The sequence below is a fragment of the Rhea pennata genome, chromosome 6 (genome assembly GCF_028389875.1).
Source record: "Rhea pennata isolate bPtePen1 chromosome 6, bPtePen1.pri, whole genome shotgun sequence".
NCBI classification, from domain to species: domain Eukaryota; kingdom Metazoa; phylum Chordata; class Aves; order Rheiformes; family Rheidae; genus Rhea; species Rhea pennata.
In genome coordinates this window covers 39658629-39801117 of record NC_084668.1, presented here as the reverse complement: position 1 = coordinate 39801117, position 142489 = coordinate 39658629, and the positions used below count along the sequence as shown (strand labels likewise).

At 46.3% G+C, this 142489-nt stretch overlaps 1 protein-coding gene and 1 long non-coding RNA gene across 7 annotated transcripts; one reads left to right on the top strand and one right to left on the bottom strand.

Annotated features, from left to right (window-relative positions):
* The first annotated feature begins 16472 nt into the window (after positions 1–16472).
* Positions 16473–42316, top strand: LOC134142215 (uncharacterized). The gene is made up of 4 exons (XR_009958802.1): positions 16473–16587; positions 30119–30286; positions 40034–41329; positions 41846–42316. It is a non-coding gene; the product is annotated as an uncharacterized LOC134142215 (long non-coding RNA).
* A 24806-nt stretch (positions 42317–67122) lies between these two features.
* On the bottom strand, positions 67123–132412 carry COL6A3 (collagen type VI alpha 3 chain). 6 transcript variants are annotated; one of them, XM_062579221.1, is made up of 46 exons: positions 132062–132410; positions 123553–123703; positions 121983–122600; positions 117302–117904; positions 111871–112473; positions 108285–108884; positions 106432–106998; positions 101922–102542; positions 100161–100760; positions 99056–99658; positions 98059–98661; positions 96770–97116; positions 96113–96191; positions 95340–95485; positions 93789–93881; positions 93377–93430; positions 92207–92278; positions 91525–91551; positions 91353–91397; positions 91210–91263; positions 90929–90991; positions 90474–90539; positions 89775–89828; positions 89004–89039; positions 88256–88318; positions 87892–87954; positions 87113–87175; positions 86533–86595; positions 85691–85741; positions 85178–85213; positions 85008–85070; positions 84594–84656; positions 82897–82929; positions 82739–82775; positions 82623–82634; positions 81963–82456; positions 81359–81458; positions 80176–80874; positions 78838–78940; positions 78177–78451; positions 76987–77247; positions 75030–75104; positions 72513–72692; positions 72349–72399; positions 68504–68674; positions 67123–67982 (listed from the first exon to the last, which is right to left on the bottom strand). In XM_062579221.1, the coding sequence occupies exons 2-46, from the start codon at positions 123638–123640 to the stop codon at positions 67942–67944; spliced, it is 9639 nt and encodes a 3212-aa protein (XP_062435205.1). In that variant the 5' UTR covers positions 123641–123703; positions 132062–132410; the 3' UTR covers positions 67123–67941. The 6 variants fall into 6 exon arrangements, with proteins under 6 accessions (XP_062435205.1, XP_062435206.1, XP_062435208.1 ...); XM_062579222.1 differs by lacking the exon at positions 72513–72692 and having other exon boundaries at positions 132062–132412; XM_062579224.1 differs by lacking the exon at positions 108285–108884 and having other exon boundaries at positions 132062–132408.
* Between the last annotated feature and the right edge of the window lie 10077 nt (positions 132413–142489).

The window sequence follows — 142489 nt, the reverse complement described above, 5'->3', positions numbered from 1 at the left end:
TTGATTTGAGTAGATTCACGTGTGTTGATGCTAGACAAACTATCTGGTCATTGTCAAAATTCTTCGATAAGAGGCTGGAAAAATCATATGCAGCAGAGCTGTTTTGTTTGTGCTAGTGCTGTGGGTGGTTTAACTTTAGATTTTTTCTAGGTAATGCAGGGCTGAAATGGAAGGTGTCTGGGTCTGTTCACAGCAGGCCATTAGAAGCCAGGTTGTATAATGTGCAGTGAGCAAATAAGAGAGCTTCTTCTGTGGCTCGCCCTGAAGCAAAGGGAGTGAAGTGGGTGTTTGGATCACTATGATCTGAGCAATGTAATACTCGAGAGTGGAGGCAGTACAACTGCCTGAAGAGCCACAATCTGGAGACACACAGACTGAAGCTACAAAGATTTAGCTGAACTCTGCTGCTGGGTCAGATGAGGAGCAGGTGCTTGCCCAGGGTTGGTGTCAGAGCACAGCACCAGTCTGAATCCCTGAGCTTTCACAGGATGGAAGCTTAACCTCAGAAAATAGGGAGTATCATGTCAGATATGCTCTCCCTGTAACTGTTCATGAGCAAATTGTGTGGAGAAAAGGCAGCACAGAGTGTTCAAAGGACTCTTGTATGAGAGCATCAGGCAACATGTGAAGTTTTTGTGATCTTGTGTCATTGGCAGAGCCTGGAAAGGAAAAGGTGGTATTTTCTTGCTGGTATGAAAAGCAAAGCAGGAACTAATTGTTACAATATTAATCATGAGGCTGTTGATCTTGATAGCCCTTTCCAACATGTGTAGAGATAAGAGCAGTGTTCTTGCCACAGTCCTTTCCCTCATCAATTTTTTTAATTAATGCAAATGGAATGATTTACTTTTTGTTAATCTTCCTGGATGTAATAGAAAGATATTTGTCCTGTGCTTAGAGCTGGATATTTGGATACTCAGTGAAATGAACAGCGTTAACTGGCCAGATCCCACTAGGCAGTTCTTATCCTCATAGAGATTCACAGGGCTTAATCTGATTGCTAAAATAACATTGCTCAAATATGAATAGGACCGCTTCAGTTGGGGTGGTGACGTTGAAGACTGGTTGGAATGACTGGCAATGGCTCATGCTTTGAGGGGGCACTGCCAGGCAGGAGTTTGTCACTAAATAAGTGACTGATACTATTCCCTCCACCCTGCTCCCCTCCCTCATGCTAAAGCTTTCCATGGAAATTTTAGCTGTGTTGTCTCTGGCTGAGACTTCAGGCTATTTATGGGAAACTTAGAAACTTGCACTTCTGTTTGCATACAGGTCTTTAATAAAATGCAGCAGTGAGCTAACCCCTGTCTGGATAACGTGGCCTTCTAGTGACTGATGAATTAAGAAGTTGGCCTCAGCACTCAAGATAATGGTTATTATTTCCTTTATGGCCAGGCCTAGCAGTCTTGACGATGAACAGGTTACAAAAAAGGTGCAGCTCAGCTGTATCGTCATCTCGATTCCCCTACAGATGGATGTGCCTGTCTCTGCGTTGGTGATATGAAGAGCTAAAGGAAACAAAGTGCAGAGCTCAATATACAAAGTTAGGTAGGTTGAATTGTGGCCATGGTGAGAGGCAGCATCCTCTGCCTAAACCGATGATGAACAAGTTTGGCTGGCAGTAAGGTTTAGGAACCAGAGTAGTTTTAAAAACAAATTTTGTGTTAGGAAACATAAGATTCAAATGCTAATCTAAATAGACAAAGGTTTCTGGAAGGCGATACACTCTTGTGAGGAACTAAGACACAGAAAACTTACGGATGTGGTTCTGACTTCTTGACTACAGACCAGCATTTTATTTTACTCACAGTTTTATTAAAAGTGATGGGCTGCCCAGGGTTTGAGAGTTGATTTGGCTGGAATCAGGCCTTTAAGAATCTGCAGAATTTCACGCAGGATACCTGTGTCAAAGCTAGAAATAGAACCTGTGTCTCCGGAGACCAGGTCTTCGTAGCTGTGAGATGGTTCTTCACGGCATGATTTATTGGCCCTTGACGAGGGAAAAGAAGGCTAGAACAGTCTGCCTTGACAGAGCTTTTCCTTTTGGAAGGATCGAGGGGAGATTCACTCCTTCCAGTGGGAATGAGAATCGCCTCTGTGCTACAGTACAGCGCTAAATTGCCAGAGATGAAGCTGAACACTATGTGCAGATCAGAAATGTAACTGCCCAAGCATTAAAGAGGCAGGAAAAACTGACTCACGGCTTTGGCAATGGCCTGGAACATACAGCAAGTATTTATGTTGGGTGTGGGATGTAATGCCATTGCTTACTGCCTACCACTGAAGTAAAAGCTTTGAGTTTGTACGTCTTGTTGCGATCATTGCTGGAGGCTTCCTGGGAGCAGTGAATTCAAGAAGGCCACAGGGGAATGCTGTGGGATTTCGCTAAACCAAACCAGCCGCTTGTTATCTACTGTCCTAAATCTCTTAAATCTGCAGTGCTTCTCAAACTGAATGCACTCCACTGCTTGCAGACAGAGTTACACAGCTTAAGCACTTGAATGAGAAAGCAAGAGACACCCTGTTTTTTAATCAGGGAAATGAAGATGCAAACCTGTCTAGCACGAACCATTTTTTTTTCCTTCACTATGTCTGTGGGGAGAAGGTTTTTTTTTCTTCTTTTAATAGGAATGAAAAAAGATTGTGTCATTCTTTTTCCATTTGGGATCTGAGGGGGTAGAAATCATGCCTCTTAAAAGGAGGAGAGAAATATGTTGTTGGATCTGTTGAGGACTTGAAGAATTTTGAGTGTTTCAGTTCAACTTCAACAGCTGAGCTTGGAGGAAAAAAATATATGTATAAAAGAGGCATTGTTTTAAAGAAAGCCATTTCCAGCTCCAAACTTAGAACTTTTCCTTGAAAAATATTATAATGGTACATCTTGAGTAAATGGAAATTTCAGACCCATCTCAAATAACCCTTTCCTACAAATATTTTTTTTAATGAGCTCTCCATTTGCTCCAGTGTTGTTATCAAATATTCTTAATACTTCCAAGCACTTCCAAAAGCATCTCTTCCCTGCAATCAAAGCAAGAATTTTTCAAGCAGTGTTTTGGTTGGGAGAAGATATGTTGAGGGATGTCTGTATGAGGGGCCACCTAAAGCCCAAAGCCCCGTTCAGTCGTTCTAATCAGCTGGGTGATTGTATGTTTGAGACTGAAGAGACCAGTGTGCTGAATGCTCTGTGCTTTGTTTTTTTTTTTTTTTTTTTTTTTTTGTTCTGTTTTTAGTTTCTGGCTACAAGCATCACAGGAATTGCTGTCATATTTTGAATGCCCTTAGAAATTTGATCCTGATTGAATTTCTCACTGGGGCTGAGCTCAGAGACCCTGTTTTACCAGTAGGTTAAAAATAATATCGTGAATCTGAACCACCTTGGTGATGCATGGATCTGGTTCTAAGATGAGTCTTTCTGTTTTTGTGGGAAGATGAGGAGTTGGGTTAGGAATATGTTTGCATCACTTCAGGTATCTGAGTTTCCTGTGGCCAGTGGGGGGAAGAGTTATTTGCTGGGGCAATGCAGAGCATCTAGAGTAAGTCTGGACTGTGCGTTGCCCTCTGGAGTGGGTGTCTCTCTCTGTTGAGTGGTCGGAAAGAGATTCTGGCTAACTGCATTAGGTCCCTAGAGCAGCATGATATGATGATGTCCTTGTGAAATCCTCGCTTGCTGAAGGGGTGAAAACGTACCTCTTGACATCCATGCAGCCAGGGTTTGACCTCCAGCCTGCCAGTGACTAAGCCTGACTTTTTTTTTTTTCCTTTCTTTTCTTTTGGCACTCTATTTCTTAAAAGCACAGCCACGAGAAGAGCCGTTTGCACCGTGCCTCTTAGGTAATATGAGGGATTCTGAGTCTTAAAAAAGCTGCTACACATACAAAAAAGAACTTGATCCTGTAGAAACAGGACGGTCATATGCTGTTCTGGTCAGCTTGTGTGTTCTGCTTCCCAGTGAATACTCTGTTCAGCTGAGACGCATCTCTCTGGGATTCACTTGCCAGCAGTTTTCAGCTGACATCTCAATTACATGAAGGCAATACCAAGTGGGAACTATAACTAACTAGTTTTTTTGTTTTGTTTTTCCTATGATCTTTCAAGTTTACCCTCTGCTGTTCTCTCTATCTACTGTTTTATGTTGAACAATATGAACAGAATCAAACTGAGTGTTAATTTTCGCTTGCCATTGGTTGAAGACAGTAAAAGACGCTTTAAACAGATAGAGGATGGTTCTGGGGATGATGAGACTGTGGCTTTTAACATTTTTAGACCAACCAGACTGTCATCATCTGTCTGACTTTCCTCCAGGTTGCCATCAGGCAAAAGGTAGAAGCAAGACTTGACGTGAAACTGGACATACGCTTTGAGACCTATCTGATCACACAGTTAATGAGATATCTGTGAAAATCTTAGTAATTTGCTTCTGTTGTTGCAGAAGGGCCTGTGTGTGTCCCAGCTGCTGGGAGGGAGAGGTGCCTCATGAACTAGGGGAACCTGGTGCCATGTGGGTTCCCCAGAAGCCAAGGGTGTGCTGCTATCTGGTAGCAGTGGTGGGAGAGTGATCAAAGCTCTGTTGATGACAGCTTAGGTATGGCTAGATTGAAGAATTAACCTTGCTAAGGCTGCCTGTGAACTCCATCAGTCCAGCTTTAAAAAAGGCAAAACAAAATTAGTGTGAACCTATAATAAGAGAGAGCAGAAACTTTTCTGCATTTAAGAATGGCTGCGCTGGGGTCAGGTCACAGCTCTTTCCAGCCTGGTATCTTTTTCTTACTATGATCCAGGAGTAGAGGTCCTGGAGAAGGTGTAAGAATAGAGCACACATGTAGCATTGCTTCCCTCAGATGTTCTCCGCCTCTCTAGTAGTTGTGGCTTGGAAGCTTCCTGAGCTGGAGGTAGTTTCTTTTTACTTAGTAATTCTCATTTGATTTCAGAAAATGTTCACACTGGCCTCTGGCATAGGGAATTGCAGAGGGTACTGGAAGCATATAGAAGTGTTGGTGTAACTAGTCCTCCTAGATGCAAAATGATCTGCTAGGCGGGACTGCTAAGCAGCTGTTCTGCACTCAGGTCAGCTTGGTCCAGTCACTCTTGCTCTGTATGAGGCCATCATGTGCCTGACAGCCTGACTGCAAGGGTAGCCTGCGATTGCAGGGTGCAGGAGCTACCTGGGTGCCTCTAGTGCAGGTCCTGGAAGGTTTGAGAGGTTAGCAGGGGAGATGGAGAGGAGATACTCCAGCCTTATCCAGGAGTATTGTGCAGGAAGAGGGCAGCTCTCTAAGCTCTTAAACTGCTGAATGAGGAAACTCGGGCTTGGTATATGCCCCACCATAATTGGAAAGACTGCTTTCTGTGAAGAGGGCTTTTTCTCTTGAGTTAGGAAATCCAGTTTCATGCCACCACAAGCAGCAACATGTATGTTGTCTTCATAAAGTTACCATGGATGCCCTGGTGTCATATCCGTGAGATGGACCACAGCCAGGTGACTACTTTGAGAAGGGCAGCAGCTCACCTAGGACTTTTGCAGCTACTTTGCAGCAGGTCAAGTCTGATTTGTGCTAGGCATCACAGGCTGGTGGAGCCAAACCGACGCAGGAATACTGCCCAGAAATATCCTTTGCCATATTCCCAGTTTGCACTAGAAGTTGCGCTTGCTGTGTACTGAGGACGTTGCAAGAGCTAACTGGCAGTGAGTAGAGAAATGTGTTGCCAATGAAGAAGCAGCTCAGCCTAACCCACTTGTCTGATGTGGAGGATTCCATGTATAGTTTTGTCATGAATCACTGGGAGAGTTAAAACCTATTTTCCAGGTTTCTCACTCAAATTTTTCCTGAGACTATTAATTGAGGGTTCTGATGCTGTTCTCCAGTAGAGTCCTGGGTAGCCAAGACAAGAGAACAGAAGGGACTTCAGGATCTGGTCCAAAGTCCTACAGCTTTCAGTGTTCTTACTTTCCACCATGAAGTTTCTGCTGTGGCTTTGTGAGACCGGAGAGAGTCTGAACACCAGACCGGCCGGCTTACAAGGTACAGTTCACATGGTTCAGTGCATCCCAGTGATACCAGCAGAATCCAGGCAGAAAGCTATGCTTTTCCTTTCTATCCAAAGTGTGATATGGTGCAGCAGTATGATTCCCAGCAGTGCTGCTTACCTCTCTTTTCCATTGTAGTGAGTGGGAAATCAGCTCTAATTCTCCTACTTATCTGCTGCTGAAAGAAATAATGTGATATTTACTTCCCAGTATGAATTGCCAATAGTTCCATTGTGTTCCAAGATTTTTGGATGGGAGAGATGGTAAGGATGCAAATCTGAATAGATTGAAAGGTCTTAGGGACAGAGTTTGAATCCAGTGCTCAGTAGGGAGATACATTTTCCATGCTGGTTCTGAGATGATTATATCAAGTACTTAGCAAAATTAGTGACTCTAATCTTAGGGGATTTTTCCGTATCTAGGTGAGCTACCATGCTAATAGGGACACTGTTACTTTACAGATTGATGCCCTCCTTCCCCTTCTGTGCACTGAACTGAATGCTTGAGCCTCAACCACAAGCCCTGCTTTAATAGGTCTGTTTTAAACAGCAGGCATATACACACATGCCGTAAGAATTATGGACTGTCCTTGCCAAGGTTGCTGTCAAATGACTGAATGAAAGGGAATATTTGCAAACAAATAAAACCCGTTATTACGGGGATTATTAATGAAATGCCTTCGAACAAAACACCTCCCCCCCCCCCCCAAATTGGTTAAGGTTATTTTTTTGTAAATGACTTTTTTTTTCCTGTAGTAAGCTCCATGGGAACATAAATACCAGGAAATGACTGCAGAGGCAATCAGCATCATATGGGTCAGTTCTTTGGAACCTGGAGGTTTTGCAATAGCTCATGTTCTGTCTATCCTTGCCATTTTGCACAGATGTAGTGAAATCTGCTTTGAATTCTGCTCTTATTAGCATTAGGCTTAGTGAGGAGCTCTGGAATGGGAATTCAGGATCAGGGGATTGGGAAAGGTAATTTATGTTTTTATAATTTGGTTTTGGTTAGCTAGGGAGAATGTCTACAGAGGTGGAAAATATGACTTGGCATTTTGAGTTTCATTTAGCAAATGGAGATGAGTAGCTAGGAGATAGGGGAGCTGGGAAGCCAGTGCTGTTTTCCCAGTCTTCAAATTGGGTAGACAGTAATTTGTCCTTCATGTCATCGTTGCTTGTCTTGCTGGATATTAAGGCCTCACTGACAATATGAGAGCAGTGGCTGCTCACTTTGCTTCTGGGAGGTTCCTGCTCCCTGACAGAGTCAGCAGTGGACTGTCCTTCCCCCAGAGATCCAGGTCCTTGCCCAAAGCTATTGATGTTATTTCCTGCTGATTGCAACACCTGGTCTGCATGCGCAGGTGAGCTCTTCATACTGCCTAGAATGATACTCGAGGAGCAGATGCTCTGTATTTTTTGTGTAGTCTTTGTCCTAGAACAAGCTGGCAGAACAGTTAGACCTCTGAAATTGCTGAAGACCTTGCTTCCTGTACGAACCAGGCCCTGGCTTAAGCAGCAGTCAAACTAAACAGATGAGAAATGCCAACAAATGAGGAAAGAGAAGCTTATGAGGAAAGAAGCTTTTGAGGAAGGAGCTGACTTCTCCCCGAGCACTTTCTCAGGGCAAGTGGCAACATGAATAGAGCCCCTGGCTTCCAAGGGCCCACCTACATTTATCCCCACTTGGCCAATTGCTCCTAGTCTGAGTTACAAGGTCTCTCTAGACCCCTTGTCCCTGCTGCAGACTCAAGAGATCTTGGCCTGTGTCTTCAAGTTCCTGGTGAGTATCAATTATTTGAAACCAAACAGGGCTGATGGACCAAATTCAAAGCCACTTTTGCCTACAATAGCTTCCAATTTACATAGGATAATATATGCTGTTACTGGGGAAAAGGCAGGCCTTGCTGTGCAGTGCTGCCTGTCCAAGGACAAGGTTTATGCTGTCCTCTGTATTGGCTTGCTATGGGCAGACTTGGGGGGAAGTGCATCTCTGAATTGGAGGCTGGCTGGGGCTTTCCAGCAAAACTCGGAGCAATTTGGTCAATGCTGGAGGAGGTTTCCAGAGGATAGAGGCAGCATTCAGTCAGAACAGAGGAGAAGAGGAAGGCAAAGCCAAAGTGTATGGAATGGAGGAGGCAGCCTGTTACTCCATCAAGGGACCTGGCTTGCTTGCGCAGCAAAGAGAGTCAGGGTCCCACGGGTCCCACAGCTCTCAGTTTGGCTTCTGGTCCGACGCTGGTCATGAGCTCAAACAGCTAGTAGAAAATGGCATAGAAGAAGGATCATTTTGGTTGGAAGCAGTGAAAGGCTTGGCTTCTTCCACCGCACATGTTTCTGGGAATCAGGATGGAAAAGAATTCACTTGGAGGAGGAGTGTGCAGCTGGGAGCAAGGAACCTGCCAGTTCCTCTCTCCTCACTGTCACTGTAAAGGGAATGTGCTTGAAGGAGTTTTCATGTGATGCAATTGCGTCTTTCTTGAGGTTTGGAAGGCAGGGGCCTTGCCGTTGCCCGTCTCGCTTGCATCCTATGCAGAAGGCCCCTGAGGGCCACGTCCTGCTTTCTGGCTATGCAATCCAGCTGTCACGTGCTGCAGCTGATGACCTCCATTCTCAGGAAACCAAGGACCTGCGGTGCCACCCGAGTGTGGCTAAGCTGGCGTTTGTATACTGTGTTCATTAGCAAGCAGCTGACAATATCTGGACTACAAACAGGCTTAGGTGGCTGAATATAAAATCGAGATTCTCAATTCCCCCTATTCAGGAGCTGCCCCAAGCTTAGAGCTTTTTTATCTGGTGCAGCATGTGCTCAGAATTGCTGATGCTGGGAACGAAGGCCAGTGTTTATGGACTTGGACTCAGCTGAGGCAGGAGAGGTCCCACCTGCTCATGACCTTGCTCTGTCACTTGCTGGGTCTAGTAAGGCAAGCCCAGAGCACAGGATTTACCCCTTGGCTTAGGTCCTCCACCTCCATGTAAGAAAGAAGTATCCTCCCTTTACTGTCTGGCTGGCTTACTAGGAGATGGAGATTGGCCTTTTGCCTTTGCTGCTTGAGGCCTTCCTTTCCTAGGAGCAAGCCCAAAAATTCAGGCAGCAGGTCAGCTCTAGCTCATCCAGCCAGATGTTAGGTGTGTGCAAGAGACAGGGATATCTCAGCCCTATACCTTGAACACCTGTCCAGTCTAAAGGGAGGGCTCAATCCCAGCTCCTGTGGATTTTAAACCAAACCCATGTAATTGAGGGGCACCTTTCCTGTCCCCTTCCTAACCTGTTGCCTGGGAGTTGCTGCACACCACTTCCAGCAAAGCAGGTGATTTTCAGGGAGATGTCAGAGCAGGCAGTATCTAAGTTAGACCTGTTAGGCCTTTTGGCTGGCATGGGGAGCTGGGACAGATATCTCAGATGGGGTGGCACAGAGGAAGATGGGGGCAGAGAGAACAGCGAGTAGCTAGTTTCCTGGTTGCTTGCTCTTGAGATGACTTGGTTGGCTTAGCTAGAGAAGTGGCTGCCTTCCATACTGAGTGGGAGGCATGGAAGGACTATCAGTGCTGGCAGCGTGCTCTCACAGTCAGTCTGCTGGTTAGAAGGAGGAGCAATGCTCCAGCAGATGACTTTCTTAATAACGGAAGATGATCAGGGAGCTGTGCTTTAGAGCTTCCCCATTCCACATCTATTTTGAAGATTTTTCTGGGTCAAATGCTTGTAGTCCTGCAACAATGTGCTTCCTGAAACTGTTGCTAGTAATGGTCCCTTTGGTTGTTGATATTCTCCAGCTCAGTTTCTGAGTTTGCTTTCACTCTTTCCATGCTGTTAGAAACCCTATCTTTGGTGGCCTTGGAGTTGCTTGAATCTCTCCCAGCTGTTTGTATGACTGATGTCTGAGCAGCACATATTTTCATGTGTGACCTTGACACACAGTCAAGCAAAAGTCGTGTGTGCAGCACTGTGTGATTTAGATTCCTTCTAATTCAGCTAGCAGCATAGCAGGCTGGATAAGAAAGACCCACCTTGATCACAGACTGTGGAGAAAACATCTCACACAGATATTTTACTAACTTCCTTCTCCCTCTTACTCCAGTTCAGCTAGCCCAGCTTCACAGGTTTAATGTGGCCGCTATTTTTCCACTTTACATGCGAAGAAAAGCCCTCTGCTTCAGCGTTTGTGTGTACTCTCTCAAACGGATTTAACTTCTTAGTACCCAGTAGATCTTTGGGATCTCCTTTCATCCAGGACCTAGTCTGCCATCTTGGGTGTAACACATCAGCGGGTGCCTAGCTAGGCAGCATTGATTTGCTTACTCTATGCGAGTAAGGATGGCGAAAGAGTAAATAACAATAGAAACACAGGGTTTGTGCAGATTATTTTTTTTTCTATGCAAGATTTTTTTTTCAGAACTACTGTTTGAAAACCTTTAGATTTAACAAGTATAAACAAACAGATACAAGTAAATCTATTGTTTTAATTACGTGTACTGGATAATCTGACTGCTTTTGGGAAAGTAGATCATCTTTTGAAAATAACTGCTTTGGTGAGAAAAGCTGCTTTCCACTGAAGTAAAAACTAACAGAACTTCTTGACCCATTCTACCAGCACTGTTCCGCTCTTGACTGCCTCTTGTTAGTTTTGAAGAATGAGCTTCTTTGAGGGCTCAGACTATTAAAAACATGTGCTTTCCTGTGTACCACGAATCGTTGTAGCATTTGAAAATGGAGAACATGCATCATGCTCATCTAAGCCACCATGAAACATCGGATCCACAATTTAAATTGTGGGATTTTAATTATGGTGGATATACTATTCAGTCCCATGCAATGCACTTTGGTTACGCTGCTGTGATCTCTTCATTGGTTGGAATTGGGTCAAGTGACCGTATTTGTAATGTGTGGCCGAACATCAAATGCATTCGAATCACCAGAATAATCATTTCCAGACTAAACACATTTAAATTTGTTTAAAATGTTAAGCAAGCTACGTCACTGTGAGATGTCTTTTCTATGCTGTTAAACTACCGCTAGCCATGTTGCTTCCAATGGCACTCTCTTTTCTTCGTGTTTAGGTCTGAAAGCTCAGAGTCTGCTGAACTCTACTGAAATCTTTCTTTGACTGCACTTACTGTTGGCTGAGGGCCAATCTCTGTTGTGTCTGAGCATCTCCAAATACTAATACACATGTCTTCACAGTGGTCCCTGTGGAGCAAAAAATTAAAACCATTATTCTCCTCATACAGATGGGAGACTGGATCGTGGACAGACAATAGTCATGATCTGTTTAGCTTGGAATGACTTCTGGGAAGCTGATGGTGGAGCGTTAGTGGAAAGCAGAGATTCAGTGTCAGGTGAGATCAGCATAAGACCCGTGTTCCTTTACAAAACTGTTTGCTGGAGAGTGCTGCTGACCAGGGAGAAAAGGAAGCAAAGATGCTTCCGATTTCAGCAGTGGTGGAAGAGAACAAGCAGACTCCTTGTATGTCTATCACTTTACCCCTTCATGCTAATCTGCAGTTTCATGCTTGCAAATTTTATAGGCTTTTCACTGTTTCAGCACTTAGTCCTGACAACACACTCTTCGTTTGTTCTCAGTTTCTCTGCCTTTCATTTAATTCCCCAAAGCTCCTCTTCTGCTGCTCAGACACTGAGGTGGAGTCTCTACACTTACACTGTGTCTTGAAGACAGCAGCAAGCGGAGAGAGCTTCAGCCATGTGGCGCGCACGCTAAATCCGTTCAGGCGCTGCCTTGACCATGTCTCGTACTGTGCCGGTACCAGGCCTGCCTAGCCTCAGAGGCAGAGAGGGTGTCCCGTGCTGGATCTGCGTGAGATCGCAGACCCTGACCTGGAGTTGTGGCACCTGGCGAAAGCTCTGCTCGCGTTACTGCGTAGGAATAAAGCACTATGGCCCTGCAGCCTACATATATGCTCTTTTGCTAATTTGACTGTTTTCTTGTTGACTATATTTCCTTGGTTGTGGAGACGGTTTATAATCCCTTTGTGGTTCTTAAAGATTCTCTGGTTCTCTGGAGTTAAGGGTGTTATTAAATATAGCTTCCCACCAAATTCCAGTGACTAATCACACGCAGGCCTTGCTTAGTCCCAAACCAGGCATGACTCAGGCACCAACTAACCTCTGTGAGCGCTGCTGCAGGAGGAGCTGAGGCACTTCTTTTCCAGCCTTTAGACAGCCACTGCTAAAAAATAAAAATAATAAAAATAATAAAATAAATAAATAAAATGGCAAGGATGTTGTAAAAGCCTGGAGCAGACCTGCTCTTAGGGCATGATACAACAAGTGGCAAAGCAACAGCAGAAGCTTCCGCCATGGACTACCTTTGAGCTTAACCAGACACTTAAGCACATGTCTCACGGCTGAGGTGAGGCCTTGGGCCGAGTGAAACTATTTACGTTCCTAAGGTTAGGCTTAAGTTAGAGCACCCTGCTGGAGTAACGTATTGGGTGACAGTCAAAGGCGGATATTCCTGATCTAACTCTTTCCCACCCATGAGATGTAACTTTTGTCTTAGATTTCTTAAATTTTTCTTTAGAATTGAGCATTGCCTTCTCCCTTCTAAAATCTTCACCAGCAATGGAGTTGCTGCTCTTGTAATGTTTGTGTTTGCTGCAGTTATTTTTGTGCCCTTAAAACAGTGTCTTTTTTTTCTCTGATAATGCATACACAATAAAGAACACGAATTGAAATGGATGACATGAATCTATTTCAAAATCATTTGGTTACGCTTGTGAAAATTTAGAGTTTTTGTTTATGAACAAGCAGACTCAAAGGAATTAGCTTTCTCAAAGCAACTGCAGCCATTAGAAGTCCCTCTATTTTGGCTTTTCTGAAAATGCTCTTGTCAATACATTTATAGACAGAAAGGTACTTGTTTCCCTACTCTGAAAAGTCCAATCTGCTTTTCCAGAACGTGAAATTTTGAATTTTCAAACCCCCCCCAAAAACCCTTCATTTTATATTTCAAGAACAATCAAAATTTTCTTTGCAAAGTGAATGCTTTTCTCAGGGTTTTTATTTTGTTGAAATATCTGAAAAGCAGAAAACATTGCTTCTGGCCTTCTGTGTTAGTCCTGTTTCAAAAGTGCTATGAGAACAGGACGTTCAGAGATGGATCTGGATGTATTTTATGTTGTGCTTATGAAGTCATGAAAGTGTCTGGATGCAGCATGAGAACCTTGAACCAAAAGCTTTCTGAAATCTCTTGTTTTAATATAACCATCTGGATTTATTCCACTAAACCATGTATTTATTGGATTAGGATGGAAGATGGGATAACAATCCAACTGATATTGTTGAATTTGAATGTGTGGCTCAGACTTTGTTCCTTTAGGGACAGTAAACCATACACATTAACTTTATGGAGCTTTTAGTACCTGGTTGCTTCTTTCACAATTGATTCACAACCATTGTGCATATCAAATGAATTAACCAGAGAGAAATAGTTGTGTGACGAGAATAGGTTTGTATGTTCAGCGTGAACTTAAAATGACATCATGGCTTGCCTTAAAATGACATCGTGGCTTGCCTTTTTCCTCTGAAAAACTTAAGTATTGGGAGCAAAGAAACCGTAAGCCAGGTCTCATGCTGGGAAGTGTGAAGTGTAGGGGTCAGGTGCAGTAAGCAACCTTAATTCAGTGTGTTTTCGAGCTTGGCATCAAAACCCCTTTTACCAAAAGTTTGGCAGTGAACTCCTACAGCTGAGTACTCAGGCCTAACTCTTGCACTTCATAAACTCACAGTGGATCTGAAAAACATGTGCTTGTGTAGTGGGACTTGCACACAGGTTCAGCTTTCTGGGCCTTTGAGTCCTTCCTGCCTCCTGTTGTTGCTGCTCAGTACAAGACAGCAAACTGTGGACTTGGCCCTGAGTTTATGCTGCATCGCTCATGTTTGACTTAATCAGCATCTGTCCCTCAGTTATCAAGGGAGAATGTGTTTTGCAAAATAAAATGTGGCATTGATTTTTCTTTTCTAATGTCCCTCAAATATCCTCACCTTTTTAACATCCTCCTTTATCTCTTTATAGTCTTCAATTTTGGAAAAATTGCAGCCCTTTGAGAGTTTAGCTTAAAGAAAAACTCCCCCACTCCTTTCAAAGACGTCAGAATCTTTGGAAGGACATCGAATAACACGTCCATACAATCCTGGTTGATTCATTTGCCACTAACTTTTTCAATATTTTAAACCACTTCTAAATAGCAGAAGGAAAAATTAAATAATAGTTATAAAACCTGCAGCACCATGTGGTATACATTGCTTCAGGATGAAGAGTGTCACACTGGCTCTATTGCTGTGTAGCTCTGTTGCTACTAAAATGCAGGCTACAGAGTAATGCAAGAGGTAGTGTATCAGTGTTGTATATGAGGAAGGACTACATGGAGTCCTAGTATACAACTGAAGAGAGCTTCCACTGCTTCAAATGTCCATTTTCAGAGAACACCATTAAGCTACTTAAACAACTAGCTTATATTTATGTTCAGCAGTATTTTACAGTACTGTACCAACAAACAAAAATACTAAGATGCAGAATATTTGTTGTTGGTACATTATTTCTCTGCAGATTTGTCTGTGTTTAATACCAGACAAAACTACATGCAAGGGAAAAAGCTCCAGGAAAAATATGCTGGTGGTAAGGCAGAGACGAGTAATTACACACAAACTATGTGCATGTATTAGGCTAACATCACAAGTCAACTACTTAGATTTATTCAGAAATCTAAAGACTAAGTAGTCCTCTCTCCCCAGCCTTTCCTAGGAATTAACCCAGATTTGATTTCTCTTTTGTTTTTCATATTCTTAAAGAGATCTTGATTCAACCCTGTCTAACATTCTGTAGGTGACCCTGCTTGAGCAGGTGGGTTGGACTAGATGATCTCCAGAGATCCCTTCCAACCTTACTGATTCTATGATTCTGTGATCAGTGACCTGCCCTCTTTATAGATTTACCTTTCCCCAGCCCTTGTCACCTATAAAGTTATTGATAATGCTTTTTAACTGTTATAATGGGTAGCTTTTTTATTTTTTTCCTTCTTAAGGTCTTGTATAATACTGATACTAGCAGATTTGGTGATACCCATATGATAAAAATAGCTATTTTAGGTCTGCCCAAGGATTCATCTTGCCCAGCATCATGTCTCCAGCAGCGCCCACGAGCGGATGCCTGGGGAAGATGAAGCTCAGGTTTGGTATATGGGATGCTTCCCCCTTAGGCTCTGGCCTCCAGCAGTTTTCAGCCAAAATAGTACCTGAGCCAGATGTGATTTTTATGTATTTGAAATGATGTTAGGGAAGACTGAGACACTGCAAATTTAACAACACACGGCTATGGTGGTTGCGTTCAGGTTAAGTGTATTTGGTGTTAGCTGTGCGAGCAAGCACTGGGATTTGAGAGGACCTTGTGGCAGGGGAAAGCAACGTTGTTGGCTATTTATCTCCAGGTACCTTCACGTTTGCTTTTTTACTACTATGGTTCTACCTTAAAATTTTTACTACCTCAGGAAGAATATATGTTTCCAGGCTTGGGGGTGGGGGGGAGAGAAAGAAAAGGTCAGTTAAGCTTATTGTGATTTATACTCAATTTTCCCAGCTAGCAGGGTCACAGTTGCTTAGTCCATAAAAGGATATACCCCCTCTGCAAGTATTTCCAAGAAAGCCCTTGAAGTGAACTACTTGAAATGATGCAATGAAAAAAGAATGTGATAGCTATAACATTTATCTCTCCTGTTTGCAAGGCCAAAAGAAACTGGAAAAGAAAGAGGGAATGCAAATGGAAATACACTGAAGGAGTGTGACTCTGGTTAGGAAGTGACTTAGCTCTTTACACTGGGAAGCTTTCTGCTATGAGCCCCCTTTGGGATAGCTGGCAACATCCCGTGTTCCCTACACACGCGAGTCCTTCGCTGGATTCAACCTTTGCTGTTAGTGCTGAAGGCTGCGCTTCCTGAGCATGTAGTACGAGTAGCTCACGTGTTCGTCACGTTTATGTTTCTTGCAATGCAGATGCACTATGGTATAACTGTCTGCCTTCAGTTGTGCTCTGCAGGGAGATGAGATGGTCAAAGAAATGCATTCCTTGCTACAAGGCAGGAAGTAACCTGGGATGCCTTCCAGGGATCTCTGCCTACGACGAAGACTGCAGGGAAAGTTCCCAGTCTCTTGCAATCCCTTGCCTTAGTCTAGGCCTGCGGTTGCTGGACTGCTAGAGGGAAGGGGGAGCAGAGCAAAGAGCCTTCTGGTCGATATTACCTACACAGCTGCTGTGGGAAAGTGGCTTTCATCTGAGCTGGAAGCAGATCAGAAATTGGCTGATCAGCATCCAGCTGCAGCCATGTGAATGGCCTGGAGGAAGTAGCTGAAAGCAAACAAACACGGGTTTTGGCATTATTTCCAAGGATTGGCTAAATTGCCTCCTTATCTGTGATTTATGTATCTTACAAATAGGCTGCTCATCTATCTGGACAAGAGGACTCACTGCCTTGGAATTAAATCTGGGAAACGCTTTTGGAAAAAAACATGAGGATGTGTTGGATGAGGATAGTGTTGTCCCTCTGGCCTGGCAGGTTCGTGTAATTTTTTTTCCATTAAGAGGAGAAATCGATTATATTATTTGGAGAGAGGTATTCCTTGGAAAAATCATGAGTTACTTACAAACCATGTACACGGAGTCCTGTTGCTATGATCTCAAGAGAAACAAACAACTGCCTTGGTCAGAAACCTCCAATGCTCTTGAGCAAGCTCCGTGCCCCAAAAGCTTGCCCTCTCCCTCCTTATGCAGGCATGCCTCCCATTTATTCCTTTAGGCTTTCTCTTTCCCTTAGGTACTCAAAAGCAGGTTGCCTTGTCTTTTCCTAGGCCTGTGACTGTCCATGGATCTTAGGGTCAGTTATTACCTCCATCCAAAGGAAAGGTGTGTTTATAATAACAGGGGAGGATGGAAATTTAGCACGGGATTGAAACAACAAGAAGACATTTCTATTGGCCTTTCTTTTGTACTTGTCTCTTCAAAATGTGTATAGATCCTTTTGTTTTCTCTGTGTGGTAGATTCTTCACTTGTAGGCTTGAAAATAAGATCAAAAGAGTCATGATAAAGAATAACTGGGTTAAGATAGCAGTTGGTGAGATAATCTGATGGTGCCTTAAAGTCTCTGAGTTTGCAACTGAAGGACATGGCAGTGCTTAGTGTAAAATCTGTGGCAGCTGAGGAAAGTAGCCAAGTGTGGAGGACAACAGGAAGCCCCAAATTGCAAGGAAGAGGCTGTCCTATAGCAGGGTATGACCACTGGTCCGGGAGGAAGAGAACAAGTGCTATTTGCTGTGCTTCTGAGCACTGTTATTACATGAAACTATTGCAAGAGCTGCACAGTGCTCATTTTTTGCCAGCTCTGCTCTTAGAGCTGATAACGCAGAGAAATTTCATGCCGACCGTGCCTCTCTGGGGATTTCTTGGCTCCTCGTGTAATCCCTTATTTACCAGACCAGGCGATCTCCAGCAGCGTGGGGCCTCCCCTTCTTAGGGTGGCCGTTGTTTACTCTGGGATTTCTCAGTGTATCCTGGCTGGCTGCGATGAGTCTCCTTCTTGCACAGAAGGCTCAGATCTGTTATAGGTGCACAAATCCATTGTATGGCACGTGCGCAGCCTCCCGAGAGCACTGTATTTCACTGAGCTGCTGTTCAGCATCGCACAGGTCTATCAGGTACTTTCTCAAATCTTTGACTAATGGAGATGTCTTTCAGACTGTGTCTCCGGACAGGAAAAAAACACACATACAAAGAAATATGACTCTGCCTCTTTATATCTCACAGAGTAGATTGCAGCTGATTTGCATCCTGTGGTATAACCTGGCCCTGCCTGAGCTGCAGTAGAAGGCAGTTAGCTTCACAGCCACAGAGCTGTTATGTTTGTATCTATTTCTGTCAAGCCAACTGGGAAAGCCTTTGGGTCCCATTCAGCAGGTTGGGAGAGAAATGATTCAGTCACCAAATTTGGACTCCTAGCTGAGTCGGTCACCCTGCCCCAGTACATACAATATTTGACACAGAGATTCACTTTTGCTGTCTTACGTAATGGGAATTTTGTTGCACGCTTCAAAATCATGTCCTGTTAATCCCCTGATTATTCTGTTCTCCCCTGAGCTCCACAGAACAAGCTAGACCTTCATTACCCTCAATGCATGACAATGAATGGGCAGTTTCTAAATTTAATTACATGGTCTCTGTATCCTCCTCGTTATCGTTCCCAGGTTCTTTGGGACATTTTTCAAAACATCTCATATCTTATGCATGTCTTTAACGAGGAACAAGATTTTCACAAATCCTAAACAGATGTGACATGTAGGATGGCATATTTTCAAAGCACTTACCCGGTGGTAAATGCAACTTATCTTGAAATTAGTGATAAATGATCTTGATTTCCTCTTGTCAGAGTTAGAACAACAATGGGAATTTCATAAAATCCCACAGATGTAGCCAAGGTTTCAGTATTCATGAACCTGAATTCTCTTTAAAGATGAGAAAGAAAATCCCAACAGAAGAGCTTCAGTGAACATAGTCTTCTCCATTCATTTCAGTGCGCAGCATGGGAGCAGAGAACTCTTGTGAACTTGCCTTAATATTCCTGCTTTGGTTTATGCTGTAAAACAGATGTAATGGAAATAACCTGAACAAAAGATGATGAACTTCCAGATGTGTAAATATGTAATCTTGAGTGAAATGAAAGGACTTGACCTTGAAGTATCAGGACTTCTTGTGAATGGCCTCTGCTTAAAATAGAGCATTTCTTCTGACATCAGTCCTAGGGGAGATGGATTTCTCCTAAAATTACCAACAGTAACAATCCCGGCCCTGCAATCTGTGTCATTAGGCTGTAGAGTTAATACCTGACTGAAAAAATGGATAATTTATAGTTCTCTTATTTCTTGTAATCAAGAGATCAGGCTTTTCAAATTCTGTTCTGTATGATGACGGTATGTGTGATTGAGACTCTACTCAGGCAGATAAAAGCGATGAATTCCTGTCCAGAGAGTTTGCAATTGGTAATTAAACCGGGCAGATGGCAGGGTAAGGGCATGAAAAATATGTGATTCTTTTAAAAGTAAGCCTGCAAACAGTGACTGGCTTAGGTGCAGAATTCAGGTCATTAGACCGATACACTTCCTGTGAGCAGAGAATATGCAGTTTTTGCAAGGTAAGAGGGTTAATTCACTACTTAGCCTTACGTTAATTGGGAGCCGAGGTGCCCTACATAACCAGTGGAGTGAAGTAGAAGTTGTCTGGAGGGTTATTTAGAGCATGTAGATGATGCATGCTGGGCTATGCTGTTCATTGAATGTAATTAAACACAAAGGCATTCCCAGTGATTAAAGAAGTCACTAAACTGCAGATAACTGAAGGCTGAGGGAGTTTGGGAGAAAGGCAGCATTACGTGCTTGCCTTATTCTCATATCTATTCCCAGGTATTAGTTTTGTGCCCCTGAAAGGGCCAAATCTACATGAATGTAGAGCTCAGAATGGGCAAGATCAGAACATGGTACAAGGGGAACGAGAACTCTGTTAGTAGGACCTTTTTCTGTTCTGCAGTTGACTCCGTGGCTGGCAAGGGGACGTTGGGTATAGTATGTGCAAGCTGTAGTCTAGACTACTACTAAAATTCATCCTGAACTGAGTTGGTGGTATCTACAGAGCTTCTCCTTTGGCCGGAGGGATGAAAGCTGGATATGAAGCTTTTTCACTTCCTTTGCTACTTGCTAGCCCAGTGGGCCATTAGGCATGGGAAGGATGTTTGACTGTGCCCAACTCCTGGAAGAAGAGAGAACTTCCATTTTACTGTTTCTGGAACCCATTCATTGCATCCCAACTAGAAAATGCTGTGTCCTCGCAAAGAAGAGTAATGAAGCTTTTTCTTATATCTGATTAAAAAAAAATCCTGTGCCCTTTGTACCTGCTGGTTCAGCAAAACATTGACGCTTGAGCTTGTATTCCATTAGAGCTATCTTTTAAGGTATCTCTCCCAGATGTACCACTGTAAAGATTTCAGCACTCTCCAGCAGGTGAAACAGAGCTGCAGCTCCCTGTATGCAGCCTGTGTTCCTGGCTCTGCCTGTGTGTGTGGTTAAAAAAAAAAAAAAAAAAAAAAAAAAAAAAAAAAAAAAGCCGTGCTTTATATTTATTGGAAATATTAAGGATTTAATTATCATCTGCTTCTGAGCTCCTTTCAGCAGAGACTTAGGAGATATTAAGAATTTGGCTGCTGTTCTCTGCTCCTGCACCACTCAGCTGTGATGAGAGCTAGAACAACTCTGTGCTACTGTATTTTTAGGGGCCCTTCTGGCAGCAAGAGATGAGAGGGAATGAAGTTACTTCAGTAGCGCCTTATTTCAGGCATGTTCCTTTCTTTCTCCAACAGAGCTCTTAGCTCTGTGTACCTGTTGTTGGAGCTGGCTTTATATGAAAGAGGAAAAGTAAACCCGATTTATAGGCACTCTGAGTGACACATTCAGGACTGGGATGTTGACTCAAATCCATCTGATACCATTTAAAGGGTATCAGATGGATTTGAAATATAGATATTTCCAGTGAACAAAAATAAGTGCTGATGATCCCTTCTATTCAATCGAATTAGCTGTTCTTCAAAGAACAAGTCATTTGTTTTTTCAGCACAAGAAGCGTTGTGTCTCAAGGGTCCAGATATATCTATATACATTGCCAGAAAGATGTTAATCTGGATTTCCTAGAGATTATAGCAGTGTGAACTGCAACATGAGGAGGACAAAGCCAGCAGAGATCTTTCGACTCTGTTGTGTTGCATACATTCCATCTCTATTAAAAGGATCTGCAGAAATAAGGGAGAAGGAGATGAAAACAAGCCCCATTAACACCAATGGTTCCTGCTTTTCCATAGTAGAGACTTGGAAAAGGCCTTCCCTCCTGCTCATCTCAGCCTGTCTCAGGAGCATTCTTTTTTTAAATAGAAATAGCACTCTGTTTCCTGTCTGTCTTGAGCCATTGGCTTTTGGCGTCAATTTTCAAGCCCTGAATCACTCTTTGGGGACGCACGCTGGAAAGCTGATGGGAACCGATTGCCTATCAGCAGCTGAGATGCAGTTCTTGGCTCTGCTTTTCTTGGGAATCACAGTGTGCAGACCTGGACAGTGTTATGCACATAGTGTAAGAGACTAAGCACTTCTCGTGGGCTGAGTGAATGAAATCCTGAGGCAAATGCTTACTGCAAACCTTGGGGCGCCTGGGAGGTGGGGGCGAAAAATATTAACTCCTAAAGCTTTGCTTTCTGGCTCTGGAGAAGGGAAAGAAATACAAGCAAAAGGAATGTAGTTCCTTTTCTTTTTTAGGTCACAGCTGAGGTTAACCACGAGATATTTAATGCTATGAAGCAGAAGAGAAGGATCTAAATGCTTGAAAACTAAAGCACCAAATGTCTCTTCCCAGAGACAAACCTTCAGGGTTTGCTTGGTGTAGGGTCACACTTAGGAACAAGATCCTCCGTTTCTTTCCTTCAGCTGGGATAAAGATACTGAGGCGCAGACTCTGGGCATCCTGCAGAGGTGTAACATGAAGTTAAAATGGGTTCGAAACAGGCCTCCCATATATATTTTGCACTGTTTCCACTGTGGTTGCTGCAGGCCAGGGGGACTCTTTGAAACCAGAGCAGCAGCCATAGACAAGAGAGAGAGAGGGGAAGTAAAGCTGAACTCATCCCCACAGCTGCTTGATTTTCTCCTGCTGTCCAAGTCCCAGTGTGAGGGCTGTGATGTCCAATGTAAGGAATACTAATAGCTGCTTGCACAGTTTGTGCACCCCTTGGCTTGGAGTAATGTACTACGGAAGGGGATGTTTTGGTGGGACCTGTGTACTGGCTCTTCTCCAGCCATGAGAAACAGCAGTTCTAGTGCCTTCGGAGACTTCTTTTGCTCCTTTCAACCTGAGGATGCTGACTGAGGCCACCAGTTCCTTGGTTGGACTGTTATGACCAAGGCTAATCAACACTAATTGGCATTTTGCCTATAGCATGGGCCTGGATGGCAAACAGCTTTTCTGTACCATGGCCGTAAGGGCCATCTGAGAAATATTTCTGGAAAGGTTTTGGTTTTATCCCAAGCAAGGATGGTGGCGGAGAGACTGGCACTCTTCATAGACGATACCCTAGCTGATCCCGACCTTGGGAAGGTCTAGAACGCCTTATTTTAAAGTGCTGCTCTATCTCATTAGATGTATAACACAATTTAGTGTGCTGCTCCCCATGTTAGCACTGCAAATGTAAGGCTGGAGCCCTCACAAGGAAATTTACCTTGGGCCTGAAAAGCCTTCCTTAATGTAGATAAATTTCTTCTTAATAAAGACCCATTTTCTTTTTCTGACAAAGCAAGATTTTTCATGGAGTGAGTGAGGGAAAATCACGTGCAGAAATACACAGCAAGAAAGCACATCATGAGAAGATAGGCGAAGTAGCTATCAACATCAGAGTAGCCTCTTGGAGAGGGGCCTGAAATAGCAAAAAAGCTCCTGTATTTGTGGTATGTTGATTAATGATGTGCTAATAGCTGAGAAATATCTATAATAATTAATTGGTTTTAAAGAACCAAAGCAGAGCTGGGATGCCCTTTGGGCCAAAGGGGCATTTACAGTTTACCAGCAAGGCAGGCAGACAGCTCACAATAGGATCAGACCCAACAAATCTGGGAAGCCGTGGCCATGGTTCAGCAAAGCTCAGAAAGCACACGCCTAATCCTACCCTTCCTCCAAAAAGCTTGTGATATATATAGACAAAACGGAGCAAAAAGAATATTGCTGCCATTAAAAAAAGGGGGAAAGATAAAGTGAGTTGGCCAAGTCAGGCAGGAGGCCCTTGTCAGAGCCAGAAGCTGAAATCACCTCTCCTGAGGACTGTCTTTATAGTCATTGCCAAAGGCAGGCTCTTCTCTAATCGTAGCTGACCTCCCCATGGCTCCTATTGTGCAAGATCCCTTTGTTTGGCAGGCCCTGACGTTTCGATCCAGCTTCTTCTTTTTGTCTTGTTCTCCTGCCCTCGGTCCAGAAGGCATCACCAGAGAAAGGTCTATGGGTGGATAAGCATGAGAGGGCCTTTCCTACTGATAGCAACAAAACCTCTCAGAAGATCATTTTAACCCAAACTCTCCTAGAAGTTTAATGCTGTAACAGGGGACCTGAGGTTGTGGGGTGTGCAGCATGGTCTTACAGATAAGGGGGAGGGGGGGAGCAGGAATTAACCCTATGGAGTATAGTGAGCTGAAGCCCCCCCAACACAGGGCAAGACAGCCTTCAGAGACTGCCAGGATCAACTGGATAAAAACTCAGCTGTGACTCCAGATGGGAAGGATGGAGTTGATTAGAGAAGAATTTCACCTTTTTCTCTGCTCCTCAGTACCTGTCTTATAGGAAATCCTCAGCCTTGGAGAGGTGGTTTTGAGGTGACCCTGTGAGTTAGAGGGGACACTAGGACAGACTGCCTGCTTGCAGAAGGCAGAGGCTGCTAAGGAGGCAGAGGGGGTGAGTGAATAGGGACCTGTTGTATTTATATGCTGAGAAGCATGTCAGCAGCAGGAGTGAGAAGTGTGCCGAGCTGCAGCAGAGACAAGTCATGTGGGCAAGCCCAAATGAGCTCACTTGGTGACAGCTCAGCCACGTTCAAGCAGGTACTGCTCTGTATGAGCAAGTGACTGTAGCCCCTCTCCAAGAGGCTACTCTGATGTTGATAGCTACTTCGCCTATCTTCTCATGATGTGCTTTCTTGCTGTGTATCACCGATCAGGTTCGGTGATGGTAGCGGCCCTGCTTACAGACTGATGGGTGAGAGTAAGGGGAAGAAGGAGCAGCATGTGTGAGAGGACCTAATTTAAAAGGGGACATTTTCAGAAGAGCCAGTCCAGACCTACCCTTCCCCAAGATATTTGCCCTGCAGACAGATGCCTTACATATGTCCTGTCCCAAGAAACATGTTGGGAAGGGTGAAGTGACTTGTATTGTATTAGAGGAACTCTCTTCCCACCAAAACAGCTTTGCAGTGGAGAGGGAGGCATTGAGGAGACATGGGCCAAAGCCCTCAGGTGTTGCTCACTAAGCCAGTACACCTCATGCCCTCTCCTGCTTCCTTTCCCACCTAGAGCACAGCTGTTTTGTGTTTGTAAGAGGTAGACGAGTCTAGGATGGGGCAGGGTTACCCAGAAAGCAAGAAAGGGGGTGGATAGGCTCTCAGCGCTGCAGGGAAAGGATCTCCTGTGGGGAGGGCAAGGCCGAAGAGGTTTGATATTGCAGCGGGGGAAAGAGAAAGCATGGGAGGATGATGAATTTTTTTGTTACCAAATGCACTGGAGCAGAGGGATGCCGGATGTAGGGCACGCCTGACTCTTCCTCTCTGGAGAAAGGCAGCTGTGTGTGTGCCAGCAGGTAGGGGTTCCAGTAAAAGGACTATCAGGACAGATGGGTTAGGTGCAGAGAGGATGATGGAGAGGAATTCGCTAGGAAGGAGTGGAGCAAGCCTCTCTGCAGACACCTGTCTTCTCTAAAAAAACCCCAGCTCTCTCCCCTTCTTTGTCTGTCTTGACTTTGGGACTCAGCAAAGTCATTTCGAGGGGCCGTGCTGCTGCACCGCGTACCGCTAGCATCTCTGCAGCTAGTGGGGATGGATTCCCTGACTAACTGCACTTACCCAATCCCTGACCTTTTAGGTCAGTGGGAAGAGTCCCAGGGAGTCAGCAGGCTTGGGAAAAAAGCCCCAAACGGCAGAGGAAATTAGACTTTGGGATCTTTGAATTGTTATTGCTGCTTGACTCATGGCTGTGGGTATTTTCCTGTGCGTGCAGCTGTTGGGAGAACTGGGGGTGGCTACTGGGAGATGATGGAACACATGTGGCATCCCTGAGGTAAAAGATCTCTGCGGCGAGGCCTGTTAGAACGGCATGAACAGCTAGCAGCTCTCACAGGCATTCCTGTATTGCAGGACTTGAGGAGCAGATACTATATACTGACTCTGTTGTAAGATTCCTCGGGTTGTTTGCTGTGCAGTGATAGCACCCACCGATCCCTGCTGAGGCCAGGCCCCCACTGCCCTCGGTGTTGTACAAGCAAGGCCAAAGTGACAGTCTGTTGCCCTCAAAAAGCATGCTGCTTAAAAATAAACAAGAAATAAAGGGGCTTTTTTCAAATTTGAGGAGAAGGCTAGCAGTGGGTGGAAGAGCAGAATGGCTTTGGAGTTCTGCTTCCTAGAGCACTGTTTTCATGCAGCTTCTGGCGCTGGCAACACGACAGGGCAGGTGGAGCACAGAGGAGGGGAAGAACTGCTGCACCTCTGTCTTGGACAGGAGCTTTGCTTGTTGATTACAGACAGATTGGTGCTCCTTGCCAGTGCTGAAAGCTTGAACCCTGAAAGCTTTCACAGTATGTGGACCTGAGCCCAAGTCACTGGAGAGATTTGTACCGTCTTTTGTGGCTTGAGTCAAATCCTCAAAGGCATAGGAGGGTAGATCAATTGTGGATGCCAAAGGACAGGCTCTTCTAGTCACCTTTAGATGCCTTTTTGAAAGAGGCCAGTTCTCTAAGGAGGGTTTAATGAGATGAGCAGGAGCTCATCATCTCCTGGGGTGGGACCTAGATTCAGCCAGTCCTTGTCAGCCAGATCTTTCAGTCATATATATAGAGAGAGAGGCTTGTAGCCTCCCATGGGGGTCCAAGCTGCTACTAGAGGTACCTGTGTTTTCCATTAGGGCTAGGGGCATAGAAGCAGGTTTTAAAGCCAAATTGCGTATGTCTTGGGCTTGAGACCCAGTGAGAACATTTAGACCTCCAATCTAAGAGACGTAGTAGGAAAGAATATCTAAAAGACACAGTGTCGTTTCCATTATTGTTTTTGCTACTGCCCAAGATCTGGAATTAAGGAATTAAGGATGAGGGCCCAGAGATCTATCAGTTTGTGAAGCTTTTAGCTATTGTGGAAACTCCGGTTCTCAGGTGTGTGCTATCAGGCCATAGCTAAGCTGGCCATGTTATTCTCAGCTGCTGGCTCCTCTATCTTTCCAGCTCTGTATCACAGAGAGGTCTGAGTCAGGGCAGCAATCAAACTGCCAGGGAAAACTTTTCATAGTGATAGCTGCAGTTCTCTTCCATCTGCAAAGCCAAAAATGGAGAGAGACCAGTGGCTTAAAAAAAAAAATGAAACCCCACAGTGATGATGATAATCCCCAATTCCCTCATAGTCACTCTCATCTCACCCCACCCTTTGTTTTCTTCTCCAGGAGGAAAATGTTTCCCCAGCAGTGCTGGCATCCTTAGCAGGACAGATTCAGTGGAGGAGTTGTGCTGGGGGGGGTCAGGGAGAGAGATAGCATTGTGGGCTGGGATGGGACACTGGGCTTTCTTTCAGTACAGTGAGTTCAGGTCGTTACTCAGCCAGAGTTTTTTCCATGTGACCTTAAGCTTGTCTTTCATACTCCTGTCTGCCTCAGTTTTCCAACAGTTAAGTGGAATAATATTTTTCTCTTCAGCTGTTTGGTTTGTAAGTCCTTCATGCAGAAGCTGTTTCTCCCCGTGCTCTTGTACAGCACCTAACTCACCTGACCTTGCTCTGTCTGCTCCAGTGCTATTCCTTTTAATGAGACAGCGCGGATGCGTGTCTTCCAGTCTCTGCTCAGGGTCAGCCAGTCCCTCCCCCTTTGGATTTTCAGTCAGAACAATTGTGCCAGGCTCAAGAAGGTAGGATTTGGCTCTAAATTGTTCATGCTGTCAAGTTGCAAAGCCAGGCACGTGTTGTACCAAGCAGAGTATGAAGCGTTCCTGGACTGCATGCAAATCCATTGCCAGAGCTGTAGGGGAATACAGCAAGCGCTCCAACGTAAGGCAAAAGGACGGCGTTGCTGCACAGCACGAATTAGCCAGGCACATTGGCAGAAAATGTGGGGCGGGCCCTGCTCGGAGAGGGAGATTGCTGGAGGTTGTATGTCAGCCTACAGCATGTCTTGGGACACTGTGTGTACATTCAGCAGCTGGGTCCCTCTGGACCGCTGGGCTCTCAGTAACAGAGCTGGACATCAGACTCAGAACAGGTGTTGTGAATTTTGCTGGTTATTTATTTATTTATTTTACAAGCAAGGCAAGACCATCTGGTCTGTTAACTTCTTTGTCTCTGAAGTCATTAATGATTTCCACTTGCCAGGAAATAGAAAATATTTCTACAGTGTAGAATGTATAAGGCAAACAAATAATATATACATACATGCAGGACAACAGACCAGACCAGTGTGTAGGATTTTATGAAACTTCACAGCGCGGTAGGTTCCAGAGGTTTTGCCTTAGGAAGCTGCACAGCTGTTTCAAGCTGCTGAGCACTTGGGGAGATGATCTGTGTTTGCATGACAAAGGCAAAAACAGCATAGTCTCTGCATTACCCCCGTCTTTGTATGCCATGCCGGGGTGCCTTCCAGCTCACTATCTCAGATCGGGGGCAGGACTGCCTGTGCCTGCCTGCGGCCACGCGCTGCAGAGGCACGGGGCATGTTATCATGCCGTTCAGACCCACCTCTGATCTGGAGAACGTGATGTTTTGGGCGGCAGCCCAAAAAACCAAATGAAGGCCTGCTAAAGCCAGTGGGAACCTTTCCATGAAATGCTCAAGGGTTTGCCTTGGATTTCATGTGCTCTCTGCGAATCTGACCCCAAGTCAGTGGAATGACTCTGTTTTGGGATACTTACACTGTCCCTTTGAGGAGGATCCTGGAGATTGGCAAGAGATGTCCTCCGGACAGGAAGCAGGGCCCTAGTATGCCGTGGAGCACGTGCGGTCCTTTGGACTTAATCATGCCTTAGTCTGTTCTAATTTTTCACCGTTACTGAAACAAATCATTTTCACATCATAGAATAGGAGAGTTTTTATGTTACCAGATTAAAAAACATTCAGAATGATCAGAATAGCTTTCTTTCATAATACTGGTTTTTTTAAAACCAATTTGGTAATATATTTCAACAACGTGTAATTTTTATTTAATTGACCTTATTCCATCACTTACTCCAATAGCGTGAGAATTTACAGACTTTACAGAATTTTCACACACTCATTATTTCATGAATCCATGTAGCCTGGCATGTAAGAACTTGTAGTAATTTATTTCTTCTGGCTGCTAGTTTCTCCAGATCCCAGCCATTTGTAACAACAGGCCTTGTCAAGTCCCATCAGGAGCAACCACTCTGTCCCTTTGTTTAAAACTTGGCCGTGTCCTTGAGGAAACGGAACTCTTTCTCCCTCACTTGAACCTTGTGGTGTCTTCAGCTATAACATCACAGATCAATCACTATATTCCTGCTTAAAATTATTTAAAATAATTTTCTCAACAGCTTCATCCCATCCTGAATTTTTATTATCTGAGGGTTATCCCAAGAGTAATGATTAATATGTGCATCTTTTGGATTTGCTCGGTGTTAGTGGTCCACCACAATTATTCCAAATTTAAAAGCCAATCTGGGGAGTAATAAAATACTTAATCAGACAGTTGTAGTTTGATGGTCCTCTTCAGGTAGATAAGAGCATCTTTGAACCATAGGTATGGCTTCTACTCTAGTTCATCCAAAGGATAGCCTCATTTTATTGCCAGCCAATGTTTCTACTCGATCTAAATGAAACTGGGTGAAACAGCAAGGACTGTGCAACAGAAGGGTAGGGCTTGTGGTGTGTACCATATGCCCAAGGAGGAATCTGGTGCAGTCAAGTCTGGCTTGAAACAGACTGCAACTCCTGCCCATCTGGAGATGTGCCCACAGTCCCAAGTGAGGATCCAGAGGGTGTGCTAGTCCATATGCTACTCCGTAGGTGCACAGCATGACCCCTACTTTAGATACATGCAGATGGTGGTTGGAGACAGACTCCTGTGTGACATGATTAGTTTGGGACTGCAGATTTCAAAGGGTCTTAATAGCCTCTTAAACAGCTATTCCCTGTTCCAGGAAATCTATGTCAGGCTTTCCTGGTGTGAATTCTAGGTTCCCATATGCTGGGGATCCAGGAGGCTGGCGACATTGCAGGCTGACAGTTATGCTTTGGGATGGCTTGGCTTTGTCCAGGAATGTTAAATGCTGAGAGAGTAAAAGATCTTAGGAAAAGGTTTGCCTTTAATAATGTTTACAGGATGAGCAATACGGTCCAGTCTGCAGCCTTTCATCATTTTGCAGTCACCCAGGCTTAAAATAAACAGGCTGTTAAGATAACTGGGTAGCATACAGCTTTGCAATGGTCTGCTTCATTCAGTCCTCACCTGCCAAATGTTCAGGCCAGAGTCAGCTCCTTTCTTCATGTATTTTGCAGCATTCTGTGAGCTTTCTAGGAAAATAAAGTTTCCCATGAGAAGGAGCTGCATCCAGATATAGTTATAACTCCTGCACTGACAGCACCATTGATATGGTATTCAGAGCAAATCCATAGAAGCAGGATACTGTTAGTAAAACTAAAAGAGTAAATAAATAAAAAATTAAATAAAACTTCTGGTCTCTTTAGAGCTCCTGTTTAAAGCCCAGAGGAAAAAAAATAATTTATCCTGCTTAGAGCCCTAGTATTAACTTTGGAGATTGTGCTTCGAGCTGGAAAGAGCTATGTCATGCTTGTGGATTGCAGAAAATCATTTCTCTGCATCTTTTCAGTGCTCCCAAATATATCCAGGGACAATTATTGTTTTTGATATACTTTCCATCAAAAGAAAAGAAAACCCAAACTATTTTATTTAAATGCTTGGTGTTCTTTTTTAGATTTGTAACAGTATTTTGACATGTCAGTAGCAGAATCATTTGTAACATGAGATGAGCTTGGTATTGTTTGCCATGTAATACGGGCTTAAATTGAACAGTGTTATAGAAGGCTATGGTAGTATCAACCTTTATATTCAGGCAGCAGGAAAATTCAGTGAATTTAGAAGAATTTAAACTGGTGAAAATTGTTTCTTCCTGAAACGTGTCTGGTTTCACCTGACAGCCTTTTGAGAGAAAATACAGATATCTTGTCTGGCACGCGTGACTTCGTAGCAGGGTAGATTTGTCAATCAATACATAAGTCTTAGACATTTCTTTTTTTGTTATTTCTAAGGTTCATATGTTACATCTGAATGGAGTCCAAGGTATTTAATCCTCTCTGTGGGCCCACGACAAAGAGAGATGCTTTTCACGGCCTGGAACCAGTCAGCGATAGCTTCGCATCCAGGAACAGCCTGAAAGTTTGGGGGACCCAGCTGAAGGATTCGACAGAATCGATGAGGTGAGGTCTGCCTGCATGGTAGCTCTCGGGGGTGCAGTTTGAGAGCTAGCCAGCTCCTGGTTTGCAAATGGAGCTTCTAATCAGTTGTCTGCAATAATGCCGTTGAAACAACTAGACCGAGCTGTGGTCAAGCAGTTCTTGCAGTGCTGCAGCAGTGTTGAATTGACTTCATCTTGCTGTCTTTTAAACTGTTCTCACATAACTAAAATACTCAAACAAGTAACAATAATGTTCGATATTTCATTTGCCTTTGGCTAGAAGTCAGCCAGACTACAATCCTCATGTGCTTCCTATGGCATTTGATTTTTCTATTTTTTTTTGCCCCCTTAGGAAAGGAAAAAAAGATAACTGTGCATTTACATGACAGGAAGATTAATACTGATCAGATTTTGAGGGCAAAGCCTCACAGAAATGAGGCATCATGCCAGGGTTAGTTGCTGGTGTAAGCCAAGTAAGCCATTGCCTGGAGCAGCAGATTGTGGAACCAGTCGAAATGACCATGAGCTGTTTGTCTGACCAAAGAAGCTGCTGGTGGCACAGAGGGGAAGACATGGGCTGTGAGAAGTGACAGCTACAGATGGGAAAATGGCAGAGTATGGTTGCTTCAACTCATACTATTCCCTGAGGCAAGGAAGGAAACTGAACAAAAAAAGAGTTTGTGTTGACTCATAAACTTTTTATTTTCAAAGTTTTAGTTTAGTCCCCAAAGTCGTGCTGTTTCTGAACTTTTGAATTTTAGACTCCGTATCTTTAGTACACCTTTATTTTGTCTCAGGAGGGACATAATTTATGCTGAAATACGGAGGACGGAACAGTGCTAATCACTGTTCAGTGACCCTGAAATAATTTGAGTGGGCAGGAGCCGTTCCAGGGAAAGAGATCTTAATCCTCACCCCAGACCCAGTGGCATATGTCCTAGGAGAAACATTTCCTCTATGCTCTGTGGATGTTAATAGACATAGAAATGTTTCTTTTGAGTGTCCTCCAGGCTTTGAAATCTCAGCCTTCCTCAGGAAAATGAAGTCTCTTGAATCTCCCTAGAATGTGTTGAAGGCCTTCTAGCTTAATGTGTATGTATTTTTGCACATTCCCTGCAGCTGGGCCACAATTTGTCTTGTTTAGCCACAGACATCTAGAAATCAGGCATGTAGTCTAAGCTTGTACACCCTCCTACAGCCAGTGGAGGAGGTGTTACCTTCGGGAGGTGTGTCATGCTGGATTGAGTGGTCCTGTTGAAGTACCTGTCTCTCTCCATCCAGGGAGGTCAGATGTGCAGCTCCCAATAGATCCCAGACTTTTAGACACCTGGTTGCAAGTGAGATGTAGGAGTCCCTTCATCTTTCCCTGCAAGACAATGAAAAGTTCTTTTGCACATCTTTAGATCTGATATTTTTTCCAACTCCTTGTTTTATCAAATGACGAAGAGTGGCAGACTGGTTGTTTAAATAATCGGTGAGGTTTTGGAGAAAAATTGAGACTCCAGTCCTTGTAGTCTCCAACCGAAATAATTTTTACTGTCAGAAGTTTGGGAACCTTGCCCATTATATTTGGCAGTGGGTAGGACTTGACCCTCTGGGCTGGGTTCCCCTCTTCTGTGCGGCTGTTATCAGCTGTAATCTCTGTTCAGATCTGTGCCACCAAGCTGCGCATCTGCCTTTGTTAATGCAGAGAACTGCACACAAAGGAGGTCATCTCTACTCAACAGCAGTGACCTGTCACTGTCCCCTCAAGGCAACGTGTTGTGGGGAGCCATTTACTGCTGCTATATCTACTTGTTTACACTAAGGTGGGAAACCAGAGGCAAGAAAGCTGATCGTGGCCATTAGTTTTATTTAACATGGCCCACCCAAGGCTGTGGTTTATTCTCTCTTGTCATTCATTAGTCCTGAGCTGCTTGTTGGTGCAAGGATTGCCAGCAGTGATGGAGAGACCTGCTCCACTTTTGGCAGTGACATTTTTCACATAGCCACAAACCCAGAGCACTCCTGTAATGCCCACTGCTCCCTTCTGCATCCTGCTCCACAGCTGTGGTGCTGCCCGGTCCCAGTGTCTAGATGTGACCCTGTCGGCAGCAGAAGCTGCTTGCAGGTTTTTCAGGCCTCCAGCAAGGTTATCCAGAAATGAGAGAACTCTAGGAGAAAAATGTGCCTCACCAGGTAAATGCTGGAGGATTTGGCTTTGTTTCAAAGTCTTGGATCTAATTGCAATATTTCAACAGTGGACATGGGCACTGGGTCAACTGTGTGGCCCTTGAGCCTTAGAAGCCTTGCAAAATATATGTTGTGTGCAGGCTTCGGTGTGCCTTGAAGCCTCTAACCCACTATTTCCATGGAACTTGAAATTATAATTTCTGTCAAGGGAGATTTAATTAAGAGAAGTCTGCAGTGTTCTTCAGGGATAAAAAGGAGCATGTTGGGAAACCTGAACTGGCAGCAGCCTGTTGAATGTCCAGTAAATATTTGCAGGCAGGAAGACAGCACATTGGATGTATTCTCTGGGGAGTCTCTCCTTTCTTTTCTATGCATTGGCTCTAAGCCTTTTACTAGCAGTTTCCAGTGCAGTCATCCTGGTGATGTTCCTGTCTAGTTCCTCCCTTAGCTATTGGATGTGATCCTCAGACTCGCAGAGTAAAAACCTCATACTGGTTTGGCTCGGAGCCTAGCTGGTCACCATTCCCAGGCTTCCCCCAACCACTTATGCATCCATGGATGCCTGCAGCTCTTTTGGACTCATGAGCAGCATCGTGACCTCCCCAGCTCCAGGTGGCCTCCAAGTCTTCCCAGTGAGTCATGGCCTGCAGTGGTAGGGGCCTTTTCTACTAAAAGGCTCCCAAGAGAACTGAACATGTTGCAAAGAGGGCATTCAGAAAATGCTGTAATCTTCATCTAAAAGTAAAAAATAGCTGTGGATTTTGCATCCCTGTGGGAACAGCTGGTTCAAATATACATCCCTCTCACCTATCTTCAGGTGGACTGACTAACCGTGTGCAGCTGCTTCTCTCAATAGGCTAGAGATGGAGTCCTCATGCCTGGCATAGGTGGCATTTAGGTTCTAGGATTCTTGTAGGTTGCTGTATCACCTCAACTTCTCTTTCCAAAGGAGTTTGGTGCATTCACCTAGCTTGTCATTAGACTGTATTTCTGAACAGTGATTTGACACATTAAAGGTTCAGTCTGGCACAATATACAGGGAAATAAAGAGCGTTAGGAGCTTCCTTAGGCTCCTTTTAGGTTCCTGATCTTACTGAGAAAGAGCCAGTGCTGGACTGGGTGCACAGGGAATGAGCAACTACGACACTGGGCATCCCTAGTCCCTCTCTGGTGGAAGCATGGATATAGGCTTCCCTAGTCTATGAACTGCCAGGTCTGGAATTCTTTTAGTACCCTACAAAAGCTTCCAGTTTTAGCTGAGAGTTGTGAATCAAGCCCAAAATTGCAAATATAGTCACCTCCTGTGGGTCTTTTCACTAACAAGGCAGGTTAAAGTGGCTCTTCTTCCCTGGTACTTCTGTGGGATGGGAGCTTCTGAGAAGCTGGCTTGTACTTTAATTAAAGTGCAAGAATAGAAAAAGTCATGTAAAGCTGCTTAAGGCTTTAAGCCACACAAAATCCTTTCTTTGGGTGTATATGAATGATGCTTACAAGTTTTGGTGAATGGTGTGTGTGTGTCTGAAGGCAAAGTGGCTTTAAAAATCAACTCTACAATGCTGAGTGAGAATGGGCTACTTTTAATGAACAAAGACATTTCTCTCATAGTTTTTCGTATTTCTGTGACTACACATTCCTGTTTACTTAAAGTACAGCCCTCAGCACAGTCATTACATCATGAAGTTAATATCTCCCTATGGGAAAAGAAACACTTTTTAGGAAAAAAATAAAAAAAAAAAGGAAAAAGGAGGAAGTGTTTGAAGAAGTTTAGAAAACCTCAGATTCCTCTCGGGTCCCCAGCTGTACTGTATGTTGTCCTAACTGAACACCGGATATTTCCACTCTGCATATTAATGCACTGAAGGAGGAATAAAAGCAGCTATCTTGAGTGCGTTTTGGGCCAAGTGTGTATGTCCTACCTCAAAACAGCCCTGATTCCTAAAGTTACAGCCTCCTCCTTATGGGTGTGGGGCTGAATGCTAGCTTTCCAGAGCTCATTATGGCTGTTTGCCCATCAGCAAGTCAACTGATGGACAAGTCTTCAGATGCTTTATAGCTCCAGTGGCCTGGAAGGCACATCCTCTGCAGGACTGTTTCTGATGATGCAGTGATTTTTCCTTCTCTGTTGAGGGGAAGAAGAGCAGCACTTCTCTGATGCTTTCCTGCTCCCTGTGGAAGTGTGTCCTGCCACATTGGCAGGTGGCCAAAAGCCAACGGCCTTGGGGCAGCCCTGGGTGGCAATTAATCCTATGCAATAGGAAAGGACTGCCAGACCTAATGCTCCTTGGGGTTGTTTTGTTGGTCCAATGCTGGCTGGGCCCAGCCCTTAGCATTGAAGCCAGGTTTTGGTGAGTCACATCCGTAGATGGAAACCCTTGTCACAGTCCCCCTTTCTTCATGTTCGTGATGAAACTCTGCACAGGGTTGGGACTGCGGAGCAGAGCGGGACCTTCTGCTTCAGTACCTTTAGCCTTGACAGCTGATTGGGGGGCACTGCAAGGTTGGGTGCTTCTGTCTCAACCTTGCAGTAGCATCACTGCAGAAGTATTTTACTTCTTTACTTCACTTCTACAAAGCAGATGAGTAATTAAATGAAGAGCTAGCAAAACTGATCTGATGTCTCATAGATGAAGTGAAGCTGCAAGAGCCTGGGCTGGCCCAGACTGGTCACTTCATGCACGTGGTTTACCTGGTTCATAAATCTGTTTGCACTGTGAGCTGCTGCAGTAGTCAATCAAACACATCCCCATTCTTGTGTTATTTGCTGTCCCTCAGACATCAGTGGGATGAGTTCTTGTCTGCTGCCTTGTCTGAGGACCAGTTCTGTCTGTATAAACCCTGTGTTCTGCAGTCATTCGCTTAAATGGTATCTATTATCCAGCTAAAAACAAAGCGATGTAAATTAATATTTAATGAATGATGCAAAGCAGTATTTCTCACACATTGGTGATACTTGCTCACCCTAACTATGAAGAAAATAGAGTGGCAGTTGTAAGGACTGATTCAGGAACACTGTAAGAACAGATTTTGCCTGGAGACTGTTCCTGCCACCTTTGATCTCCAGCAAAGAATGGAAAATGGAATGTCAGGCAGAAAATGCAAGATGATTTTTTTGAAAGCATATGTATTCTGCATTTCTGTGAGTACTCAGATACCTTGTCCTCATACAGTTTTTCCTTCAATGGCTTTGAACCATTTTTTCCATTGACTTGAGCAGCAAGAACTTGATTTGAGACAAAGAAACAAAACAGTTTGGAAAAAAATACTGAAACGGAAAGTGATAAAATGCAGCATTACTTGCGTGTAGGATTCCGTTTCTTGGAATTCAAGTGATTTGTAGGTTCAGTTGCAAGATTGTCAGCATTTGCTTTATTGTTTGATGATTCGCTTCTGAAAATATTTGAATTCAATGGAGATAATTGAAAGCCAGAAACTGCAGAAACATTACCATTGAAACCAGCCAACTCAAAGGAAAGAAAAAATGTTTGGGGAGAATGACACACCTGTGGTTCAGGGCTCAAGAAGTGCAAATTTGATCCCTGGATTTGCCAGGGACTTTTTGAGAGATTTTTGGTATATAACAACACTGAGGGTTAAGAGAGACTCTGAGATGACCTGGACCAAAGCAGTCCAGAACAGGATTTCATTTGTCTGGAACAAGACTGAAATGTAGCTCAAGTTCCTCATCCAACGTGCAGCCTTTCTCCAAAGGGTTTATGCCTCATTTCAGGCTTGTCTCTACGAACAGGCAATAGAAAGGTGAGCGGGAGAGCATCTGAGTTTGGGAATGGAGAGTTGTGATGGTGTTGTGATGAACATATGTTCTGCTAAGCTCCAAACACAGAGCAGAGACAGAATCAAGGGTTGGGTGGGGAGAGCTGAATTCGTACCTGGGAGCTCAGCTAATGTTTTTTTAGGCATGAGATGGGTGATTACTGCAGGGTAGGTGCTGTGTAGGCATGATTATAAAGCAAATTCTAAGGATCTACAGGGCTTTGCTTTTCTTCTCTCCTCCTCCCATGCCTGCTTTACATATTCCAAATGGGAAGATTCATGCTTCACTAGTATTTTTTCTCTATTTAGGTTGAAGGCAAGGGCAAAGGCTGTCTCTTATTGTTCAAATAAACAGTATTTGCCACGTAGTAGGACCTATCTTTGATTAAAAGTCTACAGGATGTGATTACCTAGTGTCAAGTGTGGAGGAGGAGGCTGTAGTGTCATGTCAGTGTCATCAGTGTTTTCTGATGAAAAAGCCCCATCATGATACATAGACATTCACTAGCATTTGACCCCTGGTTAAAATGTTTCAGCAGGCTGTCCTCTGAGCAACCATCACTGACTGCAAAGGAGACAGCAAGATCAGCTGCTTAAAAGTACTGCAAGATTAAAAGTTCTGTGAACAACAGAACGTATTGCAAAAAAGCAAAATGCCACCTCGCTTCCTAAAATGGAAATATCGCAAAACATTGTTCCCAGTGTAGGACTACCTCAGGGGAAAGATCAAGAAGCAGACAGTAGCATCTGCAGTATGCCCCTCACCGCTGCAGGCCTCCATAATGCTCGAGGGAAAGAGAGGAATGTTATTTACCATAGATCCCGTGACCTCATGATCTCATGGCAAATAACCAGGGAACTTACACCCTACAAAATTCCCTTAATTTAACTGTTGCTGCCAGTAAATCAACCTCAACCTAAATAATATATCTTTCTTCAAAAGAAGCTACTGTTCTCTGGCACCCAACTTCAGCTCCTTAAACAGCCCCTGCTGACGTCACTCTGGTATTCCCTAGGGCTTAACAAATGTATCTGCCATGGTTTCAGCACGCCTATGCCTAGATCCTCATCTTCAGGCCTATCTTAAACCCTCTGGAGGAGGCAACTGTGCAGCTTGTGAGCTGTGGCCTCTTACACTCATGAGAAGACATTTGAAGTGGGAACCTGGAAAGTCTCATACTGGGAGTTTATTTGCACAGTTTAACAGCATGCCCTGTATGAGGTCTCTTCTTAAATTGCGGAGGACAGTTGAGGAGCCATCTCTGTTAGACAGGGAAAATGGTTGATGGGTGACAGTGGAGGAAAACTAAATGTACTGTGGGACTTCTCATCCCAGAGGCGGTCCATCAATAGCCAGAGCAGTAGCTCAGAGAAGCTAACTTTCCTTTCTCCTCAAGGTACAAAGTTGCAGATGTTTCTATGTTTTGCTTTAATCACTCTGGCCATTTTTACCTCTTCTCTGAGGGTTTGAGCAGCCTTACCTACCTATAACCTGAGGTGTCTGTCATGTTCTGCTATCACAGTTTTGATCTCTTATTTTTTCCTTAGCTGATTGAGGCACGGTGTTATGGAGGTATTTACTGAGATGATGTTGAGCTAGATATAGTATTTGCTTAGCAGTAGCTCTAGATACTAGTTCCTTATGAAAATCCTCACAGTTTAGCTATTTGACCTATCCAAGTTCTTATTTTGTTGTCTTATTTCCACATTCATTCCACCATTAAGACTTTGCCCTCACCTCTCCAGAAGCTTTTTTCTTCCACACATTTTCTTCCTCAAACCTCCTTGACGGTATGTGCCAATCTGTCATCTTGGCCTTCATAGGGCCTTCCACAGGTAGACTTTTCTCTTACATGATGCATCATGTGGAGTTTTACTGTTTGTTCCTGCAGTCTAGCTCAGCACGCTGTTTTATATTTATTCATCACACCAGCTCTCAGCCTTCCTGTGGCTTGCTTTGTCTCAGCCACCTCTTACTTCTGGAATTGCACCCTCTGTGATCCATGGCTCAGTGGAGATCTTCAAAAGAAGCAGCTCACTGCAATCTCAGTACAGGCAACAGCCATGGACTACAGGGAGCAGATTTTATTCATGCTACCACCACTCTTCACCTTCTGCTCTGCTCTATGTCTGCAGATCCATTGAGTCTTGCTGCCCATCGTTTTAGATCGTAATTCACTTGAGTGGATTTATTCCCTCTTCTTTGCTCACATGGTTTATATTGTTCCTTATGTGCCTTGCCACAGGGTTCCTCTTTCTTATGAACTCTTCTCCACTGCCTGCCATTTACGTGTCCTGCATTTTGTCTGAGCCCTACCATGCTTCTCTGCTGCTGTGAACCAGATAACTGATAACACAGGACAGGACAGTGACTCTGTTTAAGAGCAGTAGCTTCCTAACAGAATGATCAGGCACTTGGGTGAAGGTCTGAGACAGAGCAGCAATATTTTTCACCCCTTGGTCTTGCAACCGTGGCGTGGGAGGCTTGACTAAGAAGAAATGTGCAGCTACAGTTGCGGTTGTCCTCCAGCTTCTTCATGAGACCGTGAGTTGCAGGAGCATAAAATGAATAAGCTCAAGTGTATCATTGTAACTTAAGGCAGTGATACAGTGAACTGATCCAACCTTGATTTTGGTGGTTGGTCTAAGCATCCTTGGAAAAGAAAAACATGCCAAAACCCCCGTTTTTGGGAGCTGACGTAAGACTCTACTTCTGCCCTCACATCTACATGCCCCTAGGTACACCAGCACACACACACAAATCAGGGAAGAGTTTCTTACCTATTCAGCCTTTTTTGTGCTAAATGAAAATGTTCACTCAAGCCCTGGGTGTTTCTATCTTATTCTATGCCTGTTTCGAGAATACCTTGGAAAGCTCACATGAAGAGCCTTGCTTAGCTGCAGTGAAGAAGGCATGCACAAAAGTGAGCTGGAGAATGAGTGAAAATGAGCAATAAACAGCTCTCACCATGTCTTGGTTGCTTTTGATGAAACACTTGTAACTTCCAGGTTGGACTGCTGCTAAGAGGGGAAAAAAGCAGAAGCTGTGGCAATGTCAGGAGATGTCAGGAGAAATAGGAAGAACACAATTGCTTTGACATTATTGTGACACTTTGTTTTTGTACCAAGGATCATGACTGGGGACATTTGTTCCTGATTACTTGAGTCTATGGATGAACACATGTGTATGCATGTACTTATAGATACAGGATTTCTTTTCAGCAGAAGGAAGGGATGAAATCTTTCCCTGATCCATGTAATGGATGTCTGCAGGCATGTCCTTCAGCACAACGCACCAGCCAAGGACCTACAAGAACTTAGTGCTAGTGCCCTGACAAGGACAGCACTGCACTGCGGGGTTGTGCACGCTGCTGGCTGAAGGATAGGCCTACCCCAGGAGCTCATCTGAATTGCCAAGGAGCCTTCCCATGAACTCTGATAGATTTTATCAATTAAAGGTCAGTGGGAGCTTTTCCACTGATTTCTCAGGTCGTTGGGTCATGTCCTAACACATGGGGGCTGTCAGGATTGCAACACGGGGACTTGGGGGGCTGTCCCAACCAGATGGAGGGGTCCTACATCACTGCTGGGATATTTGTAGATCCCCCTTCCTCTGCAAGAGTGGAGGAGTGAGGTTTAGTGTTGGGAGGCCTGAACTTTGGCTCCCTTTGCTCAGCAGCAGGCTTCACTCCATGAGCCCTAACTGCAGCTCCTTGGAGAAAATGGCTTAAATAGCATCATCGGTCTAACTAGAATTTCTGCTATAAAACCAAGGGAAGCATCAAACAGTTTTTCTTTTTCTTTTCTTTCTCTTTCTTTTTTTCAGGAACAGGAAAAAAGAAGAGAGTGAAAATCTCAGAAGCCACTAAGATTTCACACAAATTGCAGAGCTGCCCAGTTTTCGCATATAGCTGCCAGTCCCAAGGTCTGCCCTAAAATCCCAGTTCACTGAGGCTCGGGAAGTCTCCAGTCCTTCTGGTTTCACAAGAAAGCTTGAACACGAACCCCCTAAAAACCACAGGAATGAGTGAGGAGAAGGCAAAACTGATTTTTCTTTTAAAAATGGGCCTTTTTACTGTAACAGCAGGATTTTCCCGAGGCTTGACTCATCTTCTTGTAAGGGCTAGGGGCTGAAGCATGGCTTCCCAAGGGACGGTGGCAAGGCTGGGGACGAGGTATCCAGCGTGGGCAGCAGGCGGCCGGTGTGGGAGGGGAAAACTTGTTTCCATTTCCTTGAGGCAGAGCTCAGCTTTCACATGTATCGAAAACACTCAATTAGGCACATGCTTCTTTCCAAAGGCCAAGCCCTAGCTTCGGTGGATGCGTGCTCACTGTGTGGGTTTTTTTCCCTCTTTGCCTGCTGGCCTAAAAGCTGATGATTTTTGGAAATGGAAGTTATTTGTTTAACTGAGGAGGCAGCCCTGCAGCTAATTCCTACTTGCCTGGACCCTTTACCTAAATTCTCCCTTTTGCCATGCCTCTCTAGCTCGTTAGCTCTGGGCTGGGATTTACTCTGTCACCTAGCTCTGGATTTTATTGTTTTCATTTCTGTCCTCCTTGGCGCTGGAGGGACCCACGCCATGACTAAACTTTTCTGGCTTCAGTGCCAGCACAATCATGTGAGAGGTTCAGAGGCTAAGGAAAAATGCTGAAGAATCATATCTGAAAAAGGAGATCTCCAGCTTTTTGCACATCAGGCTGCAGAGGAGAGCGGGCAAATTTAGGTGAAATTCACACAAAGGCAAGCCAAAAAAATGTCCAGCACCTTCCAGTGCAGTTCAGAAGTAGCAGTGCAACATTCAGGGCCAAACTGCTAAAACAAAAAAGAGATTTGCACTGCGATGTCTGCAAAATCTGGATTGAATATTTAATCTATAGGGAACCCCTTAGACTGATGCATCTCTGAGCACTCAAAAGCTCATTTCCATGTTTACCTGCCCATCAGTGCAGGGGAGAATACCTGCACCGACGCTGCGCTGCACTGCACTGCAAAGAACGCTGCACCAGACACTGCAGAATTGCTGCTCATTAGTAGCTTTTGAGAGTGCCAGATAGGGCATCTTGCTAAGGAGAAAAATGAAACTACCCCCCATGACCAGCTCACAGGCTGCCAGACCTGCAGGTAAGCATGTGGGACCAAAGCGTAGAAGAGTTTGGGGGGGGGGGGGAGGGATGTATCTGAGAAACATGGCTGGGCATTGAAATCTGCCCTCCTGCAGCTGCAAGCCCTGTGGGTCGTTACCCAGCAGGTAACAAGGTGATAGGGATGGCCTGGCTTGCCTGCTTGCAGCTGGGTTATGTAAGGGCAGGAAGGTGGTGGGCTTAGACTTCTGCTGAGAAGGTATGGAGAAGGTTTTCTCTGCTATTCTGGGGGGCTTCTTTGAGGATGATTTGAGCTAAGGAGTGTTCTTTCTCTTTTGATAGTGCAGCTGGGAGGTTGTTTTCATTAGAGAAACTTTCTTCTAGATAGAATTAACTGAGTTCTGGAGGAAAAAAAGGGAGAAACTAGTTCTTGGTCAAGGGGAGAAGCCGTATCTTCTCTACTATTAGAAGAGATTGGTTGGCTATTGGTAGAGATAGTTGGCTATACAGGTTTTGTTCAGCTTACCTATTACTTCCTAAAACCATTTTTTTTCAGAATGGGGTGGCTCCTTTCCGATGGCAGTGACACCTGCCCTTTGCAAGCCTTTCTGTTGTGCTGCTGCAGAACCCTCTGCTCTAACCCACCAGCCTCCTGGGGCACACGGGCAAGCAGCTTCAGCTGAAAGCAAAGCTCTAAACTCAGCTTCTGCCGAAAGGTCTGGGCCCTTCGTGTGGCAGCACCCCATGAAATACAGATGTAAGGCTTCCTTTTTGAGGCAGCAATGGGCAGGCTCTGCAGGGCGGCCTGGGCTCAGCAAAATGCCTGTTGTTTCTAAGTTGCCTAGATGGGCTGCGTGTTAGCTCTGAACTTCCTGCTGAGCTCTGCAAGCTGTATCCAAAAGTCTCTGTCTAGTCCAGAAACTTCCAGCTGCTTTCTAAGACATCGCAAGCTTGGGAGGCCTAAGCAGCTTCCTCAGAACTAAGATAAGATTGCTATTGATAGTGCAATAATGGAAATAAAAAAAACATGGGTCCCTTATCTCTAGAGTCACTAATGCAAAAATTACTGGCCAGTCTACTATATATAGCTTACACATGGCACTTCCACATGCCATTCTAGGAAACCAAACTGTGCTGGAGGCACTAGTTGCTCCCCTGTACTGTAATTAGCAAAGGGAAGTATCTGAAAGCTGTCAGCAAAGCTGATTTCTTCTTTGTGATTTTTTTTTTCTTAATGAAGCTGTATTTGGCCTTGGGTATAGCTTCTTTCATTGCATATGGCTTTGTCCCAGGAAAGGAATGGAGAGCTGCTGTCTGGGTGGCAGTACTGGAACACCACAGTCCTGGTGAAGAAATCCATGTGTTAAATACTGGAAGGGCAAAAAGACAGTCCTGCTCCAAAAAACCTTCAGCTTAAATCACTGTTTGTACCCTTATGATCGCCTGGCTCCGCTGGAAAAACAAAACGAAACAAAAGATTTAGTTCTTTCTCCCTGGTGATGCACCCACATTAGTTAGGATACCCTGGAGCGATAGTCCCTTTTCCCTGTGCCCTGAAAAAGGACATTAGAAAATGCCAAGGCACTGAGGCAAATGTGTCCTCACTTGCATGCAACACCCCTTTGGCCTTCCTAGGATGGCAGTCTCCTGAGCTTTTCCAAAATCCTGTTGGAAATGGCTAGAACGTGTGGTACATGCTAGCAATCCCTGACTCTGGCCCAGGACATGTTGTCAGTCCTCTCTGTCTTCTCTTCATGTTTTCCTACAAAACAATGAAATGCTTGTAAAAATGCTGTCCTAGGGCTTTTTTTTTTTTTTTTCCTTAAAACCAGTTCATATCTCCCCTTCTTCCAGTGGTTTGGCTCTAGTTGAGCTCAGTGCCAAACTCAAGCTGCAGCAAACAGCCACCGCTGAAACACTGCAGAGAGTTCTGCAGCTTTGCTGAGAGAAGAAGCAAAAGTGGCTTGCAAGTGGCCAAGCATCTCTGCCTTGCATCGTGGTCTGGTAAGCAAGTCCCAAGGGACCAAGAAAATCCATGTGGCCTGACACTCCTGGCTCATGCCCTGCATTACTGGACCACTTGTTCTCTGCTCCCAATCCTCTAAATCACAGACACTGAATATATTTAAAATAAATAAGGGAGGTTTGTTGCCCTGCTTGAATGGTTGCCATACCATCAGCTGTAGTTAGGTATTAAAAGCAAACCCATTTTGATTGCATGAGAGCAGAGAGCCTGCAAGGTGCTTGATCCTGTCAGCGGAGGTGGAGAACGATGTTGCAAAAGGGATAGTGTGGGAAACGGTAGAGCTGTGTGTGCTTGGCAGTTTTACAGCCGCAAGTGAAGTGTGGGAGCTTGCTCGGAGGGTGCGATTAGGGCATTAGCGGCTGTGAGATTGCAGCCTCTAGCCTCTCCTGTGAGCAAAACGGTCTTGCTCCTTCCCCAAATATCGATGCGCAAGTGGTCCACTTCTCCATCTGTCTCCTACGCTTTGGTTTTCCTTTAGATACATACCTGGTTTTGGTTCAAAATTCCTGTAGCTTTCCCAGGGCAAGCTACTTGCCCTCCTTCCTTCTCACCTGCCCATCCCTCATCGTCCTCTGTGGCCATCGAGGAACAGTATCCTGTCCTTATCGCACCTGGAGCCATGGCTCTGGCCCCTGAGGGTGCACCAAGTTAAGCTGTGCTTCAGCTATTAAGTGCATCGGGATTCGTGTAGTTGACTAATGTGACCTGATGATACTGGGTCTTCGCCAGCACCGAGTTGGTACCTGTTAGATTTTGTCATCTTTCAGTAGGATGTGTAGGTTTTGCTGGGGGAGACAGAGCCATTGGGAGAGGGACACAGGGACACTTGAAGCTCCAGATGCAAAGCGTTGCTGGCAGTGTCTTGGGCAGTTGGCATGAGCAAAGTTTGCAGACAAAATTTGCAGAGTTGTATGCCAGCAGGAAGGCAAAGAGAAACCCCCCCCAAAAAAATTGTGAGTGCCATTATTAGTTGTCCTCACTTGATGAGACAAATTGCGAAAAGCCTTAGATGAACGGCATCTCGAGGGGGAAGTTCTCATTCAGCATGTAAATCAAAAGTTCACCTAATTTTTTCCCTCCCGTTTGTGCCAGTGTCTTACATCTCCTGTTTTATTTGGCAACCCTTGCTAATTTGCAGAGCATTAAAGAACTGCATTAAAGAATTAGACCTTTTCCTCTGCGGGCTTTGCTCCTTGGCCTGTTGCCAGCTTCTTGCTGGGATGGGGACCAGCTACTTCTCTAAGTAACACAAACACAAAGCAAACGGTTAGCTGGTTTTTCAGTGAGCTGCCTGGCCACGCGTTTTCTCCATTCGCTGCGTGCACTCGCAGCCAGGGTTAGGGCCCAAAGAGACAGCTCAAGGGGAGCTTATGCCAGATTTGGGGGTGCTGCCCAAGCCCCGCAGCATAGAAAGCGGCGTGGGCCATCACGGGGGCTCCAGCACTATCGGAGAAGTTTATTCCCTTGGGCACAGGGATATTTTAGCAGAACGAGGGCAAGGAAGTGATTTTCCCCAGAGTGTCCAAGTGCCTGCTTTATCTGACTGCCTCTGCAAGTAATTGCAGCTGTGACTAGTGTGTCTTTTTTTTAATTTTCCTAGTGTTTTCCTCCTTGCTAGAATACAGTCAGGCTCTGTTGAGAACTTTATCGTTGCTGCTGTTTGATAGTGTAAGTGAAGATGAAGGAGCTGCTGCTGGATGTATAGAAAACGGGGATGATAAAAAGGGGACCAGACAGAGGAGTTGGGAGAAAGACTTCTGCTCTTGTTTGGGCTTTTGAGTTAAACTTGAAGCATTTCAGTGATGTTTGTCAGCTATTGCCTGGTACGTGCACAGTGAGCACCCGGCAGAGCAGCATCTACGGGGCTCCCCAGAGATGCAAAACTGAGGAGGTGATGAGGCAGGTCCAGGTGAGATTTTAATAGCTGCACTAATAGTCCAGGAGAGCAAAACGTACCCTTTGGGAACTGCTGCTTATAAATAATGCATTTTTAAGGACTTTGGGCTCTGTGTTGGGCTCTATCATGTGCAGATATGACACTGAAGCTGGTGGGTATTTAGCTGTTGAAAGGCTGTGCTGTGGGAGAGATGAAGGTATCTGTATTGTCTCCATAGTCCTGCCCGGAGAAATACCCTCATGCTCCTTTCTCACTGGCTTCCATGGGTCATTGCATATAGCCGACGTAGCCTGAGCAGCCGGGCTGGTTATCCAAAGCGACGTAGCTCTCTGAAGGGCCACTGACATTTCTTGCCTCCTGAGAACCCACTGCTGATGTCTCACATGGGACCCCAGAAATGGAGGCGCCAAACCCAGCAGAGTTGCAGAAGATGGGAGGTCGCCTAATCCATCCCTTCTCTCTGCAGCAGGCCCCATCCCTGCGGGAAACCTTGGCCATGTCCTCGCCTCTCGCTGCTGTGCCTGGAAAGCGCTCGCTGCTTCCTCTGTTAATTTGAAGCCCTGAAACTTCTTGCATGGGAAGCTCCCAAGGGCTCAGGGAGCATAAACCTCTACCAAAACCAGGGAATGCAAAGTGAGTTTTGTGGGCTGTTCTGCATGGGTGGGAAAGGAGCTGAGTATTTAGGGTCATAAATATGACCCCCAAGGCAACATGCCTACAGGGGAGCATTTTCAGCTGTGCCTTTTGAAGGTCCCTTGTGGTCTTCCAGCACAGCCTTGGTTTATGGACGTGCTCTTTCCTAAACAAGCCGCATCTCCAAGCTGCCGTGCGTGTTTGCGTGCTGCAGGAGTGCTCGGCAAGCTGGCTGCTGTCGTGCTTTCGAATCTCTTAACTTCCCAACCACATTCATTTTATTGCCTTTTGCTCGTGTGCCAGCTCTCTGGTTAAACAGCTCCTCTCCCTCTGTGGTGTCTCCTCCATGATAGATTCAGCCTGCAGTCAAGTTTTTGCTCTGTAGGGATTAAATCTTGCAAAATATTGAAAATCTTGCAAAAAGGCTGGCTAGGCGGGGCCAGCCGTGGTCTCACTCCACTAAGCAATGTGTGCCACTCTGCCTTCTCGCATGCCTTGGGGAGCATAAGGGGTAGTTGGATGCATTTTGGGCTCTTCCCCCATTCCTGCAACACGTTGCTGATGCGTGGCAGTCAGGTCAAGCTGGCACCGGCCATCACGGACGTCCATGCCGGGGGACGAAGGCTGCTTTGGGGCGATGCCCCTGTGCTCCAGCAGGGACAGCACCATGGTGCCTTTGCTGATGCTGGCACCACTAAAAGCCATGAGTCACTCCAGCAAGGGTGTAGCCATGCGCTGTATTAAAAAAAAAAAAAAAAAAAAAAAAAAAATTCAGTGAGTTGTACCAAGGAGATGGATGCGCCAGTGTGGGCGGGTTTTTTTTAACGTACGCCTGAATTTTGCGAAAGTTAAGAAAACTGTAACTTAGGAACTGGCTCCTCTGCTCAGCAGCCTGGCCCTGGCCAGCAGGGCAGCCTGAACCCAGCCTCTGCATGGGGCGCCGTGTTTCTCCGTTAGCCCTTCAGTAACGAAGCGCAACTGCGGCTCTCGGCAAAGTCTCCTTGTCAAGCTTTCGAAAGAGTGTTTTGGGGCTCCTCTGGGCTCTGAGATTCACGGTGGTACTAAAACTCACTGGGGAGAAACCGCTGGGGATGGTGGAGCAGCTGCTGAGTGTATTGGGGTGAAAAACATGAATTTAGCCACCTGTTTCATAAGTAAAGCCTGGCCATTAGGAACAAGCCAAGCATCTGCATCACTCTACCCTTCAACAGTAATGCTGCTGGGTGGCAGCTAAGAAAATGGCAGCGTTTCAGCAAAAATCACAGCAACGAGGAAGCCAGCATTAGAGGCAGAGAGCAGGGCAGAGCTGCCGGCTCAGGGAGCCTTCAGACCCAGTGTTTTTAAGCAAAAGAGCATTATTTGAGCCGGCCCAGCGCTGGGCTCTGAGGAGTGGCGCAGCTCAGGCCTTTGCCTTTTTTTTTTTTTTTTTTTTTTTTTTTTTTTGCTTTCAGGCCATTTTGCTGAAAAGCATGTTTTTAACCGAGCGTCGAGGGAGAGAGGATTAAGTTTCCAAACCTCCTTCGGATGGAGCAGGGGGACGGGGACGTGTTTTCCAGTGCGCTCCAGCAGCACGCTGTTACCTGCCAGCTGCGCGCCCCGAAGCGCCGCCAGGAAAGTTGCTCTCTCCTGCCTGACTTTTTATTTGCTGTGAAATATCACTTGGATGTCTCTGCTGAAAAATGACAAGAAAAGGGGCCAAATAACAAAGCTTTTAAGGACAGGATTTTTGGGCGAGCTGTGAAACCCAGGCTGCAGGGAGGGGGAAAGGGGATTTTGGAGGTGCAGAAGCTTCTGCTGTATCTCATGTAAAGGGAAAGTTCCCAGGAATTCAAAGAGGGTGAAGTTAAAGCAAAGCTCAGCTTTTCCCTTCTGTGCACCAGAAGTATAATCTGAAATAGCTCTGTGCGCTTAGCCTGGCTAGAGATGCTCTGTACATGCTGTTTGCAAAGGATTAGACATGCAGCCCCTGGGCTGTGGCTTTGAACAGATATCTCCAAATTGGTCTTTTTTTTTTTTTTTTTGAACATTTTTCATGTTTGAAAAATGTTTTTATCTGGAAATGCAACCGACTGGAACTTTAGCAAATGGAAAGGAGGTGGGAAGGAGGTTTAAAAGCAGAGCAGAGGGTTTTAATAAGTGGTTTGCAGGAGATACTGGCTGCGCTGGGTATTCGGGGACTGTTCTCTGGCTAGTTCAAAGTCTTCAGCAGAAGGGATAATTTTAATGAAATAACCTGTGTCTGCAGTGCTCAGACTGAAAATACATCCCCGCCTTGCTACAGCCACCATATGGAAGATGCTCAGAATTGGGGCCAAAATGGTTAAATTGAGCCCTTTGCGTGGCAACCCTTGGAATTGCACATGCATGAATGTCCACCTGTACGCTCTGTAAAACACAAAAACCTGCATGCCGCGGTTGAGCTCTTGCGCGGAAAATGTTGTAAATGAAGCGAAGGAAAAAGGTAATAATTGGAGGAAATTACTCGAAATTCTGCTTAGGACAAGACTTGGATCAGCGGTTAACAGTCGTTAAGTTTCTGGGAAATGACACGGCCGAAGGGCTCGGAGTGCTGGATTATTTATTGGCTTATTTTTATTGTTTCCTAGGAATTAGCCACGTCGGTAGGGCTCGGACAGACATCGCTTTGTAACTGTATCAAACCTAGCTAGGCAGCTTGGTTAATGATTAAGCTGGTATGAATGTATTGCGAGTAAAAGCAGTAAAAAAAAGAAAAAGAAAAGAAAAAAATGTCATTTTTACAAACAGCTTCCTGAAAGCTGTTTGTAGCCAGGAAAAGACTACTGGATAAAATAAGTAGTCCTCGTTTGAGTCACTCGGGGGGGAGGAAAAGTATGTCATGTATTTTTCTCTTTTCAAAGAGTAGATTGCGTGGAAAAGGTGCATCTCCTGGGTGTCCATAGCATACCGGACAGGGAGGGTCCTGCGTCTCGTAATTTATAGGAGGGATACATCAGCGCAGGGCTTTTTCGGTTGCTGCGGGGAGGTTTCCTTCCCCAGCCAGCGCTCCCTCCCCATTGCTTGGCCCTTTACCAGCATTTGAACATGAAGAAATGGTCCCGGCTGCCAAGAGAGCTGCGAAGACCAGACTCAGATCTCGGCCGAAACGGGCTGGAGCTTTATTGTTGCCCCTTTCCCTCCACAAGGTCAATCTATAGAAGCTATAAGAAGATAATGAGGGTTTGTGCAATGAGCATCCAAGAGGATGCTGGCCTCAGATGGCAAGTTCATAAAATATTTTTTATTTTAAAAGGAGACTTCCTCCTCTTATTTCCTTCCCCCCCCCCCCATGCCCAACACTTAACTCCCCCACCTCCTGCTTCTTAGCTCTAATCCAGCAGATCATCACTGGCATGTGCTCAAAACCATCCAGCTCCAGCTGAAGTGCGTTTTGACTTGTCTTTGGGATTGAAGCACTGGGGACACGAGTCTCCATGCCCAAGCACTGAGCAGACATGGGCACCACTTACACCTCTGGATAGACGAGGTGGCCTCAGCAGAGGAAAGGATTAATATATAGACAATGCCGTATAATCCCCAGTGTCCGCAGGTGGCACTCCTACTACTAGCTATCCACACGTATATTGGGTGTAGGGGATTCAGGGAGGCCCAGACCTCCTGCTTTGGAAGAATTTGGCTTCTAGTCAATACAGGTATTTAAGGATAGAAAGTTCTCAACACCCAAAGCCACTACACTGGAAATGGGCAGAATTGGAGTGCAATTTTCTCCATTTGAATTTCCAGTGAAATGGTGAAAACTGGACCCAAAAAGGCATCTTTCATCTTGGGCCCATGTTCTGAACGATGTTGCCAAGGCTGATAAAATAGTCATCATCACTTAGGATCAGGTCAGTTTTGCTCTCAAGCTCTAACTTTTCATCTCTGGTTTAAAATTACAACTAGTAGAATAGCCTTTTTGTTTTGTTTTGTTTCTTTTTTTTTGTTTTGTTTTCCCTCTCCTCTGAAGTTCTCCAACCCCAGGTCATCTGAGCACAAAAACAAACTAGCAGCAGAAGAGAGTTCAAAAAGGGAAGTGAATCCCATCAGCAACGAAAGTGTTGCAACTGGCATGGATACTTACAGTACAAACATCCTGCTCTGAGTATTTGGGCAACCAGAATAGCTCCCCAAAGCATGACTGACCGGGAACAGCTATGTCCAAATCTACTGCGGCTTGGAAGGAAAAAACAGCTAATTGCTGCTAATTGCATCACGTTACAGCTAATCTGTCATGGGAAGGATTCCTCACCAAGGAAAAGGGGATTCCCTGTCCAGCGCAGTCCCTTGGGGTTTGCTGCAAAAAACACGAGCTCGCCCTCCTCCCACCGCTCACTACCAAACAGAGGAAGAAAGTGTTTTAAGTTCACAGGCTGATTTTGTTCTAATGGACTCCATAACTCAAGTTCAGCATAAAACCTTGGCCAGTTCACATGACCTTCATTGTAGTCTGAGCCTGGGGGATTTGCCTGCATTAGAGGTTCCTCCTGCTTGGTGCTGTGAAAGATTTAAGAGATGCTACTCCAGCCTTCATCAACTTGTTTTTCCCAAATGTGTGGTTTGGCTCCCCTCATTTTTTTCTGAGTGGAAGGCAAGTTCGTAAAAGGCCTAGCCATGATCTATGAGAAATATCCTGTGGCTCAAATGAAAGACAAGCCATAGGGCATTCTCATATATCCATACGTACAGTGTGTGGCAACCCTTCACGCTGTGTTTGAACCCCAAGAAGGAAGTGTGGCATCTGTGGAGCCCAATGGTTGGATAGGCTGGGATCCCAGTGAGGACCATCCAGTGAAGACTGTGTGATCCCTTGGTGAAAGGAATCATATAATGTGGGAGTGCTCATATGGTGGCAAAGTCTGGAAAAAAACAGCCAGCAAGCTGGTGGGAACACCTGCCTCTGAACCGTGGTCAGCAAGGGCTATGCTTTCATCCCTATGGCACGATCAAGTCTACTTCTGTCTAAATTCTTCTTAAAGCCCTCCAGCGATGGAGCGTCTCATCTTCTCCAGTGCCTCTCTTTTCCAATACCTAACCTAAAACTCCCCATTGCAATTTAATTAACCTACAAAAGCCAGACAGCGGTTTGTGACCACCCTGTCCTGGAGGAGAGGTCACTGGAGCTTTCCTTGTTCACCCCTCTGGTGTCGGTGTATGCAGATACGAGGCTGGAGACGTTGCCACCGTGCAGTTCATGCTTCTAGGAAGGCATTAGGCTTAGCCGTGCTCTTTGGGAAGTGGGGGATGTGCTTGCTGCTATGCAGAGAGTAATCCTGTGGTTTTACATGCGGATGGGGAATATGCGGGAGGAAAGGCGTTTCCTTGCTCTTTAGGCTTTTTGTCCTTGCTTTTGAGGCGTGAGAACTTCTCTTTTTTTGTTTTAACTCGTGCAAGCAGAGGGCGAGTGGAGCAGTAAACGCGATGCTTTCCCGGGTCGCAATACCTGCTGCTCACAGTCGTGAGGATTAAGGTTAGATTTCTAACAGGAAACGTGTGCTGGAGCCATAAAACCTAGAGCTGGAAAAGCTCCGTGAGGTCATCGAGCGCTTTTCTGTGTCAGGGCACGATTTTCCCTGCAGCCCGTTTCTTGCGGATTTCCAGATAGTTTTACGCATCCCAGGCGGCCGGGCTGCTACCATTTCTCTGCTGATTGCAAACAGGCCCGTAGATTTGGTCGTACGTCTCCCTTCCTTGATAGCTGGCTCACGTTCTTAATATTTTTGCCTCGAATTCCTCTGTTATCCCTTCCAGAATACATTCCACTCCCTCTTTTGTGCTGCCCTCTCCCATCTGCTCTCATGGGTGTCCTGCCCTGACCCTTCTCCATGCACCCAGTTTGGCTCCTCCTGGCCCAAATGTTGATAAACTGATGGGGCTTTGGATGGCCGCGTAGTGCTGATGAGGTGCCTCTGATGGAAAGCATTCGCACCCGAGCGGGGTAATGAGCTGCCGGGCTTGGGTTTTCCTGACGGACCTTCCCGCCATGGCAAGGGAGCTGCAATAGAGAGGGTCGTTTTTGCAGCAGGCTGGAAAAGCAGCGCCAGGGGTTCGAGCATGCTGGTGGCCGCGTGTTGGGGTAGGGTTGTGCACGGAGAAGAAGCCACCCCACGCCACGCTCCCGCCGCGGTTCCCACGCTAATGAGAAACAGCACCAAACGAGCTCGAACCTCGCTTGCTTTTCACACCTTTTTGAAAGATTAACGGGGTCGAGCTGCCTCAGCTCCTCCTGGCAGGAGGAAAGGCTCCCGAGCTGCTTCGCCGCATTAATACAAACTGCTTCCAGAAAAGCGCGGTGTAGGTGGGAAACCTTTACCAGGTAAACACTAGACCTCAACTTTGCCGCTCCACCGCTGGGTCAAGCACTGCCCGAGCATGCCTGCAGCGTCAAGCAAGAGGTGTAGCGCTTGCGCAGGCAGCGTTAGGTCACTAAAGGGGTTGGGTCTGTCCCAACCGCCCGCGTTCCTCTCTGACCACTTCATCCTAGTGGTGGCCAACCCTTCGCCTCGGAGCTATAACTTAAACCCACCAGCGCCTTGAGTGCAGGTGCCACGGAGGGGGCCACATGGGCACTTCTGCCGCTCTGGGGGCTTCTTTCAGCAGACAGCGGCCATAACGTAAATGGGGGACATCTCCTGGATGCCGTGCAGAGGTTGGCCACCACAAATCATCCTCCTGGCTGAACCAGTGTAGAGGGGATACCGGCCACATAGGACCTTTAAAAGCACCTTATTTTCCAAGCGGTGTGTTGCTTATGCAGATCCCTTGCACCCTGACCGTATACTGCAGTGTTTCCCCCCTTGCACAAGCTTCCTGATTAGGAAAGAGGTCCCCAAAATCCTGCAGGGGGGCTGTGGTATGGCCCTGGCTGCCCCGTGGGTCCCTTGCCAAGCACCCAGAGCCGCGCCATGCTCCCAGAGCTCCGGCGGCCTCGGGGAGCAGGAGCCCACACACAGCCCTGCCCTGAGCACAACAGCCCATGTTATGTAGCTGTAATGTTAAATACATCCACCGGATTTCCGAATTTTTGTATTGACTCAAACGATGTTTGAACGGAAGCAAACGTGATTTTTTAAATTTATTTATTTTTTCCTTCTCGTTTCTGGTTTTGACCGTTAGGTCGTTTCGTAGGGGATGGTGGAGAACCCGTTCAGACACGTGGCCTCGAGCTTTTCTCTTTTTTGGTCTTCCTTTCCTTTGCTTTGCCTTTTCTCTCTTTCTTGTCCCTCCTCTGCAACGCTGGCCACCCACCAGCGATTACCTAATGCTGCTGTGTCTGGATGCCGGATCTGCGTGGGAGGCAGCGAAGATGAGGGCTCGGCCGAGGGCCGGTGCCGGCTGCTAGCGGCTATCGTGTGCCGTCGTCTAGAGGCTAAACCTAAGCAGGGGAGCGCACGTTTTCCTTACAGGGCTGGGAACGGGTTGCAAAATTCAGATTTGGATCTGAATGTTGGGTCCATCCTGGCTGCTGGGTGCAAAAGCACAGGGGGAAAAAGCTTTGCTTTGCCCCAAGTTGGTGGGGAGGGATGGGGGCGAAGGGCCCTGGAGTTCAGCCCAAACCCCCCAGGGCGAAAGGGGAAGATGGGAGAGGGGGTGTTGAGCGACGCATATTGCTCCCGACACCAGCCAGGCTGATGGCAGCAGGACAGCATGAAATCGCAGACGTGGGGAAAAGATGGCAGCTGCTGGAAAAAGCGAGCAGCGGGGTGAAAGTGGGACGAGTGGACACACAGCCAGCAAGCGAACGGGGAAGTTTAAACAGCCTCCGATGGGTTGGGACCTCTCTGGTGGTTGGCAAATGCATGCTCTCTCCTTTAATTTTGTGAACAAACACCCCTAGCCTCACCAAAAATCAAAAAACCAAGCTCAGCAAAAAAAAAAAAAAAAAAAAAAAGGGGGGGGAAAGGAAAGAAAAAGCATATTCCTGCATATTCCTTTTGTTACTGAGTGTTCTTTCCTCCCTATCCATCCTATCGTTCATACCAGTGTCATGCACATCGTTCGGATCCATGTCATATCCCCCAAGCTGGAGGTCTTGCTGCTGCCGGCCTGAGCTTTGGTTTCTGTTTCTGCTTCTGACGTTGGTCTCCGTGCCCGAGCCAGCAGAGTGTCCTTTGGCGTTGTTTCTCGAGGATGCCGTCAAGGGCGGTTTTTTTGGATCTCGGTATCTCCCTTCAGGCTGAGCATCAAAACACATTTGCAGGTGGCTTTCAATCATTAGATAGAAAAGCGAAGGGGGCTTTGATTTTCATCTCTTGTTCCTATAATCGCCGGTTGCTGATGCTGCATCCTTTCCTACTCGCTGCTATTTTAAAATAGCAACTACTTCATCTCACTGGCATCCCTTTCTTGCAGGAGCAGCGTCCCTTGTAAGAGGAGATGCAAGAAAGGCTTTTGCTCAGATGGGCAGTCTTCCCTAGTGAGCTAGGGAAACCCAGCATCAGTGTTTGTTCCAGTAAATAAGCCACTGGAAAGTACCACAAATTGCAAATCGAGATTAATCTGCCAAGCAGAGCTGCTGCAATGGCAGGCGTTGAGAAGGGGTTTGAAGCTGGTGATGAAAACCAAGAAAGTAAACTTCCAATTCTTAGAGTAAATGCGGGCAAACTTTCATCATCTTAAACATTCTCATGCCTTGCCTGCAGGCAGGTGCCTGGATTTGTCCCTATTACTCCTCCGGGTCAAAGACTCCCGTCAGGGCTCTCGGCTAGGGCCAAGACGGGGTGAAATTGTGCTGCGAGGGAGTACGCAATGGCCTGCACTCGTTGCTGGCATGGACTGGACTGGACTGCAGCCCCACCTGGGCATTCAACAGAGATCTTGCGGTGCAAGGCAGTTTGGGCACCTCGGGAGGGTCTTTCCAGCACTGCCCAAGTCCCCTGGGAGCCACTGGTGGCTTTCGCCAGGCTCTGCAGTTGGGAAATCACAGTGCTCTCCCAAGGCCTTGCTTGCAAATGGGTCTCAGCCATACCCCTGCCAGCAAATGCATGAAGAAAGCTTGTTTTGAGGTCAAAGGCATAAAAAGCGGATTTTGGCGGTGCCAAGGGCCTTCTGCGCCTGCCCCGCTGGAGAAGGAGAGTGGCACAGTACTTTTGACAGCCCATCACAGGCAGCCGCAACAGATCCGCTCGCGCACGGGAACACCTCGGGTCTGCCGAGCTAGCCAAGAAGTAAAGGTCAAAAATTTGTGTTTCTCTTTCCGCATAGTTTTGAGCAACAAATAGTTGGAGTGATGCAGATGTTCTAGCAGATGTTCTGCCAGCGGAGAAGGAGGGACCGGTGGCAAAGGCTATGGCCTCTGGTATGTGTGTTGCTGCATGGGCAATTGTCCTTATCTATGAGTAATTTCCCCCAGAAAGCAAGAAATGCCAGCAGGAACAGCCACGGGAGGTTTCACTCTGGCAACGGGTAGTACAAAGTTCAGTCCATCCCCAGATGCTTGGAGGTCTCATCCTGGCATTACCCATCTGCTGGAAAAGGTCCCTTGCAGAAATGGTTATTTCTCAAACACGATCGCACGAAAACTTCAGTATGGATTTTTTTCTTTTTCCCTTTTTTTTTCTTTTTTTTCTTTTTTTTCTTTTTTTTTTTTGTTTCGCACTTCTCCTCCTCCTCCTTCTCCCCCAGTGAACTGGCTGGGAAATACTGTTCCTGATGTGACTTTTCTGTGCATGTGATTGGACTCAAGTTTTCGTTTTCATTCGTTGGAAAGGCGCCGCATTCTGCCGTCCCCTGAGGGACAGGAGAGCAGCTCCGATATCGCTTTCCCAGAGCTCACCTGCTGCCGTCCTAAAGCGATTGCCCATAACACGGCATTTTCTTCTGCCATTTCGGCCACGTGACGGAGCTCACCTGAATCACAGCTTCAGGAGGAAAAGGCATTAAGGGCTATTTCCATGCTCTGAATGATTAGAGTTCTCTGAATACGTGAGACTTCGAGTTTTTATGCGCTCTTGGTATGCGTTCCCCAGTTTTACGGGCCAGCCCCTTGTCCGCAGCACAGCTCCGTTTTCTTCTGTGGAGCAGGGCAGTTTTGTAGCCACCGGGGATATGGCACGAGCAAAACAATTGAGGAAGGAACGGGTCTGTCTTTGATGCAGCAGCCCAACAGAGGAGGTTTAGGTGAAGGGGGTTGCTTTGACTCCCATTTCCATTTGAGAGGAAAGCCTTAGAGGGAGGCCTGAGCTTTCTCCACTGAGCAACGGTCCAAACAGATGTTTTAGACCAGAGTCAAAATATCTGCTGTGGCTGGTGGGACGTCACCTCCCTTGCCACCGCGCCGCCGTCTGGCGTGACTGCTGGTGCTTTGCCTCTGCCTCGCTAAAAGGTGGGAGGCTGAGGTGGCACCAGGGTCCCACTTCAGTGTCCACGTTGCCCCACGCCAGAGACCTCTGCCTCCGAGTTTTGGGCTTCACACCGTGGATGAGAGAGATTGAACACTTCAGGCATTTTATTGTGTAGCTTATTGGCACGGACATGTTGTTTGTTTGAGCCTGGCCGTTAGACAGGAGCAGTGATTTCCAGCAACAGCCCAGCTTACAGTGCTGAGTACCCTTTACAGGGACGAGCTGTCAAAGGAAACTCGGAAGGGGGATGTTCTCATCCCAATTTTTACGTGATCACCAGCCTCAGACAGTCCTGAAATGGAACACAGCTGTGCTGCCGATGTGCAGAGCTGCCCAGCATACAGCTCGCGCTTTCGCAACCACTTTGGCTCTGGACTCCAAACAAAAATGCCTTTTTTTCCTGTTTTTTTTCTAAAAAACGAGGCCATTCCTGTGGCTGGCTATCGGAGCAGCAGCAGGAGGAGGAGATGTGTAGAAACCCAGCACCGTTTTCTGAAGGCCACTTCCAGACCCAACAGTGTTGAAATGCCTTTGAGCAACACTGAGGTCTCAAACTGGGAGCTTCAACTGGAGGGGTTAAATGGACCAAGACTTTTCAGCCGTGGAGGACAAAATCATGAGCAGTAAGGGGGCAGTTTAGGAGGGACAGATCAGCCATGATTTCTTGCTGCGCAAGGCTTCAGGATATCCACCAAAACGGTCGAGTAGCAAGTTTAAAACCAACGGAAGAACCCAGTTCATGTTATTTCACTATGTAATGAGCTGCAGTTATCCTCAGAGGCCTTCTGTGCCCATCCACAGAAGGACGGCCCTGGGTAACAATTGCATTTTCAGGCTTCCTTTTGGACGCTTTACTACTTCTAAGTCTAGGCATTCGAGTTAATTAGGAAGCCGCTTGTCTAGCCCTTCGTGGGGGCAAAGAAAAGGTGCCACTTTGGAACGCCTCACTGGGGCAGACACCCATGGTGGTTGTTGGGGTAGGACCGAGCACTGCTAAAGCTCCTGGAGGATTAATCGCAGCGTGGATCTCCTCACCAGCTCAGCCGACCATAAAATTTCTCCTGAGAGCTTTTGGCAGGAATGTTTGGGTATAATAACTGCGTGACCCTTTGCAAGGAAGAGATGCTGAGTAATGGTGCTCTTGCTGCCTTTGCAAATAAACTGGAGCAAACTGGAGCGTAATGCCCTGAGAGCTGCTGGTCACCAGGAAATGTCAGGCTCCCTGTACTTAAATCTGCAGCATCTTGTGTTGCGTCTTCATGCCACCAAACCCCTCTTTTAAAACATTGCTCATCTTTTGACTTAGAAGCTGTTCCTGGTGCAAAAAATTTGCCAGATTTCCAGGGGAAAAGCATGAGCAAGCATTTTATTTTTGACTTTGCTTTTCCAATGCTCCTTGTTTAAACTTCTTGTTGATATATGGGAAGTGATAATGCCGTCAGCAAAGATTTACACGCGCTGCAGTAAAACTGTCAGGAAGCGTAGGGAGGCTTCAGATCCCTATCGGGGTTCGTGGCTGGAAGCAGCAGTAAGCAGGGCAAGCTGCTGCGTTACAAAGCGAGGCCGAAAAGCACACGCTGTAGGAAGGCAGCAGCAGCAGCAGCAACCGGGCTATTTCAAAAGCAGACCATGTCATACCCTCCGCAATATTCCAGTCAATCTAATGCAATGCTCATTTTTTTTCATTAACCTCCAACACAACCTCACCATCTGCAGAATTAATCACTGCTGGAAAAGTAGGCAGATATTTTAGAAATAGCAAACTAATGCCTTCATTTCTAGCAACTTGCTTTTCTTTCAGGCTTCTCCTTCCACTTCAGTTCATTAAGCATGCTCCCAGTTTTGCAGATCCCATTTCTTGGCTATATAATCTACATACATGCTTACATGATTTTTTACTTTTTTCAAGAGTGGTAATTTATTTGGGCTTTACTGGTTGGGATATCCTAAAATGGAGTCTTCCGTATGTCAGAGAAGATTTCTGAAATGGCAAATTGTATGTCTCGAGGAAACCAAGGGGTGGATAGGAGACAGTTGGCAACGATGGGTTTCCCTTAGCCGTTTTCAGCTAATATGATCAGAGTGACTAAAGGAGCTGGATACTTCCAGCGTATTTTATTGCCTGTCTGAGCTCGGAGAGCGTGTGCCTGTCTGAGCTCCCCACTACTCATTCTGGGCTGTAAAACCACTCGGAATAAGCATGGGTCCCTTCTCGGCAAGGCCTTCTCGAAAGCATTAACGGTGCCGGCGGCCAAAAATCAGCTCTTCCTGGGAAATTAGGGAGGAACTGGCAATAGGTAACACATGTCTCTCTCCCATGGCCCCTCTCTCTGTGGGCGGTATGCGAATTTCCAAAAAGATGTAAATCCCTGCTATGATTCAAGCATCTAAAAATACAGGGTGTGGATTTGGGGGGGGTCTGATTCAGGCTCGTTGACTCAGCATGCAACAAAGCTCTTGCTGGGTGTTGAGCCCTTGGTGGGCTCTCCATCGTGACGGGCCCATCGTCATGCTGACCTGAATCCTTGAGGTCACCAGTCATCTCTCCTCTGTTACGCCTGTCTTGAGGCCTCAGAGGTGGGCAGCAGGCGGACGGTTTGCCCATCTGGATACTTATATAGCATCTTGCTCTCCTGTATAGCTTTGGCCCTGGACTTGGTTGCAACCTGCTCCTCTGCATTTGTCCCGCTGCCTTTCTTGCAGCCTTGGCTTCCTGCCCCGAGCTCCACTTCTCCTCCCCTTCCCCAGCCACCCTTTCCAGGAGACCGCAGCGAAAGATGTGCCTGCGTGCAAATCTTCAGGTAATGGTCTTCCCAAGCGATACCCTTTTAATATCGGATTTTAATAAAGTCATACAGTGAGGTCATCGCAGCCGGCTGCGCTTTTCTTTCGGCACGGTTGCTATAGAGGCAATTGTCAAAACAAAACATATAGTTCACCCAAGCAAAGTTTCCTGGCTGATGGCATTCATTTTTCTTTATGAGCTGCCTTTGGAAGACAGCGAAGCGGCAGCTAATGGAAACTCCAACGTCTTTCCCTCTCCCCTGTCTGCTCCTCTGTCTCTGCAGCAATCGAGATAAAGGTTAGACATCTGTTTTGGATCTGCTCTGTTTAACTGAAGGAAAGGCCCGCTCCTGCCGTTGCATAAATCACCCCGCAGCTGGAGCGTGGTCCTGGCTAATTGCTGGGGTTGTTTACCCCGCTACGTCCAACTGAGCCGGGTATTTTGCTTTTGAGAAAGTGCTTTCAGGAAGCTGCCTCCTGCCATTTTTGCGAACAGTCGGCAGATATATTATTTCCGTTGCATAAGCAGAAAACTGAGGTGAAGGGGGGGGGGGGGCAAAGGATAGGGCAGTGGCCATGTGGAAAATCTGTGGCAGAGGAAACCCCCAGCTTGATGTCTTAATTATCTGAACATCCTTTTCTCCAAGAGCAACAATTTCAAGTTTGTTATCTGCGTCTATAATGAACATCCTGGATTTGCAGTAATGCTCTGCATGGAAGGCACCCATTTTCTCAACCTCTTGACCTTGAAATGTCCACATTTAAAGTATATGGCAAATTGCTGGAAAACCTGCTCTAATTGAAAGGGATTATGTAGGTGCACGGGTGTATATGCATACGTATGCTATGTATACGTACGTGCATACCTATACACATATGCTTATTTATACACCATAAGTGTTTATATGCTTAGACTGGCCTCTTTTACTAACGTAATAAACTTAATACTGGCTAATAAAATGTTTCAGAGGTACTTTGCTTCTCCTTGTAAAGATTGCCCAAGATGGATAGAATTAAATGCAAAACTGTAGCATTAAGAGAACTTAACCAAGCATTTGAAAGTTGACGTCTTCCCAAAGTTAAGGGTATGGCCACAATGGTTACCTCTGCTAGGTGCTACTCTCCATTTCTATGATACCATCAATATCACAGGAGATTTGTCTGTTCTGGTGTTGAACCTTATGGTTTTCAGCAGCAGGCTACTGCTCATATGCATCCGAGGGCATCATCCACAGGGGCTTCATCCACATCCTTCTGGGGTTAAATTACAGCAGAAGAGATTTGAGATTGGCTAGTACAAATGTCACGTAGTAGTTTATCCCAAGGACTATCTGCTTTTACTGTTTAGGACAATTATAGAATTAATGTCTTCTGAGATTCCTGCAAGCAGGCTAGGCAAACTTTTCATAGAATCATAGAATCGGTAAGGTTGGAAGGGACCTCTGGAGATCATCTAGTCCAACCGCCCTGCTCAAGCACGGTCACCTAAAGCACGTTAGACAGGGTTACATCCAGGCAGGCTTTGAATATCTCCAGAGAAGGAGACTCCACAACCTCTCTGGGCAACCTGTTCCAGTGCCCTGTCACTCTCACAGTGAAGAAATTCCTCCTCATATTCAGGCAGAACTTCCTGTGGTTCAGTTTTTGCCCATTGCCTCTTGTCCTGTCGCATGGGACAACTGAAAAGAGTTTGTCCCCGTCCCTTTGACACCCTCCCTTCAGATACTTAGACACATTGATAAGGTTCCCCTCTCAGTCTTCTCTTCCCCAGGCTGAAGAGGCCCAGCTCTCACAGCCATTCCTCAGAGGGCAGATGCTCCAGTCCTCTGATCATCTTGGTAGCCCTACGGCTGGACTCCAGTAGCTCCATGTCTCTCTCGTACTGGGGAGCCCAGAACTGGACACAGTACTCGAGATGAGGCCTCACCAGGGCTGAGTAGAGGGGCAGGATCACCTCCCTCCACCTGCTGTCAACACGCTTCCTAATGCACCCCACGATACCATTGGCCTTCCTGGCCACAGGGGCACATTGCTACCTCATAGTCAACTTCTCATCCACCAGCACTCCCAGGTCTTTTTCTGCAGAGCTGCTCTCCAGCAGGTCAGCCCCCAACTTGTACTGGTGCCTAGGGTTATTTCTCCCTAGGTGCAGGACTCTGCACTTGCCCTTGCTGAATCTCATGAGGCTCTTCTCCGCCCAGCTCTGCAGCCTGTCCTGGTCTCTCTGCATGGCAGCACAGCCCCCAGGGGTACCAGCCGCTCCTCCCACTTGGTATCATCAGCAAACTTGCTGAGGAGGCACACTGTCCCTTTGTGCAGGTCATTGATGAAGAAGTTAGACAGGATGGGAGCCAGTACTGAGCCCTGGGGAACTCCACTAGCCACTGACCTCCAACTAGACTCTGCGCCACTGAGACGACCCTCTGAGTGGCCTTTCAGCCAGTTCCTAATCCACCTCACTGTCCACTCATCTAACCCACACCTCCTGGGCTTATGCAGGAGGATGTTCTGGGAGCCAGTGTCAAAAGCCTTGCTGAAGTCAAGGCACACAGCATCCACTGCTCTCCCCTCACCTACCCAGCCAGTCATGCCATCAGAGAAGGCTAGCAGATTGGTTAAGCATGCCTTGCCCGTGGTGACTCCATGCTGACTACTCCTGATCACCTTCTTTTCCTCTGTATGTCTGGAGATGACACCCAGAAGGAGTTGTTCCATCCCCTTTCCAGGGATGGAGATGAGACTGACTGGCCTATAGTTGCCCGAGTCCTCCTTCTTGCCCTTTTTGAAGACTGGAGTGACACTGGCTTTCTTCCAGTCCTCAGGCACCTCTCCAGTTCTCCATGACTTTTCAAAGATGATGGAGAGCAGCCTGGCAAGAACGTCCGCCAGCTCCCTTGGTACCCGTGGATGCATCCCATCCAGGCCCATGGATTTATGAACGTCAAGCTTGCCCAGAAGATCTCTAATCCTGTCCTCCTCAACTGAAGGAAAGTCTTCTGTTCTCCAGACTTTCTCCCTCACGTCCAGGCTCTGGGATTCGTGAGGGCTGCCCTTAGCAGTGAAGACTGAAGCAAAGAAGGCATTCAGTAATTCTGCCTTCTCTGTATCCCCTGTCACCAGGGCCCCCACTCCATTCAGTAGCGGGCCCACATTTTCCCTAGTCCTCCTCTTACTACTGATGTATTTGAAGAAGCCCTTCCTGTTGTCCTTAACATCCCTTGCAAGACTCAGTTCCAGCTGGGCCTTAGCCTCCCTCGCAGCATCTCTACATACTCTGACTGCATTCCTATAATTCTCCCAAGTAGCCTGTCCCCTCTTCCACATTCTGTGTGTTTTCTTCTTTTGTTGGAGTTTTGTCAGGATCTCCTTGCTCATCCATGCAGGTCTCCTGCCCCCTTTGCTGGACTTCTTTCGCCGGGAGATGTACTGCTCTTGAGCTTGGAGGAAGTGATGCTTGAATACTAGCCAGCTCTCCTGGACCCCCTTCCTTCTAACCCATGAGATTCCTCCAAGTAGGTCTCTGAATAGCCCAAAGTCCACTCTCCTGAAGTCCGGGGTTGCAATCCTGCTTATTGCCTTCTTTCCAGCAGGATCCTGAGCTCCACTATCTCATGGTCACTGCAGCCAAGGCTGCCCCCAACCTTCACATCTCCAATCAGTCCTCTTTTGTTGGTTAAGACAAGGTCTAGCAGGACACCCTTCCTCGTAGGCTCCTCCACCACCTGCGACAAGAAGTTATCATCGATGCATTGTAGGAGCCTCCTGGACTGTTTGTGCCTTGCTGTGTAGTTCTTCCAGGAGATATCAGGGTGGCTGAAGTCCCCCAGGAGAACCAAGGCCTGTGATCTTGAGGCTACCTCCAGCTGTCTATAGAAGGCCTCATCAACTTCCTCTTCCTGGTCAGGTGGCCTGTAGTAGACACCCTCAACAGTGTCCCCCATGTTAGCCTGCCCTTTGAACTTCACCCATAAGCTCTCAACTTCCTCCTCCTCCACCTAGGCAGTTCCCGATGCATTCCGGTTGCATTTTGCCAGGATTCATATAGATGGGGATGATTCTTGCCTTGGAGATCAGCATGAAGAGCCTAGGTGAGTCTTGGATTTAATGGTTTTGAAGTCCTAATGCTAAGTCTGTCCCAGACAGAAAGCACTCCTGTGTCCGTATCTTCATACAGGATCAGAACCCAAGTGCCCTCAGTGCTAGTCAGGATGCCAAGGGTGGTCAGAAATATCTTTGTGGGGTTGGAAGTTATGATGTAGGTTATGGAGGACACATACACTGCATAACTGCTGCCCTAGGGTTTCTAAAATGACACGTGACACCTATGCATAGACAACTGGATCTCACCCATACATAAATGATCAAACATTCCTAGCATTGCTTTGGGGCTGTTTTATGGCCCACAGTCGCACAGGCTAGTTATGTTAAAACTGTGAGGCCCTGGAAAGATCTACTGGACCAAGTCAGAAAAACAATTCAAACAAACGGCTTCCTCCTATCATAGAAGTATTTAAGAAAGCAAGACAGAAAATGAATTGTTCTTGGGAAGTAGAGTGGATAATTTTTTCTCATTTTGTTTATAAGTTTGGGAGAGCGCTTGGAGAATGTTACTGATCTTTATGCATCAAAGTTGTAGCACCTTTTCAAACCGGTATGTCTGGACTGGGCTAAATTGCTTATGATGGGGCTTTGAGGAGGGTTCCATTTGTCCACAGTGGGAGTTGGAGAATTTTTTTTGGCTTAAGCAGCCAAATATCTTGGCTTAACAGCCCGTGCAAAAGATGTGAGTGGGTCAGAGTAGGACGAGGTTACCAGGACACATTCTCCACTGAAACTGAGCTTTTTTACAAGATGCCTCAGCAATTAGTAGAACAAGTGATGTAGCTGGTCCTGTCTGACCAGGAGAGAGAGACAGTTTACAGGGAGTGATAATACCTTTTATGAGCCTGCCTTACCTCCAGAAAGCAAGGCTTTCAGGCATGCAAGTCCATCTTCGAGCCAAGTGGGGTCTGAACTCAGCAGCCCAGCCTTCAGGCACGTCCTGCAGGAGCTCATTCAGGGCTCCACGTCACCGCAGAGCCTCTGACACTTGCCAGGAGACTTTCTGAATGGTTTTAAGGCCACAGAACAGCGCTTCATCAAGAGACTTTGCTTCCAGCGAAGCTCTTTTTACTTCACAAAGTGGCCTCAGCTTTTGGAGAATGCTGAGTTTGAGCTCAGCTTGATATTTACCTTCGTTATCTCATTATCAAAGCAGGGGTTGAAGCCTGACACCATGTGTTTCACAGCAAAGCAGTGTATCCTCTGATAATGCCTGCAGCTTTTGAGATTAAAGGTAGAAGGCTGCACTTTGAAGCCAGGAAGCAAAAATTAGGAAATCAATAGCTACTCAGGATATAAATTTTTGATATTGGTGGTTTAGATAGGATGTCTGCTAATGAAGTTCAGCTTAAAGTACTGTCTCCTCTGGAGTACCGCACTCTTCGTTTTGTATATCCATCACCTCTGTGTCGAGTTCATCAACACGATTTCTACCTTTTTTCTTTTTTTAAGATGCTGCAAAGTAGTGGTTTCATGAATAGACAGGAACTGTTTCACCAGAGGTGGGGCAGACCCTGTCCTTTGCTTAAAGCCCCTGAAACAAGGCTGCTTTTTGTTCCCAAGACATATTCCTCTATGTCCTCCATCAAATGTTGACCTGATTTGGGAATTACTTGGTGAAACACATGACCTAGATCTCATAAGGACCAAGAGGGCATCAAGGAGGTCATGCAAGCCACCACGTTACTCGTGAACAGGGGTGACATAAAGGTAGTGTCTGGCAAGTGAGGCAATGGGAATATTTAATTGGGATCAAATTTGCAAGTAGGGAACCAGCAAATGCAGATTTTGTAGAAGTGTTTTATTTTTTCCTGGAAAGACAATAAAAGGAGAGAAATGGAGGGTGTGTTTTTATGGAGTGGCTGTGAGGAGGAAGCGTGTGACAAGAAACCAGCCAGACAGCAACACAGGGCGGAGGAAATGCCAGCGAGTTAGCCCTGAGACGAGGCCATTTCTGCCGGGTAGATGATTTGGGGCGGCAGCACCGCTCTCACTCCAGCTTTTCCTCCATGCGCCTGCCCTGGGCTGGCTGCAGGCTGGAGGGGCTCTTGATGAGGCTGATCAGCCATTCCATGCAAAATTCATGTTTTTCCAGTTATTAAAAAAAATGATAAAAAACTTTATGGTCTCCCCAAATCCACCTGATTTTGAATCCTGGAGAACAATTTCTTTCCAGGGACTTTCGCAGTTCAGAATTTCTTTTTAGCCACTCCCTTAGGATCCTGATTTTTAGAAGCATTTTTTACATTGCCACTTTGTTCGGTCCAGTACTCCTGAGTAGAGCTGACCAGAAGAGCAGGAATGATAAAAGCCTCATAGCAGAGATGCAGGACCCAAATATTGGCAGAAAGCCCCCTCTCCTAACACAGGGGTCTCAGCAATCGGGGCGGGCACCAGCCAGAAAAACACCGCAGGAGGGTTAATAAATAAAGGTTGGAGGTGGCATAGGCAGTTCTGTGACCTCCTGCACACCGAATTTCACACTAACTAGCTGCAGACAGGCCTGGGGCGCTGCTGCACAGGGCTCTGACGGGCTGAGTTATTTTTACTTTTGGTCCGGTCCCGCAGCCACGTTGGCAGATGCGCTCCCAGCTGCAGATTGCTTCCATGTGTAACCCCGAGCGCGGTCGCTGAACGGGGGCCAGGGGTGTAACGTGCTTCCTTAAAAGGCTCGGGAGAGGCGAGCTGCAATGCCCCTGGCCTCGGGAGTGGAAGCGGAGGAGAGGGCCCCCTTCCCAAGCGAAAGCCCGGGCGGCGTTTTCGCATCCCCATGTGCTCCACGGTCCTTTGCAAGCATCTTTCCCGGACTACCGCCGTGCGTTGCAGCGCAGGCATTTGGAAACTCTCCTCCCTCCCCCTCACCGGGCTTTGGAGTGGTGGGATGTTGGTGGGAACGATGATTCACGGCTCGTTTTAAGCTAGTTGTTCCCTTTTAAAAGCAGAGTTTGTGGAGGAGGCGGCTCAGGACGCATGGGAGGCGTCTGGTTTGTGGGGCAAAAACACTTTCGTAAGGAGCGACAGGGAGGAAGGGGCTCTGTGGTCTGCCCCTACACACCGTGAAATGCAGAGCAGGCTGCTCTGCTCTCCAAACAGGCCACAGCCAAATGCGGCCATTGCAAGTAATAATAATAATAATAATAATAATAATAATAATAATAATAAAGTTACCCATTCCCCTCTTTTATAACAAAATCTTTGCCGTGTGCTCAGAGAGGGTGCCAAAGGCACAGCGCAGCGTCCCAAGCCCCGCCACCAGTGTGCCTTGGAGACCCAGCATCTCCTGCGCTGGGCTTGGGATCATCGGGCTGGCTTGGTACTGACGGGAAATTTTGGGAGCTGAGCTGTGGGCTGAGAACAGCATAAAAGCTGGGACATCTAAGAAAGCAAATCGGTGCAGGGAAAGCTCCCTGAGGGCTGCGTTCAAAGGCATCATGTATAACCCACGTGGAGTGGCTGCCTCATCGCGTCCTTGTATAGATGTCTCATGTGCCTGAAGTGCTTCAGCAACTAGCACCCATAAGCGTGTGGCAGGCGGACACCAAGTAGCCTTCTCCTCATGACAGTGCCACCCTGTCTCTTGGAGGAAAACACGGGAGAAGCCCCGGACTGTAGACTTGGTGTCCTTCCCAAGACAGGTATCAGCTCTAACAAATGTATCCCTGTTCTCTGAAAGTGAGTAAGTGCCCAAGATGGGGACTTCACAGCCATCTCCTGAGACATCCTGGTGTCCACCTCATTCAAAGTTGGAAAACCGCAGGTGGTATTTCCCCCTGAATTCTCCCACTACCCTTTACGGGTCAGTGGCATTTCCCCAGAAGCTGGCTGGGGCAGGAGGTTGGGACCCCAGTGGAGCAGCATGTTGGGGAGGCTGCTCCGATGGCCCACAGCTCTGGGGAGACCAACCTCCAGCGTCTAAAAGGGCTCTACCCATCCCTCAGGGCCCTTCAGCTAGGAAGTAGGGAGGTAATGCACGCAGCTGATCACCTCACCAAAGCCCACCATGGCTTTTTAAAAGAGGAGGACAAGAGCAAGAGTTTCTCAAAACCTCCGTTAGACTTTATTTAAAAGTTCTTTGTATAGACTTCCTGAAACAAAATCCACAATAAAAATAAAATTCCCATCCCACCCGCCCACCCCCAAAAATTGCTTTGCTTTGTATTTTATAAAACATAGAACATTAGAAGAATGCCAGAGACATTCTACACCACAATTTAAAAATTCTTTAACTGAGGCCTTGGTCCCAGCAGTGCATTTGCATTCAGAAACCTTGCTTCCTTTTCCTCGCTAGTTCGGTTGGCCACATATGGTACAAATGCATACAAGAGATCTAGTCTGAAATCTAATCCAGCAAAAGGAAAAAACAAAAGAATGAAAAGTTGAACCGCTTGTTTATCAGAATTAGCTACTCTCTTAGACAAAGTCTTTCCATGTAAAATTATACTCAGTTATGAAAATGATAAAAGCAAGCATGTAACAGTTGAAGTGAAATTATTATGATGATTTTTTTTTTCTAATTTTTACATCGCCTTAGGTAGGCAGACTGCCGGAATCAGAAAGAAAGGGTAATTTAGAGACACGTTGAGACACGGTAACAATCTGCAATTAGGTAAATATTTCGTAATGTTGAAGCTATACAATATAACCCGGACACATGTAGCACTCAGTCCACAAACAGTTTAGCACCATATTGATAGGTCATGCAGCAAAACACTTTCTTCAAGGTTTGCTCAGAAGGTAAAAGCATGAAATAGTACAGTGCAAGGTAGTCTATACCCTTAGCTTCTACAGGGGTAAGGTGGCAACGGCCGACGTTCCTGGTTGTCTCCGAGGTATGTGTTGGCAGGTTGCTGCCTCTATGTTCCTATTGTCGTCACAACGCCAGGGTTAATGGTACCTGCAGAGGTGGGATGGAGAAAGAGAAAACAGATGAGGTTGTTTCGTGCATGGGCGGCAGCACAGGATATTGAAGGAGGAGAAAAGCCATGGTGGGAAGAGGCGGCTCTGCCTGGTGAAGATGGGCTTATCTGCAGATCTGCAGTGTGCTGGCGCCAGTATGTGACTCTCATTGACTTCAGCAGCATGCCAACCCTGCCAGGCTGCAGCAAGGGATGGGGAAACATGGACAAGAGTAGGATTTTTAACCAAAGAGCTTCACAATCAATTTGCAGCCTGTCTGAGAGATTTTATTTATTTACTTATTTATTGGAAGCTCCTACCGGCCTAATTGCCAGGAACGTCTCCTGTGGCCAGTCCAACATGCTAAAACCAGCCTGCTCTAGCTACAGTGATGCACCAGACTTCTACTGGCATAGCTACAGGGACACCACCATGCTGTGCCACTTGAGCTAGGAAATGGTGCCTTTCCATGCCTGGCCCTCTTCTCCAGATGTGAGCACCTGGGCATGCACTACTTACCAGAAACGCAAACTTTTTCACAGTCTTTCTGCGTGTTAAACCTGTTGTCGTTGCCTCCGCAGCCGCCGTACCAGAACCTGGCGCAGCTCTTGGTCTCGGTGTCGTAGTACCATTTCAGCACAAAGTTCCTGCAGGTCCCCTCATCTTTTTGCAGCTGGCAGATATCTGTGACTGCAAATAAATGCAGGAGCGAGAAGGTTCAGCAATAGACGTGGGGTCCTGCACCTGGGACACATGCACCCTCACTGCCCGTGTGTGCCGCCTGATGTTGGCTATGTTAGTTGAACCTGATCTAATGACTGATGATTTTTGCTCCATCTAGGCATGGCTTGTGCCTGTTGTAAAGTACTATAACGTGCGGGCCAAAAATCATGCTCTTGCAGGACTCATTTCTCTCTGAAATCGTAGTTAACAATCCCAAGGCTTTCTGAAGTCCCTTTTCGAACCATACAGGGCTCTGAGAAGTAGCCCTTTGCTAACAGAGAAGGTCCTTGAACTGGCTATGATCCTAGAACTGCTCATATGAATGAAGGGTTTGCAAGAAGAAATACTCGATGCTGGCAAAAGATAATTTTATATTCACCTTTCTGTGATTTTGCCTCCACCTGGCAATAGTCAAAAGCCATCAGTCACTAATTACAGTGGGTTGACGGATCTTACCCAGCCTCTATCCTACCAGAAGCAAAGTCGCAACATATCAGCGAGTTGAACACATGAAAGAATAGACGGATATAGGGTGAATATATAAAAGGTGCATCCACAAACAAGTCTGATTAAAGAAAAGGCGTATTAAACCCTCTGAATGTTTTCAGGGGAAGAAGGACACAGCAGTCCATCCCTGAAACCCTGACTAGAAAGTGGTTCTGGCAAGAAATCCTAGCAAAGAAAAAAAACGTCATGGTGGCAGGTTTACTTTAAAGGAAATTGTGGCTGATGCTGGCAGCTGCTGAGAACACAGGAATGCTACAATAAGTCCTCAAAGATGGGTCAGGTCTACGGGTAAATGCAGAAATTGCTGTCGCAGACCTATCGGACAGCTCTCGTCGGAGCGCGTGGGCGTACCTTGACGCAGCGATGCTGCTGCACGGAGCCTGCCAAAAAAGAAACCGTTTCTACCTCGGTGGTTTAGCTCCTTTTCGGCTCTCCTGCTTGTAGAAGTTGCTCTGTGCTATGAGCAAGTACGTTGGAAAGGATCCTTGCTGAAAGAAACTCCGTCGTGCAACGGCTCACAAACTCAAGTTGTCCGGGCTCTGTGCTGCAGCCGAGACGGAGATTTATCGGTTTGTTTTAAGCACTACGTTTGCTATTTGGATAAGAGGAGCTGGGAAAACCTCCTTTCCAAGAGAGAAGGCATTTTTAAAAGGAGTATCCTGGCCATTGATGGTTTTATTTGTTCAGTTATAAATGCGGCCTTTGAAAGTAGGATTTCTTTTTTAATCTGTTTTTCCCTGGAATTTGAAATCAATATTGACCTTTCAATTCAGCTTTGCTATTGGACTCCTATAGCCAAAAGCTTCCTCAGGCCTTTGGCAGGCTCTTTCCCCCCTCCTTTTTTTTTCCTTTTTTTTATGATTATTATTTTTAAATCCATCTCCCTTCTTTTCTGTCTTCCAAACTATTGCAAGCCAGGAGATGCAAATACAGGAATGACTGCTCCAAAGCCCGTGCACCCTCCAGGCAATCCAGCCAGCAAGCAAAACATTCAGCTCATGAGAGGCGTAATACAGTTTTTCTGCACAGCCCAGGGTCTAGACAGCTAGATGTTTTTTTACCCCTTTATTCTCTTTCAGGGTGGAATTAGCGCTCTGGATCAGCTGATGCACAGGGTAGCTCAACTACCATTTTTAGCGGCAGATCCAGTTTCAGTGCTGGCTTCAAGGAAGGCTTCTGCGTTCTATTAGCTGAATATTCACCCGAATCCTGGTGGTCGGATCGCAGCCCTTCACGCGCGCGGGCTGGCACCGCCCTCCGCTCTCAGAGCACGAACGGTGCGATTTAATCCAGCCACGTTGAGTAACTGCCCCAGTTCAAACAGGGGCTGCTCAGTTATCCCCAGGGATCCCTTTGCAGTTGAACAAGTGCATGTCGTCCCCCGCCCCGGCAACCCCCCGAAAACCAGTGCCAAAAAGAAGTAGCAGTGAGTTAAAATGTGTTTTAAGCTGTGGCCAGCCTTGGCAGATTCAAAAGATGGGGCGGCCACCACGAAATGGGAGTTTAATTCTGGGGAAATGTCTGAGCTCCTCAGCTGCACGTATATTAAATTTTGCCATGGTAAAATAATAATAATAATTAAAGGTTATCACAGAATTTACAAGGCTTTACTTGGGAGATGGGCCTGGAGCGTGCTTCCTTTCCGAAGAGGATTTGGAAGATGAACTTGTTTCTCAGTATTGCACCTGGCTGCCGTACTGGGTGCGGGCTGAACTGAAAGCCCGCTCCAAGGTGCAGAGTATTAAAAGCTGAGCTTGAAGTCTGGCTGTGAACTCGTGTGCCTCTTTTTCCATGCTTCCATCCCTGGTTTTGCAGCAAACAAAAAGCTGGTGACTAGAGAGAGGGACTCGTGGGGAGGGCAGAGCCGTGTGCATCCCTGCTGGGCCCCTCAGTTGCTTTTCTTGTCTATCTGCCCAGGGCAGAATGGCGCCAAGTTGATGAAATATCAATTTAGCCTGAATAACAGTGGCTGGAAACATCATCAAGACATGTGATGCTGATCAGAAAGGGCTGGTCTATGGGCCTGGGCTAGCAGAAACATGTATCCTCCGGCGAAAAGCCTGCAAGAAGGCTTCCCTCTTCCATAATGAGACACTTCCAGTTTCTCCACCAACGATGCTCCAGGACGTGTTTAATCGGGAGCTGAAATCATTGGCCAAACTGGAAGTAAAGATAAGATCCATGGCCAAACTGAAGCCATAGGTTTCTGCAAAAAAGCATATGCTTCCTCTGGCTGAAAGTCCTCAAGTTGCAACCAAAAGCTCTTTGCCCATGGTGCCTATTTCCAGCACAGAAGCACTTTACGATCTCTTTTCATAAGCAGCTGCCAAAATGTTTGGGAGCCTTAAATTTGGCTTTTCAGACATTTCCGTCATTAGCCTGGCTATTAGGTACCCATGCTCATTTTGCTCCTAGGTTTCTTTCCTTACTCTAGAAAGGGACCCTGAAGCAGAGATACAAGGTTACTGGGACAGCAAGACTCTGCTGTGAACAGGTTCCTGTCTTGAACCCATCTCTGTTTAACCAGCACAGGTGATTCCAAGTCCCTGCTTTCTTCTCAGGTCTTGAAAACCTAGGAGGTTTGCAAGTATACCCCCTAATCTCAGAAATTCCTTGGGGAGAGGAGTTCATTGCAGTTTTCCTATGTGGTTCTTCCTCACCCTTGATTTTTAATTTTAGGTGTAAAAAGCAAACATCTGGATTAAAGAACCAAGCCGTGTGGAGTAACTTTCTGGAAGGGGTTTTGGTTACAGGTGCTGTAATGTTTGCTGTTCTTTGCATCTCATCAAAGGTTCCACTGCTGAACGGTGACACGGATAATGCAAATTGCTTTGGGACCATGGCACGCTCGGGTTCAGGGACTGCATGCTTCTCCCAAAAAATCTGTGAGCAGTGGTTTGCACTCAGGTCATGCAAGCGTGGTGTCTCCAGGGTGAGGCATGCAGTTAAGGGGCTCATGCGAAGCAGATGACAGGGCACGGTCACGTCAAGGAGCAAAAGCAAACCAGCTCTACGCTGTTGAAGATCTCGTATTGGCCGAGCTTGGGGAGGGCAGGCGCATGCTATGAAATGGTCAAGGTGAAATCATGGATGTGCTTTGTTCTGTGATGGGTTTTTTTGTTTGTTTGTTTTACCTGACAGTAATCTTTTCTCAAGGGGTGGCTGCTGCATTGCTTTCTCAGCTGCTGTTGGAGGAAAAGGTGTGTGGGTTTGACTTTTAAACCGTTTACTCTCTTTTCCAAACATTATTTGACAATATGATAAAATGCAAAAAGATTAACACCCACTTGGTACTTACATGGTTTCAAGCATTTGCTAACACACTCAGCTTCGGTCTCAAATCTATTGGCATTACCACCGCAGCCACCATACCAAACTTGGCTGCAGATCTTGTTTTTGTAGTCAAAGAACCACACAACCTGATAGTCCTTGCACTGTATGCCCATGTCATAGTCCAGCAAGCAAGGGTCTGGCAAATCTGCGTTGCAAAATGCGCAAAGGTCAAATGATTCTGCAAGGGTTAAAAGCTCAAAAAGCAAAGAGATTCAGCAAAACAAAACAAATAAACAAACAAACGAAGAAAACCCCAAGCGTTCAGAAATGTTGGGAACCAAAGGGGCTGGATCCAGCCTTTGCAGGTGACTTGGGTCACATCTCTGTGAGTCCGTTTCCTTGTATTTCTAAACGCAACTCTTCCCTGGCCTCCAGCTTTCCTCTCCCCGCTCTTGGATACATCACTTCTCCAAATCTGAAGTCCCCGAGCCAGAGTGGCGGGAACCTATTACTCCCAGCTGATGTGTGGGATCAGGCCCTCAAACAATTACCCCTGCCTATTTTCAAAGCTATTTGTCTTGACGTTGATTTTAATTTTTAAATGTGTTTATTTTAGTTTTAAAGGCAAGCCACACCTGGTAGATTTTAAATGCCTTAACAAGTATTTAAACATATGCTCCTTTCCTGCCCAGAAATGATATCTTAGGACCAAATCCCAGTGTTTTTATTAGCACAGAAAGCTGGGTATCATGACCCATATAGTGGGTCCATGCTAGCATCAGCTTTGCCTATATAAGGACTGCAGAATTTGGGGCTTCTTTGGAGATATGTGGGAAGATTTATGTGCAGGCCTCTTTCCTAAAGCAGACCCTTCACACAGAGGACTGGGGAAGACTCAGTTAAACAACCGCCTCCAAATCCGCTGCTCTGGTTAATGTCTTTGGCCAGCTGAAGGACTCCAGATGAGTGGTGCCATCCTTGGAGGCCTTCAGGCAGCTTTTTCCCCCAAATTACCAACTGCCATAAATTCTTGGGCAGAGATGCTCACAGTAAATGAGACATGATACCCAGCCCACTCCTAGGAGCTGAGATGTAGATGTCTGCATTTACTTTTGAACCGCAAGTACTTCAATGTACGTGCAGTCAGATAGCTAAAGGATCTCAGTGCAGCTATGTTCCTTCTAGGCCACAGAGTGCACAGTGTGTCCATCTTCTGCTTGGGCAGACAAAGCTGTGCAACGCTACACCTCTTGTTTCCAAAAGGCTGATGGGTTAAACAAAGCCAAGGGCTGTGATTTTCACCTTGGGGAGACAATCCAGGTGGTGGCAGAGAAGAAATCTATGCAGCATGAGTGGAGACAAGGAAAGGGCGGGATGTTGCAAATGTAGAAGAGAGGAATGGTTCAGAGCATCACAGTGATGATGGGACATGCAACAAGACAGAGAAATGAAATGTTCCTTCCCTGGAGGCAGCCCCGTGGCCTGTCCATGGCAGCCAACCCCACCAAAGTCCTCAGCAGGCTGGAAGCAGCCTGGCCTGAACTCCCTGCTCTTCCTGATCGCCACGAACATCCGGACTGCCGCAGCAGCTCTGAAATTCTTACTGTTGTTCAATGCACTTCACCACCATCTCTCCACATTGTTGAATCTCCTTACAAAGAAAATGAGCTATGGTGGGACCAAAAAGGGTTAAAAAAAAACCCAGAAGAATGACTATTCAGAGGACAAGGTTTGTATGCCAGATCCATAGCCTGTGTCAGCAGTAGGACTATGCTGCTTTATGATGGCTGAGAGCCCTTCCACATTTGTGGAAGAAGGGCTACAGCCTGGCACTTGCAGTACGATTAAATATAATAGCGTTGACATAATGAGCTTGACATCAATGAAAGTGATGAGATGAGGTATCAACAGCTACAATGGTTATGGGTTACTAAAACAGGTTAATGCAGTGAACAATAGAGTAGGATCTGACAGCTTATTCATTAATGTGTTATTATGATAAGCCACTGATGCAGAGAAAAAAAAAGGGGGGAAGGGTAGCTGGACTTAAACTGGAGGGAGAGACTATAATTTAATTCAGTTTTACTCCAAAATTGTTCAACACTGGATCCCCTGCTCAACTTTTACTGTTGGACACACCCTTGTTTAGAGCCCTGTGTTAAACCAAGACCCAGTCTCTGCCCCCAAATCTGGGAGATTGAGCAAACAAGCATCAGGTGATGCTCAGCTATTTCTACATGTAGGTCAGCTGGGGTTACTGTAGAGTTCTGAGTGTCTCTGGCAGGGGAAGTTTGGAGAGTAGCATGTGCTTGGGCTGTAACTCAACCCTTTCCAGTGACGGAAACAGTGATGGATTGTTGCAGCTTCTCTGATCCTGGTAGGGTCATTCCTGCTCTGGGTTTGTGCAGGGGGCAATGGGAAGGCTAATGCAAATGGCCAGGCTCCTGATGGGAATCCTGCCTGTGGTGTGTGCAAGCATGCAGGCAGGGCCTGGCCGAGTCCCCTGCCCCGTTTCAGTGCTCCCGCTGGCGCCGGTACTCACTGCTTTCAGGCCCCTCCAGCGGTTCAGTGTTCAGCATCATGTTGGCCAGGGCTACCTTGGTCTGTGGCGGGGTCTCTGGGGAACAGAAACAGCAGTCAGCCAAAGGGAAAAGGAGCCTGCACTCCACCACCATCAGGCAGGAGCGTGCAGCCAGACCATTGCCTCAGGCAGGAGCAGCGGAGGCTGCTTCGAATAGCCAAGGCGTAGAAGTAAACAAAATCACTGGCCCCTGTTCTAGCAAGCGGAAAGCAAGACGCACACTAGTGTGCAGAAGTCAGGCCTGGATCTGTTTACCCTAGTGCATACATTTCAGAAATGTTTATTGGATGCAGCTGACACCATGAGTAATGCATGACCGCCCAGCAGCGCCAGGACAGATTCATGTTACTCTCCCCAGCAGACCGCTCCATTGTGCGGCCACGCTCTTCCTTCGGTGGTGACTCCAAAGGAGATGCTCCTGGTCTCCCACGTGAAGAGCTACTTCAAGTCATGTCCCACTCGTTGCACAGGGTGCAACTGGGCGGTGACTGTGGAGGAATGGCCATGAACACTGTAGCTTAAATTTGTGTTTGCTCCTCTGGCCTTAGAGAAGGCAGGGATTATAGGAAAAAAGTTGCGTTCTCCAGGAGAACAAGTAGGTCGTGATAGATCTAGTAGTCCTCTCTTTTTGCCTGTAACCTTCAGGGGTTCTCCAAGTGTTGCCTGAAGACCTTTTGCCTTTGGAGATGCTCTAACCACTCTCCTCCTGTAATGGCCTCACAAACCTATGGGAACTATGTTGCCAAGTACTTCCCTGGTGGAAGAAATCCCTTGTGATAGGAAGGAGAGCGTGGTTTGTGTTACACCACGCTCTGCATGATTGCATCATATTGCAACTTGCCCCTTCCCAGGGTAAGCTGTGATTCATCTTCCATGAGGCTGCAGGGCAGGAGAGGGACAGAGCCACAGAACAGCTGGATTTGCTCGTCTGTGGTAGGAGAAGGGTCGTGTTTGACTTTGAGTGACTAGTGATAGTGCAACCCAGTGGTCCAGGTAGCAGCTTGTGGGTACAGGTGGCTTTAGCCTGATTTATTCCCTTCCTAGATTTACTCTGTAGGCAATGCAATTCCTCTTGGCATCATGGGGCTCAAGTCATGGCATGCAAATGTTACGTCCACACATTGATGTCTTTTCTCAACATTTTTGCGGGCACATTTATTGCTCACGAAGGTAAGAGACCTCAAACTTGATCCAAACCCGCTGAAGTCAATGGAAAGACTCCCTATAAAACTCTGAAGTGCCAGAATGAGCCAAACACAGCACTGGCACGACCAGCACAAGCCTCTCCACACCGCCTATGCCAAACTTTAAAAATATTGGCTTTGTCTTATTAACAACCTCTAGCTATGCCAAAGGGCTTGGTGAACTGCACATGTGAGCTCTGAAAAGATTAAACTTGCACTTTAATCCCTTCTATATGTTTTTGTTGGATAACATGCTATGCAAAGCGGATAGGTAGCTATGGAAATCGCCATCTGAAAAACAGCTTTTCTTGCTTATTTTGCAATCAGGCTGGGCTGAACTTACTCTGTGTTAACCCAGTTTAACTCTCATTGTTAATTACAGCAATGTCTGCTGGACCCGACCAAGACACATTGTGTAAAGCCTCCTGCACGCACAATAGGAAAAACAGCCCCCTGGGACTTGCTTTAATTCTACCACAATCTGCGCTGATTTAATACCATTGAAGTGCCAATGTGTATTTGCCAAAGCACAGTATTCTCACTGTTTCACAAGCAGGTCCTGCTGCTGGGCTGTAAGACGCAAGATGTACAAGGACACAACTGAACATTGTCCAGGCCTGGATCACAGTTACCGATGGATTTTTCCCATCACTAATGCAGTTTTTCCATTTTTTTTTCCTGTCCAGCATCTTAAACTGAAAAACAAATGTTTGTTTTCTCCAGCGGGCACTTACTTGTGCTGAATGTTCCTGTGTAGGTCACTCTGGGTTGAGATTTCTGGTAGCCAGTAATGACTACAAGGTATTTCTGTCCGCTCCTGAGGCCTCCGATGATGCGCTCGGTGCCAGTTAGGTTTTGCTTCAGGACGAGAGAGTGATCATGTGCTAAGGTGATGGTGATGTCGAAAACATAGGAGTTCGAGGGCTCCGGGCTGACCCAGCGCAGCTTGGCGCTGTTTTCAGTGACATCTGTGATCTGGATGTCATTTGTCTTTGCTGCAATTCAAAATCAAAATAAACGCTAAGTGAGGACTTTGAACTGGAAAGGCCTTGAGGAAAAGGTGAGTTATTGCTGCAGGCAGTCTTTTCCAGGCCACAGAGACTGAATTTGGCTGCAGCCAGTTATGGAACATGAAAACCAAGTTGTGCAGAGGTGGCTAGTGGCTTTGGGCATCTCGAATGCCCAGCACCAATTTTTTTTTTCTTCTTTTTTTTTTTTTTTTTTTTTTAATAACCTGCTGCAATCTAGGAACAGTCAGAAGGCAAATGAAAGCAAACCTTTTACACTGAAAATTGTATACATATTATAACATCCCTTAAAACTGCAAACATGTCTGCTCAGATGTCTGCTCTAATGTAAGAGGGATTCACTGTATTGCTGAAACTCTTAAAGCAAAACCTCCTTAAGATCTGACATAACCTTAGATAGCTCAAAGAAACTGTTAGTGAAAAGCTTTGCTGCTCTGGACCAGGCTATGGCAGAGTATTGGATGAGGCTGTTTAGAAGTGTTACTTGGAAGCAGCAGTGGAACAAGAAACATCCAGAAATGTTTGTTCCTTGCAAGCATTGACCCTTGCAAAAGCTAATTGCTCCATTTGTACGGAGGCGGGTTCGTTGCTTGGTTTAGGGTCTGGGTGCTTTGACACATCTTCGTTGTTATTTGCTTTACCTCATACAGAGGTGCTTGCACCTCCTTGCGAGAGCACGCAGGAAAGCTCTTTTACGCTACCTTAGCTCACATGGAAAGAAGCTCATCGTTCCCCAGGAGGTGTCAAACACTGGTTAAGCGCTGAACAAATCGCAGGTATTGTTTTACCAACTGAGAATTCAAGCAACTTCCTCGTATGAATCGCCATAAGTAGCAAAACTCAGCTAAGCTATGCTATAGTTAAAAACGTTGAAAGCAAATAGGCGTTTCACGTACCGGCATGTCTTTTTCTACTGCCTGAAGTGGTGTTTGTCGTAGTACGGCCGGTGGCTTTGGTCTGGGCTGCGGTGCTCGCTGGGGTCTGTGCGGTGACGTTGGCCTGGGCTGTAGTGCTCGCTGGGGTCCGGGCTGGGGCTTTCGTCTGGGCGGTGGTGCTTGCAGCAGTGGTGGTCTTGGGGCGGGTGTTGGTATTTGCAACGGGTTTGACGCCTGCAGTTACCGTGGTGCTGGCAGTTGCAGGTCTGCTTGTAGTCACATCGGGAGCCACGTACCTGTTCGTGAAATAATAGAATATATTGTCTGATGGGTCTTGCATCAGAAAGCAAAGTTCTTGGTGCTTTGAGTGGAAAACCCCGAATAGTCATTTCTGGAATTTTTGACCTGAATGATGACAGTAGTGTATGCTTCCTTCATACCCTTAGTACATTTTTTTAATATGAAATTGAACACGAAGTCGTATGTGTGCTTCTCTATCTTTCTCTAGTAGAGAGATTTGCTGCTCCTTTGATACTGCACTAAAGAAACTGGTAACAGGCTGATAATCCTGATTATCACTGAAGTGGCTTTTTCCTTTCTTCCAGAAATTGAGAAATGAGTGCTCCTGCCCCAGGCAGACTGTCAGCAAAGCTCCTTCTCCTGCAGACAAACAGGTACTTACACTGCTTTGTGCCCAGTGTGGCTGAGGTTCTTGGCTAGCTGGTCACCCTGGAACCACTCACACTGTTTCCTTATCTCTGGAGACAGGTAGAAAGCAGAATCACCTAGAGACAAAGAGAGCCTAGCATTAAACACTGTCTTTGAGGATGGCAGGTACCACTGCATTACATATTCCTTCTTAATTAAAAATATTCTCTCTTTTCTTGCTCTGTCAAAGGCTATGTAATATCTTTTGAGATTTGATGTGGTTGCTGCAGCGCCTGAGACTGGTAGACTTGTTATTCCAACGTATAAACACAAAAGCAGTAACTACTGCGAGGGGTATACATCCTAGTTTGTCGTGTGTAAACAGCATCCTTATACAAAGCACTTGTAACCACACAGTTAATTTTTTTTTCCAACACTTAGATGTTTCCAGGACTCCTGTAAGCAGTAAATGGAGGGAAGAAAAAAAACTAACTGAGGAAACCTAAACATTTATTTGTAGGGAAAGATGTGCAGATGTCTGCTTCCTTATTCTACCGAAAGACATTCCTAACCCAAGTGCTTTGTTAGTCCAGTGGATGGATTTTCAGGATCTTTCTGATAAAACTAGTTTTCCAAGCAAGGGCCCATTTCTCGTCCCTGCTGGCCAGATCTGTTTAGGATATCTGCTAAGTGGCTTTAGCTGGAGATCTGGCTTGGGATCTCTAGCTGAGCTGAGGTATGAATTTTCAAGGTACAGTCTGCACATCCCAAACATAGTAACATTATTTATCTCTAAACAAAGACTCCTGCTCATCTGGTTCATCTCCAGATCTCTGTCTGAGCAGGGCAAATGTCTGCTAGACATGATGTTTATGTTGAAGTTAGGAAGAAAGATTTACTGGGTATTCAGGCAGTTCTGAGTGCTAGCCTGGTATTTGCACTGCAGAGGGCCAAGTAACCCAGCAGAAGCAGACCTAATGGGATACAACTTCTTGCATGGAGCAGAACAGGCCGACCACGCTGGATTACATCAGGCCACACCAGTGGGACTGCAGAGACAGAGTCAAACTGGATAGATGTGCAGAATCTACCTGATGGACCAACACACTAAAAGGTTAGCACAGCATGGGCCTGGGAGACCAAAGAAACAGACAGATTCAACTAGACAGACATGAGAAGGGACAAAACATACCAAACGGTACAGATCTTAAAAAAAGAAACTGGACAAAAGGATTGCTTCAGTGGGACCCGCTGGCCGAAAGAGTTGGTCCCACCCAGCAAACAGATAGACCAAACCTAGCAGATTAACCACACTGATGTCATATGTTGTTGCCCCTTTCATAGTACTCTTGCTGAGGCATGTTATACTTACTTCTGATAAAAGATGGCAGCAGTCTCCCAAAGCGTAGTAAGGGCTCTTCGTGAAGCTCTCCTGGCTTATCAACCAACTTGAAGAACACGTCATTAGGCTCACTAGCTAGGCTGTAGATATTCTTGGCATTCACCTTCCTGCCAATGCCCAAGACAACAAAGAAATATCCTTTGCATTTGGCGTCGATAACAACTCTTTGAAGGTACTCAAGTTCCTGTTTTTTCACTTTTCCAGTCATCATGAGAACTATGACTTTTAGATCCCGAGGGTTTGGTGCAGTTTCAAAAATATGAGCCATTGTGTGTTCAATTGCACTTCCCATAGCCCTTGTGCCATAGAGCTGGGTCATTTGGTTTTGCAGGAAATTAATGATCTTCTCTTTGGATCCATAATCAGTTAGCGAAAACTCTGTTTTTACCGGTGAGAAGCTTGAGTTGGTTTCATATTCATAAGGAGCTTGCTGGAGAACTGCAACTCTTGCATGGTGTTGAGATACTTTTGGGTCAGAGCTGATTTCCAGGTTACTTACGAGATGGGAAATGTATTTCTTCATCTCACTAAACTGCAGAGGAGTGGTGGATTCTGAGCTATCCATAATGAAGGCTATGTCAGTGTCCACATCTGTTGGGGCTGCCCGTCTGTCTCTGAATACAGGTCTCTGACTACCAAAGCCACAGACAGGGTCAGGGTCACACACATCTAGGGAAAAAATACAGAAGGTTTCATTTGGATGAACTGAAGGTGATCATCCCTCGTCCCTGTTAAAATCCCTTGCATCATATGAAATACTGCCAAGTTGTGGACGTTCATTACTTGGTACAAAAGTCATTTCATCCCCAAGCACATTCAGATATGCATTTAGTATTTTTTATGCACTGCTTTGTCCAAAGAGATCACTGAAGCTTTCTGTCATAAATGTCAGAAGGCCATATTTTGGAATGGGCATTTGGGCTGTCAAAATGGGAACAGGCCAAAAAGGTGCTTCTCTTCATAAAGTGGAGAACACCCATGCTAAGCAGTGAGCCTCATTCACAATGCCAATATTTTCTGCTCAACCTAATGGCCTTGTCTTCAGCAGCAAAAGGGCTGAATCCCAACTGGGCTTCCCTTCTGCATTGCTGACAACTGACCGCTGCGCAACCAGTAGGATTTGGCAGTCTAGAGGGGAAACTGTGTGCTTTACCCAGACAAATGTGACATGTCAAGAGCCTCCTGATAGTTTCGTTCAGCTGACTGCCGCCAGTTGGAAGAACAATTGCATGTCCAACTGCTGTGTTGTTGATCTGGGTTAGATGAAAACAAAAAAACATAGCATTAGTAATTGCGTCTTCTGCTATTTTCAGCTCCAAGTAGGGGAGAGAAATTCTGTGGTTAACTCTAAGAGATTCTCTTCCCAGCACCCTGTTTCTCCCTGCCAAGGAAGCTGGAGTACTTCTACCTTCCCACCCATTGCCTTTCTGTCTCGGTCATATCTTTCTCACTACAGGGACTGTCTTTTCTTCTGTTCCATCCAGCACCTGGCACACTGCAGCCATGGTCCAGGATAAAAATGACTCATAAAATCATGAGACCATTGGTATTTTGCAGCATCCTGCACTGCATTGTGGGATTCTCCCTGATAGACAAGTTGGATGAGTTTGTCTTGAAATACTTGCTTAGTGTTAAGTGCTTGAAGGGCTTGATCCAGTGCCTAGAAAAGCCTATAAGAATATGCCTTTGATCTCCCCTGTTAAACTGGACTGAGGTCAAAAATAAAAAAGGAGAGAGTAAGAGTGAATGATACCAACCTCCAGAGCTCTGATGAGAGCCTGGTCCTGTCTGCTGGTGAGGAACACAGGCATGACGCCGGCGTCATAGAGTTTCAGCACCGCCTCGTTTAGCTGCGGGGAGGCTCTCGTTTCCCCGTTACTGAAAAAGACAGCCACCTTTCTCATAAGGAACCCACTTCGGGCACGTTTGAAGGTATTCCTGGCCACAAAGGACATAGCAGTCTCCAGGCTGCGTGGCTTTGTGGTCAGTGTAGCCTGGAAGTTTTGGATCTGCTGGAGGAGGCTCGATTTCTTTCTGGCATCAGCAAAGCGGATCTCGGTGGTGACCTCGTTGTTGTAGGTGACCAGTGCCACCCGGGCACCCCGGGGACAGTTGCTCTCGGCGATAGTTAAGTTGTTAACCACTCTGAGCACAGTTTGCTTCATCCTGTTGATAACTTCCCTCCCGACGCCTGAGGATGTGTCAATAGCAAATGCCAGCTCAGTTGGGAAGACAGGGCATTCCTTTGGACCTGCCGGAAATTTGTGTTGGGAACAGTTAGTGGGATGGAAAGACCTCAGCTGGTGTAAATCACTCATACTGCCACAGAAGGCCATGAGCTGATTTACTGCCTCAGCGAGCATCTGGCCCCCTAAGACATAGTTAAAATGGGATTTAAAAGACTGAAGGTGACTTACCGTAGCAGCAAGCTGTGGAAAGGATGGGAGAAAAAAGCAGCTCAGTTAATGCAGTTCATATAACGTGACTAACAGACAGGGTGAGCAACAGGGAAATAGCAAAAGCATGTACTCACGGCATTTGTCTTTGATGTTCCGGACAAGCGCACATTGCTTTAAAAAAGAAAAAAAAAAAAAAAAGGGAGAGAGAGAAAAAGAGGGGAAAAGGATAAGTGATATATAGTAAGCAGGAGAATATTTCAAAACAGCAAGGGAGAAATGATGCCACACTTACATCTCTGGATTCTCCTTTATCACCTTTAAGTCCCTGTTTGAAAAATAAAATGAAATTGATTGAGTGCAACGTGTCTTTTAAGGGTATCCAATTTGGACTTGCTGTCTAACCACGGAGCATGCACCTGGCTTTTTTTCAAGCTTTTTTTTCCAGCAACAGGTAAGAAACATTTTCTTCTTTCCTCATTGACCTTGCTACATGACAAATCAAGGCAGACCTTCAGTGCCACAACTGTTTTTCTGCCTGCCTGGGCTGTGGGGTGAGATTCATTCCTAGGTGGAGGGTCAGTGCCTTGTAAATGCCATGATTATCCGGGGATTTCACACCCGCTTTATGATGGCGGTGGGCACAGGAGCACGTTTAGGTTGTTAAGCATAGGCCCAGGTAAGGGCTGCAGGTTGAGGTGGGATAGCAGAAGTTTTCTCCCCACCCCTCCATCCTTACAGCTTTGTGGGAGGCGGCGCAGTCTCCAGGAGGAGCAATATGTTTGCACCATGTCACCTACAACTGGGAGAAATCCTGACTGTATTTCAAGCATCAGCAAAGCCTGGATGGTCAGATGGAGAAGTGTGTGCTCCGCTGAACAAAACTTACAGTTTCCTGGCTTTATTTGTTCCTCTGAGCAAAGCAGGAGTGGGAAGTTTCTGGGAGTGTAGGAGATGCATTTGGTGCTTTCCTCCCCCTTGCCAATTTTGTGGCCTTGCCCCAAGCCATCTTGTCCCCCTCTGGCTCTATTCTTGCTTTTCATGGGCACCCAGTGGCTGTTCCCAAAGGAAAGGGACAAAATAAAACTCCAGTGTGGGTCAGAGGAATGATGCATGTACTTTCAGGCTTGCTGAAGGGAGATTGAGGAGCACCAGCATTTTGAGCTGATTGGTGATCTCCAATTGTTTAAAAAAAAATGCCACACAATCTCCATCTTTTGCCAGGGGTCCCTGCAGCTATGGACTTTGCAGCATCTCCTAAATTGCTCTGTGTGGGAGATGTCTCTGTCCTCGTGATGCTGCAGGGTGGGATTTAGCTGCTGTGGTTGGCAGGTTTCCACGGGACCAAATGCTGCAAAGGAAATGTCCCATGTGGGACAAGCTATAGGGAAAACAGGCAGATTCGACAGACTCTTCGGGCCTGAGTGCTCTTGCTGCTGTCAGCCCTGCTTTCGGATGGGTGAGGGTTCCTGAGTGGTGCAGGCAGAACTCCTCCCCTCCTGCTCCCACTTAGAGAGGGGGGAAAAAAGCCCATTTGATGACTGCTCTGATAACACAACACCTCCTGCAGTGGGAAGATGCAGGAAAACAGAGTATTTGGTCATGGACAGAGTATTTCTTGAGTGGATTCAAAAATAATAAAGAACTGAGAACTTCCTAGAAGGTGCTTTTAGGTGGCATGTGACCAGTGGAAAATCCTAGTGCCTGAGAAATACCTCTCTCCTGACTCTTTCCTTCTGCTATGCATTGCACTCTGAGCACCGGTGACTACTTTTTGGTGACACTAGCTAGCTGAGAATTTAGAGAGACTCATCCAAGACAAGTGAAGAGGAATTTGCCCAACTTCAAGATGGCAGGAGAATGGAAGTGGGAGATATTTTTCAATCCCTGGAGCACTTAGACAACCCCACCTTTCTCAGAGAAGGCAATCAGGAGGTTTTCTAGAGCCGAAAAAGTGGGGAAGCCAGAGACATTCATGCAATGAACACTTACAGATGGTCCAGGATATCCAACCTCTCCTTTCTGACCAGGTGTCCCAGGATCTCCTGCATTTCCCTAAAAAGAGAGCAGGGAAATCCTCTGATTCACTGTCTAGATGACTGAGCAACCCAGAAGCAGAAGTCAGGGGGGAAGGAAAGTCTGATGAGCAGCAAGCTTCCTCAGAGGGCAGAATGGCAAAGCTCATTTCTTGGTGGGTCAAGCAGGGTCAGCAGGACCTTTCACAGTGGCTTACATTTTTGTTCAGTAGAAATGCCTCTTTTCTCTAGGAGGCCTCTATCCATGAATGTCTGTAGGAGGGCTCATAGAAGCATGGGTCAGCAGATGGGAGGGAAAAGATGTGCCCATTTTTCCATCCAGTCATGCACAAGGGCCTACTGGGCGAAGTTGTGTCATGGTCAGACTTACTCTGCGGCCTCTGTTTCCTTTAGGTCCAGGGCCTCCAACATCACCACGGTCACCAGGTGAACCCTGAGGTTAGGAAAGAACACAAACAGTAGCTCTTGATCTGCACAGGACACCAGGGGACTGCTATGTTGATCAGAAAAGGAATGCACATTGTATCGGTTGTACCGTACCTTGGGACCTGGGTAGCCTATGAAGCCTCGTTCTCCCTGAAACAACATAAGAGATTATTTGAATCAAGAGTTTTATAAAATAATCCTGGTTCTGCAGACAGATCTGCAACAATTTAAGATGTTAAATGATGGAGAGAAAAGTGAGAGAAACTGCAAGTTCTATTTACAGTGTTGTTCCACATATGATTAACGAAATGAAAGCAGCTACTGTTTTTTCAGGCTATTATCAATGGTAAATGAGCTGTCAGAGATGCTGGCTTATTATTTTTAAAGCTCCACAGATACTAATATGTGGTGGCAAAACCAAGACAAAAGCAGAGGGGAAGGGTTTGAAAGAGCCTTGCCTAATTTTTTTTTCACCAGGTGGCACCTTGCACTGATTTCTGTGGCTGTGTGGAATCTCTCTGACTTTACCTAGGCTCTCTGCATGGCGACCTTTGTTAGTTCCTTGTCCTTGGTTTTTGAAGCCCGATAAGGGATGTTGTTAGAAGGATGCACTGAGGTTATGCATACCTTTCTGCCTGTAGGACCTGGCCCACCAATCCCATCTCGTCCATCATCGCCCTAAAATCAGAAAGCCAGGGAAATTAAAGTGCTGTCCTACACGAATAGCTTTAACATCACAGATCCAGTGCTCAGTGACATCAGTCCGGAGAACCCATTGACACCCTTGAGAGGTCCTTTTGTAGATGAGATATTTGTTATAAAGAAGCAGAAAAAAACAGTGCTAAAACTACAGATCAAATTAAAAGCTGCTTAGCACATACTCACGATGTGTAAAATCCAGGTGCAAGTCAGCAGTGGGGAGCAGGCCAGGACATGACTCCTCAGTTCAGCCAATGTTGGGGAGGGATTAATAGTTGTGTCTGACCCACCAATCATTTTTTCCACAGATGGCCCCTCACCACATGAAGCAAGGAGAATGAGGCCCCACAAAATGGCTCAGATGACCCCTTGTCGGATAATTTGGACTGATATACGCAGTTAATTCAGGGCATCTATTTATGCCTCATGCAGTGAGCCAGGACAGGGCTAAACACCTCCATGCAGGATGCTTATGCCCCACGTACTGCGAATAATCCTCCCTGTGTTGCTCTGGACAGCTCCGCTCAGCAGGCAGATCTGAGCTGTTAAAGGCCAGTTCTGAAGCAAGTGTATTTCACCTCCTAAGGGTGACTACCATTACAAACGATGCTCTTGCCAGAGGGAGACAAACGAGGCCCTCTCTTATGTCGTACTATGTGCAATACAAAGTCCATAAGGGAGCTAAACTCTCTGCTGTGGAGGGCTGTGGCCCATTTGCTCCAGGAGAGGGTTTAGCATCTCCAAAGGTTTGAGGGCATAGCCATACTTACCATCTCTCCCCGTGGTCCCTGCTGCCCATTTGGCCCTTTGGGTCCAGCGTTTCCAGGTTCACCCTGAAGTAAAAACATCCATTACAGCAGACCCAGTGATTTCAAGAAACCTGAACGATATAGCATAGGACGCCAGGACGTCCTCTCCAAGAGATGGTACTTTTAATATTTGCCTTTTATAAGCAATTCAAAGATAAAATCTCCCAGGCCCTGGGGGCTTTGCCTGTGCAAATCAGCAGTGGAGCAGCGATGGAAATGACCCAGGGTGTGTGCACGTATCTGGAGAGAGAAAACCATATGGATGGTCTTGAGAGGTCCAGCCCGATCACCTTCCCTTGCGGACAGTGGCTAAGAGTCTGCTGTGGAAAATTACTTAGGGATCTCACAGCCACTGTTGCTCAGCTACTTTTCCCTGTGTGTTCAGTGAAATAGGACCTTAATGAAACAGCTTAGCTGTTTAGCCTTTCTTTAGCCCACACTACGCAAGCCAGAGAAGATGAGCTGATTTTAAGCTCACTCCTATCCATCAGCTTTTTGCAGCTGTTTTAGCTGGTGATGCCCTGTGCTTGTCAAGACATACCTTTCGCCCCAGGGGACCGATCCTGCCCCGCTCTCCTGGTGTTCCCGGTGGTCCTCCACCACCCTGGAACAGAAACAGAGGGAGTCACATTTGCAATGCGTCAATAAAACTGGCTGCCTGGAAACTAGAGGACTTAGAAGATGGTAATGATGTATTGAAAGCTATAGCTGTGCCTCTTAGGAAATTCAGAAGTTTAATTCCTAGTTAGGAACAACTGAAGGACCAAGTCAGTTCATTGTGAATGTTAGTAGCAACCTAGAGAAACCCACACCCTCAGGAAAGGTAGAAGCCAGAGAAGCAAAGTCCTGTTGAGGAGAGGGAAGGAGGGGGAAATGCAAGGTATCTGGCTTTATGGCCATGAGTCTTGCTGGGATAAATGGCAGGAGGGAGAAAAAAACTGCAAGGAGGGCCCCCAGCAAGCATGTGAGATAGTCGTGCTGTGGCCTGAAAGGGTGAAAACGTCACCAAAACCGCCCTGCCAGCCGCTCAGTGATGTTAATCCATTTTGAAACATCATAAATAATAATGAGCCAGACCCTCGAGTCCTGACCCCCTTTTGTGGTTCCCTCTTTTCTGTCACTCTCGGTCAAGAAATCTTCAGCATAAGTTCAGAGGAAAATCATGCTGGAAGAACATATTATTAAGGGAGAGCAAAACAAATGTTGGAGCCCTAGATGGTGGACTAGGAAGACACATTGACTGCATCTTAATTAGGCTCGGCAAGATTTTCTTGCTGAGGAGCTTTTGGTTGCTGACTGAGAACAAGCAGAAGGATTTACCCTGGGCCCAGGAACTCCCTGCTCTCCTCTCAGACCTGGTGTGCCAAGCTGACCAGGAGGACCCTGTGTGGGGAGAAAAGAGAGATTGTGTCAAGGGTGAATGAATACAGGCAGAGCTGCATCTTCTAAGAGATGTCACAGGGAAAAGCAAAAGCCACCGCACCCAACAGATGATGTTTGAACATGTCACACTTTGCCTGGTGTGAATGAAACGGCAGGGGCTCATGTTCCGGGGCAGCACAGCCAGGCTGCAACGTACGCCAGGATAACCAGGTCCTGGAGGACTGCTGCCTGTGATTCAGTATGCAGTTCTAACAGCATCACAAAGTACGTTCTGCCTTCTCCAGCCTGCAAATTCACTGACCTGTGGTCCTCTCATGCCTTGTTCTCCAGCCGGCCCTTCTTGACCGAGTGAACCTTTGGTACCCTGCAAGTGAAAAACAGTACACAAGGCAGATCAGTGTGGGGTGACGTGGTCCAGCAGACCACGGGAGCAGTAAGGAGACTTCAGAGCATGGGAAACTGCTTTATAGTTATATGGAGTTATATAAAATAATCCTTTTTTTTTTTTTTTTTTTTTTTTTTTAAGAATATGATTACAGTAGAGAATGAGTTCAGAATTTGCCTCCTACAATCAATGGACATAAATCTCCTTTATGTTTTGGTCCCCCCATGCTATTCTAGCAGCACACAGAGAAGAATATGACCCAGGGAACACTCTTCAGGACATACAATCCCTTGTACAGGGGATGTCCATTTTTGCATTAAGCATTCAGTCTTGGTAGCCTATGTAGGACTGAGCTAGAGGTCCTCTCAACCAGGACATGGAAGGGACCTGATAATATTGACAATGTGTTTGAGAAACCTTGATCCAGCTCTGTCAAGGGAGGCTGCTGCCAGCCCAATTTTGCAACAGTGGGAGGGAGTTGAACTTGTAGAGGTAGAAGGAAATTCAGAGGCGAGACAAGGTGGACAGGAAGAAGCAAAACCCACATCTCTCTCCTCTTGGCATATCCCTCTGAGCCCTCAGGCTGCCTTGGCCTGGGGCACCACAGGAGCTCAGGATGCATTGCTAGGGGCTCCAGTTACAGTACCGGGCACCAAACACTTACTTTGATTCCTATCGGTCCCCTTCTTCCTGCCATACCCTGTCAAAGAAGAAATAATGAGACTTGTTAGGCAAGGTTCACACGAGTAAGCACATGCATTTCTCTGTTGCCCTTAGATCAACATATCTCTACTTCTTTTTGTCCAAAATTTAAAATTTAAACAGTTTAAACTACTGAAGGTGGAAGAGGGAGAGAGAAACCTATGCTCCACCTCATGCAGAATAGCCAGCTTTCACAAGTAAAAGACTTTTGCACGTTTACTTCTTCCTTGCATCCCCCCACCTCTTCTGAAAGGTGAGTTGCTCGCTCACATGCATGAGAGCATGTGTTTTGCCACTGTTTCATGCATGGTCTCCACAAACACCTTGGCCATGTACTCCTGGGAGACAGGCAGAAGCAGAGCAGCGGGGATTGCATCCTCAGGGGTTCAAATGTCCCAGCTATGCCAGCTCCAATTTCTTCTTTTGACATATTACTGGACAATTATAGCTGTCTTACGTGCCACAGTAAATGAGATGTACCTTCACTTATATCAGTAGAGTTACTCTGGTGTGAATAAAATCAGGGTTATACCTTAAAAGTATGAAAATCATAGAAAACCATCAGGCTTTTTCATTTTAAGTGTTTTGTCTCGTTTTGTTTTTAATCACTTGTGGAAAGGCAAAAGGGAAGGTGTTACTGTTTAGGAACGAGATTTTTGCAAGGCTAAGGAACAGATCCTTGGGTGGGGTAGACTAAACTCGGCCCCTTCTGACTGCAGGCCTGGAAACTCACCTTTCTCCCGACTCCACCTTCTTGCCCATTTGCCCCAGCAGCTCCAGGTTCTCCCTAAGGGAAATGAAAAATCTCAGGTGAGAGCCCTGCAATAGGCAGGTACTAGGAAACCAGGTTCAGTTCTTGAAAAATGGATCTTTTCACCCTTTCACAGAAGCTCTTCAGTATTCTAGTACTGATGGAAATCACTCTAACAACTGACGGAGACTTTGCATCAAAGTGTTTGGACCTGTTCAAGCTGACATTTCCATTCCTTGGGAAATGTCTTCTGACATTTTAAGATGCATTTGTATTCTGAATTGAAATGAAAACGAGTTCTGAAGTTTTTCTTGAAAGGTTTCAGGCCAATCAGGGCATTCAGATTTGACAGTATGAATAGTTCTCAACTTTTCAGCCTGATTTGTAATAGCACGTGAAGTTAATTTCTAAGCACAAAGTTGTTTTCAACAACAATCTCCAAAAAGGTTTTGTAAATAAAGAATAGGTCTTTTACACAAAACATCACCCAAATAGAGCTTTTCCCAGGGAAAGTTTTGGTTGCAATATAACAACATTTTCCAGTGGAAAACTATTCCATCTGAAAAAGCATGATGACTTTAAGAAACTTGCACCTTTTTGGCAGCATCTTTTCTTCTTACTTGCTTTGTTCAGTCTTACTGTAAAAACAAAAACCAACAAAAGACAACAAAGAAACTTTACCATTGGTCCGATTTCACCCTTTTGGCCTCTGGATCCCCGTTGAGTATTATCAGCTCCTGAATCTCCCTGAAAGCAATACAGCAATGAAAAACATCTGTGTAGTGGGACATGAAAGTCAGACATCATAAACTCTTCCATGATAGCTCAGAAACAACATTTCTTTTTTTTTTCTCCGTCTTTTACTGAACTAGATGCAATATTGGTGTTTTCATACATATATGGCATTTCAAATAAGAAATGTCTGTCTCGTTGCACAGCGCTCTGGAGAATAACCCTCGTGCGTTATTACCCATTGCCAACAGCGCCAGGGCTGCAGGCTACATGGACCAAAGCTGTTGCCCTTCGTCAAGAGGCTTTTAGAGCACCTGAGGAGTGCAAGCTCGCCCTCTTTCAGAAGACCTCAGGCGCTGGCAGAGAACAGGTAGAAGACGAGAAGATGCCTAAGCTGTATTTACCGGATCTCCACGGATCCCACGGTCACCTCGTTCTCCTTGTTCGCCTTTGACTCCCTTATCACCCTATGGCAAAACACAGAGGGTTAGTGAGAGGGACACGCAGAGAGCTTCTCTGCTGTGTCCCATTCGGCTGAGGTCCTCGTCCCGCAGGAATGGCCCCAAGGGATGCGCTGCAACCCTACCTTGGGACTGTGCCAGGCTTTCCCCACCCTCCAGTAGCTCAAACCCACCCTTTAACCATCCACCAAGCCCTTTGTAACAGCTAATGTGATAAAACCTACCCTCCTGCCAGAGTATCCCTTCTCTCCAGAGGAGCCTGGCAAACCTTTGTCTCCCTACAAAAGAGAAAAAAATGCGTTAAAGAAACTTCTGCTGCTTTGAAGGATCTCATTATAAAGAAACAAGAGCAATTAAAAGGCCTGACCTCTTCTCCATCAATGCCGTCCAGACCCATTTCTCCTAGTTCACCCTGCACAAGAGAAGAAGCAAGGGGCAAATGGTGAAGTGTTTGCTGAGGGAAAGGAGAATAGGGGGGAAATACGGATCCATTCACACGTTCATGCTCATGGCTGCAGCATGAGAAAATAGCTCCATACCTTTTCTCCCGGGAATCCACGAGACCCCTAAAGAGATCAGAAAAGGAGGTTAATCTGCTTTTGCCCAACTCATCCCTGTGGGAAGTGTTGGGGGAAGAGGGGTTGTGCTTGGCGGCAGACCCAGAGTCGAGACTGGACTTGTGTTTTAGCTGGCTGATCCAATGAAATAGCTTACTTCTTAGCCACAGTTCTTTCTCCACAACTAATTTACTTGCATTAATCATTCAATTTATGGACTCTCTGTGCCCTTTCTTAAATGAACCTAGATCCTAGGGGATCAGGATAGATCTCTCCTTCCTCCTTTCTCCCTCCTCAATTGCAGGCTTCCTCCCACACACCATCCCAGTCCTGGGCCAAGATATGCACATGCCACTTTTCTGTGTCAAGAAAATCCAACCCTTCTCACATCTTTCTCCTCAAGTCAGGCTGCAGAACGCAGTATCGGTTTTGTTTGCAGATGAGTGATTGCCTGACCTCAACTGGCTGTCCTTTCGCTCTTCAGAGCGATGCTATGCTAACACCATGACGTAAGCTGAAAGCATCTACCTGGCCAGGTAGATACTGCTGCTTTAGGGGACACTGGGGCTGTTGTGTGAGATCCTGAAGTGACAGAAATTGGCCTCAGTGGACTTTCACCAGCTGGACTCTGGGTCTGCTCTCTGCAGGCTCTGTATGAACATACCTTTGTTCCTCTCTGCCCAGGACATCCCTGGAAACCCTGTGTCCCATTGACACCTGGCGGCCCACGCTCACCCTGTCACGTGGTGGAAGGAAAAGTGCAATAGTCAAGGTTTGCCCACAACACACCTTTTTTTGGCTACCTGTATGTACTTGCAAGCTTGGGAGGTGGCTTGTTGGTGCCACGCACATGGAAGCACTGAGCGATATGATTAAATGGAACATCAGGCTTCGTGAAGTCAAGACCTGACCATGGCTTTAGGAGTATCTCCATCACCTCTTGCCTCTGTCATGTAGAGGCCAACTCTAAGTCTTGATCACTGAAACACTCTTGCCAAATTACATCTCGGTCCTCAACTGTGAAACAGCTTTTAAATTTCTCCTTTAAAGAAATGACAAGCAACCCTCGGAGCTGTACACAGAGCTGTAATCCAAGTCTGACCTTAAATCCCCAGGAAAACATTGCATTTCATGTAGTATCTGATGACAGCATTTGGCCCCTGCCTCTGATATTGTAAAAGCAAAGAGCAAAGCCAGCCCTGTGGCCTCCATTTCACCTTTTGGGTGTGATGCATGGGGAGTTGTTTATTCCAGAGGTGCTGTGGTATTTCATGAAGTAAGAATTTGGATGAAATGGCGCTCATAAGAGATCATGGGACTTGAGATGTCTGCCACTGTGACTGATAGAAACACCCCTTCTTGGTCTGATCTTTGGAATAACTTGAGTTTCCTTTCTGTTGCATCTGACACTGATACCTTTGGAGCAGGCTACTGCTTTAATGAAATCAGAGATTTTATTCTGATCATGTTCATGCTCACTGTGTCCTGCTCCAAGGGGATTGGAACTAGCTGCAGACATTCCCACGTGCCTTGCAGGAATAGCATAGAGCTGAGTCGCCCTGAAAAATGAGAATTATTTCCCCTCACTAGGCCCTCTCCAGCTCTGAGGGAGCTCCTTACTGCCCATCTCCCCAGGAGCAGCTGGAAACTTGACCTGTAACTCAGGACATGAGGTGAGAAGGAACAGAATAAAGTCCTGTTCGCTCTCTCATCTAATCCACCACCATATCCCCAGAAGAAAATATTCAGCAAAAGCGCACCTCAATACCATAGCAATATGGTTAGTGCCTAATTTGAGCAACGTTGTGCAGACAGAGCAGAAGCAATCACCTACCGGTCCTCCTTCATCACCAGGATAGCCTCCGTAGCCAATATCACCTGTAGCACCCTGGAAGACAGCACAGAGGATTTTTCATTTCCTTTCATAATTCAGTGATCTCCCACTAAGATTTCCCTGGATTTACCCAAAGCAGTTGCTTGGTCATTTATGTAAATAAGTTAATGTAAGAAACAGTCTCCCTTGGACCTTCTCAGGTTATTTCACAGGACCCTTATCATCTACCTCCCACCACTCATCCCTTTTCTCTTCCATCTTAGAGTAGATTGCAAAAACATGAGGGGAGGGTCAGTGCCTCAGTTAATTTCTTTTTGGAGAAAAGAAGACCCATCCATCACCACCGCAGCTGGCCAGGCCACACGCAGGGACCAGCAGTTCCGTTACGACCTCACCCAATGCAGTGACTCACCTTTGGTCCAATGGGGCCTGGCACCCCTCTGTCTCCCCGCTGCCCAGAGCATTTGCATGGGACACCACAGCATGTCCGTTCTGCAATGTTGTCCTGCAAAGAAACGCAAAAGGCATGATGGGAAAATGTTAGAAACCTGCCAGAGACCCAGCACCATAAATCCTGCTAGCCCTCAGGGTCTGTGGAAGAGTGCCTGTGCTGAAGGTAGTGTCAGTCTGGCAAACATTTTGGAGTGTATCTCCACCTGGGAACAGCTGGGACAGCTGTCCAGAGAGATGTGTGTTGTCAAACAGATTAAGTTGCATGGTTAGGGAAAATAAAATTATCTTTTGCATATAGATGTCAGAGGCAAGGGTTAAAATGGGAATCAAGTAGAGCAGAAGTTGGAGAAGGACCTTTCAGGAGATCAGTCCCTAGAACAGTACCTGTCACCAAAGAGAACAACCTCATCCCTGAGGAAATAAGTCTAGACTATGGAACATGCCAAGAGAAAAATCTTTGCAGTGAGCAGCTCACCAGCAAGCAACAGGCTGAGAGCAATTTGTGAGCACATCCTGAAAGAAAAAAAGAAAAAAAAAAAAAAAGAGAGAGAGAGAAAGGATATAGATTCAGAGAAATCACAGCTTGGTTTTGCATCATCCACTTGAAAGAAAAAAAAATCATTTTCTTTGCCAAGTACATTGCTGGCTGCAAATGTTTCCTGCCACCTTTGCACATTTACATTTTGAAAGGATTTTCCTAGTCAACTGAATTGCATGGGAATGGGCTGAAGACTAGCTCTTATACCAAAAAACAAAGTCCACTACTAAGAAGTGGCATGACTGCACTCTAACATGAAGAAAAGTGCCCAGCAAGGTTACCACAGGGCTCAGTGGTTAAGCCTAATCTTGTTTAATGGATTTATTAACCTACTGCAAAAGTTGGTGATCAATACTGGTAGCAGATGTGAAGTTGGGAGGAACTAGAGATATCAAGAATAATAGTAAATTAATTCAGAGAACTCTAGAGAGACTACATACATGGGAGGGAGGAAAGTCGATGAGCTTCAGCGTAGAAGAAAGGCAAGCTCCTTCAGCCATCAAAAGTATGTCTGAGAAATAGGCACTGTCTCGACACAGGGAAAGAAACCTAGAAAGCTGTGCTTCTGCAGGAGGTTTAACACGGGCAAGGCATGACTGCACATTAGCCGCAAGCTTGCAGTAAGGTTAAAAAAACAGCAGTATAAATGTAGGCGGAGGACTGGCTTTTTGGCATGGCAGTTTTTGGCGCCTCCTTTCCTATCCCATTCGACCTAATCACATCACACTTAATGCACTGTAATCTCTGCTGGAGCTGGGCTTCTTCAGGGGTGTTATGAGATGAGAAAGTGCCATGATTAGCTCGTAATTTTATTCGTTATGGCATCTGTAAAAGTGCTCGCAGGACGTAGGGACAAGCGAGGGCCAGAGCCAAGTGGGTGTAAATCTACGACTGGTTTAGACCAGCAGAAGATCCAGCCCTTGGCTTTTCTCCAGCATTACAAGGCAATGGTGCCTGTGCCAAGTTACTTACAAGTTGTTCTGCCAACTCGAAATCCAAGTCCAGTAGATTAACTCTGAGAGGCCTGTTGTAGGTAAAACCCCGTCCGAACTCTAATCGCATCACTTCATCAAAATTTTTCACTCTGTCCAGGCCAACAAAGATAAGAGCATTGACACCTGAAGGGGGTGAAACAGAAGGTGCTGTGTCAGGGCATGGTGCTGTGCCGAGCTTGCCCACCGTCACACAACACCAGGTCATCCTCTGCCTCCTCGATCGCCAGTGAAGCATGTTCAACCAAGAAGGGGCCTGCTGGCAGTGACTGACCACTTTCTGTTGGAAAACTCATCCCTTAACAGCTTGGTTTTGACCTGACATGTTACCTTTGGTCCTTGCTGGACCATTTCTGCAATGCCCCTAAAGGTTTTTGGGAAGTCTAAGAAGATAAGGCCTGTGGTTTCGATCACACAGGGTTGTCTCCTAATGTCCCCTGGGAATGCCCTGCTTGGCACACATGTGTATGCAAATATTAACAGAACTGAATGAGGTGAAAGGCTTGGGATCACGGCATGTCTGTCCTTGCCCATCCCTCTCTTTGCGTATTACACACATGCTTAAGTGCCAGCAGGTAACTAAATAGCCAGGAAGGTGATTAAGAACAGCAAATAGATGTAGAATTCACTGCTAACTTATTGAACTCTTTATTCATTGCTGTCTAGAGTTGACTGATTCATTAGAAATGGTGGCAATGTGGATGGCGTGTTAGCATGGACCATAATCACTTGCTAGCTCAATTTAAAAAATACCTTCTCTATGCAAAGCATCTGAAGCAGCCTCCAGCTGATCCATTGAATCATCAGCACCGTCGGTAAAGTGGATTACCACCTGAGAGAGAAAGAAAATTATTTAAGGCCCAGTGTGAGTCAGCTGGGAAGCAAAGTCACTTGCAGCCTGGCTTGGCTCCTGTGGCTTCAACAGAGTTGCAACCATGAGAGGCCTGGTCCTCAGGCTTCAGAGGTGGTCTGGCTGCAGCACACCTTCTTCCAAGGGACTTTTTGTCTGAGGTGAGATTAGGTTACACTCTTTGTGCCTTTGTGGGCTATGAACCTCTGCATTTTGCTGCCAGATTTACATATGCCGTATCATCCGAGTGTATGTTTGTAAAGCGTTAATAGTTAAAATCTGGAAAGCAAGCCGTGTACAGCCAAACGGTGCTCGGGGCTGCTGGCTGCACCAGTGCTTGGTGATTATCAGCCCATTGCCTTGATGGTGTCATGAGAGTGCAGGATAGGGCTTCATTTATGCATTTACCAGCACTTTGTGAATTAAAATACATCATTAGGCAGCTTTCCCAGATGATGCTGGCCCACCAGCCTTGACTTCATGCCCTGCTGGAGAGTCAGGCTCAGTGTAGCATAGTTTTCAAGGCAGGGAGAAACCCGAGGGGAGCAATGCTGGCTTACCTTGGTGCTGCCGGAGGGTGCAGAGCTGAACTTGTTCAGGTAGGATTTCAGAGTGTCTGCCGTGAGGAAATAGGGTCCCCGGGTGCGCATGCCTTGAAACCTCTCAAACAGTTCTGGCTGGTACTCTGAGAAGTCCAGCCCTTCGATGGGTCCCCCACGAGCCTGGGCCATGATTGCCACCCTTACAGTCGGTGCTTCGCTACCTGTACAGCTGATCTTCTGCATCTGGGTTATTCTATTCAGCACAGACTCTACTCTGGACTCCAGCCCTCTCTGGAAATTGAATATATTTTGTCCAGTCCCGACATCTGTGACATCGAAGCCAATTATCACATCTAAGTCACACTCTGCAAAGCAAACACAGAAAGATGGGAGTTGAGCAATGGAGCGGTCACTCTTTAAATAATTGTCTTCCGAATTTTTGTGTTGAACATTAGAAGCTCTCTGAGTTGAGAACTGTCACCACTCGATTCACAAGTCTGCTAGGGTCCTGGTCCTACCACTCGATTCACAAGTCCGCTAGGGTCCTGGTCCTGCCTCAGGCTTCCTTTTGTCACAGTAGGGATAACTAAGCAGTTAACTTGGGAAAAGTTGTGCTTTCTGCCCCCACCCCATGCAACTGTTGCTGAGCACTGGGATGAGCTGACTGACCAAAGTCCAAAGGAAATCTGCTTTTCCGTTATGCAGCCAAGACTGCTTCTTTCACTACACTGTGTGAGAACCTGTCTGTAACTTTATAGTGTGTAAGCACCTTCTGCCTGAGTTTTAAGTGGCCGTGCTTCAGTAATGAAGTGACTTCTGTAATGGCCAAAGCCACAACTCTTCTTCTAAGGTAATTTTGCCTTAAAATTTAACCACTAGTGCCCTAGCCTTTTTTTCATATACCTGTAACAAGATCAAATGGGCACCCGGGATCTGTTAATATGATCTAGCAAGAGAAGAGAGAGACTGCCTATTTTGTGATTGCATACTTTGAAGGTGAGGAGTCAAGCAGTGCCACAGCTGGTCATATCTGAAATTCTTCCTTCATGATTGCACCTCTGAGGTGACAGTACACCACAGCCCTCCATGTGCTACAGCCTGTGAACAGGCAGCTCTTGTAGCAAAGGTTTACAGCCTACTGCTATGGTCATGGAGAAGGCTAGCACCCATGGTGCTAGGTCAAGCAAGAAGCCAGTTGCAAGAGGAGGCTACAAATAATCTGCTGGATGCGTCTGTCAAGATGTGTTGGATATTAAAAGACTGCACTTGGGAGTAACCTGGATGCATTATTAAAGGATTGTATTTACCTCTTGTAACGTCCGTCGTCCCTGGGCACAGTTTCTCCTGCATAGCGGCAGCCAGCGTAACCAAAACTTGCTCATTCAGTTCAGACAGCTCCTGAGCTGTCGCTGCTCTGAAACTCGTGGCACTTTCACTGGCCAGGTTGCTCACTTCCTCCAGGTCAATGTTCCTCACACCCACTGCAAATACCTTGACACCTTGCTGTGCTATTCCCCGGGACGCGGTCTGCCCGTCGTCCGAAGATTTCCCTCCCGTGACAACGAAGGCGATCTGAGGCACCCTCTGATCAATCCTGCTGCCAGCCTCCTTCACAAAGTGTTTTGCCTGGAGATGCTTGATGGCTGCACCGGTGTTTGCCACTCGGCCTCCTTTATAGATCACTTTATTGATGGCATCTAAAATCTGGGGCTTGGTGGAGTAGTCCTTGAGGAAAAACTCGTCGGTGACATCTGAGTTGTACTGGGCCAGTCCTACCTGGATAGAATCACCATCCTCATAAATGGCATCCACTACTGAATACACAAACTGGATAACTTCTTGGAAACCGTCTCTCCCTAAGTTGATGGAGCCATCCAGCAAGAACACAATGTCAGCTTGCTTTTTAGCACCTGGAAAGATTTTTTAAAAGGTTAATAATTGTTTGCAGCTTCTATAATCTTTAACATGCTTAGTGCTTTCTGAAATAGCATTGCTCTTCTCTCTTCTTTCTACTATTTCTTTAGCTCCAGCAGTTTTTCATGATTTTTACGTCCTCACAAAAAGAAAGGTTTTATAAAGCACACTTCACATAACATTATTTGTTATTCTGGTAGAGATTCTCACCTCCTTTCAGGTTAGATTCTATTTTTTCCTACATTCAACAACATCTTTTTCAAAATGTTAGTTAAAGCCACGTGAATAAATGATTGGGTTTCAAAGGGTGTTATTATGGAGTCATTCACACATTATACAAATTATCTGTGCACCATACAGAAAAGTCTACTAAATGATTAGCAGTCTTACCAGGTCCTGGAACTCCAGGGATTTCTGTTGTAAGTATTGGGAGTTCTTCAAGGATATTTTGGACCCTCTTTTCTAAAGTTGGGAGTTCTGTAAAATCTTGTACTACAAGTACGCGGCCGGGATCATTGGTAATGACCTGCAGCTGGCCCCTGTCTACCTTCCTTGCTCCTACACCCAGGGGCTTAATGCTGGTTGAGGTGATCACATTAGCAGGTCTGTTCACATCATCCTGGGACCGATCTCCGAGGAAGAGGACTAGATGCTGGGGCACTCCATCTTCTATCCTGCTCCCTGCAGACTTAATGAAATAGTTCTTCACTGCATAGTCTAGGGCTTTGCCAGCATTCACAGGGGACCCTCCTCTAAGCCTCAAGCGGCGAATGGCTTGCAGGACGGCATTTTTGGACTTGTGGGTTTTCAGGTAGAACTCAGGAAATACGTTATTGCTGAACTGTACCACTCCAATTCGCACTTTGTTTGGCCCAACTTCGAGCTGCTGAACGATTCTGCTGATGAAATCCCGAATGTGAGCAAGCCCATCGGACCTAACAGTGTCCGAGCTATCAATGAGGAAAACGATATCTTTTTCATCACCAGAAGTATCTGCAGGAAAGCAAGAAGACAGGAAATGTGTGTGTCAAGTCTTTGCTTAAGTTTTGCTATGAGGTTTCTGCTATCTGTTCTCACGCACTGTAAAACTGCACAGCATACTTTAGCCAACTTTAGGCATGGTGCTTTAGGGATAATCTCCCCAAAGGCCTTGTATGTAAGTGTGTACGCGTGTGTCAGTAGTCTGCCTAAGCAGTCTAAGCATGCATTACTCAGCCTTATCTATTTTATTCTTCAACATTCAACTCTGAATTTGTCAATGTTTCCAACTCCGTTTTGCCCCGTATAAATGTCTCTCTACCAGAGAACTGCAGAATGGGAATGTGCAATTGTGAGCACTGCAGTCTTTGACTTGAAAACCAAACTTTAATTGCACTGCCTTTACTTTTAATTAAGGAAACTTCTGTTCAGAGAGAAGGGGTGTCAAGTTACCTATGTATTTTGGCAATATCTAGCTGAGTAACAATATATAGAGAGATGACAATTAGAGTCTTACCTGGAATGGTTGTAATATCGCCCAGGAGCTGTTGGATTTGGTCTGCAGTGAGGGTTTCAATAGGGGTCAGCAGCTTCTGTTCAAGGCTGGGCAATTCTTGGAAGCTAGATATTTGGAATATATAATCAGGACTAAGGGAAATCTGTATCATTTCCTCAGGATCCACATTCTTTGCTACAACCATAGGTGCCACCCCGACTTGTTTGACTTGGAGTGAAGGGTACTCTAAGTCATCATCAGACTTGCGGGAGGAGAGGATGATCAAAAACTGAGGGACACCCTCCTCTATGCGGCTTCCAGAGGGCCGGGTGAAGATGGTTTTTGCCACAAATTCAAGGGCCTCCCCAATGTTGACCTGCTGGCCTCCCTGTGGCCGCAGCCGTCTCACGGCACTTTGCACCTCGTCCTTGGTAGAGTGAGCATTGAGCAGGAACTCAACGTGGGGGTGCTCGCTGAACTGGACCACTGAAATCCGGGTGGTATCAAAGCCCACGTCCAGGTTGTTCACTATCCTCTCAATTAAATCACGAACCAGGTAGAACTCCTGGGCAGAGTACCGGGAGCCATCAACGAGGAACACAACGTCTCTCTTCACGCCCGCTGCGGGGAAAAAAAGGTAGTGGTCAGAGGATGTATCTTATGCTGCCTATGGAGAGTGTCTAAGCTCTGAAAGCTATTGAGGCATTCAGAGGCAGGCAGCCTTTGCTTCATCAGCTACATCCCTGGACCGTGCTTTTCACCATGGGGAGGACTGTTTCTTTCCCTGTGGTATCTCCTGTAAGCCAGCAGGCAGCTCTGGGTTCAACCCAGAAACCAGACCAGTCTACTAGGCACATCCCTAGGGAGCACAAGAACAGAGCAACTCCCAGAGCAAAGGGAAGCGAGGAAGGAGATGGGGAAACTCGGAACAACAAATCCTAGTGGGATTTCCTCCCAATAAAATGTTGGTTGGTGTTACTCCTTACTTGGAACAGGTTGCCAGACAGCCCTGGCTTCTCTTTTGCTCAGTCCCACCCATCTCATTGCTTTTGCTTTGTCCTCTATGAGTTATTCTCCCAGCTTCTGCTATTTCTAACATGATTCTGCTTCCTAAAGAAAATGTTTTCTGCAGTGTTCCACATCAGAGCCTGAATTATGGCTGAATATTCCATTCATAAATGGGCTGAGGGAAAGCAGTCTGACTCTGCAGCGAAGGAGCAGATGTGGTAGGATAATGGACTTCAAAGGGAATGATCTGGTATGGGTATACTTCATCCCTTCAAGACAGGCACATGCCAGTTGGATTTCACTCAAAGAGACCAGCCATGGGAGATCTGATCCTTTTCCTAATACCCACTTTCAGCTTCTCTTCCCCCAGTGAATGAGTGGGAGAGATATAAGACAGATCAAAAACTCTTAGTGTGGCATTGACTGGAAGTTGTCATTGAGCAGAAAGGTGACCTTGATTTATAGTGTTTTGAAGGTGTCCCTGCAGTATCTTTTAAAATATGTATACACATTTTAGGAGGAAGAGCACAGACTGATATAATAGTCCATGACTTAAAATAAGATTAAGGTCCTTGCATTCATGTTGTTGGTATTCCATGTAGATGCAACATGGACCACAGCTTAATAACACGGCTCCTACCAACCATAAGTGCATTGAAAAAAATATACTGACAGTAAGACTTGGAGTTTTGTTTTTCTGTTTGTGTTGCAACCATGATGTTAGCAAACATCATATTTTGCCATTGGCACTCGGTGCAGACACAAACATCTCACCTGGGCTGGGTGATGTAAAAACCAGGTCAGGGGCTAGTGACTCTATCTCTTTCTTGGTTAGTCGGATGACTCTGTTGGAGACGACCTGCTGCACTGAATCCAGCTGGCTGAAGTCAGGCACAGAGATAGCAAAATCTGGGAGGAAGGAAATAGTCTGCAGCTCTGTGAGGTCGGCATTCCCGATTCCAATGCCGAAGGGCACCGTGCCGCTCGTCTTCAGGACCACTGAGGGCCTCCTCACGTCATCCTGGGAGCGGTCAGCCGTCAGCAGAATCAGGAACTGAGGGACGCCCTCGGCTATCCTGCTCCCACTTGACACGGTGAACACGTTCTTGATGAGATAGTCCAGGGCTGCTCCTGTGTTCAGAGGAGACCCTCCCATAACCGTCAGCGCCTGAACGGCATTGATTAAATCTGCTTTGTCTTCGTAGGCGTCAAGTAAGAATTCAGGTCTTATGACATTGCTGTACTGCACGACGGCAACACGGATCTTGTCAGGGCCAATATCCAGGCTTTCGATAACTCTTTGAATGAAGGTCTTCAGCAGAGGGAAACCTCTTCTGACACTGTCCGAGCCATCGATTAGAAACACCACATCCTTCTTCTCACCTCTCTCCACTACTGTTTGAGACAATTAAGGGGGAGGGGGGGGAATAAGTGAGATTCTCTTATGAAGTGATTATTATTCTGTGAACAAAATGAACCACAGGAATGCGAAAGTGTCAGGAGGGGAGAGTGATGTGTCAGAAGGGATGGTTCAGTTCCTTTGCAATAGGGTGTCCCTGGTGGGCAGAGGGGTGGAAGCTGGTGGCAACCACAGTGCAACATGTGTTGTGTCTTACCAACTAAGTCACAGAATCATAGACTCATAGGAAATAGGGTGCAAAGGGTCTGCAGATGCCACCCCCTGAGTTATCTGCTCCAATGGGGGCTGGAAAGCTGCCATGTGGCTTTGGAAAACGCAACAGCAACCTGTGACATTAGGGGTCACTTGTTCCCAGAGAAAACTGAGTTTCTAAAGAAAACGACTTCATATGATTACTTCAGATGAGGTGCTCAGAGAGCGCTGATGAAGAAAAGCTTTTTTGGGGGGGATTGCTGAACTTAGAAGTAATCCTGCACACACTCAGACAAAATAAGAATTTGCTGAAAGGCATATCCAATTGAAAATGCTAAAATGCTTTTCTAAAATGCCAAATGATGTTCATACCTACTATTTTTTGGTGCTTGAAGTTATTTTTTTTTTAATCACAAACATCCTTGAACAACTGAAAAGGGTGAAACATCAAAGATCTGAAAAATGTTGATGAGTTCTGCTATGGACTAATGAAATAATGAAACTTTGGCTCAGCTAAGCAGAAAATGTCACTGCTTTTCAGACACAGGAACTGAGCAATTGTATCCCCAAATGTGCCAATGGCTCGTTAATAACGGGGTGAGTGGGACAAGCAGATGCTGATTTTTCTCTCTGAAGAGAATCTTCAATATCTGATCATGAATACTAAAAAAATAAGAAACAAACAAGGGCTATGGAAGAATAACAAGACTTTGGATCAAGTTTATTACTTAAGAGGAATGTTGGAAACTTGGTGGGACAACGCATAGGACTGGAATATTAGAGCTCATTCAGCAAGTACAGAGAGCAAGAAATGGGGGCAGATAACTACTTAGTGCGTCCTAGTTTTGTATGCTTGCACCAAAGCTCAGTAGTAGAGGAAGGCTGTCCTGCCAAAAGTCTCTGCACTATCTTTATAGTGGATAAAGGAGAAAATATGGGTGCTCTCATATGGTGGCTCTCCTTCAGCCAGGAATACCAGGGAAAATAGGTGGATGCAGCTGCCTGTGAGCTATTAGCAGAATCATTTACAGTACTTGGTGGTCAAAAGGATTTTAACCTCTCCCTAGTCTGCTGGGAAAGGAAGGTAGGAAAATACAGGCTTCTTAAAAAAAACTCTTGGGAAATAATAATTCTTTTAACATAGGAAGTGTGGAAAGGGGCAGGAAAACTTTCTACTTTTGATTCTATCCAGAGGGAAGCACAAACTGGGAATCTGAAAGTAAGAGGTACATCAGTAAAAAATCACCAGGAAAGTTCATGACCTTTAGGAAGAAAAGTAAAATATATATTAAAAACAAACAAACAAAAAAAGCTTTAAGAAAGAAGATAGACTTCAATAAACTGAGTTGGAAAGTAAAACTTCATGGGGGAGAAAAAAGGCAGTAAGGAAAGCTAGCTACTCCCCTAAAAAATGATGTGATTCAGGAATTCTTCATTGGTGTTAAACAAGAGAAGTCACATAAGTGTAAACAGTGTCAATTTGCTATGCACTAGTATGGTAATTCAGAATTGCCAAAGGCACAAAATGAGATCCCTGTAAGCAGGGAGTGCATACAGAAACAGGAATTTGTTCTGTAAATATGTGTGTAGTAAAAGGAAGACCAAAAATAGAATTGGTTTGCGCTACTCTGAAAGCTCTTGATATACGAGATGCCAAGAAGGGAAAAATTTTTAAGTTTTTTTTTTTTTTTTTTTTTTTTTTTTTTTTGCATCCACGTCCTGTAAAAAAATAGTAAGCAGATGGCTGGCAAAATTTAAAAATTTAATCCAGCTACAAAGGGATATGGTTTCTGTCTCATGTAGGAAAATATCAGATGAGGAATATTTTAAATTTAAGTATAAGATGTTTTCAAATGATTTGGGCCTGATAGACTTCAGGCTACGATACTGATAGAGTCGTAACGCTCCCCAGACTAGTTGGCAATTACCTTTGAGAATTTACAGGCTGGATGAGGTACAAGACTGGTAAAAAGTAAACATACTGCCCATCTTTAAAGATGCAGGAAAACAGATGCTACAGAGTATAAACAAGTCAGATAAAGTTCAGTTACCATTGAAACGGACACAAAATATTGAACAGTTTGATGTCACCTAGAAGAAAACAGGATGAATAGCAGTCAGGAGAAGTTTGCCAAGGATAAAACAGGTGGCTTTTTAAGAGTGAAGTAGTAGCTGTCACGTTTTTTTTGTTATCGTCTTTCCTGGCAGTCTCATAAGGATTCAAAGTCGTCTTGATGCAATGGAGAAATGGGCTGAAAAACTAGGATGCAGTTGAACAGCACCAATTGCATTTGTTAGAAATAAGCTGCCGTGCAAATACTGGCTAGGGAGCAGCTCCACAGAGAAAGGATGGAGTAAGAGAGAACTGCGAGCGTAGGACAACATCGTTATGCTCCAGTCGCCTGGAGCATGCTGATCTTGAAGAGACAAGGGTGAGGAGAGCTCTAGAAAGCCTGTAAGACCTACAAGGAAAGACCAAATGAGCTGGGTACCCAGCTAGGGACACGAGGCCTGAGCAAAGACATGCCCACAATCGTTAAGTAAACTGCCGCACAAAAGAAGGGAGCTGAGCTGAGTCTTCATCAGGATGGAAGAGAAGCAGGAGGTTTAAACTGTGACAAGGAAGGCAGAGGTTTGATGCCGTGGAAAGCTATCTGTTGATAAGAATAATAAAGCAGTTGAGCCACCTTGATTAGGGAGGCTGAGGAAAGCTCCTCTGGAAGATTTCGGAACAGATTACACAAATACCAACCAGTTCTGGTCAAGCAGATCCTGTCTATGTATACACTGGGTATGTGGGTATATAGTAGATGGCCACCTAAAATCACTTCCAGCCCTATTTCTTTATGTTTCTATGATTCTAAGTCCATCTGCCCAGAACTTTGATGGAGAGATGAAGTGGAAGACATAAAGCTTTTTCCTTGTTTCCAACTGTTGTTGGAAGACAGATTAATTGCCAAATTAGGGCTGCCTCTGGGAAAATGCACAGCTGGATGTACATAATTTCCAGTACCATGGTGTCAATTTATGATTGTGGTTGTATGATGCTTTTTATTTATGTTCTTTAGTTAATCCATGTTCATCTATTTGTAGATCATAGCTTGTAACTGAGTTATGAGCATCTAATCTATTGGTTAGTGCATAAAATGTAGAAACTGCAGTCATATCACCTAAGAAATAAGAGTGAATCCTGATGCTGAGCAGTGGAATCGCACTGATTCTGCAGTGCTCCCATCCACTTCTCTTTTCCTTCTGTCCCACCTCTCCTCCTCTTCAAATGGTAAGAGGAATGGAGATAAGCCTTAACTTGTTGCTTCTAGCCCTTGTCCAGCAAAGCATGTACATTTATGCAAGATCTCTGGGGCAAAGACTCTCCACTACTCCCTGTTTGTACCATATTTTACACACTGGTAATGTCATGTAATACAGCTTTTGCAGCTGTACAAAAGGCTTTTTCCTCTGATAGAGCTACTCATCTTTAAAAATCAGCTTCTACTTCAATGCCTTACTGGATCAGGATCCAATCAGAGAAAAATCCAAGTGCAATAGCAGTTTCTCTATAAACATTTTAAGCATCACTGGGCTCAGTTGCCACATTTCCTGAAGTGAATGGGGCATGTAAGTGATGCTCTCCGAAAGGTGGAAATGCAAAGAAACCCTGGGTCCCTGTACCTGTTGGCTGAAGCTGGATAGTTTTCAACAGGTTCACTATGTTTGGCTGAAGCTCTGAAATCCTAGGGAGGGAGTCGACGCTCAGAATGAATTGCGGGGCATAAACTATCCTTTCCAGCTCTGCGGGGTCTGCGTTTTTGGCTTTGATAGCGAAGGTCACAACTCCGGCTTGCTTCAGCGTGTCTGATGGTTGTTCCACATCATCGGTTGATCTTCCAGCAACAAGTAGCACCAAAAACTGAGGAACCCCTTCTTCAATCCTGCTTCCAGCTTCTTTGACAAACAGCCTTCGTATAACTTCATCTAGCGCGGCACCAATGTTCAGTTGCTTCCCAGTTTTTATCTTCATTCGCTTCACTTTCAGAAGCATTTCTTGCTTAGATGGGAGTTCAGCAAAGTCAAATTCGACTTGGATGGTGTCACTGAATTGAGCTACAGCTACTCGAGTGGCATCGGGACCCACATTCAGGTCAGAAATAACTTTGTGCACAAAGTCCCGGACGGCAGGAAAACTACCCAAGAGGTTTGCTGACCCATCAATCAGGAATAAAATATCTTTCTTGCTTTCTAGAATAAATTCACAAATGAAAAGAGGGGAAGAAAAGATATGAAGACATTTCTCCTCTAAAATGTTATCCTAGCAACTTCTCCAAAAATTAGCTGTGTCAATAAGCAAAGCAAGTGATTTTCATTTACTGCAGCACTCAAAGGCTAAAGGACTAAACAGTAACTCTGACTTGCTTATTCACGGAAGAAAGGAAAACATGGACACTTCTCCTTAGACCGAGCAAATTCAGACACCAGAATCTCGTATCATGTATCATATTGCATCGTATTGCATGATATCAATCACATCGTGAACTGGTTATTTCAGAATAGGCCAGTGAATTTTCCGTTCAAACATTCTGCTGGTACATGCATACGGGCATGCAACACACAAACAGTGGAGGGCTCCCCCCCTCCCCTCTTAAGGTCTCAACAGATAACGAATAGACATTAATTCACACATATATAGACTATTTTCTGGATTCTGTTAAAATGATTTTCTCAGTTGCGTAACAAAGTAATCAAATCTAGAGATGACTCCTGACTGGCAGGAGAAAAATCCTTTTACCTGTTCTGCTTGATGCCCTTGTGATTTCATTGAATGTCCGAGGCAAAATCAAGTACTTTATGTCTTTGTCTTTTAATATCTTATTAGTCTGAATGATCTCCTTTCCATCACGGCTAAACAATCATGGCTTCATGTGCACATAGCCACAACAAAAGAATTAGTGATCAAGTACCTGCTTGTTGGCAAGTTTTACTCCTCTGATGTTAGAGGCTAACTTTATATACTTGGAGTCAAATTTGACTTCCATGACAGTCCAACACTATCACCTGTACAAAGTGGCTCTGGGGAAGGATTTGACCACTTGCACCTGGTTAGACCTTTGCTCCTCTGTGCTCTTTGGCACTCCTTTAATCTTTTCACTGCGCTCCTTGTGGCCAAAAGCAACCGCTCGCTGTGCCTGAGCTAGTACGGACAACGCGTTTACAGGCTGTGAAAGGATTCCAAGTTGTAGGAACAGAAAAGGAACGTGCGAATAAGCGTGACTGGTGGTCATAGACTCACTCCGATCCTGACCTGCCAAAGGGCTATCAAAAATTGTGCTATCTTTTAAGCATGCTAGCAGTGACTTCAGCAAAGTAAGAGCTGACTGTGTCAAGCCACATATTTTAGGTTAAGCGCGACCTTGTATGTGCCAATGGCTCAGGGCCTTGGGCTAACATGAAGCTGTACGTTGGGAACAAACAGTCAAGTGAAACATGATTAACTTAATGCAGTCAACATGAAGGAAGGTTGTTATTACCTGTTGGGGCGAGTGGAACCTCTTCCACACCTCCACTAACATAGGTTGTAATAGGTTTATTTAATTCCTGGGGTAAAGCTGCCAGAGAACTGAAATCATCCATAAAATATACCATTCTTGGATTAAATGCAATCTGTTCAAGCTCTGCCTTATCCGCATTCCTAACTCCAACAGCAAAAGTCAGCACTCCGGCCCGAGCTAAGTCATTGGAAACTTGCAAGAAGGGATCAGCAGAGCTCCCTGCTGTAACCAGGACTAGGACCTGCGGCACTTGTTCGTTTATTCTGCTCCCACCAGCTTCAGTGAAGTGATTCGAAAGCACAAAGTTCAGTGCAGAGCCAGTGTTCAGCACTGACCCCCCCATGGGCCTCAGCTGCCCCAAGCGTTGAATTATGTCTGATTTGGTTTGGTATGAGTACAAAAAGAACTCCGTTTTAGGAGTGTCGCTAAATTGCACTAAGCCAACTTGTATTTTGTCGCTTCCGACATCAAGGTAGTTAACTAGGGTCATAACAAAGTCACGCACAAAGGGGAAGTTGGTATTTCCAACGTTGAGTGATCCATCCAAAAGAAAGATGATATCCCGTTTGGTTACTTGAACTGCAGTAGAGCACAGAAAATAACATGAGACATCACAGAAAACAAAACAGAAATTTTTCATGTGTGCATACAGCTTACACCGTACACACATGTACACCTTGTTAGAAGGGAAGGGGAGAGAAAGAGAAGGGGAAGAATGTGATTAACAGAGAAAGAGCAAGGATGTTGTTGGAAATTCCTGAACTTGGGGCACTTGTGTTGAGAAAGGGGTTTAAATGGCACGTTCTAGTAATAGGGCTGAGCCTCTTTTGTGGTAGATATTTTCAGTGGCTTCTAATACCACAGTTGCATATCCTGGGCCAGATACTTAGCTGACGTAAAGCAGCTTCGTTTAGTTTGGTGGGAGCAACACTAAATTATGCCCTGTTTATCCGTAAGTCACTGCAAATTTGCGTTGGGCTTTCCACCAAAGCTTTAGGGAGCATTTCAGCTCTCTTGTACGCAAAGCGTTGTGGCAATGCTGTCACTCGTTACTGAGCCATCCCTCCGTGCAAGAGGATGCCCTCAAGTGTCCCCAAACATGGTGAACCATGTCCTGCCCTGAACCGCGGTGATTTCTGCAGTCACTCTGCTCCTGCACAGTGCAGCTGAGAGCGAACCAATCTGCAGCGCACAGCTAGGCTTCGCTTGCCATAGAAGAGCACTTCTGCTAAGTAACCCCCTTTTTGAGTGGTTATTTAAAATGGCCTTTACTGATAGGTTTTAAAAAGTTGGTCCTGGTGAGGCTGCAGTGGCTGCCTGAGGTGCCTGACTTTTTGATAGCTGCCTGACTTTTAGATGTCTGCATGTGATGCAGAAAACGGTTTTGATGTCTGCAGTCGCAGGCATGCGCTTTGCTGGCAGGGGCTGCAGAAGGGGTGGGAGAAATGTCCCATTTTTGGCACTAACTAGTCAGCTAGCTCTTGGCTCTTTCTTCAGGGCCAAGTTCTTCCCAGGCAATGTCCTAGCACCAGAGGTCTGAGACTTAGATCTGCAACATCAGCTCAGAGGTGCTGCAGGATCCTCCCTACGCTTTTTGCTCTAAATACATCATGTCAGGATGACAGATCAAAGATCTGAAAAAACTGAAGCGAGACTTCAGAGAGCTGATGTCTGTAGAAGAGCTTTGGGGTGAATCTTGGACAAATGTCGGAGGTGTGGGAGCAGAAACCTGGGTGGTGGGTTCAAAGGCTGGACATGCGGTCTGAAGTATGTGATACCTTGCATAGGTGTGTAGCGCATTTAGATATCTGCCCGGACAGCCTGGTACAGGCTCTTCCGGTGTATCACGGGGATATCTTCCTCCACATACAGGTAAGCTATCTGAGAATACTTACACCCATTGCTAATGCTGTTCAATGTCTTCCCATTTAAAAAGTTCACCTGTGGATCGGTGGGGATATTGATGGATCTCTCTAGCTTATCTTCTCCCTGTGAGCTTACTGTCCTAGCACCAAGATATTAAAAATAAAGGGGAGAAATGGGCAATTTGGTGTACAGTGATTTCTATCAGATTTCACAGATTGTCTTGGCCTTCTATATGTTTAATTTCTCCCAGAGGAACAGCATTCAAGGCTTAGGGTGAGATAATACCCTTATATAATCCAGCTGAAGTGCAGCTAGCCGCCCAGGATGCGAATCAGTTATGTTATTAAACCTGGTCTGTTTATGGTGTGGGATATGTTTACTTGCTTACTATGTAGATGTATAGCTATGAGTACAGTAGAGCACAGAACTGCAGAAAAAGAGAAGCTGCATGTGTAAGCTTTAAAGAACATGGAAGTTTAGGAACATTTTTAATTTGCATTGGGAAATAAAAATGCCAGGTTTGATATATAGCCATGCAAAACTGTATTAGCAGGAAACACATTTTGAAAAAAGCTTATGGAATGATAAGTCCCGTGATATTCATCTTAATTAAGGACAAGTACTGGCAAATTGATTTTAAAATGTCAGCTCTTCATGAAGATTAGTCATTGGTTTTTATTTTTTAAGGACCCTTTCAAAAAAACTCAAGTTCTTTGCACTGTGGTTTATAATTTTAAATTACTTGGAGAAACAGTAAAAACAACATGGACGTGGTTCGACACCCACTTAAGCCTATGGGAATCTCACTGTTGACCTGGAAGAAGTCCTGTTTTTCTGATGTTCATATGCCATGGGACAGGAATGCAAGGTTAATATATGATCTGGCACAACAAGAATCCAACCTTGAGCATTTCTATTGGGGAGAAATCCTGAAAAATTTAGTATAAAATCTGTATACAGATAAAACACCTCTTAAAATACAAGGAAAAGTACTTCAAAAGACATTACTCTAGTTATTGGATTGCTTCCAAAATCTCCTGATGTCAGTGGAAAGACAAAGTAAAAAGAATCCGCTGGCTTCACAGGGCTTTGGATCATCTTCTAAACAGATTAAGTTAAAATCAACATTGCAATAGTCTCATGTGCCTCTTACGGCTTGAGCTGAGTGATGAGAAGAAAACTGTAAATATGTTTTTGAAGAGTAAATCTAAGTCCAATAGCATCAGGTTAACTTTCTCTGACCATCTAAACAACCAAACCTTATTTTCTTTACATTCAGAAGAAGTATTTAAGTTTTCATGAGCAAATATCCATTACAGATGGTTTTCGTACTGTCTAAGATATCTTAACATTCACAGTGTGCCCTATTGATAGGTAACAAAAATCTCAAACGAGAGAAAATCTTCAGCAAATGATTTGAGTATCTAACTAGTAAGGCATATCTTTCATGTCCAAGCTCTGAAGGCTGGTGATGCACGTGGCATGGGACAAAATCTCAAAGGAAGGAATGACAAAATTATAATAAGAAACACTAAAAAGTATCAATCTGTTCATGCACATTTTGCAAATGAAAGACACGACACTTAGCTATGCTGAGACATGTACTTCTTGCTTTTTTCCTGTTCTCTCTACATGTCAGAATAAGAGCTGACAAATGCTTCAGCTCTATCCCTTTGCTCAGAGCAAGGTAATTAATTACCTGGTGGCGGTTCTTGGATAATCATTCCTCCAGATAGTGTCCGTATAGGTGACAGTACTTCAGGAAGAATGGCTTGCATGAACTGCAGGCGGAAGTCGTTTGGGTTGAATACAAAATCTCTCTCGTGGGCAATTTCTTGCAGTTCTGCCATGTCTGCGTTTCTCGACCCAATGGCAAGGATCACTATCCTGTTCCTTTTCATCTCCGCTGCGGCTTGGTCAACGGCATCCCTAGACTTACCACCAGTGATGAGCACCAGCATGGGAAGTACCCCTTCCTCCATTCTGCACCCGGCAGCGCTAGTGAAGAAGTTGGTCCTGACAAAGTCCAGTGCAGACCCTGTATTGAGTGCCGTGCCACCCATGAGCTTCATTCTCCTCACATTAGCCATCACATCCTTTCTGTTCTGGTGGGTGTTAAAATAAAACTCTGGCTTTACAGTGTCTGCATACTGCGCCACCGCTACTTGAATCAGGTCGGGTCCAACCTCCAGCCTTTGGACGATTTTGGCAACGAAATCACGAATGGCATTAAAGGGGGCAGTCCCCAAAGCTGTTGAGCCATCTATCAGGAAGACTATATCCTTCTTGTTCACTTCAATAACTGCAAGCAACAATATACACACAGAAACATAATGTTAGTGGAGGCTCTTACTAAACTCCATGCATCAGTACTTCATCAACAGTCCAGCAACATTTAGGACTCCTTGTTTGCCTGAAGTACCGTTACTTTCAACACCTTTATAAGGGGTGGTTCAATTCAGCACCATGAATCTCACTTCCCTCCTAGGAGTCTCATTTCGAAACAAAATTATTTTTCAGGCTCTAGCACAGGGGTAATATGAAATCTGATTAAATGTTTTGCCTTTCTAAAACAGGCAAGTTGCAAAAACTACATTGATTACAAAGCAAAATAAAACATCACATTTCAGAGTACAGTTTAAAATGCATGTGGATGTCAAAACAAAAAGCAAAGGCAAAATATTGCACTCAAATGAACATTAGAATGAGCAGGTGATGCTCCTCTGTCTACAGTGGAGCCATGTTAATTTTGCCCAAGGGTGACTTGGTCTTGAGAGTTACAGGTTCACAAGAGCAATTACAGAAGTAAAGAAGAGTCACAATGTATTCAACATACCTGGACTTTGGTTCTTCACGTCCTATATTTGATTCCTTATCTAACAGAAACAAGTTATGATTTTTCTTGGCACACCCAGCCCAGACATGGAAGAGCTGAATTATGTTCTGGTTGCCATATCTTTAACAAAAGTGGTCCCCTAGGTTGTAATCTCTGAAACTTATTGACGATGGCATAGGACGCAGAAAGAGCACAACTAGGTCTCCAGGTCCCTGGCCAAGTTTGGAGGAAGATAGTTCAGGAGAAAAATGTGTTGTGTGGTGCTGGAACCAACACACTATCATATATAATTCAACAAATGTGCATAACACAACAGTAAATATTAACAAGACTAATGCTCATTATGATAAAAAACATTACATGGGATCATTATGGGAGATAATCTTAACACCATTCTTTAAATAGCCCACATTTATTCTTTGGAACAGTGAGCCACAGCCAATATTGTGAAGAAGCTAAGTCACAGTATCATTTACCCAGTTTCATGCTGTTGGAGCAGAGAAGGAAACCTTGCAGTGTTTCTGGTTTATGTTGGAGTAGACCCTAGTTTGAGGTCCACACACTTAAAGAACATTTTCTGTTTAACACCACTGACTTCAAGCGAGCTCTGAAAATATACAGTGATGGAAAATGTGGCCAAAATCAGGAAAAAACTATGATTAAGATAATTTTGTTAACAGAGTTTTTACCAGGACCAGTAAATGGTGTATTTTTACAACATTACTAAGTAGAAAATTTAGGATGAACTTCTTTACCCAAAGAGAAATGGATGGAGAAAGAAAGACATTTGTTCATGATTTTCACTTCCACCTTTTCTCAAGCCTCTTAAGCTCAATTTCTCTGGATGAAATTAAAACAGCAAATGTAAGGCAACTGCAGCAGAAAGCTTGGGAGTATTTTTACCAAGGTTGTCTTCACCTTGGATGACCAGAATACTCAAAAGCTACTAGTGGCTTTGAACAACCTCCAATTAGATAGCCCATCTAATAGCTCCTGAGATCAGGCCAATATCCAAGGTAGAAGGTCCTTCACCTAGCAAGTCACAGCTCTGCCCGGTGCACAGATGTGGAGCGTGGGAAAGGGAGACCTAAAAGCAATGGCATCTCACACAGCTCATGGCGAGTAGCAGCGAATACCCTCCGTCGGGCCGCGGGTGGAAAAGTGCAGCCCATTAGCCCGACAGAGCTTCTCTGCGTGGATGCTGTTTACTTTGGATTTGAACAAAGAACAAAGATTTGGCTTCAGTTCTCTCTTGGACAGTTGCCAGCTGGCCACAAAATGCAGTGCTCGCAAAAGCCAACTTTTGCCTGGGGAGGCCGGTCTCCCATAGGTTTCTAATTACTGGCCGGTGCAATAGGATTAGGCCACCCCAAGGAGTGATTTAGAGCTGGAGTCAACGTCTGCAACTCGGTTTCCCCCTCTCCCCAAGTCTGTAAAGAGAGAGCCTTGAGAGACCTGCCTCGGCAGGCCCGCGCGCGTCTCTGCAAAAAAATGCCCCTCAGAGACTCCCGCTGGAAACTGTTTGAGCGAGGGCTGTGTCAGGACTGTCAAAATTTGCAACGCTGGAAAGCGGCCCGGTGTTGTGCCGTTAGACGCGAGGTTATAGGAGCTCGCACAAAGAGCCTGAGAGGTCCTCTTGTCTCTGCGACAGAGCATTCCCTGAGCCACAGCCTTGCTCTATCTGCCAGTGGCTTGGAGTAAAAGAGTGTTTATTGCCTAGGCAGTCAAAATAGAGCTACTCGCGCAGCAACGAGGATTTGTTTAAACTAACCCACTTGACACAGCCAGGAGATTTCCAATTTTCATCCTCCCAGTCAGGTTTTTTGCCTCATCAATTACTCTGAGGAGAGAGCTGAACACAGGAAACTTTCCAAAGGGTAACAACGCCTGCAATCCCTGCTTTGTATCATCCAGAAAAGAAGTCCAAAAGCGCTTCCATAGCTTGTCAGCAGCTAGATACCCAAAAATGGAGACCCTAGAAATTTTTGACTTTATATAGAAGTTTGTGAGAAGCATCAAAAGAACTTTGCAAAGACACAGGAGGCCAAGAAGGAATAACTCTCTCTTAGAAATTATGCTTGCAGCTGTCAAATTCTGCATTATATTTCCTTAAAGAAGAGGAATGCAAGAACAGAAACCAAAACCCACAGGCAAAAAATAACCCACGGTGCTAATTTCAATGGACACAATTAAAGCAAAAACATTTGGGGAAGGCTGCAGACATCTCTTAGTGGCTGATACAGAGTCTGGTGAAGCTGACGGCTCCCAGGAATTTTAAAGGATTTTGGATCAAAGCATTATCTTTGACTCCAGAAATTGTTGTGTTTCCTAGGGAGTGGATGTCTGAGGGGATCTCCTTTGATTCCAGCCCTGAATAGCTTCCCTTCTCATCACCGGTGCCTCAACTATTTTTATGTGAGGCATCTAAGCTAAGCTAATCGTCCAGGGTTCTCCAATAGCTAAAGGAGAGCGGGGAGGCCAAGAGGCCCTTTTAGCTAGCTATTCATCCCAGAAAGGCGAGCGTGCGGCAGGAGGGCTTCTGCCTTCTGCATTGCACGGGAATGTTTGGCATCTCGATGGGCTGAGCCCTTCTGGGCTGCACTGATTTGTCTCAGCTCTGTGCTTTACACTGCAAACTTTCGAGGCACCGGGTGCAGGTCAAGTAGCCAAATCCAAATGCATTTCCACAGACGTTAGGCAAGGGAAATACCCTAAAACTCCTCTGAATATACTGACTTTGTGTTCTATATTTAGGAGCTACAACTACATGTGGTTATGCAGGCTGATGCTATTGTAGTGCCTTCTACAAACATGCTGGTGGTGTGAATGAAAAATATCCGAGCACAGAGGGAACAAAATGTACCAACATTTTCCATCTCGCTAATCTCTGATTAAATAATTGAGAAGAAATGCATTTCAATTTTAAAAACTCAAAACATTGGAAATAATTCTGAACTAAAGATCCCCACCCTTTCTTCCCCTCTGCAAATGCCCCAGCTGTTAAAGTCCGTGGGGCAGAAAAAGCTGTTTATTGTTGACTTGCATGGGTCCTGACATGGACACTTTTAGCTAGACACACATACTTCAGTTTATTTAGCTAAATATGGCTCTTGTGGGGTGTCATAAGCAAAAGTTCTTTCTGTACTTTTCCAGAATGATCAGCGCAAGGTTGCAAAACGATCCTTTAAGCCAATTGCTCCCTTTGGTATTAGCCATGGAACAGCTAATATGTTTAGACGTAGATTAGTGAAGACATCTGGGATGTAGTTTACACATCAGGAATTGAACAATATGTACGGAACTCCAAACTGACATTTGGACCCCCAAAAATGTGATTTGTGTTAAGCATGCTGGTAATTACGTGCATGAATTGCAGGCTTGCTCTTCCTAGGGGCCTTTGGAATAGGTCCTGCCTTGCTGTTCATAAAGCTCCCCATCGGTAAATGTAACTTAGTCGTAAAATTAAACATGAGAAACTCTTAAATTCCCATGCACCCACATAAATCCAGCACATAATACTAGATATTTTTATTCAATATTATCCAAGTTATTGCAAGTCCAGAAATAATCACAGGGAGGACCTAAGGTGACAGTGATCCAAGTGGAATATCGACACCCACATTTTCTGTTTCTCACGTCAAGCTGCAAACCTGTTCAGCTTTGGGACTGAAGAGCAACTTATGTTAGCAAGATACGGATTTTCTTCCGGAAGAACTAAGAGCTGTTTTGCTTTTAAGTTCGACATTACAGGTTTCCAGGTGGAATCGCACCTTTTTTTGCAAGGATAATGCACGGTTTCTACTGGGCAGTTAATTTTACTGTCTTAGTAAGTTGATAACTTTAACTCTTCAAAATAGGGGTCCGTTTTTTATCCCTATGAGCTTTCTCAGCCTGATTTAATACCAAATTCTGGTGACATTGTCCACAGACAGATAACGTAAGCTTACATGACATAAATCTTTTCAGAGCTGAACATGCTGCAGCATTTACCTCCATGGGTGCTTAGATACCACAATAACTATTATATGAGCCTTTTTCGTGCTCTGCTTGTATGCTTTAAAGCTCCTTGCCACACCAGTTCTTGATGCAAAACCTTGAGGTTTCCAAAAATGAACACATGGGGCAAACCAGTTTCAGCACATTGGAAGTGTTTGGAGGGGGGAAGGTAGATTATTTCTCCAACACCAGACCAGAGAGATGCATTGCAAAAAAAAATTTTTAAGGTTTTTTTTTTTAAGCGTGCAAAAGTGCATTCATTTCATCAAAATGCAACAGTCTAGAAAGGCATACATACCTTCGGTAACAATGGTTGGGGCCTCTAACAAAATGAGTCTTTGGGCCACTCCAACAATGTTTGGCAGTAATAATTCTTGAAGCGCGTCAAGGTTACGGATATCCAGGGCAGTAAATGCGAAGCTTCCGTCAGTGGCAATCTGCTGCAGCTCTGCACTGTCAGCATTCAGGACCCCAATGCTAAATGAGAATATACTAGCTTGCTTCACCGCTAACAAGCCCTCTCGGATATCATCACTAGACTCTCCACCACTGATCAGCACTAAAATCTGCGGCACCGCTTCCTCTATCCTGCTGCCTCCCGCCTGGGTGAAGAGGTTCTCCACCACAAACTCCAGTGCTGCACCAGTGTTAGCTTCCTCGCCACCGCGGAAACTAAGCGCCTTCACTGCAGCCAGAACATCCGCTTTTGTGGGGTAGCTGTTCAAAGCGAACTCGGTTCTGGGTTGATCACTATACTGCACCACCCCAATGTGTATCTGCTGAGCTCCAACTCTGAGGCTTTCAATCAAATTTACAAGGAAATCACGTATGGCTTGAAAATTGACACTTCCGATGTTGTTTGATCCGTCAATAAGGAAAATAAGGTCAGCAGACTCTTGAGCTTTAAAAAAAGAAATGCAAAAGGTGAAAGCATTAAAACAAGTGATTACATGCAGTTGTACAGTGTTCTGACATGTTTCTTGGAAAACTAGTAAGAAACACGAAAATGAGAAAACAAAACACATGTTCACTAGGGAAGTGAAATTTGCCTCTTAGTTCTGCATTCTGATTGAATATGAGTTACCAGACCCAGCATCTGCTTCACGAGAGACCGTCACATCCAGACACAACCCGAGCTCATGGCTACAGATACGCCAGAGTCAACTCTTCTGGAATTTGAGCAGAAAATTCTACAAAACATAATTTTGAGGTGTGCAGATCCATCAGTATCCAGTACTGTCTAAATATTTAGGCAGACGTGGAGAGCCAAAAGAAAAAGGCAAATTTTCACCATGAGGATAGTTGGTGAGCACAAAAACATTCATAGAAGGTTTTCCTCATTTTTAACATGAATAGTCTTTTTTCAAAAAATAGCATCCAATAAGGCTCCCAAAACAATAATAACATGAACATTGAAATATTACTTTCAGCCAGTATTTCCTACATACGTGGAAAGTTTCAGCCTTTCTTTTGCAATTCTGCTGTTTTGCCACTTCAAAGCGGCTTTTCCCACCTTGAGTGATTATTGTTTGAATGTGTTTTTTAGAAATGATTGGAAAGTTTTGGGTTCTTGTTCTTATTCTGTAACTCTATTATTACCTGCTGTCCAGCGTATGCACAAAGGTATGTGTGTGGCAAGGTGACCTACCCATTTGTCAACCCTTGCCATGCAAAACCTGTGTCCATCATTTTGTACGAAGAGGCGTTGATCACCACTAAAGGGGTCTGGTTTGCATTTTTCATGTGGACACTGGATATTCAATCAAGGAATGCAGAATCAGGTTAAAATAGGGTGATGAAACCAGTCATGACACAATTATCCAACCGTTTTGTGGTGCCCATACCCAGATGGTCACAAACAGCTACTGAGAATATGTACACACCAAACAAAACTTGTATGTGCCTTAACATGCTTATTGGAGGGAAGCATTATTTTTTTGTTGTGAGACTTACCGAAGCAGACCAAAAATGCCCTGGTGTCTGCTCTTCCTCCTTTTGCTCAAGTAATTACCATCAGCATCACCAAGATTTGTATGCATGCAGGACGGAGGGGAAAAAGCCCCCAAAGCATGCGCAAGCGTGTCCATGCTACACACCTCCTCTATCTTGGCAGCAAACCAAATTGGAGGCAACTTGCAAGTGACTGACAAGTCATGCCTGGAAATGTGGTCTGACTCGCAGCTTTTTTAAGCCATGGGTGAAACCAGTAGCAAAACTGGCACTTACTTTAGAGAAGCCAGGATTTTACTTTGTGGTTTTTTGCTATTAGCCAGTAGGGTCAATCGTTTTTTGGTTATTCTTCTAGAAAATGTTTCTAATAAACATTTTCATGCACCGCAATGCGATCAAAAGATTCAGGAAAACGCTCTCTAGTCCATCCGCAGCTCCCTGAGCCTGAGTAGACTCAGTTACCAATGTCATTTAAACAACATAAATGCAGTTAAGAATTGCAAAGGGCTCAGGGATGGGTTTTTTTTCACTGCTAAATCGAAATTTGTGGAAGTGCTTAAGGTTAGCTTTAACGTGCCAGTCTGGGTTGTGATGTACATGTTCCGCTTAATAATATAAAGCAAAGAAAAAAAAATCTCAAAGTGGTTGCATCCAGCTGTGGTTCAGACACCCTGGCTGTGTTTTTGAGGAAGGAGATTTAACATGCCGACGGCCACCACCACGGCAGCGTGGCTAGCTCCCACAGAAGAGAGAATGGATACGAAACGGATGCGAGTGTTGGATAATTTGTCATCACCGTAAAAAACCTGATACTTCAGTGCACATTTATGGAACAAGCCAGTGCTGGAAGACAAATAAAAGCATGCTTGTTATTCAACTAAGCAAAGAGATGAGACAGACAGATTTGATGTACACATCAGGGCAAACTCAGGGCTGACTTCCACACTTAGGCTAATCAGCTCTGGGGACTGTCACAGACCAACCACCAATACTAGGGGATTTTTTTAATTTTTTTTTTTTTTTTATGTTTTGGCTTGTTTGTGGCATAACATCCATAGCATGTTTACCCACTTCAGTGCCACATGGAGTTATCAGCTGGATAAATGGCCTCTTAAACTCTTAGGCAAACAGTTATTTGTGTTGTGCCTTGCCCACTACGCACTATCTTCCAACGTTTAGGACCTGTGACAGTATTTTATGTGCTCCCGTAATACTCTGCAGATTGCCCGTGTAAATCACATAGGGCCAAAACTGTGCTGGCTGGATTAGCTTAAACTTTGTTTCATGAGTGGGGAAGGAAATGCTTGAGACTATCAGTGGAAATGGCTTCAAAATATTCCTTGACTTACATGATGTGAGCATTCGCCCTTAAAGCTTCTAGTGGGATGTCGGCAGCTCAGGAAACTTATGGGCTCACTGGTCACCTGTTGGGGTGCCCCAGAGGAGCTCAGCCAGCCACCAAGGACAAATTACCCTTTCATTTTCAACAGGGAAGCACTGGTGCCCCCCAGGGTGAAAATGCTGACCACTCGCCACTGTAGCGCCAGCACGCCAAACGTAACATCCATTTTACGCCAGCACAGGCAAGGTTTACTCAGAATTGGTGAATCTTTTGTCAGATCTTTGGGGCAGCTGCTCTCCTTCCCTGTGGTTTTCACGTAATCTGGATAGTTGCCCTGTCAAACACTTTGCACAACGACATACGTGAGCGTGGTGTTTCTGTGTCGCTCGGGGTCATGCAGTGACGGGCAGTGCCCAGGAGGATGGACGTGAACGGTTAAGCAGACAGGACAACACAAGGGGATTAATGTCACACCTTGTCACACTGCTATTGCCTCACATCACCCCACCAGCTCTTGACCTTCAGATGGACTCTCAGGAATAAAAAGAAAGGTTTGATCTCTTGGACTTCTGTTCTGAAATGCAACACAGCCACTTCGAAGGCCCTTTGCACCCTGGGAGTTCATAAACAGAGCAGGGATGGAGGAAGACTGGCTTATTTTTTCCAGGCAAATTTGGTTCAGCACAGACCCATGGAAGCCAAAGCGGCTTGTAGAGACATTACGGAAAGGTTCCCACGCTCTGCTATGAGGAAGTCATCAGCTTATAAAGGCAGCGTTTAAGTGGCATTGTAAAAGGGATCTGAAGCCACACACCTTCTCTAAGCAGATGAGAAGAAAGATTCATGGGTAAGCTCAGAAAAGCGATTTCATGAGGGCAGCTCTCACCCCAGCTGCTCTAAGCAGGTGACTTCTGCTGTCTTTGGCAAAGAACAGGGAACAGGAGACTTTTTGGAGTCACCTTGTGCTGGCAAAGTAACTATGGTCTCCTAAGCCCCTCATGGCAGCTGGAGTGTCTCTGTAATTGCAGGCATTAGCTGCAGCTACACTGCCAAAAATCAACGGGGCTAGGAGTCTGTGGGGCAACAGCAAGGTCCGGCCCCATCGAGGTACGTGGTTTGGATGATGTGGTTCCCACCAGGTGTGTGGAGTCTTTGCATTGCCCAAACCACATCACCTACATCCCCTGCTGGCCACATGGAGATGTCCTTCCCTGTCTCTCTGCAGCCAGGAGCAACCTCTGTCTCCAGAGGCATCTCCATCAGGGCCTTGCAGAGTTATCATCACGGCCGAAGAGGTTATTTCCTTTCTCTCTGTCCCAGGAGTGGACACGATGGGGCAATTTGGTAACTCTGCGGGCCACCGTGTGATTGAGGGGGTTTGCGCTTGCACCTCCGTGAGACAGGTGCCAAAGGGTGGCCATTAAAGGGCCATTTCCCACCAAAGGGCTCTGCGCTGTCTCCTAACAGCATGACCTTGGGGCTCTGGCAGGGATTGCAGCTCAGTTTGCAGGCAGCGGCCTGCTCTGTAGGTACAAACTCATGGCTGTACGCATCAAACCTTTGTTTTTAGACCTTGGGCTGTCCATCTCAGTCTGCTCCTACACCGGCTTTAGACAGCGCGACGCCAGCAATCCCCATGCTGATTGGAGCTATCAGCATGGCACAGAGCACAGCAGTTGGCCATTACCTGTGATGTCTTTAACCAGTCCTTTGGCCCCAGCCTTTTCTGGAGTCATGGAGGTACGGACACTTGCCACTAAGTCTCCAACTATGCCGTGGAGAGCAGTAAAATTCTCTAGGTTGAAAAGGTGCATATCGAAGGGTTCACTTGCTATTTCCTTTAATTCCCCTTCCACTGCATCCTGAACTCCGATTGCAAACATGTTTACATCGGCCGATTTAAGGACGGATGACGGCAGAGCCACATCATCCTGGGATCGTCCATCCGTTAACACTATAATAACCTGGGCAACGCCATCACTCGCTCTGCTTCCAGCAGCTTTAGTGAGATGCTTCTCGATTAGGTACTCTAATCCTTTTCCGGTCTTGGTGCCTCCCCCCATATAAGGCATATTTGCGATATGGGCCAGCACGTCTTTGGTAGAGTGATACGTATTTAACTGGAACTCTGTGTGGGGGTTTCCGCTGAACTGGACCAGTGCAAAACGAAAATCATTTCCTCCCACATCTAAAGCTTTTACAACATCATACAGAAACTCTCGAACAAGTTGGAAATGTTCCTTTCCAATGCTCCAAGAGGAATCCACTAGAAATATTATATCAGCCACAGCAACGGGTTTGCCAGCTTTAAAAAAACAGATGGGGTTTAGGATTTTCTACAGGTCAGCGCAAGCATTCCTCCGACGGCCTCTTTCGCATCACCAAAGTGCAACTTATATTCCCTTCACCGTCCGGAGCAAAACGAGAAGCGTTGGGGCAACCAGGCAGTGACAAGCTCCGTGAGGCGTCCTCCTGCACCAGATGAGCACTGGCCAGCGCAGGCAGGGGGACGCCAGGGACCGCATGCACCCTGCCCTCCCCGGCGAGGGGAGCCGGCTGCCCGTCCGCCCCGAAAGACGTCCTTGCCCGGCTCCCCTCCCAGATGCTCGGGCCAGAAAAAACACGTCCGCGACCGCACGGGGGAAATTGGGCTTGCTCGGCTTCGAGCACCAAAGTCACCCGTGGCCCGCGGTGCTTTTGCTGGGTCAGTGGTGGTGTCTAAGTAAGGAGGAACCGCTTAGTTCAAGCAGCCTGGGTATTCTACACGTTTTACTTCCCTGCGACATACGTTATGGTCCAAAAGAAGCCAATGTGTCCTCCTAAAACCTGGCACAGCCTCCCCGCAGCTCAGTGGTGGCCACGGGGCGGCAGTGCTCTTCTCGTTGTAAAACGCTCTTTCTCTTCCCGCGCTCGTACGCATGCAAGGAGGTCGATACCACCCCGCAAGGGCCCTCCATCAGCCGAGGACGGAGAAAGCCCGCTGCGGGGACACCTTGGGCACAAGCCCTCCACCTCCGAAGCCCTAGTCACACGCAGAGCGTCGCCGAACGGCCGCCACCGGCTAGTAACATGCTTGGAAAAGGTAACGCGTGGGTTCGCTAAGGCCTGCATAGAAAACGGCCCTCAGCCAACCGGGAACTGAGGAGCACAAGGTAAATAACAACGAGTCACCGACATGCATATGAAAACCAGACAAGGCAGAGGTTTTTACTGTGAACTAGCAGCATAGTTTACAGAGGAGAGCGGTCCCGTCTTACCTGCTTGCTGCTGCGAATCAACCCAACTAAAGCCTGAGAGGAGGAGGCAGAGCATCACCCCGAAGGGCAAATGTCGGTATTTCCTCATTTTGCTCTTTTATTTTTTGCGTTCTTTTTATACGAGGTTTTTCCCAAGCACCAAATGTGAGACCTAAGGGAAAGAAAGAGAGATAAAGAGATGGTGAGACAAAGTTTTATGAAGCTTTTGTGAAGCTTCGGAAGCGACGTATAAGCTTAGCATGGCCAGATGCCACGGCTGAGCAAGCGTTTCTTTGGAAGAGCAACCATCATCCCACACAGTGGTCATTTAGCCACCTTTGTGGGCTTTCTTTTTGTTTTTTTCTTTTTGCTGACGCCACCTCAGGGTCATACCTAACATAGGAGAGCGGTCAATCTAGATTTCTACCGTAGCGAGGGTACCAGTGGAAATCTCGTTATTCCAGAGCTGCATATTCTGAGTATTTAGGAAAGCATCTTGCAAAAAAAAAAAAAAAAAAAAAAAACAAACAAACAAAAAAAAAACTCACAGGGTCCTTCAAGCCTCCAGCCCTGGCTGCGGAATAACCTGCACTAGCTGATCGCACTTTCGCAGGACGCCAAGAATAATGTCTTACATGTCACAGCCAAATTGTAACTTAATGTAATTTTCTTATCTGCGATCCCCCTGGCAAACCTTCTGAAACAACATCTCCTCCAGGAAAGCTGTGTATCTGTTGTCATAGAGATGGCCAATTTATTATTTAATACTTATTTCCAAGCTTACATAGCATAAACTTGTAATGTTTGCTTAACTGAAAAAAATAGCCTCCCCAAAGCAAACGTAGTGATTTAGGGCTTTTTGTTCCCCAGAAGGAGTTCAGTTACTCAAATGAGCCAAAGGCAGTTCAGATATATTAAGCTATTAACCAGGTCATCATCAAAAAAAAAATGTTACTAGCCTTGCCAACTCCATCAAGTCAGCGAGTACTACGCAACAGAAGTGAGCATTAGTAGGAAGAATCACGTTTTTTAACAAAGCCTTGGAAGTTGCACAAATGACAATAGCTGGCATAGCGGGAAACAGATCTATAATGAGATCTGGAAATAGATCTGGATTGAAAATTCGGAAATAAACATTTGGGGACATTTGGGAACGAATTCTCTATCTCCCAGAGAATAGTAGAGAGCATGAAACTTCCACTTGGTTGCTATCAATTACTGAAAATTAAAGTTGCATTTGCTTTTCAGCCTCCTCAGGAGAACGAGTCTGTGATAGCTGCTCTTCCAGATGCTTTGAACGGGCTGCGGGGCCTCATTGCTCCTTCCAGCCGTGCTGCTTTTCTCACAGCATTTATTAAAGCCAGATTTATTAAATCTGGCAAATGCCAGCCTGTGCCTGCCCCTCCAGGTTGGTATAACACTAATAAAGCCAGGTGGAGACCCACTTAACAGCCATCCAGAGCCAGCAGCCAGTGCACAGCATTATTTAAGAGATGACAACGCTTCCCTGTTGCTGGCAACTCTTGGATTAATAAGGGCAACAGCTGTAGCCAGAGATATTACTCTTATTCTTACTCAGACAAAAAAAAATTACGCTTGCTAGCTGACACCCACCTCTGCCCCCCGCTACCGGTGTCCAAGCAAAATTCCCATCGCCGCCAGAAAGCGCAAAACCGCTGCGCTGGACCATGCCCTCACCTGAGCAAAATTACCCGTATACACAAATGTCTGCGGAGCACAGAGCTGACATTTTGATTTGCAAAAAGCAATGGGTTGTTGCGACAGTTGCGCACAAAACCCCAGCTGGAGCATCTCTGTGCGAAAGAGGTGTACAGGTAAGAGGGAAAACGGGCTGCTAAAGCATCGTTCTTATGCCTAAACGTGGTCCTCCACCGGAGCACTAGTGTTTCTCTTCTGACGTGCAGGAAATGATATTATCATCCCATTTATTAACTCCTGGCGTCCCATCCCTGAAGCAAACCTCTGCCTCGGTAACAGCTGGGGGAGCCTGGACCATGGAGATAAATCAGCGCGCATCAATCTCTTGCCAGCTAGTAAAGGCAAGGACCAAAGCAAACATTTGGGGTTTTTTGCTTTCAACGCTGAGCAGCTGTGGAGAACCTTACAGGGCTGTTTACAGACCACGAAACTCAGCAGAAGAGAAAAACAACTCTCTCCGGTATTATGAAAGGCACTTAAGCAGTGTTTGCTTAGTGCAGGATGGGCCTGGGCAAGGAGACAGCTGAAACGCGCAGCCCTCGCATCCGCGTTTCGTGCTGTCGTGCACCTTCTTCCGCTCCCCCCTTTTACCAAAAGCACTCGAGGTAAAGGCACATGAAAGGCCCGTGTGTTATCCCAGCTGCTCCCAAACCATCGCAGGGGTAGGAAGGTTGAAGAGCGACCCCGCAGGCCGCTGGCCACAGGCCTTGGGAAGCAGCGGGGGGGGGGGGGGAAAGAAAGACAAAACAAACAAAAAAAAAAAAACAATGTTTGTATGCACGGCCAGACCCACTTTCAAGGAGTTCAGGGTCCACGTGGGCAAGGCGAAAGCAGGGAACAGAAACTCCTATTGCGTGGGCTCTTCCAAATTTGGCAGCAGCTAGAGGGGCTGCTCTGCAAGAAGCCCCTCAGATAAGCTCCTTGCTCTCATTCCAGCGGGGAGCACAGGGAATAGCTGGGGCTGAACCCATCTCCGTTACACCTCGGGCCACGCTTGGCTTTTCCCAAGGGTCTTCCCTCTCCGGCACCAGGTGCGGAAACCACTGGCTATATTTTACGTATTTCCGTCTCGGCAAAACCAAACAGCTAATAGTCATGAGTCAGCCCTCAAGATACCATGAGATAAACTTGCATATCGCAGTATATTAAAATAACAATCAATCCTGCATTTGTTTTATTTGTCCTGGCCAACTTAAAAATATGACGTATTTTTCAAACAGTAATAAGTTGGCTGTCCTTCTTTGCCTTCTGTTTCATTTTAGCCTTCAAGAGGCCTCTAGCTCTATTTCCAAGCTTTGTCTGTGACCCCGATAATCATATTTTCAGTCCTATGAAAGCTGAGGTCCTTGCCGATCAGCATGGCTCTAGGAGCAGAGAGAGGACTTTTAACACCACACTTCCCTAAAGCTGCCATAAAAGCACAGAAGTCTAAAATATGTTGAACTAATTATTAAAAAGAGAGGGAGAGAGGTCTTTTGGGGAAGAGGTGGCTTTCTTCATAGATTGACTGATATTTTTGGGGGAAAGACAGGCCTTTAAGCACAGGTGTTCCTTGTCATGTTTTCTCCTTTATCTTCGCACCCCAGTAGCTGGTCCTGCTCTAAGAGCTGGTCCTGGAGCTGCTGGCAGTGTGAAAGGTGTTAGAGATTTGCAAAAAATAGCAAGCAAAGAGGTTATCATCCCAGAAAGGGAGCAAAGATGGCAACGTTTTTGCAGCGGCAATGCACTTGAGATGGTTTTTGGTTTGGTAGACTTTGCTGCTGTGGTCTGGTTTGACTGCGTCAACAGTGAGTCTTTGGCTTTGTGGAAGAAATGAGTTTCATGCAATAAATGATGTAATATTTATAATTTGAATGCCTGAGATCAAGTATTGCTTGGCTTATGTAAGTGGTGCAGAAGCAATAAGGCTGCCTAGCTTAGTTCAGCCCTCTGCTTGCTTTGTGGCCCAAAAATGCTATGGTCTGGAGAAGCTGGAGGTGGCACCAGCTTGCAGAAGGTGGAGGCTGAGGATAGGGATGTGAAGTTTTAATAACTTTTTTGCTTTAACTCTTGATCTCAAACTATTGTCAGTGTGCTGCTTTTCCTGTTTTTTTTTTTTTTTTTTTTTTTTTTTTTTTTTTTTTGGCTTGTTGCTGTTTCTGGTAAGAAGTGAGGAAAAGAGACTTATTGTGCTAGGTGCTGCAAAGAGTTTGTGCTAGGTGCTGCAAAGAGTTTGTGCTATGGCTAAAAGTGCCCCTGACTTAAGTGTTGCAAAGTCTAATGCCCAGGTGAACTTTTCCCAACAGCAGTGGAAAGGAAAGGCTGGCTGGCAGGCTATTTTCATCCTGAAAACTTTATTTTTAAGGGGATTTTCTCACAGTCTTGGGAAAGCAGTGGTGGAGCTCTTGGTACAACCGCTGCTAGCTGGAAAACAGACCGAAAACCCCAACCGTTGAGTGCCTTAAAGCTTACAAAGCATTTTCCTGGACTGCTAAGAACCGGTATTGAAGCCTGGGGAAACAGTGTGTTAATAACTCCTGTGCTAAAAGATTAACTCATGTCGTACTTGGTAATCTGAAGTTTTTATGTGTGCCTAGAGTGTATGTAGTGTGTAGTGACCCCTTAATATAACAGTATGTCCTCCGTTTCATCAGATGATATACATCTGTTACTAATAACGCTTTCAAAAGGCAATCATTTTTACCACTAGCACAGTGAAGTGATTTCCTTAAATATTTTCCCCAGCAGCTATTTTCTGCCTATTGCATTCTTCCCTGTGCATAAAGTTTGACATTTTACATAATTTCATATTTGAGTGGATACTTAAAATTCACTTTCTGAAATTGCTTTTTCTTTTCCCTCCCCCGTCTCTTTTTTTCACTGGAGTGTAGTTAAAATCTGAAGAAGTGCAAACCAGATGACTAGACTTGAAAAAGCTAAACATAAAAGGCAGGAAAAAATTACTACAGCTGTTACATATCACTTTGATTCATTGCATATGCCTCTCAGCTGGGCTTTGGGAAGGAAGAAAAGTATCTATGGCTCCAGCATGCATAGAAATGGGAGGTGTGTATATGTGTATGTGCATACATATGGCAAGTAGAATAATTACTGTTTCAAAATGCCTCCTAAATTGAAGCTCCCAGCTGTGCAATGCTTCAGGCACTGATGCTATCCCACTGGACTATGATAGAAAGTGCAGACAGCTCAAGAGCTGTCGGAAGATCTTCCTGCACTAACATTTCCTTTTTTTCAAGGCAGGAGGAAGGATCGGCAGGGCAGAAATGGCTCTTGGGGTGTGACGACCAAGAAGCCCTAAATCAGTGATTTACGTGGGAAATGCATTCTGGACAGCCGCTGCCTCCCCGGGATGGTTGAAGCTGTGGGGCTCACTGCTTTGACCTGGGGCAGCGAGGGGTGTTTTAGCTCCTGGGCAAAGTGGTGTCCATTGGGCAGGAGCCCATGGCATGACCATGGCCATAAAGCCCAGCCTTGAGCGGAGGGGTGACTGAATTTGGGTTGGGAGAAGCAAAAGGGGCATGTGGATTCAGGCCTAGCTCCTGGCTGGTTTTCTGTGAGGGGGTAAGGCTGGGTGATACAGAAGATAAAGTGCCATCCCATAGGCAGGTGTGGGAAGGGTGATGCTGAGAACATCACCAGCCCCCTCAAAACTTGCTCCTCAGGGATGTCGGGGTCAAAACTGAGGCTGCCCTGCCTTCATGGACGTTTGCTTTATGGGGGTCTCTCCAGACCCTGTCTCATGGCCCTATTCCCCTAAACTCAATTGTTTAATTCCCCTAAATTGTTTTTCATGAAATACCCACTAATTGCTGTCCCCATTTACACCTCTCTCCAGGAGCCAGCACCAAAGGCCATGACAAAGCTCAACAGAGGCTCGAAAGCAGCTGCCAGCCTCCCAGTATAACCATTTGCAAGCAGGGGTGGGATTTGCTGTGCTGAACCAGAGCACCCCAGAAGCAGGTCCTCTGGCCGCAGCTAGCCCAGCGAGCTGCCCCCACCAGCTAGCCGGCAGGGATGGCTACCGAAATCCTGCCGTCGGGGATGCAGCGGCACAGATTGCCCTCTGGTGTTGACCGACTGCCTGATCGTCTCAGCCCTCTGCTTCCATCTCGGATGGCTTGGGCAGTAGATGAGATGAATTCTGCCTAAAATCCCTGAGCTGTAAGTCAGCTGGGGGAAATGTTAGCCAAAACCCACTCTCGGTAGTAATTTAGGCACCTTGGCATCTAAATGCCATGATTTTTTTTTCCCATATGAAACATCTCTGTCATACTTGAGGATGGAAATAAGTCTCCAAAGCCTCTAGGACTTCTCCATCTCACAGCAGCAAATTTCACCTTGTTCAACAGCTTCACAGTGAAGCGCAGCTATTTCTAGAGACTAATGATGATATCTCGAGTCTCATGATGAGCTGCCTGGGACAGATCCTGAGTTAATTCATGGCTCCAAGGAGTTTGGCGGAGCTACTTCAACTTACACCAGCCCTTTCAAAGGGTTTTTCATTCATGTTGCTGCCATCTGGTGTTAATGGCCCTCAAAATGTGAGGGTTGTTAGGTTGAGGGCTGCTTCTGAAAGCATTTCCTCCTTCAGGTTGAGATCTGAGCAGTAAAAACCAACCAGCCTAGGACAGCAGAAAAACTTTCTTTTATTGCAACAGAATTTTCCATAGTGTTGCTCTGAGTGCTGGCTTTCAAGGTTGAAGACGCACTGCAACCATATCATATTGCTCTCGGACAAAAGCCTAAAGAGACCTGGAGGGTAGTGGTTAATTCCCACTCATCTTGGAGGGTATTTGTCATCTCGAAAGTGTGCGGTTGGCTTAAGAGCTCGTTGTTTTTTTTTCCCCTCATCTGAAGGCTGAGACTGAAGTAGAGTAGTCATGGGAGGAAAGGGAGTATTGCTGAAAAAATTGGGAAACTCCCTCAAAGATCAATGTCTCTTTATTTATAGTAACCGAAGCCTCGCGGCTCCTCTCCACCCAAACAATTGGGCTCCTTAGTGTGGAGCGCAACGCCTTAAAAAGGTGGAAAAAGTGATGGACGTGTGGAGCAGCAACACTTGAGTGCTGATTCACAGCAGAAAACGGGCATGAAATACCACCTAGAGCCGAAGCCCGTGCTGCGCGTGGTGAACAGGGTGCCACAAACCAAGCGGGAGGAAAAAGCGGAGGCCGGCATGGCTATGCCGTTATCTGCGCTTGCACCAACACGAGCAACAAGATGTTCCCTTCCCTCCCGTTTCCAGATGGGAAAAGCTGGGAGTAATGCCATTTTTCTCCTGGATATATGGAAATGCAGTGGGAATCGGTTTAGCTGACTCTGAAATCCAGGGAAATTGTTTTCTTTTTGTTTTTAACTGCATCTGCAAGGAGGCTGACAGAGAAGTGGCTAAGCACAGAATGAATGAATGAACGAATGAACTAATGACGCAGGACAGCAGCAAGCATCCCGTTTCCGAAATAGCATCACATCCCTGGTTACGGTTTACCTCTTGGCAATGAACTGGGTGGAATAAGGGTGTAAGGTTGGGCTTAAAAAAAAAAAAAAAAAAAAAAAAAAACACTTTTCCCCAACCACATTGACTGGTATCGCGATCTCTGGAGGGGTGGCACTTGGGAGATGCAGAGTCACCTCTCTGCTCTGCCACGGGGTTCCTAAGTGCCCTTGGAAAAAGTCACTTAGCCCTCTGCAACAGCTTCCCAGCTCCACCAGACTGCCGCCTAGGCTCTGAGAAGCTCTCAAACAGGGCAATTGTGTCCCATGGTTTCAGCATAGTAATTATCCCGCCACAGATACCAATATATAATTTATTTTTAACCAACAAGTAATGGGGTAGAGACAGAAGTTTGAAGGGGGGGGGAAGCAGTGTTCCTCCCCACAGCGGGGGGGTGATGAATCATCTCAAGGACCAGGAATGAGCTGTGAGTGGCTCGGGCCACCTCCGCTCCAGCCACTTTTGGCCCCCGCGCTCAGTCAGGAAACCCATTTGGCCGCAAAGGTTTCTTGCGCCAGGCTCTGGCTGGGGAGCGAGGATTTGGTGCCAGGAAGGACCGCGGCGGGGTGGCTCTGTGCTTAGTCACAGCGACCCTCCTCTGCAAGAGCCTTGAAGCTCCCTGGGGGGAGCCCGGGACAAAGAAGGAAGATGGGTTGGGAAAGGCAGGAGGCAGAAGTCCTGGGGGAGAGGAGAGGCAGCTCTGGGCAAGCTTGGAAAGCTCTTCCCTTTGCAGGGTGGTGGGGGGGGAAAGACGTTTGGCCAATATCCCTCAGGATGCCCCTTATCCAGACCTCTCCTTGGGTGCAGTAGATGGCTATGTGCCCTTCTTGGGCTACTTGCCCTGCCAGCCCCTTGCCCCAGCTGGTGGCATCTAACCTGGGACTTCCCTGTCCCATCTTGAATGAAGCTGCTGCTGCAGCAATAGTTTCAAGGCATCAAAGGCTAACGCTGGCCCACGGTGGCAAAAGAAACAAAAAACAACCTTCTCACTGTCTTTTTTTAATTAATGGCTTGGTGTTAATTCCCTGCCTGATGGCTGGTGCTTGCCATACACCTGCATGGCATCTTAGAGAAGCCCAGGGTGCTGGACCTGCACAGGATGAGCAAGGCTGCAGCGCGGTCCTGCTTTTCCGAGCATTGTGCAAGCCCGTGGCGAGTTTTTCCACCGAGGTGAGGTTGCCCCGAGTATGCAAGTAGCTTTGCCTGAAATGCCTTGAAAACTCCCCAAAGAAGAGTTGCCTTGAGGAGGGGATGCTCAGGGCAGGGAGGCGAGCGCAGGCGGCGAGGCGCTCCGACGACGCGGGAGGAAACACTTACCCCTGAGCGAACCTGGAGAGCTGCTTATTCCCAAAGTTTTCACGCCGAAGGATTTTTCACCCTTGCTTCATGGTGGCTCTCAGCCTCCCCGTTCCTCCGTCGCCTGCCTTCCCCGGCGCCGCAAGGACGAGCGGGGCAGGGAGGGGGTAACCGAAAGCCCGGCGGCCGTGGGGCTGAGCGGCGGCGGGAGGAGGCAGCTCGCGCCGGAGCCCGGGAGCCGGCCGCGGCGGCGCTGCAAATGAAATCCAGATTGCTGCTGCTGGCGTTCGCCGGGCTGAGGTCAGAGCGCCTCGTCGCACGAACCGCCTCCTGGGACGGCCCCGCGCTCGGCCTCGCCGTGGGGCTTGCCCTGCCCTGCCCCACGCCCGCTGCCTTCGAAACGCTTTTTTTCTTTTTTCCTTTTTTTTTTTTTTTTTTTTGGTCTTATCTGTGGGAGGGAAAAAGGGGGGGGGGAAGCACACGCTCGCCCTCGCAGCCCCGTCGAATCTATATTTTCACAGAGCATCCTTCGGTTGGAAAGGGGCTCGCTTCGGATGTCGGCGCACGGGATGCGCCAAGGGCTGCGCCAAGTTACGCGGGGCTCTGCCGGAGCAGCCTGGGACGGAGGCTGATGCTGGTGAAATCTCCGCCTGGCCTCTCCTCGCCCTGAACCTCCCTGCAGGGAGAGAGTGCACCTGGGGGGGTGTTTTACAGCTCTGTTCCCTGCTTGCATGCAGCAGCCTTTTCGCGTGCCCCTGTATATACACACACACTTTTTTTTTTAAGACATGTAGCTGAACGAAATTTTTGGAGCAGGAGTTCAAAAAGTGCCCTCATCGAGGCAGGCTCAAATGACGAGGAAGTGCCTGATCAGCTAGGTGATTATTTCCCCCCCCCCAACATACATAAGATACCTTCTACCTTTCGTGAGACAAAGCCAATGGGACAGCTTAGCTGGATATTTTTAGCCCTCTGCCTCTGAAATGCTGGAATCGGCTGAATGTCGGGTTGGGTTTGGGGTTTTGTTTGTAAGAAATTAGGGTATGGAAACATTAATTCTTATCTCATACTCTTGTTTGCATCCTTATAAGGCTGGGACTGAGATCGTTTCGCAGGAACCAAACAGTCGAATTCTCTTTGGCTGGTTTAACTAGGGATTTATTATGTTTGCTCTTGATTTTGTCCTATTTGAAATACTAGCCACATTTTTTAAAAAAATAGCTGGAATGCTTCAGGGAAGCGCTGAGCTCTTGAACTGATGCAAGAGCTAGTTTTAGCGATGGTGCTTGGCTTCCTTGCTCTGCCTGCTACGTTGAAGAGCAAATGTGACCGCTAACCTCGCAGAAGCACGCGGGGCAGGCACCCGTATCGGGTGCCCAGAAGAAAACGGGTCCCCTGAGAGCGACGCCTCTTGGTGCCCCGGGCCCTTGCCGTGACGGTGCTCGTGGATCCTGCCGCTCGTCTCCAGCTCCCTGGCCCCAGTGCTGGGCTCTCCTGAGCTGTTTGCACCTCCTGCTCCTGCCTGAGCTGTGTCCAGCCGTGCCTCAGCCTCATAATTAATCAATATTAGTAAAATTGACTGCCGTGGATAGGAGGGAACAAAATCCTGCAGAACTGCAACAGGGCCTGCTGGGAAGCGATGAGAGGTCAGTAACAGCGGTGAGTGACGGCTGAGAGGACCACATCCATGCGGTGGATGTGCAGGTGGTTGGCACGAGTGCCCAAACCAAAGGATTTTCCTCTCAAATTGAGTTGCCCAGGAGGGTAAAAGCCCGATAGTGGTGCCAGCACTGTGCAAAATAGTAGCAAGTGTCTGTGACCAGCAGGCAGCGATGGGTGCTCCACGTGGTGGCCCTCGCTCTTGTGTTGCCACCGCTGTTGCACGTTGCGACCATGCCTTGAGCCCCTTGGCTGCAGGGATGGGACACTAAGAAGACTTCCCACATCTGTGTGCTAAAATCTTTAGCTCTGTGCTATAGGACAAACAGCTCCGCTCAAGCCTTTAAAACGAGCAGATGGGGCCTCCTGAGTTGACGGGTTAAGTTGTAACAACCCGCGTGGGGGTGGAAGCGCTAGACGAGGAGCCGGGAGCTCCGCACGGCCCTGGGCACGTCGCTTCGCGGCCGGGCTCGCCGGGAGCTGACGCCCGTGCGGCTCCTTTAGCCGGTCCTCGCCAGCCGCTTGTTCCAGAGGGGAAGTAATAAATTCCGGAGGGGAAGCAAAAAACGCGCCTGACGCTGTGTGCCCCGAACCCGCGCTCGTCTGCACGTCTTGGCTTTGTCGTCACCCGTACGAGGCACCCAGCAAGAGCGCAGTGTTATTAATAAAAGAACCAGGAAAACATTTTTAGCTGATTGGCAACGATGAAAGAATAAAACACGGGAGTGCTCCAGAGCAGTAGTGAAAACACAGGATCTCAGATAAATAACTTAACAGCATTGGCAAAACGCGTGGCCTGCATTAGACACCTATCGCAGCGCTCTTGCAGACGTATTTAACTTGCAGGTTGGTCTTTATTCCTCTCGCGGAGCGCGGGGCTACACAGCCGGCCGGGATGCAGCGAAGCGGCGGTGGAGCCAGGCTGCTTTCCCTCCCCGGGCACCAAACGAACCCCACTTCGGTTGCTATCGGGGTGAATAGCGGCCGGCCGGTCGCTTCCAGAGCCGGGAAGCGAGAGCAGCGGAGGCGACGAGAGCCGCTTTGAGCCTTTGCTCATCGAGATGAACCAGCTTTCCCGCAAAGGAGTAGCGCCGTCCAAGCGCAGCCCGCTTCGATAGTCCTCCTCGAGCACCATCTACTGGCGTTTCCTCCGGGGACTCTCCACGCACGTCTGCAAAAATCATACGCTTCCGTAAATCCCTTGCTGCTGGTCCCGCCGACGCCGCGGGCCACCCCGCTCTTCTTGTCTCAACGCCCCGAGTCTCTGCTGGGACGAGTAGGGGCTGGTTGGGTCTTTCTGCTGCTGTTAGCAAGCTCTTTGCTCTGCGCTGAAAACACTACAGCGAGCTGTTCTGCTAAAACAAGGCGCTGGCGTGCCAGCTTGCATTATAATTTTGCTTGCAATAGATGGTTTTCATTAGTTCTGACGGGTTTGCCACTGCTTTCTTGCAGACGCTTGCCCCCCAGCTAAGAAACAAGCCAGCAAGTATTTTCTGAGGCTTTTCTTGGTTCTGCTTTTCTCTAAGCTTTCTGCTTCGCTGTTGCCCCTGCGCGGACGTCTCGCAGACGCGTTGCACCGCACTCGATCCCGCGCTTGGGGTTTGGCATGGAGCAGAGGAAACCTTAGGCTGTGGCTCGCTCTAGCACTGGTTGTATGATTTGGGGTAATTTAGCCACCCTGTCTCAGCTCTGCTTTTATAAAACAGTGGGGTTTGCCTCCCAAGCTCATGCGAAAGGCAAGAAATAATTTTGAGTGCAAATGCCTCAGTGTTTTTGTCTTTCTGTCTGTGTTATAATTTAGAATCAAAAGTGAAATAAAAGCTTCCCCAGGTCTAATAAGGGTACCCTGGAGTTACTGCAGTGCGTTACGCCGTGTGTCCTTCTGCCCCAATCAAAGCTCCTTAGAATTTCTGCATGTGCTGGAAAAACATGTTATTTTTGAGAAATCAGCAATTGCTTAAAAGGGAAAATGTTTTGCTGGAGTGTTTCCAAGTGAATCTAATACCACTAATAAATCATAGTGACAGGATAACCCCAGAAGGAGTAATAAAAATAAGTCTGCAACAGAGCTACATAGATTATGTGAATGTATATACTCTTAAGCCGTGTTTGCAGGGACAATAGGAGAGATCATACCTCAGATGAAGAAATCTGGAGCGTGGCCAGCTAAATCCTGCAAAAAGGCCTCCTGTTGTAAGGGCTTCTTAATGCCTCTAATGAAAAGGAGCAAATTGCTCTCAAATATGCAAATAATTTGCATGTTTTTTCCTCCTGTTTTAGCTTGTAGGTCAGTAAACGGAGTCCTAGAGCTCAAGACAAGGAGTCTTGGCCTCCACCTTTCACAGCAACTTCAAAGATGAGTTCCTTAAAAAGCCAGTTGAAATGTACCGAATTTCAACATTTTGCATTTTGTGAAGGAAACAACCATTACCAGGTATTTGAGAAAGATCCAATCTTGAAACGAGAAAAGGCCAGAAATACCCACCGCCCCAGGAGGGTGATGACATGATGCCATGGCAGATGGGCCCTAAGAAGGCACGTAGTGAATTATTCATGCCCATGAATGAGAGTGACAGTGAGGAGCACGCAGCAGGTAAAAATTAAGGTTTGGCTGTAGAAAGTTCATTGAAAAACTGCGGTCGTCTTGCACCAAAAAGAAAAATCCTGTGTTATGCTGCAAGGGGAAAAGAGGCCGGCGCTAAAAAATATAGTGAAGCTGCTTTATAGCCGGACCACACATCCTGGTGTGCGGGGGATACATTCTTGTTAAGACTCCCTACTGAGGGAATAAGAATATATGCTTCTTCTTGCTCATGAGGGTTTTCTGCCCCCCCCCAAAAAAAAACAAAAACAAAAAAAAAACTTTTTTCTTTTTCTTTTTTCTTTTCTTTTCTTTTTTCTTTTTTTTTTTTTTTTTTTTGTAACGTGAGCAGGGGTTCAGCCTTTGCTCCCCGTCTTCCCTCATGGGCCCTCAAACAATGTCTTGGTTTCTCCTCCACCTTTTTTTTCTTTCTTTTATAGGGGTTCAAGTTGCTGCACGGGCTGGCAGGGAGCTGGAAGTGGTCCTGCTGCAAAGCCCAAATCTTCATCTTGGACAACCCCCAGCTGATGCTTACTGCAGCTCTCACAGAAAACAAGGTGAAGGTGGATTTCCCAGGAACAAAAAAAAAAGTAGCATTAGCTCAATGATAGCTGCACCACAGCTTGCTTTTGCAAAAGATATTAGCCTAGGGGTAGGATGCACTCATTTTTCCTCTCATCCTCCTTGGAGAGGCTCCTGTACTGTCCTCGTTGCTGCGGTACGTGAGCAGCTTGCTGTCGCATACTGTGCTAACGTCCTGAGAGGCTCCCTCCGGGGGAAAACACGCGTAGCTACCAAGACGAGTGAAAAACTCCCAGTAGTTTCTTGTGCAACACCCACTGGTTGCAGCAGGAAAGGGAAAATGCGGAGAAGTGCGGAGGATGCACCGCCGTGCCCCGCTCCGTCTGGCCGAGCTCTGGGCAGGGGCACATCCCGGTGCAAGGGCCTGCTAGGGTGGCACCGGGGCTTGTCGTCCCGGGGGGAGATCCCGAGTGCGGTAAGGGGTTGCGTGCTGTGCAGGCAGCTGTGGTCCGGGCCGTGTAATCTGTTCTCTAGCTTATAAACATCCTGTCGTTTGATGAGGCACCGATCTAAACAGTGTGTCTGCATCATAGCTGTTTCGGTCGGAATGCATAAAACCCCAGGAAATAGCATGTACGTGGCTGGTATATACATATATATATATGTGTGTGTGTGTTTATATCTGTTCCTCGGGGGCTTGTCTGTGGTTTCCACCGAACACATGAAACAGCTTGCACTCGAGACATTCGGGTCTCGGGCATCCTTTGGAGAAGCCGTGCTTCTAACAAGGAGTTAAAGCTCTCCCCTTCTGGTCAGTGATACGGCATTACCGTGCTGTGCCATCCAGCGCTCATGAGACCTGGAGCCAGGAGCTACACCGAGCCATGTCACGGCCTCCTGTCGCACCGGGCTCAGGCTAGCCCAGGATGTGAAAGATCAACCTGTCCTGAGGCAGGAAGAGGTGGAGAAGGCTTGCATGGTTACCGTTGCTGTTTACCACCCTCTCCAAGGGCTCATGGCAGGAGGGAGTGGAAAAAAAGCCTTCAACGCTCCTTATAAAACATGGATCCAGCAAACTTGCCAGCCTTACTAATGCAGACTCAGTCAAACATTTCATTCATTCGTTCTGCAGCGGGACACGTGAAAATCACATCACTTGCTTGAGGCAGAACAACGGCCCGCTTGTCCCTCAAAAATAGCCCGCTGCCTAGTGGCAAATTACCTGCGAGCCGAAACGCAGCCGACCTCGACGGGACCAAGCACCCATAGGGGTAAAACCCAGGCCGAACAAGCAAAGCCATAACGAATAGCTCTGGCTCCCCCTGGTCCAGAAACAAGTTGGCCAGGCACCGTGTTGGCCCCGATCGCCTTCCCTCTGGAACAACATGTTACCAGTGTGCAAATTCCCCGTGCTCCCTCCTAGGGAGGAGGCAGGCGGAGAGAGTGAGTCTGCAGCAAAGGACACTTTTTCTTTCTTTCTTTCTTTCTCTTTTTTTTTTTTTTTTTTTTTTTGCAATTTTGTTGCTTCCAAAGAGGCTGCGAAGAGGCACTTTGCACTGCCATAGCCCTCCCAGGAACACCCCACTGTAGAGATGAAAGAAATGCCCCAGGCCCAGGTGAGCGCTGGGCAAGAAGGTCCTCCAGCCAGATGCCCGGCACTGCCGGCAGCTCTGTCAAGGTCTATGAGGTTGCATGTGCTGCGGGGATTTGGGTTTTGGGGTTTATATTTTGTTTGTTTGTTTGTTTGTTTGTTTTTTGCTTTCTCACAGATTCATACTGAGTGTGCTGAGGGTTGTCCATCTTTCTCCATTTTCATAGCTTCATTCTGGTGCAATCAAAGCTATTTGCTTTTCTAATCCGATAACAGAGATGGTTTGGCAAACTTCCCTCTTAAAGGCTGCTCTCCATCACACCTTCTCGTAAATGCAGGACTAGGAGAGGCTTGCTAGGTGCAAAAGGGCTCTATTTCAGACCATTTTTGGAAGGTGGAAAGGTGCAAAAACTGCAGCGCAGCAGCTTTGTCAGGCTGCTGTCTAGCAAGGCTGTCTCTCTGTAACTGGAGTTTAAAATCTCCCTTCCTTCTGTTGCTTTTCTGCTCAGCAGCAAACAAGACACATTTTCTCTGGTGATCTCCAAAAAGGCCTCTGCCTTGAGATGAAGCAGAGGCCAAGTGGCCAGCTTACACCATCCATAAATGCCAAATTTGTGACAACATGACAGAGATTTGCTCCCATGCGTTACAGAGAGCTGTCATTCGTTTCCTCTCCCAAATCACAGTTAATCCATGTTATGCTCTCTCCCAGCCTTCTGAGCAATCTCATAGCTTTGAAGACTTTTGTCCTCTGGCAGCAGCAGCATTTATTCCTTAATCCATCAAACTTACTGTTCTTAAATCAAAAAAAAACAAATCCACCCTGGACTCCTTTGCCATATGTTTTTGCTTTACATGGTCTCATGGTGACAACATCTTACCCAGGGGGTGGGTTTCTTTGGTCATGGGCCACCAGTGTAAGAGTAGCCTTGGCAGGGAGGTGGCAGCAGAAATGAGTCTTCCCAGCCTTTGCTTAGTTTCCAAGAAAAAACAAAAAAAAAAAAAAAAAAAAAAAGTCGCTCTGGAGAAGATGCCATGGTAGGATGGACATCGGAGCCTTGGTAAGGCTGGTTTGAGGATGGAGGTGTTCTCCTTAACCTCGCGCCCGCCTGGTTAGCCCAGCCTGGGCTCTCCTTCCATGTGACGGTGCGGGCTTAGGCGATGCCCGGACCACGGAGGCAACGGGCCGCGTGATAGCTCCTGCATTCGCAGCACCCACCGCTCCCTCCTCACCTCCAAAGCTCTGCACTGAGCGGGCACAAAAGCACCGAGGTGGAGCACACGACCGGCTGTGGAGTTCACGTCGAAAGATTTTGCGGCTCCGAAGCACCAGTTGAGTAATTTGATTCCCTCCCTCGGTTCGCAGGAGGGAGACTTTGGTCTAGCAGGGACGTGCGCTGATGTGCAGAGTACAGCGTGTACGTCGTGTCCTCACTAATTTCTCAGTTGATCTATAGCCTCTAGGAGCCTGCCACTAACCTCCTCCTCGCAGTGCCATATAGGAGCACGAGTCTCCTCGGGAAACATCTGGCCAGCTTGTTTCGCCAGCTCTCTGCTCTGCGAGTCCCTGGATGAAATTAGGCACTTGCAGGCTGAATGAAAATACATTGTATGTGAAATAATCCCCCGCCGAGACTGGCGTCTCAAAGCAGAGAGCGAGGAAGTTTTTGTACTAAGCTTACGCGTTGTTTCCCTGGAAGGATTGATCTGGTTAATGTCTCGGCAGCGGGATATCGTTTGGGGCAAAATGCCACAGTAATCAGGTATCTAGCAGGGAGGGTGGCCCTCGGCACCTACAGCGAGATCCCCGTGTCCAGGCAGCTGGATAAATCGCAGCCAGCCTTGCCTGCTGCAAGCAAACGTGCCAACAACTTGGCCGTAAAATACCTCCCTGAAGCAGAGTCGAGGGCTCCGGGGGAGGAACAGCACCGCTCTCGCCCTTCACCGGACGCGGCCCCGAGTCCGTCGGCATCCCCAAGATGGAAACGCATGCAGAAAAGCGCTGAGCTAACACCAACCGCCTGAGCGAGCACAGCGGGGAGCCCATCCTGGGGAGAAGTACGAAAGCAGAGAATAACCGCTGATCCAAGGGAATCCCGATAAATGCCGGACCAAGGGAAGCCACAGAAGGAAAGTGTTGCCGGTGGAAACGCGGCACCCGGCCCCAAAGGACTGCCGAGCCAAGGCAGCAGAGAACAACCTTTTTAGCAGCCCTGCTTTGATAGCCATTGCTTGAGTGCTCAGTTTGATTAATCCTCCTCTGCGTCCAACCTTTCCACAGAGCTGCTGGTTCTTTTGAGGTCTTTGTGGTCTGGGGTGTCCCGGGTAAATTGCTTTGGCTTTATATGATTTTTTTTAACCTAGCTTATATGGCTGTGCAAGGTGCTGGACAACCCCAACATGAGCAATGGGCTTGAACCCAAAGGACTTGCATCCTGAAGGGCGAAGCCAAATAGATAAGTGACAACTGGAGACAGGGAAAATGCACCATTCTCCTGCCTGAGCCAGGCGCTTCCCTGTCACAAACCGGTGGCCCCCAAGCATCGCCGCAAAGCTAGTGTGGCTGTAAGGTTTCTAACAGGGGGGATTGTTTGAAGGAGGATGGCAGCATTTACTTGGGACAGGGTGGGCCTAGAGGTATGAGGAGCAAGAGTCAGATCCTCCAGGGCAGACTTTTACAGAATGACTTAAAATGCTTCACAAAAATGCCAATTTGGCCTTTCCTCAACTAAGATCAGGAATACCGAAAGAGCGAGGAGGAGATGTCTTTTTTTCCCCCCCCGTCAGAGGCCAACCCTGGCTGGGCTTCACCACAGTCATGGGATAGCAGTTGGGATTTTTCTTCTCTAGCAACAGAAGAAAGAGGGAGGAGAAAGGACAGTTTTTAGCACTCCCCCGAGGTTGGGAGAGCTTTCCAAAGGTAAAAAATAAAAGGGACTCTTAGAGATGGTGTTTGTTTCTTTTCCATGGTTTAAGCTTTTTGGAGAGTGGGGAGGCCACCTCCTCATCGACAGTACCTGGCAAGAGAACTGTAAAAAAAAAAAAGGAAGGAAGAAGGAAAAAAATAGTTTATGAAAGAGAAGTATGCAGTGTCTTCGTTAAAACAAAAATCCCTCAGTCTTTTGTCTCCATGCCCAGGCCCAGCTCGTACAGCGCTCGGCCACAAACCAAGCTCTGCGGAGCGTGCAGAACGTGCCCAGCTGAGGGACGCCACGTGGCCCCATCGCTGCCGGAGCTGAGCCCCTCTGGAGAGTTGCATCGCAAGAGATCTTGGCTGTTTGACGTTGCAGAGGGAGATTGCTGAAGATACACCTGAATTACAGCCCTCTCGAGAGATCCTAGGTCTGGCTGATAGCGAGGAGTCCTCAGTCGGATAGAGCTGCTGTGATGGCGTCGTATTTTGTGCATAAAAAGCGTGCTTCTGGCCCCGAGCCTCAGCTTGGAGAGCTGTTGTCAGTGAGGGATAGCCTACCCCTGGACTTCAGGAGGAATATGGTGTTCCTGCAGACCTTACTCAGATAAGTAATTTTATTTGCCACATGTATCAGGCATTGCTTCAGCGTTTGTACAACAAGTGCAATACAACCATCCCGTGGGACATCTCCAGATTTTGGCCAGCTAGATGAGAACATCAATGTGTCACCTTGACAGATCTGCTCTTCTGGAGGAGGCCAGCAACTGAGCACGGCCTGTATCTTCATGCACCAGCCCGAGTGCTGCTCATACTACGCAGAGGGATGCCCCGATGGTACAACCTATCCATGCTCCCCACAAGACAGGCCTTGCTCAAGGCATCCCAGTCAGGCTTCCCCAGCTCCCTGGATGCCCCACAAGTGCCTGATGGTCTGCTGGAGAAGCTGAAAAAGTGGTACTTTCAGGAGAGGTGGCAGTCCCGAAACAAAGAGCTTTGGGAAGCTTTGGGGCATGGTCTGGATTTGCTCTTTCTGAACAGAGTGAAGGGGTGGCATTTTCAGTATCCAGGGCTGAGACAAACACTTGCAGCCTTGTGCTACCATTTGAGGGGTGGGTGTATGAGCGGGTCAATACACTCTAAAAACAGCTATTCTCACTGCTGGCCTTGCAAGCAGGATGCTCC

Excerpts from the sequence above, each read along its gene's own strand:
- COL6A3 (XM_062579221.1), bottom strand. The coding sequence starts at position 123,640 with ATGAGGAAATACCGACATTTGCCCTTCGGGGTGATGCTCTGCCTCCTC. Across the intron at positions 122,601-123,552 it reads TGATTCGCAGCAGCAAGCAG|CTGGCAAACCCGTTGCTGTG; the intron begins GTAAGACGGGAC and ends GTTTTTTTAAAG. Across the intron at positions 96,192-96,769 it reads CACCCTCCGGCAGCACCAAG|GTGGTAATCCACTTTACCGA; the intron begins GTAAGCCAGCAT and ends TTTCTCTCTCAG.